Consider the following 111,471-nt stretch of genomic DNA (forward strand, 5'->3'; position numbering starts at 1 on the left):
CAGCCTTACTGTGGTTCAAGTCCTACTTGGTCAACAGGACACAAATTGTGTATGCAAATGGAATACACTCCAGCCCAGTTGATCTATGTTGTGGTGTTCCACAGGGGTCTGTTATTGGACCTGTTCTCTTCATTCTATACACTCAGTCACTCTCAAGTGTCATAGATCATCATCCAATGTCTCACCAATTGTACGCTAATAACACCCAAATATACAAATCTAGCCACCCAACTGAAGTTGATGCTACAATCCAAGGTGTAGAGAGGTGAATTTCTGATGTGAAATCATGGATGACATGTAACAGGCTGCAGATGAATGATGATAAAACTGAGGCCATTCTGATCACAAAACAAAGACTTTCTTATTCATATTCTTTACCTCAAGCAATAAATATCAGCAACACCAACATTAAATTCGCACAATCAGTACGAAACCTAGGTGTTACTCTGGACAATACTCTCACACTGCACCAACATGTCATGAACATATGCAAGGCTGCATATCTTGAGCTAAGACGCATCAGCTCCATTCACAAATATCTTTCAGCTGATACCACTAAAACACTTGTGTGTTCATTAGTACTTTCAAGACTGGACTATTGTAACTTAATTCTGTCTGGTTCATCTCAATATCTACTCCAGAAACTTCAAAACACAGCTGCTCGGATCATACTTAGAGTATCACGATCAGAGCACACCTCCCCGCTGCTCTGTACCCTACACTGGCTATCCATTCGATCCAGAATGAAACACAACATTTGTTCTCTGTGATACGTTTCACTGTCAGATATAGTCCAACATACCTATCCGACCTCACCCATGTGTACACACCAGCAAAATACTTTCACTCCTCTTCTGACAATCGTATACTCATTATTCCCACTATGAAAACAGTCATATGGACAGCGTTCTTTTGCATACCATTAACTAAAGATACACCCACACTGCAAGTTTAATCTCACTATATTTATTAAAATCAGAGTTAAAGTCCAGACAGATGGCATTGGTGGAAGTTCAACCAGATTAGTGGTATAACTAGATGCTAGTATATTTACTTCTTGCAGTATGGGCCAGAATAAAAATATCTTACAACAAACCAGTTTTGCAGCCGTTGCTTTTGTCCAGAGCTGAATATGGATGCAAAATAGAGACAGTCTTGTGTGAAAATGTATGCCTTTCCAATATAGGTTGTAAAACACGAGGCCAAAGCGGACCTTGGATTGCTCATCAGGCAGGTATCTGCATAATAGCCAAATGCAAGAGATGCTGACCAAGAAATATGTATCAGGATGATGTTTTCTGTACATTTCTTCTCATGCTGTTGAATGTAGGCATTATAAAACAAAGCTTTTTTTAAATTTATCTTCATCTATATTTTGATGCCACATCTGCATCCCAATATTAAAGACTTTATGCAACAAATCTTTCTGTTAAAGGTCAAATTTTGTTGTGCAGTTGTTTTTATGTGTTTAATGAAACACAATTTTAACAGCAGTGGTCATTTTTGATGGCAGAATAACATAATTTCTACATACAAATCTTATGTTTGGATCTTTTCTGTTAAATTTGGTCAAGTTCTGACAAGCAACTTTTTAGAATATTGCTTAAAAGGTTTTCTATTTTTATTAATGATGGCCAGCATGATTTGTACAAAGGTTAAGGGCCTTCATACCAGGATGCGTTATTTTGTTGAATGTGGTCTAGTGGTTTCTGAAAAAAGCAACTGCTGACAGGTGGATAATTCACGACACACTGTGTGCATGGCCATACCATAAACCTACCAGGACTTAGGGCCATGTGAGCTAAAATGAAGCGGGACAGGCTTCATTCGTAAACAACACAGAAAGGAAACGTGATATGTGTCAAAAGAAATGCTTTATTTTGTGATGTTACATCTGTGAATCTTTTGCATAACTTTCCAAAATGTATGTCATTAATATATGTTTCATAGACAAGTTGGATTAACTGAGAAAGAAAAAAAAATGCACAAACTGAAAAAGGCAGACACTTTTCACTTTTGACTGTTTTGCTCTTTGCTTCATAATCTTTGTACAAGTACTGTTTTAAGCCAGGAACATTTTACACAGGAATAGACAAGATGGGCACATTTTTAAAAAGTTGCACTTTTTAATATAAAAAGAGCACATTTTGAACAATGGACAATTTTTCCCCCAATAAAATAACTTTTTCTGAACAACGAAATTTAATGTTTTGAAACTGAAAACAAACAAATGCAAGTTTTCGTTGGTTCTTTCCAGGGTTTTCCCTGGTTCTTCCTCCACCCTTAATACCGGCCGCCATGTATAGCCTAGACTATCCTGTGCTGAAAAATGGCGTTAAACCACACAACAACAACTATATAATATTAGATAGCACAAATAAAACATATGACAACAAAAAAAAAGCACCATGAAATTACAAAACAAAACCATGCTGACAATAATAAAGGATGAAGACATTATTAAGTCTTTAAGTCTGTTCATGTAGTCAAAATAGGCAAGTTTTATGGCTTTCTTGAATGAAATTAGTGTCCTTGTGTATAAGATCAAAGGGCAATTTTGACATAGCTGGGCCCCTGGTATGCAATAGAATATTGTCTTATGACTTCAATTTAACAGTGAGAATCATGAGAATATGAATGTTGTAAAAGAAGCCAAAGTTTCTAGATAGCGTGCATACATGAGTGAAGTCAGATAGGTATACTAGTCTGGAGCTAAGAAACAAAATGTAGCATAGTGAACAGATTTTGTTTGATTTGGGATCAAATAAGTAGCCAGTAAAGGTTGCAGAGCAGAGGGAGGTGTGCTCAACTCTTCATACTCTAAGGATGATCCAAGCAGCTGTGTTTTGGAGCTTTTTGAAGTTGCTGTAGTAGATACTGAGCCAAACCAGACACAAATGAATTCCAATTATCCAGCCCAGAAAGTACTAAGGAGCAACAGTTTTATGACACAAAATGAGAGGAAATTGAGAATGGAGCTAATGTGTCTCAGCTAATGAAATGTAGCCATGCATATGTTTATTACATGTTGGTGTAATGAGAGAGTACTGTCAAGTAACAACCAGGTGTCATACTAACTGTATGAATTTAATATAGACCCTGCTATAGATTGCAAAAAATGTAGAGTCAAATTTTTTTAAAAGGAAAAACAAAACACTTTGGATGACCGTCCATACTTCAGAAGTAACTGTAATGAAATTATCATATTCATATTTTGAGAGGTCACACTGGCAATATACGCATTTAGGACCAAAAATGAGAGATCTATTTTTTTAAGTCAAAATCCCACGCCAAGCTTTTATTATTTCTGTGTAGGTGTGTGTTGGATTTTTAACATAGCTTTAACAATTTGAGCTGTATTGCTACCATGTCTGCAGAGTGGCCGTTTATAGTGATGTCAAGCACGGTGGCACCATGTACCACCCAGTCACATTATCCTGACACCAGGCCAACCAGCACTAACACTAACCTGTTAATGTTGAGCATCAAGCAAGGCAGTGATAATAATATTTTTGCAAGTCTCTGGTACAACTCTGATAGAATTTGAACCAGGGACCTTCCATATCTGAGGCAAACACTCTAACCACTTAGGCCACAGGAGCAGTCCAGTGACATTTCTGTAAGATCCACATCTAGTCCAGGCTAATGTTTCATCAGTGAATAAACAGAGACAACTTTAGGGAAAGTTCTGTAAAGGGGGGAGGGTCTTATTGGTATGATCTGTAAGAAATCTAAACCCTTCCATTTATTATTTTAACAATAGTTATCTTTTTGATTTCATCATCAGTCTGAACATACATAAACCGCCATTTAATGATTAAAACTATTAAGGTGAGCAATAGTTATGGCCTGTATTCAATCTTAGTGAATATTTTAATGAATGATAACATGAAATAATCATAAAATTCTCTGATATTGCAGTTCACATTTGATTACCTGCATCATAACATGAGACATATATATTAATTACTAAAATGCAATAAGTATTTATTAGGGACTGAAAAATCACTTTTTGGGAAACTCCCATCAGGACACAGCCCCACACCCAACTCGGAGCCTAGCCACAACCTATTCAAATTTTCAGTTATTCCTTCATTCCTGAATTTGAGGAAAGATGAAATAGCATTGTTACTAAGTCTGTAACCAAATAAAATATGACATCGATTTTGAAGAGTTTCTTTTCTTTAGTCAATAACTTTGATAACTTACAGGTTTTGTGTTTGTTTCTTCACACAATAACACACTGCAAATGAAATATAACAAAAAATACTGCACAAGTTACATAGTATTAGGATTATAATATCATGATTACCATATTAACTCATAAGCTGGGCCAAACTGCGGACAGATTAAGATGTATGCCATTTCTTAAACGAAATTAGTAGAAGAAACAATACTGACCATGATCTGCAGGTGTAGTTAAGTGACAGTAGATGATGGTCTATGAAATTTGCATTTGGATTTGACTTGCAAGCCTTCATACTTTTCTAAACTTTGCACATGTCTCCTTTGTTAGACTGAAGCTCATCTGAACACACTTCATACAATAAACTTTAAGTCAACAGAAACATTTACATAAATTATCACAAGTTTCAGCGAAGTTTCATTCCCGACTTCATGAGATTCATTCATGAGTTTCAATGTACGTAATAAAATGTAAAATTGCAAGATAATATCCTAATCAACTTGAACTAGTTCTCCAATAAATAAATAAATCGTCTTAAGTCACAATATTCTAATACTTAAAAACAGTACAACCAAAAGATCTTAAGTGGATAATTATGAACCATAAATGCACAAGACTACCGGCCACAACCATTCCCTTACAATTTTATATTCTTAAAAATCTGAATTCAACCTTTTCCATCATTCCATCTTACTGGAGGCATGACTTGCCTTGGTCACCACACAATTTTTTTGCCATGTAATGAATCCAAGAGAAATATCTTAAAAGATTAATTAGTGACCATTAAATCTCTTGCAAGTCATCCAATTTTACAGCTTATTAAGCACCTCACACAAAGAAAAACTCTTAGTCTTATTATACTGCATTTTATATGTCTTCAGTTTGCCCTGGAATTTTAAGAACTGAAGAAACAACAAGGAAAATCTTGACTAGAATGGGTCTGGGGTGAGAGCAGCATTGCTTAACAATGAATCCCCACACTGCAATTCCAGCCAGTACAAAATAAATACCATAAATTTCACTCTCATGAAATCTCAATTTAAAAATTATGAGGTAAACAAGTAATAATTATGCAAGGCCCCTGAAAAGTAAATATAACTTTCAAAAGGCACATATCTTTTTGTATCAAACATCTACCTTTCGTATTGATGTGTGCAACAAAAGGCCAAAGTTATTGTGGCATTAGATGCCAGCATTGCACTAACATGATGCTCTTAAACTTACATGTATAACTTCTGTATGAAAATAAACATGTACATAGTTATGTGTTTAATCAAACAGTTTTACCTAGTTCCTTGACCTGCAAAATATAAACACATACAAAATTGTAGCATCTACTTATATTAATATCTCAATTCCAAAAATGAAAAAAAAACATCACAACAATAAGGATAACATATATGACTGTATAGTCACATGAAAACCAGATCGAAATCTTAAAATTAATACAGGCATCATTCCAACCACAGGGCCAGATGTGTGAAAATAAGCAAATATTTGCAGCCCATAAAGATACTCAGAACACAGTATTTCTCCCTTGGGCTACAAAACTGAAATATACATTAAAAAAAACAATAAATGCTGTAAAATAATGAACTATCATAAAATGAATCTCTCAAATTTCATACAAGAAACTCACCCAAGATCAATGACAAATTATTTTACAGACAGTAAGTTTAAAATGAATTGCTATTAGTCTTACAGCTTCATAGTCCTCACCCTCCCAAAATGTTCCTCAATAAAAGATTTTAAGCACTTGACATACATGCCTACAAGTCGAGTCCAAGTGCAAATTACACAGACTCATTTCTGCCATCAAATAATGCACCAGCAGATCAAGGTCCATATTGTTTGTTCTGCTAGTTACGCCCAACAAGCTGCAAAGACCCAGATCTGCTGGCAATAATGCAAACGCATATCTGGGTCTGTGCAGTTTGCAGTTGGACTTGACTTATAATTGAGTATATATCGAAGATCAAATCATGTATAATCAGCTAAAATTAAGCACAAAGAAACTATGTATATCATGTGCTTCCTAGTTCTCCATTATGAATTTGACCATATAATTGATACAATTAACTTATAGCCATTATTCACAACTAATCCAATTATGGAAAAGTCTAGTCCATTTAAGTATTCCTTATGGGGTTGAAAACCATCTCGATTCTCATTACAATTTTTATGTTGACAAGATTAACACTGGACTATCACTATGAATGACAAAATAAACTTAACTTATAAGTTTTGTTAAAATAAAACTTCAAAAAATGTTATATTATGTTTTACTCACCTTTTATCAGTCTTAAATACACGTTAAATTTATCCAAGTACACTGGCTTTTAATGAACTTAAAAAACCTTGCAAGATTTATTTTTCATTTGAAACATGAAATTGATCTTTGTTAGAATATGGAACAAACATTTTTAATTATATCAGGGCTGATCTAAAAAAAAATTCACCCACATGCCCCACAACTTTTAAGACAGGAAAAAAGCACTCGTCTCAAACCAATGATTTAGAAAAATTTACTTACATGCCTTCAAAAACTATAAGTGTGGGAAATCAGGCTATGGGATTTGATCAAACGTGTTGATTATAAACTTATTCTATTTATACCTTCATTTTATTTGCAATTGATTTTTTTAAAACTTCTCTTATTCGATACCTACTTTCTGCCATCCTCATGATTCTACAATATAATTAGAGGTAAGAATATAGTGCTATGTCAGGAATGTATGTAGATACAAAGGCTTGCACATATGCCCCTCTTATTTGTCCTTGCTTCACCCATCTACACCCATGCATAATAATATCTTTCAGTGACCTTTAATGAACCAGCGAAAACATATTTGAAATTAAGAATGATTCTGATCTTTTCCAAATGAGGTAATAACCCGTCTGCTTTTTTTGAGATATAACAGACAACATTTTAACACATTGACCCCTAGCGACGACTTTACGGGGCAGGAGGTAATAGCCTACTGCCGAGCTCTGTAGCGTCATGGTCATGCACGATACACTAAAGTGGTGGTATCATAAAAGGTAGACAGATGAAGCTCTACAATGATACCAAATAATCTGGAATATCTAGTTGCACTACAAAATACAGATAAAAAAACCTCATTTTTTGGACCAGACATTTTTTAACCCAAAATTTGCCTGTGGTCAGAATACGATTTTGTGTCCGGATTTTAGACTTTTTGGTCTCAGATTTAAGGCAAACCAGTATGAACTGCAAACAGACAGATGAGCCTTTGCAAAAAGTAGGGTAAGATGGGCATTTGGAATAAAGAGTGGTCTCCATACAAAAATAATGGCTCTGTTTGGCAAAAAAAAGAAGGAAAAAAGTCCAACTTTTACCTTTCTGCTCATGCATGAGTCAAATAGCCAACAAAAAAATGATGTTTCTAACGCAACTATGCAGTATGTTATTGAAAGATGACTGGGAATTTGGTGTTTTCTAGTATATTCAGAAATAGCTTTCAAAATGTGTTTCCTACTCATTTTTCAGGCAAAAATTACAAAAAGCTCCAGGGGTTAATGTATTAACAAGTCAAAATGTATGCTTCATGAAGACAATAACCCCGGAAAGTTGTACACATTTATCCCAGAAGTACTTTCTGCATTTTGTTCTTCTGCACATCTTCATCATCAGTGTCACTGTCACTGCTGCTCGTACAGGGGAATGGCAAGGAGGTGCACTTTGGAGAACATAAATACTGCAGCAAAGGCAATCGGTATTTCCCACAGAAATCTACAAACTTCACGTGCTCAACTTTGGCTGTGAAGAACACCCCTGAAAAAAAGATTTTTTATTACTAGAAGCAATTTTTTCTTAATAAATGCTTATCCTTGGCTGTGAAGAAAACTGTTGAAAGAAGAAATTGTTATACTAATACCATTTTTATTTAGACACTCATTTTCTGTAAATATACTTGTCTTGAAAGAGATGAGTTATTTTTCTGAATAAAACTTTAATTTGTGCAATATTTGCAATGATTTTTTTTCTTCACTGAAATTTTTTTTTTAACTAAAGCAAAACAAAACTTTTCTTTGGTAAATAAAACCAAGTAAAATGCTGAAGATAAATAATAAAATGAATATTTGTGTGTAATGCAGGCAAAGGTAAACTAGAAGGGGTCACAGAGACACTAAGTACACAGCAGTGAAGTAAAATGTACCAACATTTTATTAAAAGGGGTACCAACTCAAACGAACAAAATGGAAAACTAGAGCTTTAATACTGGCATCTCTAAAACAAGTTAAATAGCATCAGAATGTGTTTAGGAGCCCTGGGTGGCTGAGTAGTCAAAGGCACTCGCCTTTTACAGTTCACTGATTTCTCACCTCTGTCCACTTGGGTTCGAATCTCAGGCTTGGCCAACATGGGTATGTGATAATCCTTGCCAGTAGTTTTCCACGGATCAGTGGTTCTTCCCAGGGTTTTCTCAAGTTTTTTTATCCGAGTTATACTGGAAGTCATGTATAGCCTATCATGTGCTAAAAAATGGAGTTAAGCACAAAACAACAACATCAAAATATGCTTAAAAATTCTAAGCTATGATGGTGCCCTTACAAGTAACTTTAAAGTGAAGATCTACAGTGATCGACACGGGTCATAACACTGTCAAGAATGGAACGTAAGATATCATATCAATAATCTGAAGACAGTGTTCGAAGATAATTGCATCAAGATGTTAAATCATTATGCTGGATCAATAAACTTTTATTAGTGAAGACAAGATATTGATTGACAAGACTCAAAATCCTCTAAAAAGCTTAAACTTAACACGGTCTCTTCATTTTGAATAATGTTCAGGCAAAACTGCTAAGGATATGTTAAATAGCTCCTCAGGCATATTTCTTAAATGAAACTTTTATCAAGATTTCAAACTGGTTATAAACAAATCTGAACCTGTGATTACTAGTCAGAAATATCAAAAATTTAATGTAGAGAATTGGGCTAAATTTTATGATCAATCATGAGTTTCTGATCACCAATTTCTGATTGATTACTTTATCCACAGCATACCTTGTCAAAACCAGAGGTATTTGACAAAAAGAATGCAGTCTGAAACAGAAGTTATGGCTCTTAAATGAATCTTTTTAAAAATCAACTAACATTAAAAGTGGAACAAGAGTTAGGGCTATAATAATGTATACTGTTTTCTTCATATACTCGTAATCAAGCACAGGTGCAATCCTGAAAAATTACAGACTAATATTTTTTCTTCAAAATGTTCTGAGTAAAAGTATATCAAACTTGACTAATGTCTGCTTATAAAGTCAGGCCACAATTTGTGAGAGCCAAAGACTTTTTCAAAATTTACTTTGATAAGGTTTGGATGTCTGCAGATAAAAAGGCCATACAAAGTGAATGAAACTATATATGAAAGTCTTGCATGGGGTTACAAAATAAATAAAACATGAACACAGGAAACTCTGCGTAAATTACAGAAAGATATTAGAAAGGCATTACAAAACCATTCATACTTTTCGTCTCTCAAACTCTCTTATATCTGAATGTGGAATAAATTATAACGGTTTTATTTTATAAATCACTAAAGGAACAAATGGAATAAGTGTCAGATTTTGTTTCTGTTCAATATTATGAGGTTTATCCAAGGTAAGGTTTACTGTGTGCTCTATTTTATTAGAAAAAGGAACAAATGTCGACATTAATATGTATAATGGGGTGGTGGTGGCAGGAAACAATGTCTTAATGTCAAAACAATATATGCTGTGTAACTCTATTCATGCCGTGTCAACAGTGGGACTGGTGGTATAATTGTCCAAAAATATCTCACATAACTGGCACCCCATACAGATACTGTCACACAGCTCAGTGTCTAATTGCTTTATAAGTACTGTATTTACTTTTATGCCTTTTTTCCTTATTGAGGTACATACAATCACATTCAAATGGTTGCATTTCAAAGCCTTTTCCACCATTTGAATTGGCTGAAGAGTAATGGTAGTAGAAGAATGCCAAAGTCAGTTGAAATAGTACTAAATTTTCTAATATGAAATGAATACACAGAATCACACAAAGCTTTGCAATATCTAATCAGAATTCATCTTGAAACACAGAGGAACCAAAGAAGTAATTCACGTCAACATTAGCAATAATTTACAAGAGCAAAACCAGAAATTTCAAAAATTTCTGTGACATAAAGTATGTAAGATTCATAAAGATGTTGCACCCAATCCTTATTTTTTGCATGTTGATGCATGTGACAATAAAAATATTATGTGCGAAATTTTCCATTTTAGCAGGATTTTCACAATCCACTTCCTAGATGCAACCCTACCATCTGGCCACGTGATCTAAAACTCTTGCCTTCACTGACATTTCACCTCTCTCTGCATGGAATGAAGTCTTGGACTCAGCCAATGCTGGCGTATGCCAAACATGCCAGTGGCTTCTCATGGGTCAGTGGTTCTTACTGGGTTCTTCAACGCCAAAATATGCTGGCTGCCTTTTATATCCTATCAATCATGTGCTGAAAAATGGTGCTAAACCTGTAACAACAACAATCCTGTCACTGGAGAGTTTACCTCCTATGAGCACTGCTTAGCTAAATTGATTAATTCTGTCAGTTATGTTAAAGGGTTGTTGACTTTGCTGCTTATCTTTCACAACATTATGATAGGGGAAGGTGTCAGACATTCTTTTGAAAACAAGTCATTCAGTACCCCAATTAGCTTCTTAAAAAAATGCAACTGCTCCGATTTTGAGAAAGAAAAAAAAACATTTCTATGCAACATATTAGTTTGGTTTTTTTTTAAATCTGGTCGGCAATGAAATACAAGCCCCCATCTGCATTAAATGGTCCATCCCAAAATCAAGTCACATGTTTTAATCTACACCAACCTTTGCATTTAGGGTTGACACATCGTTGTGCAGCATCTAAATACCTCACAACTGTGGAAGGTAAATCATTAGTAGTATATGCTATTTTCTTTATTTTCACAACTCGTCCAGCAAGTTCAAGTAAAGTTGGGGGATCATATACTAAGTCCTCCACAAATTTTACGACTAGGGGGTTGTTCCTTAGGCTTAATTCCACGAGATTGTTGAGTGCCACAATCTCTGTTGGCAGTGTAGATAGCTGATTGTTGTGAAGACTCATGGAGGTAAGCCTTCGAAGTTGGCTTAACGTTGGTGGAAGACTTTGCAGCTTATTATCGCAGAGTATGAGTGAGGTTAAGTTCTGCAAGTGGCCTAATTCAGCAGGAATCTCTGTCAATTCATTTCCTCCTAAGTACAAGATCTCCAAGCTGAAATTGTAAAAAAAAAACTTTAAATGATAATATCATAATCAATACATAAGAATAAAAGAAACATTGTGTCATAAAAGAAAATGCTAACATGCAAGTCAGGAGTAAAGAAAAGAACTTGTATTTGTAATCCAAGTTTTGACTCTCTTACTTTATATAGGAACATTCTAAAGAGTAACTGTAAATATCAGGTTTAGTTGATCAGCAAATAATAAATACTACAGGTATTTGACTCTGAAAGATATCAAATTCAAGAAGACCACCAGTGTACCTGAAGAATCAAATTATATATGCCAGTAACCTAATTTTTATTAGCAGCTCTCCTTCATTATAATGTGGTAGTCAAGGTCCATAACCACCAACTGAGTTATGCTGATTACAGCTACATATACCAAACAGCAATATATTGAGAATAGCTTAATTGTTGTTGTTGTTGTTGTTGTTGTAGGGTTTAATGCCATTTCTCAGCACATGATAGGCTATACATGGCGGCCAGTATTAATGGTGGAGGAAGAACCCAGGAAAACCCGGAAAGAACCACCAATCCACAAGAAGCTACTGGCAAGCTTTCTCACATACACACATTGGCTGAATCCAGGACTCGAACACACGCAGACAGAGGTGAGATGGCAGTGATCCATAACAGAGAGCGCTGTAGACCACTCTGCCACTCGGGGCCCCGAGAATAGATTAATAATACTGAACCATGTTATATTGCTATACTGTGTATGAAACTAAGCTTCAATTTGTCTTGTTTCAACCTTTATTGTTATACATTAGTATTATACTGGTCATGGGTTCCCAATTTGTACCATGTTATGCCTAGAACTGCATTGAAATGAGGTGTGTTAAAATGGGGAGAGTTGTACTGGTTTCATATTTATCAACATTTGCATGCACAAATATTACAATTCCTAAAGAAAAAGAATAAACTACCGTTAACAATAAACTACAAGTCCAATCCAACTGCAAATAACAGAGATCCTGATCTGTTGTCACATAATGCATCAGCAGATCAAGGTCTATGTTGTTTGTTATACTTATTAATCGTAATAAACTGCATAGACTCAGATCAACTCACATTATGCATTGGCTGAGAAGAGTCTGGTACTGTAATCAGTTGGATCTATCTTGTATACAAGAATGTACAATAAACATTGATTATTATTATACACAGATGAAAATGCATTGATGATAAAAGGAGTGACAATTACAATGATATAGATTGTACATGTTCTCTTGCCTTCTTTTTGTGCAGATGGCAAACTTGACCTTGTATAGACAGCAAACTGGACATTTAGTAACTCATCTGAACAAGGATTCATAATGTAGAGGTCATGTGGCATCAAAAATAAAACATCGCTGACATGTGCTCAGTACTTCTTGAAAATGGTTTTCTCCACCCTGCTGTGATACCGACATGTTTCTGTTCGTATTTCTCAGAATAAATATGTTGAGAATTAAGTGTGCATTATATTTATTTACAAACATTAAGTGACTTCTATATAATATGTCCAAATTCTGTGTACAACAACTTGGGAAATTTGTTTATTGTCAATATCATTTGACTATATGACCTCTAATGTCACTGACATGTAAGTTCCGAGATTTGTATAGTCATGTGACATGGAATACAAATGGTCAGATCCAGGTAAAATTTCAGCAATGACATACTTTTGTCTCATCTGTCAGTGGATTAAAGACATGACGAGTGCTATACTCACGATTTTTGAGAAAATAAATTCGTATTCCTATCAATTTCATGCAGGTATATCTCGATGAAAGGTCGTTCAAGTGTGCTGGGTCAGCTAGAAAGTGGCTACCCCATACCGGCACCAAATGGTTATATCGAATTCCAACTTTTCGATAGGGAATGTGCTCTGACCCTACACCCCAACATAAATGTCCAAATATCAAAAATGGGGTGGCAAGAGTCAGAAGATACTCGGACTAGCCAAAAAATAATTATCAGGTCGAGGTCTTACATTGCAAGACTAACGGTTTATGAGGAAAAAATATAAATATGTAATAATGAGACCATGATAAATCCAAAGAAGTTAATATTACCCCGTGAAAACTCATTTTTCAAAATACCTTGCACATACCACTTTTTTTTACTAGTAGCGACACTAATTAGTCCTACATGTAAGACCTTGATGCTGATATTTATGTTTTGGGCATCAGACAAAATCAACATGTGCCATGTCTTACATTGTAAGACTACTACACTAATATGAAATTAGTTATTCAGCAACTACCTTCCTTGCCTCACAACAATGCTGACTGTAAGAGATCTTTTTCTATGATGAAAAACATATATACAGATTGTAGGAAGTCCCTGAATGCAGATACACTAACATCATTTTTACAGTGTAAAATAAACACTGACACCTGATGCATAGGCTTTAAACTGCTGATTACATTTTGAAAAATGCAAAAGGGTGCATGTGTTGCATATAAAAATGTGTGCGTTACAACACACTCAAAATCAAAATAAAATAAAGCTTCAGAGATGTAAATAATTATGTACATGTGTATAAAATTAGTTCGTTTATTGCATTTGTTGTTTTAAAACAGCTGATCTTATATAATGCATGAATACATTTTTTCATGTAAGGATTTTTTGGTCTTTGTAAGGTTTTTATTGATCTGGCATACAGGTTTTCATCTCAAGGGGTTGACAGGTATGTGTATGTTCTTTAATTTATTAGCAAAATTTAATGTCAATTAGTTCTTTCACAAAATAATTCACAGGAAACTATCCAGAAAAAATTAACACAATAGGCTTTTTGTGCCATTTCTGTAACTCTAAGAATGGCTAGTTAAAAACTTGTTTTCAAGGTTATCATTCTTTTCATATTATATATATATATATACACACAAATATACAGACATAAATAGCTCCCTCACTACCTTGTGCACAAAGGGGGTTCAAAATCATACACCACAATGAAATCATGAGTGCAAGCTTTGGTTACCAAGGTACGCATGGAATTAAAAAAAACAAAAACACTGTACTGTATTACTTAATGTCTGCCATAAAAATGATAAATTAACTACTGCTTTATATCATGAGATCATGTACTGTTGAACAGAAATTACCATGTACATTTTAAATGCTGACCAATTAGAACCATGTTTTCATGATTTTTTAAAGTTAGTAATTTCCACAAAATTAAATAATTCATTATATATTAACCCTTGACCTCATGCAAGTACCTTAGCTCTATGAGGTAAAGGGTTAAAAAAATAACAAACAACATAGCCAGCTTTAGAGAAAGTTTTGTCACATATATATGTCATTTTTCAACAGTGCCAGGGAGGTGGCACCATTCCCTTCCCCAGGAACAACTGGCTGCGATGCAGTCACAAAAAAGTGGCACATGTACAATTGTGCGCACGCCACTATAAGTAAACTCAACAACAACAACAACAACAGTAATAACACCATAATTTGCATTATGTTATCATTGTCTTTACTTACAGTTCATTGTACATGATGAAAAATAGCACACTGGATGATCAATACCATTTTCATCTTCTTGAATCAAAACTGCTCAAATCTAAACATCACTTGCATCAATAGACAGTTTAAAAGACTGGCTGAAATTTGGAGCTGAAAGAACTGGCGTGCTTTTAGATATGGCTTTCAAATGATCAAAAGCCTCATGACATTTTTCAGTTCAACAGAACTTGTTTTCCTTACTCAATAAATTTATCAGGGGTTCTGCAATGATAGAAAAATTGGAACAAATTTTTTGATAGTATCCAGCCATATCTAAAAGTCGCATCAGTTATTTTTTATTAACAAGCACGGGAAATTCAGAGACAGCCTCAACTTTAGCATCTATAGGTTTAACTTGTCCATGTCCCATGACATGTCCTAGAATAGTTACACTATCACAGCAGAACTCACTTTTAGACAAATTGTCAAACATGCATCTGTGAGTCTGTCAAAGAATTTCTGAATTGTTGCTAAATGTTCTTTCCATGAGTCGTTGCAGACGAGATCATTGATGAAAGCATCACAATTGTCTAGACCTGTGGTAATCATATTCATGAGATGTTGAAATGTATTTGATGACCCTTTCATCCCAATCGGCATTAGTTTATATTGGTAAAGTACATCTGGAGTCCAAATGCCGAAATTTCCTTTGCTCTTTCCGTCATTGGAATCTGCCAAAATCCCTTCAGAAGGTCAAATTTGGTGACATACTTGGCATTCCCAATCTTATCAATACTGTCATCGATTCTTGGTAATGGGAATGAATATGTTTTTGTCACAATATTCACCATCCTATAATCAGTACACATACAGAAAGTTTTATCTGGTTTTGGAACAAGTATGCATCATGAACTCCTGTCACTTTTACTGGGCTCTATAAAATCATTCTCCTGCAAATATTGAATTTCTTTTTCAAGTATTCCTGTTTGAAAGAGTTCATCCTGTACAGATGTTGTTTCACAGGTCTAAAATTTACAATTTCAACGTCATGCAAAATTTTGTTTGTTCTTGTAGGAACATCTAGAAATAAGTGCTCATACTCAAATAATAACTGTTTAAGTTCATTTCTTTCTTGCTCTTGCAAATGTGAAAGTTTCTAGTCCAGATCTTTCATAATTTCTGAATTCCAAAGATTTGTCACTCTAATATCAATAGAATCTGATGATATTCCTGCACAAAAATCTTCAATGAGTGAGACAGGTACAACTAAATTAATTGCATGTATAACCTTGCTATCTCTTTCAATATAATGGTACTCCGATAATTTATTTAGATCCTATGAGCACTAATATTATATTTTAACTCATTCATTTTCTTCTTGACTTTGTAAGGGCCATAATATCTGAAGAACAATTCGAAGAATGAGCAAGAGAGACAGAACTCCATTATCACCAAACTCAAAAGTTCTCTCCACTGTAGTTCTGTCAAACCATAATTTTGCTTTTGACTTGAATTGCTGAATGCCAAAATCAAGCATAATAAGCTGTAAAGTTCCAGACCTAAAATTTTACCCTTGACCTGATTGAACTGATTTGGGAAGGCCAAACTGAGTAAAAGACTTTATCAAAGTTTTTACTATTATTTTTAATGTTATACTCCTCAAGGGAATTGCCTTTGGAAACCTTGTTGACACACACATAATGGTCAACAGGTATTGGTTACCTGACTTGGTCTTAGGTAAGGGACCAACACAATTTACCATAAATCTACTCAATGGTTCATCAAAGGCAGGTTATAGATGAGCCTTGGGATTTTTTGGATTGAGTTTTTCTACCATCTGACAGGTATGATAAAATCTACAGTATTTGCTAACATCACTTTTGATTTTTGGCCAATAAAAGTGAGTTAAGATCTTAGGACAAGTTTTATTGATCCCTAAATGACAAGTCAATGGAGTTTCATGGACCAGACTAAGTATTTCCTGTCTGTAAGGTTTTGGAACTACAATTTGATAGTTCACTGACCATTTGTCCTCAGCAGGTACCTTGGGAGGTCTCCGTTTTCTCTTCCATTTATAATGAAATAACAGACAGAAACTTCAGTAGCTTCAGTTTCACTAATGGCCTTTCGATAAAAAACAGACGATCTCAGGATCTTTTTCCTGTTCGACGACAAGTGATTGTTGTTTATCACCCTGATTAGAATGAAGAAAATTAGTCGTTAAAAGAGGATCATTGTGATCAATAATTTCTGATTGATCCAAACAAGGAATGAAACTGACCTCATCAAAAGCCTGACCAATACATGTGTCAGCTAAAGGAATACTTACCTTATCAACATCATTCTCAAAAGCTTTCTTTGCCATAGCTCTGGTAACTGCACAAGCTGGGAATAAATCAGGGAATTATCTGTCACAGGTCCTGAGACTACGTCTGATAACAAATTTACACATTGGAGAGAATCATTAACAAAGCTGCACTCTAATCACTGAATAAGAACACTCATTAGAAGGAGACTTCTCAAAAAAAGGCAAAGAACCTGACAACAAAAGACGGAGAAGCTCCTGTGTCCCTTAAAATTTTAACAGGGATAGGATCAGCCAAATCACCCAAGAGTGACACGGAAACCTTCGATATGAATGGTTCATAATTCTCCATAATAAAATCAGACTGGGATTTATTTGACCCAACAAATATATTACTTTCAATACATGACCATGACCTTGACTTCTAAGAAATAAGAGCATTTAGAATAGGTCTGTCTTGATTCTGATGCCTATTTTTTAATTTGTAACAATCAGAAATAATGTGTCCTTTCTTCTTGCAATAGGTACATGCAAGAAGAGAAGGATCTTTGGTCAAGCTTATCTGAAGCTTGATTTTTAAAAGTTGTGCCAGATTGAGATTTAGAAGGGTTTGTATTACACTGAAATATTTTTCTGCCAAAAGAACGTTGAATAGTAGTCTTATTTACAAAAGGAACTTTATGAGTTAAAGAATACTCATCAGCAGCATGAGCAGCATTTTCCAAGGTTTTGATCTTATGCTCGTCAAGATAAGTCTTAATGTCACTATGGACACAGTTCTTGAACTCTTCAACTTCAAGTAATACAAGTTGTTGGAGACTTTCATAATTTTGTTCAACCTTCTTGGCTAAGCACCATCTATCAAATAACTGCTCTTTTTCTCAAGCAAATTCGACACGAGCTTGTCAAGTTTCTTTTCTGAATTTTTACCGATAAGCTTCAGGGAATAACTCATAACACCTTAAGATGCATCCCTTAACCACATCATAGTCAACACTTTGGTGAACTGACAGTGAATGGTAAGTATCACTAGCTTTACCAGTAAGTACACATTGTAATAATTGTCCAAGTTGGCCATTTCAAATTTTCAGCAACTTTTTCAAACTAAGGAAAATGTTTGTCTACATATTTTTTCTCTAAAAGTGGGCACTAACCTAATATTCTCTGCAACATCGAAGCTTAAATCTGAAGGTGCTTTTCACTTGCCAGCTCCATTTCTTTTATTCTAAATTGATATTCCCTCTCTTTCTCTCTTCCTTTTATATGTTCTTTTTGTAATTGCATTTTTTCTTTCTCTCTTTCCTGTCTCTCTCTCTCAAATTGTAACTGCATTTGTTTTTCTTGTAACTGCATGTCTTTCTTTTTTCTTCTAATCTAACTGCATTTGTTTTTCTTCTTTTTGTAATAACATTTGATCTTTCTCTTTCTCCAACTGCATTTGTTTTTCTTCTTTATCTTTCTGAAGTTCCAGCTTCCTCAACTCCGATTCCACCTTGTATTTTAGTTCAAATTCCTTTGCTTTTATGTCAGATTCTGATACAGACTTAATTAACAAAACCAAACCACTTTTATCCAAAAGATTCCTTTCTACCAAATGCTGGATCAAAATATTTTTTATTTCTTGCTTTGTTATGGAAGCCTATACCTCAGAAGGATCATATTTTCTGGCAAGTTGAATTAAATCATCTTTTTGAAAAGGTCTAATTGTTCCTGGGTAGGACTTGAAAGATTTCCACATTCAATGACATTTTAGAAAAAGCTGGCCGATTTCACAATAGAGTTCAAAAAACATTAGTTTCTGAAATTCTTATATCATGTGCTTTGGCTCGAATAAACAGTAACAAAAGAAAGAGTGAAAACAACAAGCTTTGAAAAACTACAATAATTTATTTCCCTGGAAAAATGCTGTAAAAATGAAAACAATATGAACTTACTGTTTTACAGAATCAAATCGAAAAATAAACCATTAAATAATCCACCAATAAAAATTATGAAGTCCTAATAACAAAATGTTCTACTGATTTCAAGTTCGAATCCCGATGAAGAGTTCAAGATGGAAGACGATGTTTGCTGCAATCTGTTGTGTTGAAATCTACAATTCTTTGTAGAAACAAGAATTATCACTTCGGTTTTGGAAATTTAAATAAATTTCTTATAAGAACGGTCTTTGATTAAGACTCTCACATGAGCACATGTATTTTCCAGAAACATAACAAAATTAATCCTTGTGAATCCAAGTACATGTAATTTGAAATAATTCCAATCCAAGTAATTTGAAATAACTCCAAACAGCACAACATAAAACATCCAGTGTAACAGCCCAGCTTCTACTGAGAATAATTCTCGAAAACAAAAGTTATATGGTCCTTAAAACGTAAACAAGTGGGTCAAATGATCATGTTCTGGAAGCTCAAAGAATTATGTACTTGTTAAAGGTAACATACACCCAGTGTGACCCTGATGAAAACCAATAATTTTACAGTAAGAAATAAAAAAATATAAAAAATTGTTTGCATCTTAAACATGAAGTCCCATCATGACCTCGACAACAAGCAATCATTTTAAAATAAAAAGAGAACTTGTTTACGTGGTTGCTACAAATTTTGAAACAAGGACAGGATTTAGATCAACACCTGGTATTTATAAAACAAACAGTCAAGGTCAAACTATTTTCTGAAAAATGTATCATCTCTAGTGAATAGATTTATATTACAATATCATGTAATAAAAAGTAAAAAAAATTTAAAACTGACAATTAAATTGAAATAAATAAATATTAAATCAGTTATAATTAAATAAAATATACATAACAAAATATCTTAGCCAAAATTCAAATATCCTGAACGAGCAGCCCAATTCTTATGTTATGTGTTTAGGCTCTAATAAACAGTAACAAAAGAAAGAGTAAAAACAACAAACTTTGAAAAAGATAACAAATAATTTATTTCCCTGGAAAAATAATGTAAAATTGGATATATAAAAAAGAACTTACAGCTTTAAGAAATCAAATCCAAAAATAATTCACAAATTAAATTTTATAAGTCCTAGTAATGAAATGTTCTAATGAACTCAAGTACTGACAAAAGATCCAAAATTGAAGGTGATGATATTATTGTAGCCTTTATATTACAGATGCGTCTACAGTTCTTTTTTGATTCATATTCCGGTGTTTGAATTTCCGAATAAAATGTAAAGAAATGTCTTTGTCCAAAAATTTTTTTACTAGCACTCAAATATTTCCAGGAAAAGAATTAATCTCTGAGAATAAAAATAATCTGAATAAAAATTAAAATATAACTCCAAACTGGTCAAAATAAAACAAACACCTTAAGTCCAATGTTTAGAAGCTTGAATGAGATTATTTCTCTATAGACAAAGGTTATACAATCAAATAATGCTCAGAACAGATGCACATATAAGGGTCACATGAACACATTCCAGAACATTTTAGAAGGATTTCACATGTCTAAGATCAGGTATTCCAATACAGTCTTGATTTCACTATTATCATTCACACATTAAAAATGAATTAATTCTGTTTACTTGATTCTCAATCAAGGCCAGGAACTAGGTCAGCAAAAGATATAAAGACCAGTGTTTACAACTATACAATCAGGTCAAACTAATTTCTGGAAAATATCAAATTCCTAGAAAACAAAATTACATTACTCTGACATGTAATGAAAATAAAAATAAAAAGATTTTAATGATCTGGAAGCTCATTTTAATGATTTCCACATTCGATGACATTAACAAACAATTAAATTAAACCAAGTATAAATTAAATCATATATATATATATATATATATATATATATATATATATATATATACACACACACACTTCTAGGCTATACATTATCTGTAATATACATTGTAAGCAACAATATAAGCATCTGTGCCCTAAACAATCAGCTTATCAAAATTTGTTTTGATGCATATCACTGACTGTAAGGTGAACACGACTTTAATTGTTAATAATATTACTTCAACCAATCAAAACTGATAATCAGCAGCAGTAAAATTGACAGTCTAAGTGTTCAAAACCAGAAGTCATATGCTGCTAAAAATGGTACTGTCGTTAGTGTCAAATATTATGAATTAAAATTTTAAAAAACCTACCCATCTCACAAAAACTACTCAACCCTACAGCTTACTCAGCCACAACTTTTGAAATTGTAAATACAGGTGGGTGAATTTTAGCCATGACCTCATTCAATTAAAAGAGAATGGATGATATTTGATAACACTGATGTGAAGTGTTTAAGTCATTGCATGATAGTCTCAACATGAGGCAGTCCCTGTACATCTACAGGGTTAATAATACATTAAGATTGATCTTTACCATTGCAATTCCTTGACTTGCGTTGTGACGCTTTGAATCTTGTTTCCTCCGAGGTAGAGGCGTCGTAGTTTGGAGAGTTCTGTAAACTGTTCCGGAATGCTATGAAAGTTATTTCCACTCATATTCAGACATTCTAGTGACATCAGTTTCCCAAAGTCTTTTGGTATGGAAGATACGTCGAGTACATTATTTTTAGCTGTAAAGTTCCTAAGTTTTTTCAAGTTTATAATTTCATCGCTGATACATGCTAAACCATTGTTACTAATATCTAAGCTGACTAAATTCTTAAAATGCCCAATTTCCTGAGTTAGTGTCGTAATACTGTTGTGATTCAGCTGCAGTGAAAAAAGACAGGATGCCCTTGGTACGAGACATTCGGGAATCGACTCCAAATTACTGTAAGACAAATCATCTGAATTTTCTTCATTGAATTCCCCTTCAGAACTCGAATCATTGATAGTCGCCATTTTTATCTAATCAAAACAATACACCATTCCGCTTGTTCCACGGCTATTCTTCTCTGACCATTTGATAGATACGAACAAATACTTTTAGTATAAAACTTGTATTAGCTCATTGATCACGCCACAAGCGCATGATGCATGATGTTAGGGTGATAGCCGAAGGTTTCCGAGAATACCAGTCTGGTTTTCATACTTTATAATGTATCCAATGTTGCTAAAACTAATATCAAGTTTAAGAACAATTCTGTGGTAAGATTCCGTTCGAAATTTGTAGGTCAATGTACGCGTTAAGTGCATGAGGCTAATTTGTTTGCTCGTATGACCGGTCAGAATATGGAACAAAATCAGCTTTGTCAGATTTACGCAGAATAAAAAAACGAATGAGCCAAGAAAACAGATTAAGACAACACGTAACAGGTTGCAGATGGGAAGTAGACAAGAACAAACTGTCAGATTGACTGAGCGGTATTTTCAGTGAATGGCATTATCTTCTAATCCCTGAGGTTACTACAATGTACTGTATAGCTTGATTAATATAATGTTAATTCTTATGCACAGGGGCTCGTTTCGTTGCCTACAATTGACCTATCCCTCGTTTTTTACTGAATATGTTTGACTATTAGATAAGCTGTATGCAAGGATACGAGCTCCTGTGCATACTAATTATTTTCGAAATCTGACATACGGAAAAAAATCAGTAAAAAAGATATGCAATATCATCGGTATAAAAACGTGTACCCATTATTTATTTTTAGACTGCTTTTCATCTTTTATTATTTTCAGGTTTAAATTGCAGACAACTTTAATTATTGGCTTGTTTCAACATCTCTGCTAGATATGACCCCATTAATGTAATATTAGGTTAAATACTATTGTTGGAAAGGAAACCAAGAAAATTAGTAATGCGTTCAAAAATTATGATCTAAATAGTCGAAAATCATAAGTTGTTGTCGTCGTCGTCGTTGTTTTAATTTTAATAGAACTGTACTTTGCCTGCAGATCATCACCCTGAGATCAGTCTATCTTGAAAGTGATGAATGGATGATAGTACAGGCTGGTAAGCAGGAATGACTGATAGCTAATATGTTGTTGTTGTTGTTGTTGTAGGGTTTAACGCCATTTTTCAGCACACGATAGCCTATACATGGCGGCCAGTATTAATGATGGAAGAAGAACCCGGGAAAACACCGGAAAGAACCACCGACCCACGAGAAGCTACTGGCGAGCTTTCTCACATACCCACATTAGCCGAATCCTCGACTCGAACCCACACAGACAGAGGTGAGATGGCAGTGATCCGTAACGGATAGCGTTTTAGACCACTCGGCCACTCGGGGCCTGTATAGCTAATATGTAGATATTCACGATAGGTGTAAACAGCATAGATCATCATGCAAAAAGACCACGAGATACGTGCATACATTTAACAATCACAGATGAATGAAACAAAATGCTTTTTCTTCTGCTAAGAGAGAAAGAGAGAGATTAAATTTAAGTACATCGTATTTAATCATGACTTAATTTCCATACAGAACTGATTTTTACAATTTACCTACACATGGAAAGTAGTTTCATAGGGCTATATTTTTTTTTCAAGAATGATGTCAAGTTGTGGGGAAAATTTGCTGATGCTTTAAGATTCAGGTAGACATATATCTTCCTACAGTTAATTTGTAGTTACGAACACCTGGGCTAATGTCAATACGTATTATGTAAGATTACGACTATAGGCCCAAATATGGAAAGAAGAAAATGCCTGTCTGTTGTTTAACCATTACGCAACGACCCGTCTGCGGTACATTCAAACGGATTTCTACCGGCGGACCGACCAGGTGGAGATTCGTCTGTCTGTTTGTTTGCAATCACCCAGTGATGTCACGACCGGCTTAGAAGCAGTCTCGAGTTTTTGGTAACGGAAATCCGAGAGTAAACAAGTAAGTGCTAAATTGAATATATAGATTGTGAATTATGCAGAGCTAGCCATTGTTAGAATTGTGCACACATAATTGGGTATTTGCATATTTGTATATGTCTTTAATAAATCGTGGGGTTGGAAATGTGTATGATTGGTATTGATGATGATTACTATATCGAGAAGTTAAAAATTAGGGACGTGCATGCATGTATTAGAACTCTTTGATAATATTTATAATAATTTAATACAATTATTATAAAACAAAGCGTGTATGAAATATTTAGATGTGAGTGCGTGAGGTGATATGTTAATTTATTTGCCATTATGCTGATGAAAGGTCTGCGAGATTGTGGTATGTTCCACTGAGACTAGAGTAAGGAGACAAGAAAATACGTCCGTTCTTATTCCAGAGGAAGCTTTCCAGGTGGGTGTTAGAGTCGACATCCGAGAATCTGAGAGAGGGAAGACAGGTGGAGAGTACGCAGTAGGCGTTATTGTGACGTAGTTTGTGTGGAGGTGAAATGCCAGAAGGAACACGTGATAGAGGACCGGAAGTGTCGGACAGACGGATCCTCAAGTTCTGGGATAGCACCTATTCAAGGGTACAGGAAGTACTACAGAGAAACAAGAGGCGAACAGTGATTGACAGATGAGTAACAGAGACAACACTGAAGGGAAAACTCTCACTTAAGACCATTAATTTCATATAATAAAATAGGAATTGGCAGCTTTGAATAGGTCATTGATTGTATTTGTTCGATACTAATTGCGATTGAGACATTTGTCAATGAAATTATTTTGAATGCATTTGATATATTTTATTAAATTGTTATACCTTTCACCATGAGTTATTTATACACCTAGACCGTCTGCATTGCTGACGGGGGGCTCGGAGCTATTTAGATTTAATTGTCCGCCCTTCTCCGGTAGTAGTGAAGGGGGATCTTATAGGGTCTATGGGATTTATCATTAAAAACACCCTTGGGAACATATAGGGTCTATGTAAATTTAACATGGAGAAAAATCGTGGGAACATATAGGGTCTATGGGAATTAACATGGCCAAAAACCCTGGGACAATATAGGGTCTATGGGAATTAACATGGCCAAAAACCTTGGGACAATATAGGGTCTATGTATATTTAACATGGCCAAAAATCGTGGGACTGTATAGGGTCTATGTAAAATTGAAACATAAAAAAATAAAAAATAAAATAAAAAAAGGGGTAGGCAATGGAAAGGCTATCTCTTTTCGAGAAATATGGGTGGCCCTGAAAAGGGCCTTTGGGTTTTCTTCTGCTTCTAATTTCTTCTTTTCCTCCACCAACTTCTTATTTTATCTCCAACACTCTTTCTCTTCTTTTTTTTCTCCTCCTCTTCTTTCTTCTCTTCCTCCTCTTCTTCTTTCTTCCTTTTCTCATTTTCTTCTTCTTTTTCAATTTTTTCGTTCCATTTTCTTATTCTTATCTTTTCCTCTTCATCCTCCTTCTCCTCCTTTATTTCCTTCATCACACCACTAATCTTGTCCTTTGCTTTTCTTAAGTTGTTAATTTCCATCTTTACACGATGGGGACTATAGGAATAATGGTCTTCAACGAGTCTTATTAGCATCTGTTCCATTATTCCCAAGTTGTCTAAAACGTCTTGCAAGGTTTGTATTTTGTCCATTTGGTTTGACGCCATCTTCTTTTTATTCTTTGCAGAATGGTTTGAACAACAAACACTGTGGGTTCTTATAGTGAAAGCGCGGACGTGAAGGAAAACATCCCCTAATAACATAAAATTGATCTTACCTAGATCATGACCTAACATCGCGCGGACGTGAAGGAAAACATCCCCCTACTTTCTCATTTCATATAATATAACCACAACTATACTCTCTACATACGCTAAGAATCAATAAATAAACCCATAATCTACTATTCACACAAACTTACTTCATCATTTACAAACAAAAACACACAAACACACAAACTCATACACTCTCGCTATAAATAAAGAGTTAGTGTTTATATTCACACTACCCTACCTACACACATTGGCAAATGGATAGTTATTTCTTTTCTAGAGTATTGGGTAGCCCTTAAAAGGGCTGTTTTTTAACTCCAGATGCACCTATCTAATGGTTGCACCTTCCAGGCCTGGCGCCGCACACGCATCTTTGACTCCAGTCTCTTTTTACTTTTTGTCTTGAGAGTGCAGAGGCGGGATGATTCGCTTCAGCACCCCAATCCTCTGTCTCGGGAATATTGTATGACATCCTCTCTTCTAGTTTTTTTTTCTTCCTCTTCCCTCTGTCTTCTCTCCTCTTCGTTCTTTGTTCTTGCTTCTTCTACGATAGCCTCCGCTGATAGTTCATTTACTATGCGCCTGGCATATTCCAGGTGCATCTGGAGTTCTAACAGTTTCACTATTCTGCTATTCATTCTTCTGGCTGTGTTGATCAATCAACAAGGGTAGCTAGACTGCCCAGCGAGTTTCAATTTATAGTGAAAGCGCGGACGTGATGGAAAACATCCCCCTAATAACATAAAATTGATCTTACCTAGATCATGACCCAAAACAACGCGCGGACCTAAAAGAAACACTTACTCACTTTTTTATGCTACCCATCACTATTGTAAAATTTTTATAAATCACTTCAATAGACTATCCACATACGCAAAGCAATCCAATCTAACCCAAAATATACACCTCTAACAGCCAAAAAAAACAAACATCATTTTAATCTACTCCATACCAACTTACTTAACCACTTACTAACACAAACACATACACTTCCACTATTAATAAAGAGTTAGTGTTTATTTTCACACTACTCTACCTACACACATTGGCAAATTGATCGTTATTTCTTTTCTAGAGTATTGGGTAGCCCTGAAAAGGGCTGTTTTTTGTTTGCTATGGCATTCTTTTTTAGTTTCTAAGAATGCGATGTCCTCTGAGGATAGACTTTCTGGCGATAGGTCTGCTTCTTCGAAAAGAGAAGAAGAACTCTTTAGTGTCGATACGACAATCGACAAAGCCTCTGTCAGCTTCAGGTTGCTGCTGCTGTTGCTGCTGTTGCTGCTGTCTCTGAAGTCTGTACTTCTCTGTCCATTCTTCTTTTTCCCTGTTCATTTCTTCTCTGAAGAGCTCTTCTATCAGGTCTTCAGTGATTTTTAACATTCTCACATTCTCTATTTCTTCTGGCTTCGGTATCAGACTGTGTCTGACCCTATGCAAATTCACGTAGGCTTCGTTGAGTTTAGCTAGTTTGGAGCACATCTTCTTAGGAGGATGAGTCGACAATGGATGGTTAGACTGGAAACAACCCGGTTCTTAAAGTCAAAGCGCGGACGTGAAGGAAAACATCCCCACACGGTTTTTGAGTCGCAACGTTTAGTGAGTGTCATGAGAGGGATAGTAAGAAATGAAAGAGCATCAATCCAACATTCTTATAGCTAAACAAAAGACAAAGGCATTTTTTTCAAAACACAACATTTTTTATTCAAAAATCACTTAACACTAAACAACAACTCTAACATTTTTAACAATAATCCAACAATATAACATCAAACAATTTTTTCAAATCACAAACTTTTTTTCTCAATGCACAATCTACTTTAAACAGGGCTGACAACGTTGTGAATGAAATTGTGATTTCCACTGTTGGAAATCATTAGGCCATTGATGGACACTACGTTTCCTAGCTTGAGACAAAAGATAAGCATAATGGTCACAAAACCATCGATCTACTTTCACATCATTTCTAGCAGAAGAACGAGGATCGAAATGAGTCACTAAATGTTCTAAGGAATAGCCCAGGCTGCGATGATGCAGAAAATACACACAGTACTGTCCACACACCAAGGAATCTGTGCCTTGTAATTTCACATTATTGAATCGGGTGGTTTGAGCATTTCTTCTCATAAAGTCGATGATATCGTCTTCCAAAGGGGGCAATCCGTACGAATCGAAATATTCCACACATCCTTCTTGAGGAAAGTAGACGGCTACCCAGTGGGTTCCTGGGAGATGACTGTCGTCCGTGTTGATCACGTAAGCTTGATGGTCTTTAGGTTTGCGATGAGGGAGTTCATCTTTAGCACAGACGACAGGATTCCAAGAAGCCGTATACGAACTGTGGTTCAAAAGGTAATAAAGTTCCCAGGTATCCATTGATTTGTTTTCTTCTTCTTCACAGGTAATAATAAGTCGTCAATTCGATCCTGACTTTTTGCTTGAAAATGTCTGACGAATAAACGGTTATTCGTTCTGTTTCCTCACTCTGATTCAGGAGAGCTTCGATACGATGGATCTCTTGAGTGGTTAATGGTGGACAAGAATGTTCACGCAAGTCTTTATACCACTGGTGCAACACGTCTTTGTTTGAGATGAGACTCCAAGCTTCGTCCAGATACTCGTCCAATTTTTCTTCTTGACTCAACATCAGGCATTTATCGTGTTGAATTTGACTGGGATGATCGTTTTGACATCCATAGCAATTTTTCTTGATCAATTCCGTCATTTTGTCGACCAAGTGTTTGGCAAAACAGGAGACTAAATGGGCTTCTTGTTCTGGCCATCTTGACTTCATCATGATCACTTCTTCTTTTGCCACAGTTTCCTCACATTCTATCTCCAAAGTTTCTCCACTTTGTAAAGAGGGATAACAGTCTTCCATGGCTTCTAGTAATCTAGAATGACTTCTCTCAAACTGTTGATTTCTATGGTATTATCAAATTCTGCATACAGGATGACGTTCACCGTGTCTGGTAGACCACTCGCAAACTGAAGTTCCACACGAATCTGGCCGGATTTTATAGGATGGAAATGTCCCTCGTCGCTGCCCTGGTCAGGAGTGAAATCGAAAGCCCACAAAGCATAGCCTCCGTCATAATCGTCGTACGTAATGCCGTGACTGGTGTTAGTTCCTAACTGTCCGGTGGCTTCGTACAGGGACAAGTACGATCTCAAGTAATTCGACTTAGTCCTATCGGCGGTGTTAAAGACAGGTTCGAAAGGTCGGGTACACAAGGTCTTGCCGTCGCGACTGACTTCGATCTTGGACACTTTGTAATGTTGAAACTCAAAAGGACTTTCGTTATAGACACCATTGAAAGCTGAATTCTTGACGATACCAACAATCAAACGTTTGGGTAACTGTCCTTGGAAAAGATGATCTTCGATCTTGGATCGGAGTCCAGAGGCAATGGTGAACGTTTTCACTTCCACGCGTCGTATGGGATACTTGGCGGTTGTTCTGCTCAATGTCTGACTGATGTCGTTACCTACTTTAGGTAACACTTCCACACGACGCACGTAGAGTCTGGCTTCTTCGATGATGGTTTTGTAAGTGGCATCAGCACCAGCCATCAAATGGAAAGCAGCACTACTGCGATTCAGTCTCAGGCGGACATCCACCCCGTTCAGCAAATACTTCTCTTGTAACCACATGTCCAAATGCAAGCGATCCATCAGTTCTAAACTACGACTTAGATGAGTTTTCGCTCGTCGTTCTACAAATCCCGTTGGATTTGAAGCATCCCCAGCAAGTACAACGCCGTTGAACTTAGTCGCTTTGTCAGGTTTCCATACCACGCAAGCATCCAGATGAGTGTTCTTGGCTTCTTTTCCGTACGTCAAGAGATTCTCCAGGTAGGCTCGGTAAGGGTAAGTATCCATGCTGCTGCTGACCAGTTTGTTATTCAAGTACAAGTCCACTTCGCTAAACAAGGAATGCATGAAATTGTTGACGGGAGCTACTACATCATCATTGTCTATGGCACCGTTGTTCGCTTCGGTTACTTTGACTTTCAAGTACAGGTAACTGCTATTCAGATCGATGTAATCTTCGGGCTGTCCCTTGATTTCAAACTTGATGGGAGCGGAATCGGTCAATGAGGAGACGGGATGAAATTCCACCCACTGGGATTCTTGCATGGTCATCATCGTGGGGGGCATGGCAAACATATCCAGTTCCGTCTTGGAACAAGCGCAAGACTCTCGGTGCATCATTTTTTTCTCTTTCTCAATAATCGAAAACGTCTAAGTCTCGAACGGTTCTTCTTTTCTTGGCCTTTCTCGCTTGAAGTCTGGTGAAAGGGTGTTTTCTTCGTCGTCGTCTCTTTCTGCCTTGTCCTTGCTGAATACCTGATTCGGTAGCGTGCAGGGCATTTATAGGTGTGTCTCCTCGGCCCAAAATGTCTTTGCCCGTTTGCAGCAAGACATTTTTGCCTGCCCTCATGAAGGCTTCTTTAGGGTTTTGTTTGTCGATGATGACATTTTGGAGAAATTCTTTGCCTTGCGTCAGTGCCGCATCTTTCAAGGCGTGCAATCCGCGTGTCACCATCGGTTTCAACACCGGGACCACCGAACGAAAGGCCGATTTTAACATATCTCCTAAACCGTGTCCTCGCTGTCGTGCAACCCCTCGGTACACTGGATACATGACTTGCTTACGAGTCGTGAGAGAACCGTTTTCGAAAATGGAGTTTCACCGTGACTTTTCCTTTGGTGAATGGAATATTTTGTCCCAAATCTCCTTTTATAGTAATGTTGACCGTGTCCAAATACGACTTGCTGACCGGCAAATAGTGAGGATGGACAAATTCGCGGTGGACGTGGTAAGTGTTTCCACCTTCCTCGTCAGCGTTTGTGGCAGAATCCACTTTGAAAGGAATGACACGCAGTAACGGCACGGAGGTGTGTCCCACCACGTTGTATTCCACCACATCGGAATACACAAACATCAAATTCAGTCCTTGGTTCAGTTCTACCGGGGTATTAAAATACTTGGCAAAACTATCGTTGTCGTAAATGATGACTTTTTCTTTTAGTGTTTGTTCTGTTTTCTTCCTCATCTTCAAGTCACCACCCAACATGTCAAACAAGTCATCATGAAAATTGAAAATCATGATTTTTTCCCCCTCAGGACATTTCATCAGGAAGCGACGAGCTGTTTTGTGGTATTCCATGGTGACAGCTTTGGCCTTGAAAGTCTTAAAAGCTTCCCCAAACACGCCATTAAACTTAGTGGCTATGGTGTTGACCAAATGTTGACCACTAAAATAATAGCCTGGGGGAATGAACAACTGATAGTCGGTCCACTTTGGATTGTCTTTGTTTTGTTTTTTATGGGGATATTTGCTATTGTCATTCATCCACTTTTGCAATGGTTCGTCATAAACTTCCACCGTAAAAGTATTTTGATTGGCAACGACATTGAGGACTTGGGTCGGGTGAATCATTTCTACTAAAGCCACTTCCCAATGGGCTTCGCGATCTAAGGGGATGGCCTGAGGTAATTTAGCCGTGTAACAACACAACGTGTTGTTGGGAAACACCTCCATGGAACTGTCACTGGGTAAGGTTAAGTAAAATTGGTTTTCGTGACTCATAATTCCAGAGTTCTGTGGCTGTCCGAGGGGTTAGTGGACGTCAGAGGCGTGTCTCCGCCCAAAATGGGGTTCTGGTTGTGGTTGTTGTTGGAGTGGTGACTGACACTGGCACTGGACACAAGGTTCCCGTTCGAGGAGAATTTCAGGGAGGGATTGGGAAGCAGGTAACCGATGCAACTGCTCAATAAAATGGTCCACAATTGTTTGTCTCCTTGTTGCAAACTCAAATTGGCAATGGCTGCCCCGATGACACAATACACCACGAAGATTTGGCAGAAAAAGACGATTTGCGTTTTAGGCACACGTTCTCCACACCACACCCACAAGGGTTGTTTTTGTAAATCTTGCACAGAAGAACTAGGTGAAGAAGGAGGAGTGGTCGACGTAGCTGCGTCTGCTGTGTGAAAGGGCATGATGGTCACTTCTTCTTTTTATAGTCGATGACTTGCGAAGCGTCGATCCAAGAATCGAAACTGGGTGGATATCCTTTCCAACGTACTTTGACTTCTTTGAATCCTCGTTTGCCCACTTTACGGGTTCTGCGTTCGAGAATGCTTTCGATGTCGTACACGTCGTCTTCTTTTTTGGTGACACGTTGTAACTCGGGCAAATAAAACGTTCCTTTGAGTACTTCTCCGTTCATGTCTTCCAATTTATAGACGGCAGGATGACGGCCATGCACTCGTCCAGTGACGCGAAACAATTCGGTCGTCCAGTTAGGTAAGTAACCTTTGTCGAAAGTGCGTTTGGTTTTGCCAATGCGCACCCAATCTCCTACGGCCAACTCTCCACTTTTCTTGGGGACAGCCCTCGTCGGGGACGTACCGAACAGACGCTCAAACACCAACACTTCGTTCTCGGGAGTCACGTCTTGCGGGGCACGTCCGATGCTTCGATGGTAAGATTGGTTGTACGCTTGCACCAGGTGTGGTAAGATGTCGATGTACTTCAGAGTGTGGTGATGCGTAAAATATTTCCACATGCGTTCTTTCAAAGTGCGTTGAAAATGTTCCACGATGCTGGCTTTGGTTTCGGGATTCTCGGTGGTAAAAAAATGAATGTCACGTTTCTTTAATTCTTTTTGGAAAGCTTGGTTCAGAAATTCGGTGCCTTTGTCCGCTTGCCATCGAAGAGGCTGATGACCGCTTTGTTTCAACACCCGTTGCAGGGCTCGCACTAACTCGCTGCTCGATTTGGAAGTCAAGGGCACGACCCAGGCAAATTTGGAAAAGACGTCGATGACACAAAACAAATATTTGTAGCCACGATTGTAGCTGGCCAAATGAGAGACATCGGCTAAATCGGCTTGCCATTGATGATCGATGCCTTCCACTCGGGTGCGACTTCTGGCAAACTTGCGTCGAATGGGTTTGTGTAAAGTGTAGGTAGCTTGTTCTTGTAACCATCGTTGCACTTGAGGTAAACGGAGACTTTTCAGTTGCGTTTTGGCAGCACGATACAATTTTTGAACTCCTGCGTAACCTGCAGGATGCGAGGGATCGTAGTAAATGCTGGCTAAGACTTTTTCCATTTTTTTGTGTGTTAATAAGTCACCCACTCTTCGGTGATGCTACTTTGGGTGGGACGAAAGGGTGGTTTGGAAACGGATTTACGTGTCCGATGGGCTACGGGAGTAGAAGTCGAAGGTAGTGGTGGTGGAGGTGGAGGTGGCAATGGAATGGCTTTGGTTTTCTTTTCTTTTTTCGCTTCTGGTTTCCCTTCTTTCTTTTTCACTTCTGTCGAAGGAGGCGTGGACATCATCTTTTTAACCCAAGCTTTCATTTCTTCTCGTTGGGGTGTGGGGGACGGGGTCAACAAGGATGCTGCAATCTTACTAGCCATGGGAGCTGCTGACGGTGTGTGAAACACTTCGCGCATCTCTTCTTCCTCAGGTCTTTGTGGGGTAGCATCTCTGGTGACCCATGGGGATGGTAGTGGTGGTGGTAATGATGATGATGGTGCTGGACTTTTCATCAAGGTCTTAAAATCTTTCAGAGTGGGTAAAGCTGTTTCGTCTAAAGCTTTCTGGTGAAAGAGTTGCAGTCTTTGCAAGAGTTGACCGTACTTTTGCGATTTTTCTGTTTCGGACAAATCTTGGCGATCCATCAAGGATTGCAATTCGTGTTGTAACTGGGACATCTCGCTCAAATTGGGATTGGGAGGTAAATGCGGGGTGCGTTGTTCTTGCCACCGATGGTATTCCATCCATCGTTTGTAAGGCACTAAAGCTAGTTTTCGTCCTTCCATGGGGTTGTCAGGGGTCAATTCTGAGATCTTGGGACTTCCGAGGGCCTTTTTATCTTGCTCCCACCAGTCCTCCCAACATGGTTCCCAAGACTCCTTTCAGTATGGGGCCTAACAAGAGAGGTAAAATGCCTCCACGTTGGACCAGCATCTTCTTTTTTTGACGAATGGGAATTTTCTTTCGAACCATTTGGCGAAGAACGTGACGATGTTTGCCTAAGCATTGTTTCTGGTGTTTGGACAAAGGGATCGTGCCTTTCAAAACGTTCAAACAGCATTCGCACACGGTATCGATGACCTCTTTGGAGGCCGTTTGAATGAGTTTTTTTCGTAGGGGTGAAGAAGCTTTGGACAGGACAGATAACATGTCCCCATGTTTAGCTAAACGTGGTGGCAGTCCTTTCCTTTTCTTTCCTTGGGGTTTTCTGGAGGGTGACATTTTTGCTTGTGGGTTCCGGGACATTCACCGAACAGACACTAACGTCGATGACTTAACGCACACCCTTTTATCTTTTTTTTTGGGACTATCGCTTTGTCATAAAGGTGACAATGTTTTTCCCAAAATCGCCAAGGAATCCTCCCCTTTGTTGACGCCTCTTTTTCTTGGAACGACTATGTCTTTTCTTAGGGTAATGTCGATGCTTGGCTAAGCGCTTTGTCGGATGACGCGTCTGCCTTTGTCTCTTTCTTTTGTGGCTTCTTGGACGTGACATCTTTTACAAGTTCACTGATACCCCGACTTGGTCACAGGCTCTTTTTATACTGGAACGCGTCGCCACTGATTGTCTTTACGTTTTATCAGTTTGAGGACAGGCATGACACGTCGTGCAGGGGTACGCAACGGACTAAATCGAGCCAGTTCTTGCTTGGACAAATCCAGTAAACTTTGTAACATGCCCGATCTTTCTTGGACTTTGATTTTGGGAGAAGGTACTTTGTGAGCAGCAGCCACTGCCACTAAATTGGAGGGTCCTGCCACTGGGGAAGTTCTTTTGGGGGTCATCAACGGAGATGTTCTTGGTGTGATCAACGTCTCCAAGTACTCTTCAGTTCTGGGTGTCATCAACGGAGAAGTGGATGAACGTGATGATGCCGGAGACGCAGTCACTGCCGTGGCAGGTCGTGGTTTGCGAGTGTAAGGTTGCGTCCTGGCCGAAGTGCCTCTCTTGCGACTAGTTTTCTTCTGTGGACTTTTCTTTTTCTGGGGACTTTTTCTCTGTTTCTTTTTCTGGGGGCTTCTTTTCTTTTTCCGGGGTGGTGGTGGTGTCTGGTAAGAGGAGGGTCCTGCCACTGGAGAAGTTATTCTTCTTGGGGACCTGGTCTTTTTCTTTTTCTTCTTGGGGCTTCGTTGGACTTTTGTCTTGGGGATAACTTTGGGGGCATTAGGATCCCATCTTAAGAGTGAGCGAATGATGACCCCTCCTAGAGTACCGCTCCCTCCAGGTTTCAAAATGATTTGTTTTTTGGTTTGAGTGTCGATGCGGGGATCGGCCAGTTGGACCAAAGCGACTTTGTTTCGATCGAAAAAGCGTTTGGTTTGATGAGGAATCTGAATGATTCCTTGGAGTAATTGACGTGCCGTCACCGTGAACCATCGTAAGACTTCTTTGAGACTAGCTTCTAAGACACGGGCTCGTGTTTGTGGATTTTTTTTCCGACTGATTCCATACAAGGCACGAATCAATTTGACGGGAAGATGCGACTGAAGGGACGTCATGTTCACACTGTGTGAGACAGACGAAAAAGGGTCTGAGGTTTTTATAGATTTTTTTATGGGGAGTGAAATGAAGTCGAGGACGGAGACGTGTACAGGACAGGCCCTCCGTCTTGGCACCAGTGGTGAAACAAGTGGGTACGAAATCGCAAATCCTCGGGGGTCGTAGGTTTCAAATCGACGAGTAAATAGGCGTGTGGAGTTTGAGTGGCATCGTCGTACGCCTGAGTCAGCCAAGGCGTTCCTAACTGTTTGGCTAAGACTTGCACTTGCGATTTATCTCGAGGGCTTTTAAACAAGACCACGTAATGCGCATTGAGACTGATGGTGCGATGGGCTTTACTTTGTTGAAACAAATTTTGGGTGATGTAAATGACACTGGCATTACGGTGATGCCCTTTGCGCGTGAACCACAATTTAATTTCTTCTTCGTCTTCTCCTAACATGTCGTCGAAAATGACCAAATGGGTTTGACGGGAGTCAGAGACGATGCCGTCGTCTTCTTTAGGAATGCCTTCCACAAACACGATGGAATCGCCTTGACTTTCTCGCAAGAGGCTGTACGCCGATTGCCACTCTTTGTAACACCACACGATCCGTTGAGGGGGTCGATCGATCAAATGATGTTTATGTTCGATCAAACGTTTGACGAATTCGGTTTTGCCTGAACCGCTAGGTCCAGCAATGAGCATGTTAAAGGGATGGCGAAGATACAAAGCCTCCCAACTGGCACGATCTAAGTGTTCGTCGATGACTTTGACAGTAGAGGAAGAGGGAGCAGAGACAGTAGAGGTAGCCATGGTGTGAGAAATGTCACTTGTGACACGAAAACGAACAAGACAACAGTTTATATACTTTTTCAGAACACGTTTATTGAATGTTTTTTTTCAAACATGAATACGAAAGACAAAAATACATAAAAGCCAAAGGCTTAAGTACAAGGATAAAAGGCACATGATAACGATGAACGTGGAATAAACACAAGTGTCTGTACAACATGTTTTGGGTAATGTTCTAACCAGTTCTATAGTAGGGGGTAAGGTCACACAAGTGTCCTCCCTAAAGGGTCTTTCAGGTCTGTCCACGACAGTCCTGTCCTGGGTAACGGGTTCTTCTGGCACCGTCACTAACACGGGTTGAAAAGTAACTTTTTTCCTTGAACAACTCTCGTGCATACTGGGCCACTTCTTGGGTCCAAGCCTCAAAATCCCATTCTTTCCAGGCACGGACATCTGTCCAATGGGGATGTAAGTCACAAGCTACACACACATCGTCATACACGTCTTGGGTAGCTAAAAGTTGACGAATCTTTTTTTCCCGTAGAGGTCGAGAAGTATCCAGATGAAAACGCAAGGCTTTGAGCAAAAGGAGTTTTTCGTGACCATTTAAGGCCATGGAGGTGGTAAGTACTGATCGTAAAGAGTCCACAAAGAATCGGCTGGTAAACGAAATCCCAAAAAACAAGTCACTAAGACACACACCACTTGTCGTCCCAAATTGAATGGATACAGTTCTTGTAATAATCGATGGTAATGATCCACGGTTTGAATATGGTCATTGAGTTCCTTCCACGGAATCTGTTGGATGACATGTGACATAAGTCGTGGCATGGCAGCCTGTTTTTATAGTCTCTTTGTTTCGGAAACAATACACGTACTTTCTAGCCAGAGATCTTCGTTCTCCAGTAGGGAATCTAAATCTTGCATACTGTAACCGAAACTTCAGAGTTCGTTTAGAAGTTTCCTCTTCCTCTAAGTAGATTCCACGTAAAATATGTTGATAATCCTTTAACTTGTCTTCCTCAATGTATTGCTGTAGGTGAATCTCGAAGTAACCAAAATAATGAACATTTCGATTATTCACTAACTCAAAGTGTTGAACAAGGTCTGACCACTGAAACAATTTCTGACGAATCAGTTCTCTTATACCATTCAGGTACCAGTGGTTAAAGATCTGGTGACGTAACGGATGCAATTGTTCTTTACGTTTGACTTGTATTTTCACCAGCTCTCGGTAAATGCGTTCTCTCAACTCCACAGGCAAAGCACGAATGTTCTCTAGCAAAGTATCCATGAATAGGTCATACTAAATCCTCTTTGGTCTGACACAAGAAATGTACTCTTTGCACAAACATGGTTTCACTTCAGTGTCGAATTTAAATCGTTGAGTCACTAATCTACACATTACAATTCGTTCAGAAGTTTCCTCCTTCACCAAGTTGACATTGTGTTCAAGATGTTGGTAATTCGTTAACTCTTCCTCTGGAATTCGATGCAGTACGTTTACAATGATGTAACTACAATCGTCCATACCAAACCAATCCTTTTTAAAACTAGAGGATCGTTGATCAATGTCTGTCCGATGGAACACTTTCAATTGAATCAATCCTTGTATAGCCTTCAGGTACCAGTGGTTCAAACACCGGTGACGTAACGGATGCAATTGTTCTTTACGTTTCACTTGTATTTTGACCAGCTCTCGGTAAATGCGTTCTCTCAACTCCACAGGCAAAGCACGAATGTTCTCTTGTAAAGTATCCATGAACAGATTATTATGGTAAGAAGTTACTTCAATGTCTCGGTCCCACTAAAGGTAAGTAATGACAATTCGGTGACCATCGAGCATGTTCAACGTAGGCCGAATCTTGCGGTTCCCAGTGGTGAAGTGACACACCGCAACTGAAGCACTTGACTTTATCTCCTTCGCCCAAGTAGAAAAATCGGGCTCTGGCTAATTCTTCAGGGGTCGGTCCTCCCAGATACTTAGGCCATTTTCCTTTGAACGATTGAAGACGATTTTCAAAGTCGCAGTATTCCGACAAACGCACAGGAAACGAATATTCGTCTTTCACAGGTTCGTTTCGATGAGGGTTGGGTGACATGGGTAGGAGTTTGCTCAGGGCTGGATGACATCCGTAGGGGGGTAGACGTGAAGGTGAACATTCCCCTTTAAAACGAAACCCAGTAAAATGTCCAAGAGGACGAGCAGCATCGCTTTCGCATCCCACAGGTTTGACACGCACAGCATCACTTTCCATGACAGGGGCAGTGAGAACAAAGTTCCCATGATGCTTTACGGCATCGCTCAGGTCACAACGTACAGCATCGGTCCCATCGCAAGGCTCACAATCGCACTCGTCTGCAAACTCCGTTACGCAATTACAATGGTAACCACATGGACAATCGCAGTTTCCTTCCGGACATTTTCCGTCGCAATGCCTGGGTCTTATCCATCCAATATTAGTCACACTAGAGGAAGATACAACTTTTTTACAATCCCCAAACTGGAACGATGTCTTTTTCAAAGTATTCATCTTGTTCGCTCGGTCTTGGTAGTCACAATGAACTATCGATCTTGACCATAGCCCCCTTTTTATACTAGTCGGAATGCAGTCTCCAGCTTGTACATCTTTCCTTTTTTACGTTTTTTATGTCTTGTTTCGGAAGGTACCGTCTCTAAGGTACCGTCAACATTGTACCGTAGTGTAATGGGTGGAAAGGCCATAGAAAGGTAAGGGCAGTGCGGAGACCATCGAGTATGTTCCAGAATAGCTGAATCTTTATAGATACATAGATCCATTCGTAACTTCAGTCCGCAAGCGAAACACTGTACCTCGTATCCCAATCCTGACTCGGGTCCCAAGTAGACAAATCCTGTTCTAGCTAAAACATGCGAAGAAGGTAATCCTTCCATATCCGTAGGCCATTTCTGAAACGTGTCCAATCGACGGGCACAATCATAATAGTCAGGTAAGAAGACTGGAAAATGGTAGGGTTTGAACTTGGAGTTCTCATCGGGTTTCTCACTCGATTCTTGCTGTGGCGAAGTCATCTTTCTGGTGGGTGGCTATCCTCTTACAACCAATGTTTTATACCAACGTGTCCATACGGTAAGGTGAAATGATTGGGAAGTCGAACTCGCTTCTGGTACACGATTTGATAAACTTTTTCCAAAGGTCGACTGACGATGTGGTGAATGGGTAAACGTACAATCTTGTTCGGTTGGTAAGTGGTCACTTTAAAGTTTCCATCCTCTCCCGATTGCAAGGCTTCTTTCAATACCCCAAAGTTGACCACTCGACTGGTACGATAATTCAGAGTCAGTCCTTTCACTTTGCACGTCGTGTGCACTTCTCCTTGTTTGTCCCGGTATTCGTAGCCGTAATTTTTGGGACCGCCACTGACGAAACTTAGAATCTTGTCGTCGGGATGCTCGTCTGTCCAGGCTCCTAAACGGTCTCCTTCGATATTAGGGTGATGTTGAATCGGGTGATGGATGTAAATGCAACTGTCCGTGTCAAAGTACAGGACGCGTTCTTCTAACAGTTCTAAAGCTTCGTACAATTTTAAGCGAGCATGGGCTGTCACGTAAGCCGCAATGATGACATTTCCAAAGGGGTCGTCTTGTACAAAGTCCAGATCTTCTTCGTAATTGACCAAGATCAAATTCTCTCGAACGACGTCCACGTGTTTCATGTATTTGGTTTTGTCGTGAATCATCTGGAAGTAGCGGGAAGGTTCTGTCAAATATTCCGTCTTGGGTAAACACGGTCGTTGTGCCATTTTACCCCACAAGCAATTTAACATCACTTTGGCAAACGATCGCCTGCCTTCGTTTTTCTCGATGTGGTCTAAAGTGATGCCTTCTTGTTCGTAGTATTTCTCTTTGAATTGTATTTGGTCTTCGGGAGTGTGACACCAGGAAGGATAGCCGCTGGCTTCTTGCTTCAGTTTCAAAAAGGCATCCACGTAGTCTGCGAAAATGCCTTTCTGCGTGGGGTCACCCTTGCGGTATTGTTGTTTCTTGGGAAAGTGACAAATTTCGTACACTTCTAACAGTTGGTATCCCATGTCCAGAGCTTTGAACAATTCCACGCTGACCCAGGTTCCCGTCAAGGCACGTTCTTCCTGGCTGTGATGGCAAGGTTGGTCTTGGTTGCACGTTTCGGCACAAGTACGGCACAAGGGAAACATCAGTTTGCCTTGACAATGGTGAGGTAAGACGGGATGGTATAGGTTCGTGGGAGGCAAAACTTTACACTTGATCAAGCCTTCGTATTGTCGAATGTTGACCAGGTCGATGTGTTCCGTCAGCAATTGCGGGTGCCCTACAGGAAAGCGACAATATTTGCACACGTAGGGATACAGCGAACACACGTCCAAGTATTTGATTTCTTCTCCTTTCTCTTCGTCGGCTTGGTACAGCAAACAGGTGGCATTGGTCCTTCCTCCGTACAAACTATCCCTCGGGTTCAGCGGGTCCATGAACTGATAACTTTCCACGAGGCGTTTAAACTCGGGATCGGTTTTCATACGGTGATCGTACTCGTGTTCCCACATTTCCACCACTTGGTATCCTTGCTGTTCTAACTTTAGGCGTCGCTGACAAGTGTCCTGGTACAAGTCTTCCATGGTTCGTTGTAAAAACTGATTTTTAGTGCCACGGTCAGGGTAACAAACGGGACATCCGTGAAATAAGCAACCGTTAAACTCGTACACGATCTTGGGGTTTTCTAAGTCCCAGCCATCGACCGAATACGTTCCGATGGTCTTTTCACCCCCTCCGTTGCGAGCATGCTGAATCCACTTGTCTTCCTTGTCGCACAAGTAATGTAACCAGCGTAGGGCTTTGACCGAGTATTGACGCTTGACAAAGTGGGTCGTTTGAGGACTGATGACAGCCACGGTGTTTTGAGGCATGAATCGTTGTCGATACACTAAGGAACACGCTTTGGCAATGGTGCAAGCTTCTTTCAAAGGATCGACCCCTCCGTGTTCCATGAACAGTTCTCGAAATTTTCCACAGCAACGCCGTAAAATGTCCACGTCGGAACGACAATACTTTAACATTTCTTCCTGAAAGTCGAAAGGGTCCGAAGCGTGAGCCTGGTACCAAGCGTAGAAAGCTTCTAGTTGTTCGGTACGCATGTTGTCGGGGTCGTAATAGTGAGCCTCGGGCAAATGGGGTAGAACGGCGTGTTGATTGGCTTCCGTATTGAAAAAGTGTGGAAAGTACCCTTTAGCCATTTCTGTCATTCCAAACGTTTTAGGCATTCGACTCAAAGGCATGGCCAAATAGCTCATCGAATCTTTAAACTGTACTTGTCCCACTTGCATGAAAATGATTTTGGCTCCGTTCAAAGTCACTTTAGGACGTTCGGTGCCTTGTTCCGTATAGTACCTCAAAAGAAACTGTCCATCGTATCCGGAGAAATTGTGAGCCATCACCGTGGCATGACGATGACAATCTCCGTAAAGTTCGATGTCCTCTTGGCTCCACGTCTTGTCGAAGGGGTCTAAGACCCATTGGGCAAAATCGGCTAACGTGTTCCGTCCCCGAAAGATTTTTTCACGCCCTCCAGGAATCTTGCTGCAGTGAGGGCAATGACTGAAGATAGGTTCTTGAATGCACTTCTCGCACGCTCGATGAGCCACACAGAAATTAGGAATGTGAATGCCAGTCTCTTGCATGCATTCGAAATCGAAAAAGATGAAATTGCCTTTCTTCTTGTGACCGTCCCTATTCTCTGGCGGGGGTTGGTATTTTTGCACGTAACATTGGTGTTCCAAGTCCACGATGTGGTGACAAATGTGACATTTTTTCTTTCCTGAACATATGTGTGCCTTGGTATTATTGGTACGTATGACTTGTTCACACGTAGGGCACAATCTCAGGAGTTAACAAGCACATTTCTTCTGTGAACCTTGCGTTTTCAGATGTTGTTGGTAACAGGTGGGGCTGACAAACGTGCGCAGACAAGTGGAACAAGGCACTGGTTCTTCGCTCAGACAGGATGAAGAGGCCAAACATCCTGAGCATTTCGATCCACAATGCTTGTGTTGCTCTCGATTATTATAACCATGGTCACATTTCTCACAGTAATAACCGTATCCCAGGAATCCGGTGATACTGGTAATGGTATCGAAATGGTCATCGTGATGATAAACGTGAATGTATTTTCCGTCCTTAAAATCTTGCCCTCGAAACAACAGAGACCCGCGCACTTCTTGAGGGTACACTTTCAAGGTGTATCGTGGAGCTAGGGCATCTTGCAATTTTTGCATCTCAGGAATGCCACAGGGTGTGTCTTTGGACATGCCAGCTTGTCGTAACAGGAGTTCTGCTTCACTTCGTTGTTTGGCTCGGTCCGATTGTCGAATGTTCTCCCAGTCTCTTTTCCATTCTACCGTGTCGTTCTTGTTGGCATAGGTTCGTCCCACCACGATGGCACGGGCCAAACACATCTGGTCATGAGGATTGTGAATTTGGACAAGGCTACGCTTAATGCTACGAAGGTCGTTCACCAATAACATCTTTTTGCGTCCGGTCCCTTGAGGAGGAGAGACGTGGGTCATGTCCAATGTGGCTTTTCCATCGGTGATGTCAAACTGGTCATTAGATTGTTGCACGTGTTGAATCTTGTCCATGACTTTGGAAGCGGTCAATTCTGCAGGGGTGCTAAACTCGATCCAAACAGGGGATTTCAAACCGTCGTGTTGTATGGAAAGTCTCAAGCGATCGTCTTCTTTGGGTTGACATTGTCGCTTGAGTGCAGTGAGCAAAGAATCCCACACTCTGGTGATGAACCCTTCTGCTTTCTCTAACGGTACTTCGGACTTGAAATCTTTAAACTTCACCGTGTATTTGTAAGCCGTGGTTCTAAATTTTCTAGAGGAGCGCTTTTCCGTCTCTCGAATGGAATAGTATTTTTCAGGGTTGACTAAGGGTGGTGAACTTGGTTTAGAGGTTTCAAATTCTGGTTCACTCATGTCCTCTTCAAAATCACTGGCATGAATTTGTGCCAAGATTTCAGCCCTGGTACGAGGCGATAGATCACGTTTCTGCCTCTTACTTTCTTCTTCTTTCTTCTCGAATGAATGGGATGGTTTCATCTTGAAAACAAAAAGTCAAATGACTCAAGTTCAAACACCATGAGCTACTTTATAGTCATAACAGACCAGCGTATATAAAAGGGTGTGTGTCTTGTCCTTTCACTATTCATTTCACTCTCAAGCCGAGCACAACGATGGAAGAGACTAACCAGATGGAACGTTTCGTCAGAGCTTTGCGAGGGGTCATTAGAAAATTCTCTTCAGACCAGCCTACGGACTACTCTCCTTCCTTTCGAGATAAAAGTCAAGATACTTGCTATATCTGTCAGAAGAAAGGGCATTGGTCTTCAGAGTGTCCAGACCGTCAAAAAAGAACAAAAACAGGGACTAAAAAAGACAAAAGTCAAGATACCTGTTATTATTGTAAAGAAAAAGGACATTGGTCTCCAGATTGTCCAAAAAAGAAACAAGAGGAGTCAGAAGAAAAGAGGGATTCTTCAGAAGAAGAGAGGGATTCTTCGGAAGAAGAGAGGGATTCTTCAGAGGGAGAAGAGGAAGAAAAAAGACAATTCTATTTACAAGAGGCAAAGAAACAGGAGAAGAAGAAAAGAAGAAGGGAAGAAAATGAGGAAAAGACGGTGAAGAAATTTAAAAAATAGAGAGACTAAACAAGGAGAAAGAAGAAGTCAATGAACTTTTTATTAAAGTGTTGTGTTATGAATTGTGAATTGGATTGTAAAAAATGGAGAAAAGAATAAATGAATGATATAAGGTAAGTGTCTTTGAGTTGTGATTTTAAAATAAGAAGCTACACTCACGCACTCATACAAAGACACGTACTATAAGGGTAAAATGGGTGAGTTATTGGCAAATTGAAATTGTATTTCTTTTCGAGAAATGTGGGTGGCCCTGAAAAGGGCCTTTTTTCTTTATGGTGTAGGGGTGAGTTTAAGCAATCAACTTTAACTGCCTTATGCCTTTGCCACGGCCAAGGCCTACTTCTGGACTGCGTAATGTTGATGATGATTGGGTTGAAATCACTAAGGGTGGTACGGTAGGTTTAGTCACAGGGTTGACGTGTTTGGCTCGGGAAGGTCGTATTCTCTTCGGTCGTGATAAAGAAGTCTGATACATTTATTTCAGACTTCTTAACTCCGCTAAAATGTCCAACAGTACCGTGACCGTTTGATTTTCACCCTCTTGTTTCTTTGCTGCTACTTCTTCTTGCTGTTGTTGCTGTTGTTTTTTTCTTACCTCTTCTTCTTGTTGCTGTTGCTGTAGGAGAAAAGCCTGTTCCGTCTAAAATTCTCCACTTGCGGTAATGAAGAAGGTAACGAAGGTTCCGGAACAAATTCTTGCGAGGAGAGAAAATCCACAAAATCCCAATTCACCTCTTCTGAAAGTAAGTCCGGGTTCCCTTGGGCAGTCTCCCCTGCTGGTGCACCCCAATGGATCGTTTTCTGAGTTTCCGTCATGTTGAATCACTGTCGCATAGATTGACTGCACACAAGCGCTAGCGAATCTATATTGACTACGTGACGTCACAGACTGCTCTCTTCGGATTGGATGAGGGCTGACTGAATTTTGTAACGCGTGTTCGGATTGGTGAATGAACTCAATCCGTTTCAATCCTTCCTGTACCTATAAATAAGCGCCGTTCAATGCATTGATTCACCTGTTCTCGTCGCTTCAAGATGTGGACTACAGTTGAGTCATCCACCCTTGTGTCTTCCATGATGTTTCGGACAGACTTGCTCATGTATGTCCGATCGAAGTGGACCGTTGTCCACAGGACAAACACCAACCTGTGGATACGTAGGATCTACGTCGAAAGACAAGGATGCCTGAAAAGAGTGCTGATGTACGGACCAACAGTAAGACGCAGCCTAAGGACAAGAAGAAGACCAATGCGGTGCCATTTATGTTAATGAATACATTAACATAAACCCAAAGACCCTTTTCAGGGCCAGCCATATTTCTCGAAAAGAGATAGCCTTTGAATTGCCTACCCCTTTTTATTTTTTTTAAAAAAATACAAAAAAAATAGAGACCCTCCCTGTTTCAATTTTACATAGACCCTATACAGTCCCACGATTTTTGGCCATGTTAAATATACATAGACCCTATATTGTCCCAAGGTTTTTGGCCATGTTAATTCCCATAGACCCTATATTGTCCCAGGGTTTTTGGCCATGTTAATTCCCATAGACCCTATATGTTCCCACGATTTTTCTCCATGTTAAATTTACATAGACCCTATATGTTCCCAAGGGTGTTTTTAATGATAAATCCCATAGACCCTATAAGATCCCCCTTCACTACTTCCGGTATTAGAAATAATACCGTTTTAGGCAAGTGTATTATTTACTCTAGTGGCCTTTGTCAACGTTATTTAATCTTAAACATAATATTGTTAATGCAGTTTTTAAAAGATTTAAATTCTTGTACGTATAACAGTACTTCCTTTGTATTTTCGTCCTATAGCACATTTGGAAACAAGAAATAAATTATGATATTTTGTTCACGAATTTGTTTGACAAGCCCACATGTTTTGCTTCAGCTTGATTCAGTTCACGCCTTCGATAGATTTCTATTTTATTTTCATTGCTGTTTCATTTTAGATGTTATTTAGTAAGCGGACACACATTTTTTTTTTTGGAAAGGAAAAAGCCCAAAACGAAGACAGGATCCACGGCGTGGGCCTTGCTATCAAATCAAGTCTTCTGAAGCAGCTTCCGGACCTGCCTGTTGGTATCAATGAGAGGCTATTGAACTTGCGACTACCTATCAGCTACAAACACCATGCAACAATCAGCAGCGCATACACTCATACCCTCTCGAACCAAGCAGAAACCATCGAGAAGTTCTATGTGTTCCTCAGCTCTGTACTGTGAACAGTTCCAGATGACGACAAGATCACACTACTGGGGGACTTCAACGCACGTGTTGAATGTGATTATGGTCGATGGAAAGGTGTGCTTTGCAAGCACGGTGTCGGCAAGATGAACAACAACGGCCTGCTACCACTCAGCAAATGCACATAATTTGACCTCCTCATCGCAAACTCAATGTTCATAATGGCGAACAAACACAGGAACACCTGGATGCACCCAAGATCTCGCCAGTGGCACATGATCGACAATGTAATGGTCCGCCAGCACGATGTCCAGGATGTCCTCATCACCAAGGCCATGCGAGGAGCGGAATGCTGGACAGACCACAGACATGTCCAAACTACACTAAAGCTGTGCATTGCTCACATCATTCAAGGCGTCATAAGCTTGCTCGCATAGCCCTCGACATTGTCAAACTGCCTTCCATCCAGCTCGATTTCCAGAAGAGCCTAGATGACATGTTGTTCACCAACGGACCTATACATGGAAATGCCTCCGAGAAATGGAACAAACTCAGGGATGTGATAAGAGAAACACCTAAAGCGACTCCATCTCGAACGAAGCGAATGCATCAGTACTGGTTAGACGAGAACAACGGTGCTATTGAAGATCTGCTTCCCAGAAAGAGCAAAGCATTCGTGGACTGGGAGAATGACCCAAACTCCATTCCCAAAAATGACCGCTTCAGATCCTGTCAAATTGAGACTCAGAGAGAAATCCGCAAGATGCATGACCAGTAGTGGGAAAGGAAAGCTGATGAAGTGCTACTCTATGCAGACACTAACAATTCCAAAGAGTTCTACAACGTCATCAAGTCAGTCATCGGCCATTCAAAGTCTGGCTTTGTCCCCTTGCTTGCTACAGATGGCAGTAAACTAATAAAGGACAACGCTGGCTTTGAGGACAGATGGAAAGAACACTTTAGTCAGCTGCAAAACCTGCCTTTTTCGGTCAGCCAATCTCTACTTGATCAAATACCCCTAGAGCCAACGCACGACCAAATGGATGTTACGCCAACGATAGAGGAGTTGAGGACGGCAATTAAACACATTATCTGTGGCAGGGAACCTGGAAAGGATGGTATCACAAAAGAGGTGTACAGGGTTCTCAGTGAGCAGATTCTGGAGGCATTCCACCATGTACTAATCAGCATCTGGATGGAAGAGGAGATGCCAGACGACATCCTTGACGCGTTAATTGAGACCCTCTATGCGAATAAAGGCACAAGTGCAGCATGCAGTAACTAACGAGGCATCTCCTTGCTCTCCATAGCTGGCAAACTATTTGTACGCATCAGTCTCGATAGGTTTATAGCGGCAGTGTCAGAAGATATCCTCCCCGAGTCTCTGTGGTTTTCGCCTAGACTGCAGCACCGTTGACATGATCTTCGCAGTTAGACAAATCCAAGAGAAGTACCTTGAGCAGAACATGAATCTGTATTCCGTCTTCGTGGACCGACAAAGGCGTTCGATACAGTCAACATACATGCACTGTAGGTAGTACTTAAGAAACATTTTTGTCCTCAGAAGTGTACCAACCTCATCCAGCTCTTTCACGATAACATGACCGGAGAGATTGTCTCAGATGGTGAACCCTCTGATAAATTCCCCCTTTATAAAGGTGTCCAACAGGGCTGTTTACTCGCGCTTGTACTCTTCAACCTCTTCTTCACACAGTTACTGATCCATGCCACCCATGACATTGACCTTGGTATCAACATTATATATCACTTGAATGGATCAGTGTTTGGTCTTCTTCGCCTAGCTGCAAAAACCAAGACGCTAGAAAGACTCATCACTGGAGCACTCTTTGCAGATGACCGTACCCTTACGGCCTATGAAGAGACTCACTTACAGACAATTGTGGACAGGTTCTCTAAAGCCTTCAATATATTTGGGACGCACAACAATCCTAAGGAAGACAGAAGTCCTCTTCCAGCCCGCCCCAAACACTGTCCCTTCATAACCCTGCAGCACCATTGGCGACACGAACCTGAAGAATGTGGACAATTTCAAATAACTAGGAAGCACACTATTCTGTGATAGCTACCTGAACAAAGAGATCACTGCGAGGATCCAAAAAGCCAGTCAAGCACTCGGACGACTCCGAACCAAGGTCTTGCAGCACATGGACATACGCCTGTCAACAAAGACGAAGGTGTACAATACAGCTGTCCTCACGTCTTTCTTATATGACTGTGAAACGTGGTCTGTCTTCCGAAGGCATATCAGTCAGTAGGAACAATTCCATCAGCACTCCCTGAGATCCACCATACGGATCAAGTGGTAGGACCGAATCCCCAACCAGGAAGTCCAACACAACAACTATCGAAGCCAAACTAATCCAGACCAAGCTTCGTTGGACTGGCCATGCGATCGTCATGGATCAAAACAGAATCCCAAAGCAGCTGTTCTTTGGCGAGCTAGCCCAGGGCAACCGAAACCAAGGCCGCCCTCACAAGAGGTCGAAAGACAATCTCAAAACACACATCAAATGGGCAGACCTTCAGCCCCACCAGCTACAGCTCGCTGCCTCAGACAGAAGTCACTGGCGAGCCCTGACCAGAAAGGCCAGTTCCAGCTTTGAGGCTGACCGCCGCCAGCGTCTTGCTGCAGCTTGTGGGACGTCACAGAGCTATGTCCAAGCCACCCCCAACCACCGGTGTCCCATGTCCCACCTGCAACTGCCTGTGTGTATCGAAATTGGGACCCCGGAGCCTCATACGCGTCCACTTTCGATGAGATCGCACAGCTTGTCTTTCTCGGCCCGAGTGACTACCAAGAAGACATTCTCATGCAGTCTCCAGTATAGGAAGATGCCAGAGAATATTTAGTGCGAATCATTTCCTAAACGAGTTTTGCCGTTTCGTCATATTAAGAGACATTATTATCGGTCACATGAATGACAGCACTTCGAATAATCGCATCAGGAACTGAGAACTGAGATGCTATGTTGCGGAAGACGAATAATTTGCCTGGTAAATTTGGGAACACAAACATACAGCTCGTCATGTGCGCACAACGTCTGTCGAATCTGGCGAACAAGAAATTTTAGCTATACGTTTAGAGCAGAGAACTCTTTAGGTACCAGCCTATGTTCTAGTTTTGTTGCTCAGGGATACGAAATACTATATTAGCCAATTCAAGGACTCTGTATCTCATTATATTTTGTGGGCGCTGCATTAGATTTTTATCCTGTCTTCGTCCTGTATTGTTTTGTCCCCCATTATATAAGCATGCCTACCGTGCCTCAGCTAAAACAGATTGCATCGCAGCATGGAATATACATACAAAGTTGCATGAGAAAGACTGACGTATCAGAATTGTTGAGACCTATAATTTCACTGAAACCACCAGCACCTGTTACTACTGCAACAACAACTGGAATGATTAGTAACAAAACGTACAACGGTACAACAGCTATTTCAGTTCGCACGTTAGCGTAATAATCGAATACCTAGAGGTGCAAGAAAAGCCGACATCGTTTTGACATTTGGTGAGTATGAACAAAACCATCGTCGTGTGGAAGATGAACAAATCCGTCGTTATATTGAGGATAAAAAAAAGCATTTTATATCTACTATTACTACTGAAACGGATGGCTATGTTCGTGCAAAGCATAGCAACCACAAATGCCCAAATTCAATTTCAAACGCGTTATGGCAAATTAGAAAATCACGTGCCATTTATCCCACTAAATGCAAACCAAGTAAAGACGCTCAACTGTTAACAAGTAGGATTCATGGAATCGTAGCTGTGTTACAGAACGTCTGGAGTTAACGTAGATATTATCTTTAGCGTAATGTGGTTATGCCACTTGACAAGGATGGATTTAGAACTACTATCCCTAGGATTCACGGTGGTGCCAGCCTTATCCTGAACCACAAAGACAACATCAATCAATTTAGAAGTTGACAAAGGAATTGTAAAAATTCTCGTAAAATTAGAAAAATGCACTAATGCAGGATCCGGATATAGTCTGGAAAAAAATGTACCTATATCGAGGTACATCTCTCACTGTATCAACCGTTTCGTGGATTCATTTACATAAGAGCACCAAAGTTGGTTCTGCCAAGGTCATTGATAAACGTAAAGAGTTCGAGCAATCGTTGTTTTGAATGGGTAACTTGATCGGAGTTATATCCGGCAGGTGATAATCAAGACCTGCCTCGAAAACACTAACATCCCCTGGGTAAACTCAACTTTGGTGATATCGAATTTCCCGTACAGGGTACCAAAGGCACACTGAACAAATATGAAACACTTAATCCAGGTATCGCTCTTAATGTTGAGATAAAGGAATCGGAATCCGTGTCGCATTACATAGGGATAAAGAATCCTGCTCTGTTTTTAACCAACACAGTAAATGTAAGGGTAAAAAGTTTCTACTCAGACATTGCATACATGTATTTAAGACCCAACAACTGCTCACCAGCCATGACCTTTACCGTGGTGTTATCAATGAAAAACCATGGCGAAAGGTAATGCCGGAACCAGGCAAAGCAATGTCAAATATACTGAAGTACAAAGAAAGATGAAAGTTCCTTATATCTTCAACGCGAATTTTGAATGTTTGAACGTTTCACTACCAGGCACGAATACGTCCACCTCTACTTTCAAGAACACAACTGCTTCCTATATCGATCGAGCTCTACAATGCCGCGTTCGGAGAAGAAAAAAAAACTTGTCCGTGATAGTGAGCAAGACATACTTCGAAGGCTAATGCTGATATGGCATTTGAATCCACTGAACAAATCCCATATGGGTTCTATTATGATGTAGTTACGTGGACAAAAAGAGGAACCAGTCCTTTATCGTGCCCAGCGCGCTAGCACTCTAAACACAGTTTTGGTGTTTCTTAAGTCGACAGTCGTTACGGCAAACCGATTCGATAACAGTCGTATTCACCAGCAAACATAATTATAACGGTGCTCGGTACGTGGTTGTCTATGTATCAGTGCACGTTCGTTGATGAATCTGGAAGCAAATACACTGAAGTCATCAAACTAGTACCAAGTCTTAGGACGTAACACAAGTGTATACTGCACGTGCGAAACCTCTAGCTGTATCTGCGTTTCTGTATGAGTGTAACCATGATCGATCGTATTTTTCAATTAAACCAGCAAGCTTGGATGGCTCCGTATATCCAGATGAATACGGATCTGAGAACAAAGGCCACCAACGACTTTGAGAAGGATTTTCTCTAGTTCATGAACAATGCCTCGTTCGGAAGAAAAAAATAACTTGTCCGTGATAGTGAGCAAGACATACTTCGGAATCTAATCGCTGATCTGGCTTTTGAATCCAGAAAGATCTTTGATGGTGGACTTGTTAACGTTCACAGTAAAGAAAATAAAAAATAACATTGATAAAACCAATCTATATTTGATCGTCCGTGTTGTACGTTTCGAACTTGCTCATGTACGACTTTTACCTGGACATGATCAAGCCGTTTTATGTGCATCGGGTCAAGATGCTGTTCAAAGTCACCGACTCGCTGCTGATAACTATCACTACCGATGATGTGTAAACGGACATGGTTCAACTAAATTTCTTAAACGAATTTCACACAAGCGGGTAGGCGAAAGAACATCCGTTGTTTAGCAAAGATAACAGAAGGGTTGTTGGCAAGTTCAAAGACGAATGCTTGGGTAAACCAATCGAAGAGTATGTGGAACTGCGACCAAAAACTCACTCGATCGTGGTCCGACTGCAGAGTGGTCTCACCGTTGGAGCTAGAAGCTCCAAAAACACTCAAAAGACAAAAGGTGTTCTACGGGTGATTGTGCAGAAGGATCTCAAACAAACTTTACGTGGACTGTCTTCGAGACCTACGTGAATTGGCGTACACGTGAAATCTGATACGGTACCAGAAATATCGCATGCGTATTTACCGATGTACCAGGTGAGTTTGTCTCCACGTTTGGTTTTCGTGCTGTTGTAAACCATCTTACAATTGATAATGGTTAGTGCATCAACACATCCTGGTGGCTGTTCCGTATTCGCTAGAGCAACTTGTAATTTCGCTTGCACTAATGCTGGGCTGTGAGGCTTTTGTACACCCAGTGACGGTTCAAATCTGTAACTTGTTGGTTGTCTTTGAGTATCCATCCATTCCGAAATGCTAAAAAAATCAACGTACCATACTGGGTCAGCATCGCGACGTTGTCCACCCTATAACCCTCTAGGTGTATAGATATACCAATCAAGCGTGCCTCCTAGTGGTTGTAAAGGTACTGTCTGTGAAATCATATTTTTTTTCTGAGTAATAGTGAAAGTCTTTTGTCTAATCGCATTGGCTGGTTTCAATCCAGTCGTGTGTGACTTCATTGTTACATGCTGCTACAACAAATGGAAGACATATTGCCAATCCTTGAGACCGCTCTGGCCTTATCAGTACTTTCCGCAAGAGGACGATTAAATCGTTCCTTAATAGGCTGGTAACGATGTACATTGACTTGTAAAACACAGACTCGCACACGGTGTTTGGACAACATCTCAGCAACGGTTACAATACATTCTTTACCAGGATCTACTTGTAACAATCGTGGCCATGTGAGCAGTCCGCGCGTATAAATACGTTCGAGTGCTTCTGCGAAATTTGAATAATCTTTTGAAGTCAGAGGCTCAGCTTCTTTATATGTGCTGGCGAAACCGACAATGGTTTACTTGTATGCGCGCAATCAACCCAGTCTATCACCGACGTAATGATGTAAGAAACAGCGAATCTGCCTTTTGGATGTCATACCAACCACTCGAACTTTTTCCTTGACACTGGAAGATAAATTAGCCCTAAAGCTTGTTTAATCAACTATGTTCGAGCAATCCCTTGAATGGCCTTTGCCGCACTTACTAACTTTCTCACGGCTTCGTCACCTCTCCAATACCCACCAGGACTGTAGTATATTTTTGACAATGTCCGGTTTATATGTCAATTATTTTTGTATTAATTTACTTTTAGTGAGAGACTTTGAGTGTAATCTTGGCTTATTTACCTAGTTATGATTCCTTCTCTGAGTGTTGGATTAATCACATTCACGAAATGCATAGAATCAACATCAGTACGTTGACGTGCACGGGTATCTTTTGATGCTTGGTACGCCATGAGTTGATTATCAATTGAAATAGCTGCTGCCGTAGTAATTAATTTTGGGTCTGCAGTATCGATTGGTAGCTCATGCATCCACATCCATAACAATGACAGTAGTGGTAAATTGCTGGTGTTGTCTTTCTGGGGGCTCTTTATGCACGGATATATATCATAGACTCTACACCCACCCACCCCATGACAGGTAGCTTTCTTACATTATTAAGGCTAATCATCCATGGGTTGCGCATGGCATATTGATCGACAAAAAGGATATGGTGGTAGAGGCTGTAAAGTGTATTAAGGACCTAAATGCACCAAAAAGGCAAAAACTCACCATTGCCACTACTGAAGTCTTTTAGTTATTTTAATACGTTTGGTAACGTTGGCCATATTTGAAGATGAATCCACATAATTTTTAAACACAAAATTTAAAGTACTTCCGAATATAATGCTTTATGTCAAAGATGGTTTAAATCTGCTACGTGGTTTGTAAGAAGAAGACGATTTCATGTTGGCAATGTCTAAACCTATTTGTTGTGTAACAACGCCTTATTTGATGGCGAATCAGCATCTTTTAGATCTGATTGAATGTCCTTTACCGCATCATGTTTTCTCTCGAAAGTTTGGTAATTTTCCGTTCGGTAAATTTCTATTGAGTGGTACTAACAAATCGTTTTAAAGGATTTTCTGTTTTTATTAATTCGACAATATATGAAAACTTATCGTCCTCTTTTGTTGAGGCTTGAAAAGCTTTAATATATGTTCAAACTCTGCTGAGCGGCGTTTGAGACGAAATCTTTAAAACATGTTTCTATTTTTTTTTCGACGGAGACCAGATTTTAATAGCCCATCGTTATTGGCACACAATTCAAAGTTCTTGACGCCATGATGCTATTTTCCGTGATCATTTTGAATTGGTCCAGCAGTGTTTAACGCATGATGGACGCAAGGCCATACCGTAGGTTTTCCTTCGTCTACTGTCAGGTGAGGTAGGAGAAATAACCAACTACAACAAACGAAGAAACTGAGAGTTATAAACAATAAATGCAATTAAATTCAACCACATACTCTTTGCATTGGATACAATATAAACAAACGAAATTAAATGAATGTAAACTGTATTGGATTATCACAGACATAGAGCGGACTGTGCCATATGTATCCATAAAGAAATGTAATACTCAAAAACGAATTGAAATTGACAACATAGAAATGTAGAAAAGATTAAAGCTGAATATTTATTATTTGCAGGATAGTCTTTTTAGGAAGATAATACTAAATTGTGATATAAATGGATTTCTCAAAGATAGGGAAAGCATGTGCTTATAGACATACTAGGCTGTTGCCTCGGGTGCCAAGTTAAATAAGGTGCTGAATTTGAGGAAAAATTAATCGGGGAAAAGGATGCGGTGTGCGCCAATTGCATGGTTGGCATAGAGCTCCTATTGTCGTTGGCTATTCTGTGGCCACCCCTGATGACATAATAATGTTATATATATACAAATATATGCAGTTTAGCTCAGAAGACAATGTAGATTGGTTCATGAACTGCAGACATCGATCTAAAAAGTATTTTGTTTCTTTAATTTAGTTATTTTGATCAAGGACTATTAAACAGGTCAGTTAATTGTATCGCCAACAAACACGGGTAATATAACAATGTCAAATGTTTAATAGCAAACTGTCCACATAAAGTATCATGAAAACTCACCGTAGCAGGCCATCTTCCTACATCGTTGCTTGGATCATAAGTAATGGCAAACAATTTGAACCTAAATTAATCGATTATGCATATGTCAGGAGCTTCTTCAATTTTGTCGCTAATATTGTTTAAACGAATATTCGAAGAAATATGCACTTTTTCCAAAGAAAAGCAGATGAAGAACTCGAATTTAGAAAGATAAAAAGACAATAACAAATAAGCACGTTAAACATATTCAAGACGAATAATGTATTCTAGTTGATATAATGAAGCTCTTATTTAAATTGATATCAATAATATAACACTTCTTAATTGAAACAAAAATGGCATAAGATGTTGTTACCGATTCAAATGATTGGGCATGGTGTTGTTTTTTTAAATAACAATACTAGTTCCATCCCTATAAAACAAACAACGCTTTCAAAATATTTGTATATAAACATATGAAAAATAATGCATGTAAGGACGAAATATACGCCGTTTTTTACAGGAGTAGAAGACATTCTATTTGTATATATGCTATCTGTAACTTTTACTCTGTAGCAATAGATGACAACAAGCATCTCATTTTCTAAGCTTTCATTATATAGTTGAATAGTACTAGTATACTAGCGTAGTAACAAATTTGCTGTCTTCTAGGTTATCTGTTCAATATTATTTCACAAAAAGAGGACTACGGTGTTGTCGGCTTTTCGTTTTCAGAGATTTTGTCATCTTCAGTTTTGTCCAATATTTCCCTGTGGTGTTGGCTCTTGACAGTTTTCACTGACAGCCTCTTGACGCATGTCAAGTGTAGCAAGAAATGGAATCCTGCTCCGATGAGAAACAAACCTCCTCCAAGAAAGAACGAGACATCGTAGTGTCCTGTAGCTTGAAAGACAGCTCCTGCAATGTGGCAACATTATTCAGTGTGAGGAAAACATTTGCTTTTATCTACCAGATGATTTTGCATCTGGTAAATAAGGTATGTACACCTTTTATAAACTAGATTAGCAACTTAAAGAAAAGCGAAAATATGGAAGTTATTGGCAAAGACTGTAAGAAACATGAAGGGGAATTATTAAGATTTTTTTAAATACAACATTTTCTAAGTCTAATATTATCATACCTGTCAAAAAATTATGAATTTCTATCACTGTTTGTGTTAGTTTCTTTACGCAAGCGTGCGTGTCTTAAACTGAATGTTATTAAAATCAAAGATGAAATTTACACTAGCGGTTTAGTTTTACCAATAGTATGTACATCAAACGTACACGCTACATACGCGTTACTAAGGTCAAATTTTAGAAAGGCGTGTTGCTGCGACCAAATTGGTATATTCCACAGTAAAACAATCTCTAAAGGAATCATGTTAAAATAATAAAGAGGCAGAAATAGAAGTCACATAATTAAAAACTAGCAACACTAATGACAAGCATCTGAAACCAAGAAAATATCACGGATGTGTTTGCCTGGCAAATGAAATTTGAAACGGAATGATTATATTCATAAAAACAAAAAAATTCATATTCAGCGTTTCACATAAATGTGAAACATTAATAAATAACGAATACAAATGTTATGAGTAATTAAGTATTCCCTTTTTTAAAAAATGTTTGAGATTTATATGCGATCTGAACACACTTTTATTTACTGACTGAAAATTAATGTAAAAATTTCGTTTAATTAATTGATTATTTAATTGCTTCACTTGTCAATTATATTTCAATTATATACCTATTTGCGTGATATTTTTGCCCAAAAATTAGCGAATTAGCTATTAAATGAAATAATACATGAATGAAAGTGAAGGTTGGATAATTAAGAGCTAACAACATTACCCCAAAAAAAGGACAGAGATGATCCAAAATATAAAGAAGAAATAAATAAATTGTATGTGGAGTAACAAAAACTTCAACAACAAAAATCACAACCACCTCAACAACAACAATCACAACCCCAACAATCACATTCTTCTCAACAACAAAAATCACAAATTACTCAACAGCATCAGAAACTCAAGTTGATGTTAGAACTAAATTTACATCTGAAGGTTTTAGCAATATTAAACATTCGAGATACAACGAACTAGTAAATATTGCTGCAAATAGATAGAATGAAATAGAAAGATGTGCAAAATCTAGATATGCTGGATCTTGGAGTAAAGATGATAGGATTAAAGATGCATATCTCGTCAATACTGGTTTTAGTTCTGTCAGTGATGATGACCAGAATTTTCGTGAATTTAAGCATAATGTAACACGAGATATAAAAAGGTTCAAACAAGATAAATTTTATGATGTAGACTCTGACACGCCTTCTAGTTTTGTTGCAAGGGGTATTTCTGATCAAAGATTTTTTTTTATTACTTGTCCTAAGAGTGTTCTTTCTGACTTAAATATATTTAAAATTCTGATTGAGGAAAAAGAGCTGGAAATAATTCTCTAGAAATTATTAATGAAATATCTGATATTTGTCAACGATTATTTAAAGGCGGTATCGCGGATATGAATGTTAATAGGTCTCTTGTTGATGAAATTGTTGATGATTATCACAGTGGTTGAGCGTAATGAAATACGATGACTAAAACAAAATGATCGTACATAATCAGGGTGATAAAGTCACGATTACCAACCTATAAAGCGATTTACGATGATGGATTCAGTGATGCTGTTCAGGATCTATTTAGAAGGATAGCCCCAAAAGCAATACCGATTGTAAAACAATTAGGAATGAAATCTATTGATTTTGTTAGTGAAGGAATTCCTAGAGCAGTTCATGATGTTGGTTGAAAAGCATTAACGGCAGTCAAAGATAGACTAGCACGATTAATACAACGAAATCCACAGTTCGTAAAATCACCCAGCACTGAAGTTATGCCTGCAAATGTCAGTAAAATAAAAAATCATGCTGCAAATAAAAAGCTATCAGAGTTGGCTGGTGAAGCAGCAAAAAACAAAACATAAATGCAAGTCTGATAGCAGGAAATGGAGTTCGTTTTAGATGATAATAAATATAATGAAATGTTCAAGCCTATATCCGATCCAGCGCTTGACATGGACGCACCAGTTCTCAAAGATGAATCTGTACGTCAATATCAGCGTTATTCTTATGAAGCACGACATGCAAATCAACCTGGTCGAATTGAGCTGCAATGTCAGGATACAAACAGTTATTTCTTACCGCGGAAGCAGTTATTGAAGAAGGAAAACTTGTTACAGATTTCATCCCTAATATCGCATACAGAGCTGATATCAGAGTTGGTTTTGTTAATAATGTCATCATGGTGTTATTCAAATGTGCTATATACATGATTGATGGAAAAGAGATTGAATTAAATCAGGATAATGTAGATGTAGCGACAAAGATATTATGTCTCGCAAGATATTTAGATGATTATACAAGGTCAGCTGGCCCGTCAGTAATGTTTGTCAAGGATAATTTTAACCAACCTGATGATAGACAATATCCTAAGGTACAAGTAACACGAAATACCTCGACTGATCCAAAACCAACTGGAATGATAGACAGACCAGCCGATGCATTTTCGATGTTACGGAGCACAAACCAACATTTCAACGGCGATTAATGCTGAAAGGTGATCGTTGAAGATTTTCATGCTCAATTCAATTGTCATATATCTTTGGATTTTGTAGAAATATTAGAAAGATCATTTTCGGAATCAATCATACAATTGTACTTGTGAGAATGGGAGATGATAATGATGATATGGCGCGAGGTTGGCGCTGTTGCTGCTGGTAAAGTAATATTATTTAAACTTTCATTGTGAATGCCGGTAATGACTCCATTAATAGCTGAAGAACAAGAATTACTTTCTTTTATGGACTCAGGTGGTAAATGATTATTATCATGGTTGACGATGACTACAGATAGCGTTCAATGTGTAGTTGATGGTTTACTTACATGGCATATATCATCACAGCAATGTTTTTCTGCACCACCACATATATTTATTGCTTTTCAAAATATTCCACGTTTAAACTTTCAAGAACATAGTCTAATGATATTTGGGTTAGTGAAGTTTCTTTAAGAATAAACGGACATCAAGAACCTTCTGAAGATATATTGTTAAAGTTTGATCTAAATCATGTAGCGCGTGTATATCTTTATTTGATGACATTTATGGGGCTTGATCAAAATAAAAATTATGGTTTGCAAATATCACAGATGGATTTACAACACTGTATCCGATTTATTACTTTTCGCTGGAACATCTTGAGCTATTTAGACAATCAGTTGTTGATATACATTTTCGAGCTCGCATAAACACAGGTGGTGGTGTTAATTTTAGAGCAATCGCAATTATTTTGTCAGAAAAAAAACAATGTTACTTGAAGGTACTGGTGGACGAATAATAGTTATTAATGCTCCAGTAGAAAATATGTAATTAAATCGCACATGATATTATAATGATTTATCATCATGGTAGTGTCAGTCTGACTCCTGGTCAGATTACAAAACTACAAATCAGTATCAGAAGCGAAATGTGGAAAATAAATATTACTAAAAAAAGAAAAAATCGCAGGTGGTCGGAATAAATTATCTATACTGTACATCAAATAAATAGTTCAATAAAGCCAAACAATCAAAAACTGGCGTTAAATGTAATCATTTTGCTGGTGCTATTAAAGACGCAATCAAGACCAGCGGTATATTTCCACTTCTTGGATCTATACCAGTGTTAATAGCCGCTGCAGTTCCGGCTGTTACAACTGCTGCTGTAATGGAATTAAAGAAAGCAACAAGGACAACGAAAACAAACGTCTAAAAGGGAAGAGGTCTAAGATTACCAGGAACCCCTCATTGATACGGAAAAGGTCTAACACTTACAGGGACACTTCGGTGATTCTTCCTATGTCTAATTTTTATTTATTTGATGCTGCTAAAATTAAATTAAAACAAATTTCAGAGGTGTTTTTATGCGTGACTAATTATCAAAACAGCCAAAGAATATTGAAACCGGTATCATTAATCTCTGTTCTGATCCAGGTACACATTGGGTTGTATATACGATTGCTCCAAGTGGAGTTGTTTATTTTGATTCGTATGGGTTGGCACCATCAAAAGAATTTTCAAAATATGTGAGCACGATGCAAAACACTTCCGTCTGGTATTCAAAATTACAAACACAGACAATAACCGATCCACCACTATGTGGCCTTGAAGTAATTACTATACTCGACGCTGAATCATCATCAATACCACCCCATAAAGCCATGCACGAGTATACAAGTAGACGGTATAACCATCCACCGTCGTTTTAAAGTATAATGGTAAATTTTTACGGAATATCTTCTTCTAAACAAAAACAAAAACCGACGAAATAATCCATGAAAATGCGAGTAAACAGAATAGTGATGAAATATCTGAAATATTAAATGTTATAAATGTTGATCCCTACGAAGTGGCTGTATTTCAAGATAAGCAAGGAAAATTAAAAACAAACAAACATTCATTGCAAGATATTATCTTCAGAATTAACTGAGTAAATGGAAAATGCGTAGCTGTGTTTGATAGTAATGGACCAATTGAACCCGGTGTTATTATGTAAACGATATCAAATAATATCCGTGGTCGAGTACTTAAAACTGGCGATACAATGCCTGGTTCTCTCAAAATGTCTAATAATAAAATTACTGATCTTGGAGAACCAGAAACAAACATTGACGCTGTAAAGAAGACATACATCGACAATAGTAACCTTCCAATGATGAATTGGCTAGTTTCAGAAAATAATGAAATAACAACATTTAGAACGGATTCTTCTAATCAAGTACTATTGTTTACGAATTTTCTTAGAAACATAAATAGATCGGTTAGCAAATTTTTTTAAAAGTTGACCAATCGTTGATATTAAACTTGTTGATATAAAGTTAACGACAGTATACAGTAACGTCTGGACAAACATTATGCCCACCACTTAATAAATCTATCAAACATCGCGCTGAGGTTACAAATATGTACAGAATCTCAATACCTGACGTTACGCCATTTACAAGATCTACAACAATTTCACGGCGTTATCCACTAACTAGATCCTCTGGATATATGGTACTGATGTTGAAGCAAAACGATGAGGAAACATATACAGTGACCCCCCCCCCAAAAAAAAAATCAGCTTGATTTATTATTGATGTTTTGAATTGGAAGCTAAATTCCTACCTACTTAAAACATAATGAACATTTCAATCAGGTCCAACATTTTAGATATAATCAAGCAAGTGAATGGCAAACAAAACTAAAATAAATCGCTAACGAGTACACAGTAAAAGTAACAAAATATCGCAGACGTGTAGTTGTTATATATATATATATATATATATATATATATATATATATATATATATATATATAGTGTATTCGGTGTCTGTTGTTATCATTGGAACATGTGTATTGCTATCAACAATAACAATGACATCGCCGGCCGTTGTAACAATTTGTTTATCAGCTGCAACAACAATTGCTGATCTCCTTGATATCACCGCAAAAATTGGTACATGTACAAATACAAAATTGCATGAGTACATACTAAAATTACATGCATCGACGCTGGCATATTCTAAGTTATCTTCGTTGTTATCATCAAGTCTTGGCAATGGAATACTATCAAATTTCGAATTTACTCAGATGATTGGAATTTACGAAGATGTAATGGCTGTGATAGAATCCACGTCTAATTTAAATAATGATGATAATAATAATAATGTCAACCCCGAACGAGTTATTACAGCATATTGTCTTTAATACAACTCGATCAAGAAAAACGATGATATCAGGAAGCTCAACCGATCCTGAATTTAGTGTTAACTTTCCAACTGCAATTGCAGTAAAAGAAAAAGCACTAGCACAATTACGAGTATATTGCAGTTGGCCAAATATCATATCAAGAACATTTGGTGGATTGCCAGCAAAGAATTCACTGGTATTTGAAAAATGGAATCAAGATGATGGATCTCACGATTGGCAAATTATTTGAATTCACACGGGTAATTATCAGATCGAACAAATCAATGATGAAATTCAACTCACAATTATATTTAAAATAGCTATCACTGTTCACGAACCAACATTATCAACTGCGATAGAAATATATTCAATATTACGCTGTATATACTTATCAATAGTCAATCGGAAGTCTGTTAGTATGGCCAGATATTCCGCCTGTGCATCAAGGACCAACAGAACCACAATGCGACGAATTCTTCACATACAAGAACATATTCTTAAAGTATCCAGAATATCGAAAAATATATCCATGGAATAGCGGATATCATCATTCTGAATTTGATGAAAAAAGTTTATGGCCAAACAAAAGCTTGACCTGGTACCAAAATATTCCTTCTTCCTACCAGATGATTTATTTAATTTTTTTCTGAAACTCCTAACGAATATTTTATAAATTTATGTGCTAAATTAATTAAAAATAAAGATCAAATTATATGTAATACTTTACGAAATTTATTTTCTAGTATCATACAATAGCACATAAACTACCACATTAATGACGTAACTCAACAAATCATTGAAACAACATAAAATCTAATGAACCAAGTTACATCAGACCTTGAGTATATCAATTCAGAATGTAGTGTTCGGAAGATATAGATTTAAAAGCAAAACCCGCATACCATTATTTTCTGAGCATTATAAAATAACCGAAGCAGAATTACCAACGTTCGTAATACCAGAATTAAAAACCTACGAACTATATAAAAACATCGGTCAACGATCTTATCAATGAAAACTTTCATAAAATTGTTGAGTCATGCAGAAAAATAGCACCACCAGCAAATATTCTCAAATATAACAATGATCTCTACGGTGGCGACAGGCATATTTCACCAGGAATTGTTAATAAAACATCAACGATCGAAGTTAATCTTATATATGATGCAATTGACGGCAGCTATCAAATCGATCCTGAAAAATCAAAGCAGTCTCAGCAAGGATATATTCTGCATACATTTAATCCTCAAGTACCTCCTGGATATTTGATTGTACAAGAACTGATTAATCCGGTTTACCCGCGTTGCCATAATCCGATTTTATCAAGAATAAATTTCAAACTTACTGATAAATCCGGATAACTTGACTGAAGAAATAAAAATTCGAATATAAATATTAACGTAAAATCTTAACGAATTTTAATCATAAAGATATTTTTTATAGAACCGATGTTGATGTTTTACAAATTAATTATTTAATCAAGAGGTATTATATAATGCATCAACATGTGATAATCTTTTTGTGCACAACAAAGAGGTACTTGAAAATGCCGTCAGAATAACATTGACACTGCCCCAAGACAAGGCAGAACTATTTGGCGTTAACGTAATTATTGATGAATACGGCAATACTATTTTTCTGGTGACGCAGCAACAATTAAATGAACTGCAACGAGAACATATTATTATGATTACGTGTGATAGAGATCAGATTTTGAATTATGCACATTCTTGTCTTGAATGTGATCGGCTTAAAAAATATTATCTAATTCTGAATAAACATCTGATTTCATCAAATTGATGGGTATATTACCCATAACTTTTCAGATTATCGAACAATTTCATCAAATTGATGGGATAATGGTACTAAAAATAATGCAAATCTTACCAAAAACAGAAAGAAGAAAAAAATACATAATGATAATTATCCTTGAAAAAGTCAATGCAGATAATAAGTAAATATATTATAGGTGTATTTATGTTTATTTTACTGGATTTCAGGTAATTACTCACTTTCACAAACACTAGCGACAGCGACCTTAGTTGCCATAACATCATTTTCTTCAGTGTTGTCACTACTTTCACTCTGACTATCCCCTTTAGAAACGTTGTCACTACTTTCACTCTCACTTTCAAAATTGCTAGTACCAGCGCGTTCGTTTTCACGATCTGACATAATCTTTTTTGATTGTCTCACACGGGTATGTTTTTTTGTATTCGTGAGGCACTTCTGATCTAATTTTCTCAATCGCGCCTGAAAGGGAGACGAATTTCTCAACTTCTGTATCCTTGACCGCAGCCAGGGATTGAAACATATATTGTTAAATGAGCTTGATAAATTTATATTCTGCTGGTAGTGTCTCTCTATCATCTAACTTACGTTGTTGTAATGATTTAAAACCACGAATAATGTTTTCTGGATTACGTTCATCAGATATTCTAAAACGTTTAAATTCTAATTTTTAATTTCAGAAATAATATCATTAATATCTTCAAAGTCCATTATATAATAAATTATATATTAAAATTGTATTCCTCAACCAAGACGGTATAATACAATTGTGTAATATAACGACAGAAAAACCTCTAGATTACTAAATAAATATTTCACTTTCCTCTTGTTATTCCCTACTACACTTCCAGACTGACTGGGAATGAAAATTCGGTACCGTTTATAGTCTAAACAGAATATTCCAGAAACTTCGTGATTGAGTTATTCTGGAAATAACCGTCATTTCTGGAACTCATCATCTATTTATGGAAATCACCATCTATTCATGGAAATCACCATCTATTCATGGAAATTCCCGTCATTTCTGGAACATTCTGCGTGGGCGTATTCATGACTATAAAAGACATATAATCTATCTTTCCCGGTCAGTCTGGAAGAGCGATAGGGAGTGAAGAAAGGTAAGTGCAATGTGTTCTTTAAATGTGTTATGTTAATTATCACAAAGAAATTTAAATTATTGCATATAATTAGTTTATGATGACAAAAAATAATAAATACTCGCGTTGGTTAGTCACACAGTAACAAGCGAGATAACTACTTAATTACTCTAACAGAAAGAGCTTAGCTTGACAGATTTATCTTCCTTCGACAATAATGAAATGTTATTTTTTGTTTATATTTCTTCGAATGAGCCGATCTAGTAATATTATCTGTGACACGTTTTACCGAACGTGAGTTAATATCATAATATTTATTAGCTGTATTCATTGATTGAAATATTATTTCTTCGCCAGTTTCTGTATTTAGAAACATAGTAACCTTTTCAAATTTACAGTGTTTACCAGTATTTCCGAATTTTCTGTTCTGACTTTGTGTAATGGCTCATACATTACTCAACGAAATATCGATTTTTTTTGGACTTAAATATGATCAATTACAAGACCTTTCTACATTAATCCGTTGGAACAATCATAAACGAATGTATGGCAGGAATAATGTTTATTCCCTTTAGTACTGAACATGTGATAACCGACGTTAGTAACAGTACCAACTTTTTTTTAGTCGACTGTTCCTGATTACATTATCACGAGATGCCTCATAATTCTTGATGATATGATGTTTAACAAATTCTTTTAGCTCCATTTTATAAAAAAAATATTTGTCTCAATGATTATTTGAAAATCTAGCGAGATAATCTAGTGTATTTCTAATAATCTTGTCATTATTGTCGTTTTTTAAAATCATAATGTCGTTTCAGCTCTCTGTATTTTTTACCACCACAGTGCACACACAACTGCGTTTGTCCTCTAAACCCAACACCACATTTCAAACACGGTTTTAGTCCCAAACTCCATCTTCGTAAACTTTGTAAGTGAAGTCAAAAGAATTCGTTTATGCAAGCTTTGTTACAGGTAGTTTAAGAGCCAACCATTAGCCATCTACATGTATTCATTTGTTTGAATCAATATATATATATATATATATATATATATATATATATATATATATATATATATATATATATATATATATATATATATATATATATATGTGTGTGTGTGTGTGTGTGTGTGTGTGTGTGTGTACGTATTTCAATTTAAATATTTGTCTTGCATATAATATGGATCAGTTTGAGTTATTATCCGCTATTAAGATTAAACCTACTAAATATAGATTTGATCTTGATAGAAGAATCCCTGACTTACCGAGACGAGTTCTGGCTGATCCGTCCAAAAATCTTAATAAATGTATCCATAGCAAGAATTTCGTTACTTTGGTGCATCTCATATGTGGTCAAAATTCAAAATCATACGCAGTATTATCGATGCTTTAATGAAAGGCCACGACTGACGACGATTATTAATTATCTTGACGGTCAAAGATATGTTTTAAAGCATAATGTTGTTGTAATAACAGAAACGGACAGTAATACTTAGATTATCCGTGACAAAAATGACCCTGTCCTTCATAATGAAAAAACATCGCCGTACTCAGTAAAAATTCCAAACCAGGAATGTTGGCTGGTATTGACAAACCATATTATGAACGAGCATGTCATGTAATTGCGGTTATTTTATGCAATAAATTTGATGAATGATGAAACCAGCGTTCATGATCTAAAATCAACGAAATTTTCGAAGTTAAATTGTGTAGCCGAACGAGTAACGGAACACTTCGCAATGCGATACGTGGAAATGGTTAAACGGATCTAAGACTTAAAATAATAAAGGAGTGGGCAGACATAATTAAACATACAGGAGGGTCTATCAAAGGCGTCGCTGAGCTAAGAAAGAGATTACAATTCCCAAAAAACGATAGCCAGAGAGATTTTGTACGAATCGATGCATAAATCGAAGGGAGCTTCGATTGAAATTATTGATCATAATGTGCATGCGTGGACTAATGCAGTAACAATATTTCCACGAAATTGAATTGTTAAATTTTACCAAGGAGATATACTTGATTGTATTAAGGAAATAAGTAAGAACTATCCTGTATCGACATGGTTATTTCAGAGCTCTGAAAGCGACCATGAATTTATTAGACCAGATGGTACTATTTTTATTGAAGAAAAAAGTATCTTTAATCAGTTTGTACGAACTAATGGTGAAATATATCGTAAAGAATCTCTTCATACAAAAATGAAAAATCATGCGATGAAATATACCAATGATGAAGTTCAACAAATACTGATTAATTGTTTTACAATTCGTCGGTCGCAGCTCATTTTGCTCAGAAGAAAACTTCATGGAAACCAACACAATTAAACTTTCTTGAAGAAATGCAACGCATTTGTATGGAATATGGACACTGTGGATTGTGGAATAATAACTATGATCATAAAGATGTTATCTCGGTTGATATGGTTGCATGTTATCCCGGACGTTTTCTTGGTATGGGTGAATGTTCGGAATATTTTAAGAGAGTTGGACTTCCAAAGCACGAAATGACAAGAGTTGCGATAAACGGACCTTTACCGGATTTCGACCTGACTGGATTCGTCTGTATCGAGTCATTCGAGTTTGCTAAAGGTGTTCATCCGATTAGTTATACCTGGTTTGGTAAACACTTTTCAGAAAAAAAAGTTGGGCACCAATAGTAATATTACGATATATGAATGATGTAAAAATAAAAAAAATCTGTCAGTAAGTGAAGCAATTGTATCAAATTAACCTCCGAAAGACGTTTGAATACCACCGCAAAAGTGATATTCTGATGATGAAAATCCTGACATAACTGATTTCGAGAATAAAATCGCAAAAGATCTTGGCCGAAAGAAAATAGATAAATTCACCCAAGGAGGATTATGTGAACATAAACGACTTTTTACAGTATTAATGATAGATGATGCTGAACTCGATTTTATAATTGATGAATCAACGAATTGAAACACATTTATAAGTCGAAGTAATGTTAATTTATCAGGCGGAACTAAATTATGTACATAAGTGGGTTATATTGATGGTGAGTCTCCGCAGTTTACTCATTTAAGATCTTCAATGCTCTCCTTCATTTCGATAAATCTATTATAGATGATAAATAGAGTTTCTGAGTTTGCTGTCAGAGTCGCTATGGATTCATTTTATATCAATAAAAAAAATACAGGATTGCTAGAACGACTACATATCAACACGTATGCATCATTTGGTGAATGGAGAATAAAACAAGAAAATATACTCAATTATTATGAATCCGCCGACGTTGAAATCAAGGATATTTATTACCAAAAAATCAAATATTAAAATTGTCATCTGCGCCATCGGTATATGATCCTGTGACCAGAAATAAGACTTTATCTCAATGGACCAGGAGGTTCTGCTAAAACTTGTGTGATTGAATTATTTCGGAATTTTGATATACTTGTATTAACACCTACACACAAACTCGCAAGAGAAATTAAAGAAAGAAATATTAAATCATGCACTTATCAAAAATTATTTTGATGGAAAGTGGATAAATGGACTCGCGAACGAAATGGCTTGTTGTTGTTGAGTTTAATTATAGTGGCGTGCGCACAATTGTGCATGTGCCACTTTTTTCTGACTGCACCGCAGTCTTCTAGTTGTTCCTGGGGAAGGGGATGGTGCCACCTCCCCCAGGCTTTTATGGATTCAAGGAACCCTGATAGTTTGGCCTCAATCTGTGGGTCCATAAAGGTCCCTACAGTTGAATGGTTGGCTGTCATTAGTGGGAAGGAGAGCTCGGAAACGGTCCTGCTTGCTTTACATCGCTGGTTTCTTGTTGCATTTGCCTGGTGTTTCTTGCGATTTTTTTTGTTATTTTTTTTGTTATTTATTTTTTTTCTTCTTTTTTTTTCTTCTTCAAAATGTTCTAAAAGGAAGGGGGATGTTCTATGCTGTTTATAGAGGTTCTTAGTAGAAATCATGTATGAATAGAGATTTTCAAGGTTATTATGGTATTACTAGTCGAGGTGTTTAGGGTGTGTTTCCTACGTTATGTTATTTATAAGTTTTTAGACATTACCTCTTTAAGTTATTTATTAATTAATGTTTTTAGAGACTGAATGTTATTTATACTTTATTTAGCAAGAGACCGGAGTCCTAGCCGATTACACGGTTCGTTAAGGACATCTAGGACCGGAATCCTAGCTGATTACTCGGTTCGTTAAGGACATCTAGGACATCCGATTTTGCGGTTTCCTTAGTTTTTATAGGTGCTTCTTAAGTGAATTATTTATTAATACTTTTATAAAATTGAATGATATGTTATGGGTTTTTATGTGGTGGCTTCTAAATTTATTTAGCTAGTTACTGGGTCTTTTGGTTTTGTGGGGATAGTAATTATATTTTGTTCCTAAGTCCTGCTGAGTCTATGAATTGATTTATATTTTTATATGCTGATTGCTTATTTTTATTAGAGTCCATAAGTAGCTCTGGGTATGTGTGTGATGATCTAATCTCTTTTTGGTTTTTGATAAATATTTTCCGAGCGGGTTGATATTTTGGGCATATACTGAATACGTGGTGTAGATCTTCGGTGGTGTGGCAGTTAAAGCAGTTAATAGTTGCTGGTTTGGGTCCTATAAACCTTCCAAAACTGCTTGCTAGTTTAGTTTTTCCAGTTATTATCCTGTTTATGGTTTTCTGTTCTAATTAGGTACCCTGAGGTAGCTGTATGTTCCGATCTACGTTTTTTTTTGGTTTCATGGTGCTTTTTACCTTTTGTGGAGGAGTTCGAAAAATCTTGCCATGTTTGGTCTATATATGTTTGTGCGAAGCTTATTGCTTCTATAGAGCTATAGTTAAGCTTGATAGAGTTTTGATCTCCTGGTTTGGTTTTTGCAACTTTGTCTGCTGTTTCGTTGCCAGAGATTCCAATGTGCGACGGTATCCACATGAGCTCGACTAATTGATGTGCTGTGGTGATATCGTCGATTAATTGGCATGCTCTGTCGAGGAATTGTTCCCTAGAGTGTGTATTGCGATTTTGGATCGATTTGATAACGCTTAGGGAATCGCTTATAATGACTGCTTTAGGTATTTGGTTGTCTTTGATCCATTATAGTGATTCAAGTATAGCCCAGAATTCAGTGGTGTAAATGGAGCATTAGTCAGGTAATCTGGATCCCGTTTGTATATTGAATTCAGGGATGACTATTGCTGCTGCTGTACTTGGTGGGTTGTTTGTTTTTGATCCATCGGTATATATTTTATACTTTTATATTTCAGAGTTACTTATGGACTTTAATAAAAAATAAACAATCAGAATATAAAAATATAAATCAATTCATAGACTCAGCAGGACTTAGGAACAAAATATAATTACTATCCCCACAAAACCAAAAGACCCAGTAACTAGCTAAATAAATTTAGAAGCCACCACATAAAAACCCATAACATATCATTCAATTTTATAAAAGTATTAATAAATAATTCACTTACGAAGCACCTATAAAAAACTAAGGAAACCGCAAAATCGGATGAAGAGGTAATATCTAAAAACTTATAAATAACATAACCTAGGAAACACACTCTAAACACCTCGACTAGTAATACCATAATAACCTTGAAAATCTCTCTTCATACATGATTTCTACTAAGAACCTCTATAAACAGCATAGAACATCCCCACTACTTTTAGAACATTTTGAAGAAGAAAAAAAAAATAACAAAAAAAAATAACAAAAAAAATCGCAAGAAACACCACGCAAATGCAACAAGAAACCAGCGATGTAAAGCAAGCAGGACCGTTCCCGAGCTCTCCTTCCCACTAATGACAGCCAACCATTCAACTGTAGGGACCTTTATGGACCCACAGATTGAGGCCAAACTATCAGGGTTCCTTGAATCCATAAAAGCCTGGGGGAGGTGGCACCATCCCCTTCCCCAGGAACAACTAGCAGGCTGCGGTGCAGTCAGAAAAAAGTGGCACATGCACAATTGTGCGCACGCCACTATAATTAAACCCAACAACAACAAAAATGAGCTCGACTAATTGATGTGCTGTGGTGATATCGTCAATTAATTGGCATGCTCTGTCGAGGAATTGTTCCCTAGAGTGTGTATTGCGATTTTCGATCGATTTGATAACGCTTAGGGAATCGCTTATAATGACTGCTTTAGGTATTTGGTTGTCTTTGATCCATTGTAGTGATTCAAGTATAGCCCAGAATTCAGTGGCCGAGTGGTCTAAAGCGCTCTCCGTTACGGATCACTGCCATCTCACCTCTGTCTGCGTGGGTTCGAGTCTCGGATTCGTCCAATGTGGGTATGTGAGAAAGCTTGCCAGTAGCTTCTCGAGGGTCGGTGGTTCTTTCCGGGGATTTCCTCCACCATTAATACTGGCCGCCATGTATAGCCTATCGTGTGCTGAAAAATGGCGTTAAACCCTACAACAACAACAACAGATGCGGGAGTTTGAGGGTTTGAGCTTCGACAGAGTCATACCAAAGACTTATCAAAATGGTACCAACATCATGCCTCGCTAGGTGCTCAGCGTTAAGAGGTTAGTATTAGGACTGGACGATCTTGTGTCAGGATAATGTGACTGGGTGGGACATGCCGCAGTGCTAGACATCACTATAAACTGCCATACTGCAGACATCGTAGCGATAGGACTAAAACATTGTTAAAGCTACGTTAAAAATCCAAATCACGCACACACACACACTGCCTACACCATAGGTGAACGTCCTTTACGCGTGTTTGACAGGAGTTGAATATATCTCCTACACGATGTCCTTGTCACAACAGTTTGAACAAAATGTTATATTACGGCAATGACCGTTTTCAATTGTGGTTGATCTAAGAAAACGTTTAGTGACAGAGAGAGAGACGCTGTCTATCTATTTACCCATCATTATATTTATCAATCAATCATTCTTTCTATCCTTTATAGATTGATGGATGAATAGACATCATCGCTTTCATAGGAAAGAGTTTGATGTTCAGATTGCAGTTAATGTAGGTATGGTATTTCTTTTTTACCATGTAAGATAACTTTCATGTCATAGTATTAATGCTTTGACAATACTCGAGTGAATTTTATATAGATAAAATACTTCAATAAGCAGCGCCTTTGAATGGGGAAAGGAAAATATAACATCAAAGACACATGACGAAAAATAACCCCTTACGGAAAAAGATATATTTAACGTGCACACATTTATATATATGACTAAATTATATCGTTCAGCTCAAAGTATTATAATTAAGTAGACCTTTCTAAAGTTTACCTGCTAATGGAGGTCCTATGATACCGGAAACACCCCTGCTCATGGACAAGAGACCGAAAGCATTGGTCAGTTTTTCCAGACCCAAGAGATCACAAAGAATAATGGTCGTGAGCGAGGTAAATGCGGCTGAAAGAGAAATAAAATGGATACGTATTCAACCCTATTTGAAAATTAGTATGCTTCAATTCTACCCCAGTTATCTGCAGCCACGCATTGTCACTGTATGTTTGTAACCTGGTAAAAAATAAATGGGTCCAAAATTAGGAAAGCCACCATTCTGATTATCAATTCCAGCCACCATTAATAATGGAGCAGCTGTCACTTTATGGAAAAATGATAAATGTAAAATGTTTAGTACATGTATTTTTCTTTATTAAGTCCATGTTTTCATAATATGATGGCGAATAAGACCTATGATGGCGAATAAGACCTAGCGCAAAGATAAAATTATGTCAAATTATACATACCAGTACTAAGTCCATACACAGTAGCTACGACGCATAGGCTCTCATAATTCACACAAAAAGGAGTCAAAAGAACAGCAGCACCGGCCAAAACCATAGCAATGTTGTTAATCATAAGACTGCCACCTCTAATGCAGTCGGCCATCATACCAGACACCACTCGTCCGACTGTGCTTGTTATACCTGGAAATTATAATTACATGTAATGTTGTTCTTTGCACAAAAGAATCAAAATTGAACATTTAGAATGAGTTTGTTCTTCAACAGTCGATTAAATACTTTTCGTTTATATCAGTTTTCGTGGTTTTGTCACGAAATAGGCCGCTCTTGAGATGACTCACCATGCCGACATACGACCAATAATTAATATATATATATATATATATATATATATATATATATATATATATATATATATATATATATATATATATATGTGTGTGTGTGTGTGTGTGTGTGTGTGTGTGTGTGTGTGTACTGAAAACAAAGGTTTATCTATGTTAGGTGTTTTCATCCATATTAAAAAATAAATCAGCATTATTTGTCTAATGCTGGGCGATTTTTTAAATAAAGAAATCATAACTGTTTTGTTGTTCTATTCTAAGCAACGGTAGCCAAATTTGTATAGTTTTAAAGTGTTTATTTCTGGGAGACTTTTTCACATTTATTCAAACTCTGTTGAGTGGTTCTGACAAGAGATTGTTTAAAGTCTTTTTTATGCTTAACGTCAGTTAATAAACAAGATGGCCGCTATAGCTTAACCGGCTTGGAGCAGCTGTTCCGTTTTTTAATGCCGTTTTCTTCATATTTGTTGTGCTTGTTGCCTGTCTTCATCTACGTTAGTGTGTTCATTTTGTATTGACTGTTCAATTCGTATGTGTTTCTTCATCTCCTTGTCTTGTAAATGAGAATAATTAGACTTTTTCTAAGCTGTCTTGCTGCACTGTTTTTGAACAAACCGCCATCAAATGATACTCGCCAGTCAACCTGTTTATGCTATGATGGACCATCATTAATTGCTTTAAACGATCACTCCTTGGCTCTTCACACTAAAGTTGTGATCTAGACTAAACGAACTGGGACTACATTCATCATTACCTAAATGTAAACAGAAGCGAAAAAAGAAACGTTGTTTCAAAGCTGGCCGGCGTAGAACAGGAAGAATAATTCCAGTTATCTCCCTTATTTCGGCTTAACAATTTAAAAAAAAATAATAATTCGACCGTTAATTTAGATAACCTAATTCAAATCCCAATTAATTCGTCAACCTTTGTGTCAACTATCCAAGAGATACCTCTGCGTATTGCATTATTCAAAGCCCAGTCAGTAGGACCATCGGAAAAGCGCACAGAAATAGGCGATGAACCAAAGTGTGCGGATCTAACACCCACTGGTTACGCCATCAAGTCGTTCTCCCGGAATTTTCGCGGAGGTGGGATTGCTGTCATCACAAAGAACTTCATAATCAAACGTCTTAACCACACCACAACATTCAATTTCGACCACACATCGTTTGAACTAGTCCAAACCCGCTTACACTGGAGCAAAGGTCAGTCCATTTTTTCTGCCTATACCGCCCTCCTCCTAGTAGAAAAACAAGATGGCTGAATCTCTCTTTCTGGAGCAGTTTACGAATCTCCTGGAGTATGGAAACTCGATATGTGGCAATCTGATTATTCTTGGAGATTTCGACTTTCACTTTGACTGTCCCGGAAACCCTAGACCTGATGATAACATTCTACGGTCCTCCCTGCTATCCCATGACCTTGCATCAGATCACCTCAGCATTATATGCCATCTTCACGTATCAGTCCCTAACCCTAAACCTTTACCTGCTACTAAGAGAAACCTCTGTATGATAAATAGAACCAAACAAATGCATGACATCCAAGCAAACCTAACAACTTGCTTACCTCTTACAGCAGAACAACTCGATAACTGACTGCGTTCGTTGCTCGACAAACATGTTCCAGCTACCAAGTGCAGAGTATCAATCCAAAAGTGTTCTCCATGGTATAGCAGTGTTAGGGACCAGCTTCGCACTGCTAAAAGAGACCGCCGTAAAGCTGAGAGGCTTTGGCTGTCCACCACACTCACTATTCATAAGCAAATCTGTGAAGCCGCTTAGAAGAATGTCACAAATATAGTCCATGCAGCGAAATCAGCCCACTACACTACTAAGATCATGGAAAGTTCCAGTTGCAAAGAGCTCTTCGAGATTACTAACAAGCTAATGTCAAGGAACAAATATACACCACTTCCAACTACCTTGTCGCCAGTCGAACTTCCAGACATGTTTGCAAATTTCTTCCGTGACAAAGTAAAAACCATCAAAGATAAGATTGACAACACAATTTCATTTGACTCGTCGTCACCATACAGTTGGGATACAGAATTTGAGCGGCAACCATTAGCAGCATTTGAAGCTGTCTCTATGGATTTCGTAAGTACAGTCCTGATGAATAGTGCACCAAAGTCATGTGAACTTGATCCAATTCCAACATCACTGCTGCTTGAGTGCTTAAATCCAGTATTGCCTACACTAACTGATGTTATTAATACCTCTCTCTCATCTGGGGAATTCCCATCAGTTTTCAGAACTGCAACTGTAAAGCCTCTGCTGAAGAAACCAACACTAGACCATAACAATTTAAAGAACTACCGCCCAGTTTCTAATCTCCCATTCAGATAAAAAATCTTAGACAAGGTTGTTCTATCCCAGCTTGTATCTCATCTGAATTCAAACAGTCTTTTTAGCAATGTATAATCTGCATATCCCCCTTGCCACAGTACTGAAACTACTCTTCTAAAAGTAGTTAATGACATTCTCTCTGCGTTGGATAGCGGAAAGATTACAGTCCTCACCCTCATTGATTTGTCTGCAGCATTTGACACAATATATCATATGTTACTTCACCGTCTCCAGCATGTATTTGGCAATCATGATATAGCCTTACTGTGGTTCAAGTCTTACTTGGTCAACACAAATTGTATCTGCAAATGGAATACACTCCAGCCCAGTTGAGCTATGTTGTGGTGTTCCACAGGGGTCGATTATTGGACCAGTGCTCTTCATTCTGTACACTCAGTCGCTCTCAAGTGTCATAGATCATCATCAGGTTCTCACCAATTGTATGCTGGTGACACCCAAATATACAAATCTAGCCACCCAACTGAAGTTGATGCTACCATCCAAGGTGTAGAGAGGTGCATTTCTGATGTGAAATCATGGATGACATGTAACAAGCTGCAGATGAATGATGATAAACCTGAGGTCTTTCTGATCACAACACAAAGGCTTTCTCAGTCACATCCTTTAACTCACGCTATAGATATCAGCAACACCAACATTAAATTTACACAATCAGTACGATACCAGGTGTTACTCTGTACAGTACTCTCACATTGCACCCACATGTCATGAACATATGCAAGGCTGAATATCTTGAACTGAGACGCATCAGCTCAGTTCGAAAATATCTTTCAGTTGATGCCACTAAAACACTTTTGTGTTCATTAGTATTTTCAAGACTGGACTACTATAACTCAATTCTGTCTGGTTCATCTCAATATCTGCTCCAAAAACTTCAAAACACAGCTGCTCGTATCATACTTAGAGTACCACGATCAGAGCACACCTCCCCGCTGCTCTGTACCCTACACTGGCTATCCATTCGATCCAGAATCAAACACAAAATTTGTTCTCTGTGCTAGGTTTCACTGTCGGACTCTAGTCCAACATACCTATCCGACCTCACCCATGTGTACAAACCAGCAAGATACTTACGCTCCTCTTCTGACAATCGTATACTCATTATTCCCACTATGAAAACAAAGTCATATGGACAGCGCTCTTTTGCATACCAGGGCCCAGCAATGTGGAATGAATTTCCCACTGACCTTAGACACAAAGACACAGTGATCCCATTCAAGAGTACTCTCAAAATTCACTTATTTCGACTGCAAGAACCAACTTAAAAACCTAATAATGTTTCCTATCTTAAATATTCTCAGCATGTCTTTTATGTTTTCTAATTTCATGGTGTTTATTTTTGTAATCGTGTCATTATATGTTTTTTATCTTATAGGTGTTGTCTAATGTTTTAAAGCGCTTAGAGCTTCTAAAGATTAGGCGCTATACAAAGTCCTCATTATTATTATTATTATTATTATTATATATATATATATATATATATTGTGTGTGTGTGTGTGTCGTATCGGCATTATTTGTACAGGTTTGTAAGACTTTATGCCTGGACGCTTTCTGCTAAATTTGGTAAAATTCTGTTGAACGGTTTTGCAGGCGACGCCTTTTGAAGGTTTTTTTAGTTATAGCCCACGCGATCGTATTTGCTGGAGGTTCGGTACCATTTATTTAACCCCGAAGGCCCTTCATACCAGAGTGTTTTTTAAAAAATCAAATTTACATTAATTCTGAAAAGCGGTGTTTGAAAAGAAGTGTGCTATTTTCAACAAAACTTGTAAAAGAAATTTAACGGTGACAACTTTTGACGATAAACTCATATCGTGTTTATGACTATGAAAGCTGTTCATGGCAGGATGCTGTCTTCAAAATTTAGTTAGCATTAGTCATAAACGTTTTAAGTTGAAATTTAAAATAAAAACTTACGACAGATGCAAGATGGTTGAAGGACGGCGCACAATGAACGTAGAGCCGTACAACGAGCTTACTTGGCCTTACAGCCTGGCTGAAGTAAAAGATGTCATTTTCATTAGTACTAGAATCCATAGATTACGGATGTTATTGGTCATTGTTTGTAATTCTTATCATCGCAACAGATGACCCACCGTGTGTTGGGCTGTACATACGCGGTTTGTACAAGTATAAAATCCGCGAACATTGGTACCCAATAAATACAAATGAATGAACATTAATTAACGGATGCAGTAAAGGAAATTAAATTTTTGTCTTCAATCATGACTGTTTCAGTATTTATACTTTCTACGTTCATTAAAGATAATATTTCCAGAATCGTAATAGAATAATTCTTGTCACATATACCAGTTTAAATAAGAGATACATGAAACTTGTGAACGAGAGATGAGACAAATCTAAAATAACTAAAAATAATATATTAAATAATATATTAATGAATACTCATCTAGGAAATAAAGTATATTTTACAGGTAAGTCTATTCAATACATCAGGTATGATGTGCGTCATAAAGTTAGGAACATTCTCCTGGTTGTAAATGTAGACAACAAATATTACTTACCTATTACCGACACCAAAAATGCTGCTTTGTGTTTGTCTACGCCCTGCATCACAGCTTTGTCCACTAAATATACATATGGCACATAGAAACCCAACATGGCGAAGATGTTCCCTAAGCAGATGAGGACGAAACCGAGGTTGGTCAGGAGAGACACGTCCAACATTTGTTGTAGAATATCTTTGATTGGTTTGGGAAGGCACGGACAGTAATTCCAAAGTCTACATTCAGGTTCCCCCTTGACCGCGCCAGGAATCGTTGTTATACTTGCTGTGTAACTGGTCATGTTAGTGTGAGACTTGTACTCTGGAATGTTAATGACACTACCACTGTAAAATATGTCTTTTCTGTACATTGGTTGTAAGCAATCTATTTTATCTACGCTTTTGCTGGACTCTAAACTGTTCTTGCTTCCTTCTAGTTCGTCGGAGGACGAAGGTCTAATACCCGAAGATTCTGTCAGTGAGCTGTGCTTTTTACATTCTTTTCCTTGTTCTATTCCTAGATCCAAAGCGCTCTCTGTTACTGGAGTCTCCTCTTCCGCATATTTTGTATTTTTCTTTTTAGATGGTTCCAGTGGTCTCATGAGCATTCCACAAACACATCCGTTAAAGATGATGCCAGCCATAATTAGAAGGGCGTTCCTCCAATGAAATACTTCCAAAAGAGCTTCAGTAATCGGAGAAAATATAAACGTTCCTACTCCAGTACCGCATACGACCATGCCTGTCGCCATGGCACGTTTACGGTCAAAGTAGTACCCAACGCTGACTATTGAGGGCAGATAGATCATTCCAAATCCAATGCCTGTCAGAAAGTTGCACAAGTGTTACCACATTCGAACAGAAATATAACAACGATAATAGCACAGATTACTTGAAATTACGACGGATCCAAATATTTCTTGGATCGGATTCAAGACAAAATAGAATTGACATTCTTATATTTTGGATTCAATGTAAAAAGTTTGTCTGTGGTTCAGTTCTCAACCATTATTTCATTTTACATGGAACAATTTAAGCCTTGTTGACTATTGCAAACATTTTCCATCATCTTTCTTTTACTGTCTTTATTCTTATTCATTATTCTGAATAATATTATCTCTCTCACTTGCATTCAGTCATAACATCAAATATAATTTTGCATCTTGATGTATATCGTCCAATTTAAAATATGTTTATAGACAATAAAGTGTAATAGAATTTGAAAACTATATTAGTGATAAGAATATAATAATTATAGCAATTGCGAACTAACCTTGAGCGGCATATATTTAACTGGATTTCAAATATTCCTTCTTTAAAAAAACTGTAGGATGGGTTTGAGTGGGGAGGTTGGACGGGATTATTACAGTAATCATATGAACACAGCTGAAGTTGGTAGAATGTATCTCTGTTGGGAGAGAGGATGGTGAGAAACATAAGAATCATGAAAGAAACAAGAACACACCCCAACAAGAAACGAAAAGTGAACAAACGAACTGTCCAACAAGTGTTACTTACCACCCAGAACTCCATATGTTAGCATAAGAATGTTAATATCGGGAGAGAACCCTGCCAGGATAAAGGCCACAGTGGCAATTATGCTTCCAGCGATTGTCACCACTCGACAACCGAATGTATTTGTTAAACCACTCACTATTGGTCCTGAAATGACAAAGCAAGGAATTAGGCTCGGTGTTAGGGCCATAATCATTTTGGGCTGGTTTGCTTGACCAATCATGAAATTCATGCTAAAGGGATTTTCATTGCTAAAATAAGTACGCTTGTTGGTCAGCATCAGTTTCAAGAATTGTTTATCTTTCACCCTTTAAAATTACGAGTGAAACCGTGAGGTCATCATTTAGCTCGAATATATTTTGTGAAAACCGTAACTCTGCGATGAATGAACCTGCACACAACCCGCTAATTTTACCATGATGGTTTATTTTATTATTTAACGTATGGGCCGCGAGTGGCCGAGTGGTCTAAAGCGCTCTTCGTTACGGATCACTGCCATCTCACCTCTGTCTGCGGCGGTTCGAGTCTAAGATTCAGCCAATGTGGGCATGTGAGAAAGCTTGCCAGTAGCTTCTCGTGGGTCGGTGGTTCTTTCCGGGGTTTTCCGGGTTCTTCCTCCACCATTAATACTGGCCGCCATGTATAGCCTATCGTGCTGAAAAATGGCGTTAAACCCCACAACAACAATTTAACGTATACTGTTTAGAGATTAGATTTCAGCAAGAGCTTATGATTTAGTTGTTTCATATGCTCCTTTAACGTAGAGCCATGATGGTTTCCTACAGAACAACCCACGAAGAGACTGACTATATTTAATATCTTAAGTTTGAACATTATACGCTTTTCTGGTACACTGCTGGGAGGAATCAAAAGAATTGGCATGTAAGAAATATACTTACCTACACACATGTAAACTCCACACAAGAGCGACCCCACCAATGAGACTTTACTTCTCGTCTCGTTGAAGTATAATACAAATTCCGAGAGGAAAATGCCAAATGAATATCCAATCCCGTCGACAATTACATTACACACAAAAGAGGCGAAAACAATCACCCAACCATATCCCCCGTCTGGAGGGACAGGTAAAAAGTCACTGAGGTTTTCTTCGGAATGTATGGAATCTTCAGATTTGATCATCTTCTTCAGCTCCTTGCTTTTGGACATTTTAACTTGCAACGTCACGTAAAGAAATAAAAAGACTGACCAGACCCCAAAACTTAGTTCAGTGTGGAAGCAAAGTCTACACCGTCGCAGTCGTCACACAGTGACCTTTCAAAAGATGAAGTACTTATAAATTTGGGTACATGGTATATATCGACACAGGAAATTCATACGAATCCTCAAAAATGGGCACATTTGCAGCCTTTTCTTCAGACCGACTTACGGTCTAGCCTAACAGTTCTTTGGTCCCCAAATGGAACTGTGTAACCAAACTGGAAACATTTACGATGAATGGCCAGTTTTATCTGAGAAAAGAAAACAAACACAAAAACCCCTTTTTGAAATTGTAAAATAACTGCAAGAAGATGCACGATACAAAGCAATGTTTCCATTTACAAACTAAATTATGTGTATAAGACAATGATGAAAAAGTCTAAATTAATATTTAAAAAATTGTATCAGCCACCAAAATGAATTAAAGGACTTAATCAACTAATTATTAATGCATCGGGGAATCAGTCTGGAGTGGAGACAAGAGCGAGGGGACATCGTTTATGTAATAAATAATTGTCCCTTTGAATGTAATATCATCATGGCATTAGTTTTAGTTTAATTATATGGCCTGTTTATCAGTGCTCTCGACATTTACAAAGTTTTCGTTCTACACATATACGATTTCAGTTTTGTTTTGCCAGTAGGCCAGATGCGAAACCATTCACCATTTCCCTGTTTTAATGACATCTATTTCAATAAAAATGCTGTGGAACTTTCTCTTTTTGATTCACGTGAAAGTTTGCACCAACCTTTGTCAAGAATGAATGTGTACTAGGATAATGGACCATCAACTAGTCTGTCAACCAATCAGCAACTTTATCAGAAATTTGGTTACCCTTTCTTGAGCGCTATAACGATTGTATAGGCCCTATTTACACCGGAGGGGGGTGGATTCAAAATGGGAAGTGAAGGAATCCTGACATTGGAACCATGTGACCATGTGTTCATTAAAACAGAACACATGAATGGTTATGTTGCACGAAGGATATTTTTTGTTGTTGTTTGAGCAGTCAATAATCACCTGATTTAGCGGGTACCTAACTCGGTATGATCACCAGAGAAAGCGAATGCGAAACTATGCACTTAGAGATAAGGTCCAGTTTTCAAACCAAATATAGTTTACCAGAGATAAAATGTAAAAAATTTAACCTGTCAGATTTTTTAAATATTTTTGTAAGAGAAAAGCATCTTCAGGTACAATCCCAACCCTAGGGCAAGACGAACGAGGCAACCGCCTTTGACCCCGCGCTTAGGCAATGCAGTTTTTGCTTGGGGCCACACGCTCATCGCTTGCTGCCTTGGGCCCCACAAATACTAGGACCGGGCCTGTTCAGGTACTTTAATCTCAATATAAAGGTGACAGTAGGAATTTCATTTATCGAAACAGGACAGTGACAAAACACTAAATTTCGGCTTTTTTTAAAAAGTATTTATCCTAGTTCACAACTTGAACATATATATGGTCCTTGCGTTCATTTTTAATTTATATGAATGCTAGTTTTCATAACATCCACGATTTTCCTATCATCAACAGCCCGAAAAAAAAATATATCTTCCTAAAAATGACTTGTAGGAAAAAATCGCTAAAATAAGTACATATTTCCAATTTATTTCCAAAAATATTGCATTTTAATAAATTCTTGTATTAAATTTGTACCGAAATGAGGATTGTAATATTTCCGATGATGTATCACGAGGTAAGACATCATGGGTCGTGTGATTCTCAGATACGTTTTGAATTTCAGTCTTGCTCTTAATATATCCTTATGAAGGCTTTAAAAAAAAATCAGCAAGTGTCACTAAAATTAACCACAGAACATTGTGCACTTTGACGTTAAGTATACGAAAATTAAGAAACACGTAAGTGTAATGATTCAAGTATTATTTCTTGCTAACTTCTGCTTGAGAAACTGAAGTTCGGTGTTTACAAGATTCGTTAATTTATGGGCTTAAAAATCAATTGTGCATTATATAAACGGTCAAATGAAACAATATACAGCATTCATTTTTTGAGATTAGTATTTTAAAAATAAATAAAATAATGACATAAAATAATGACTCTTAAGAAAGAAATACCATGACTATATTGTATTCATTGTTTCTGGTGATCTGAAGTAATAACCACACAGCCCCCACCCCACCCCACCCCCCACCCCCGCCCCGATTTAAATAATAGAAACCTTTAATGTGATAAAAAATTGCAAGGAACTTAGTCAATTAATTCATTGATTTATAGCTTCTAACCTGACTGAGTAGAGTGGCCCTAGGTGGCAGGGTCCAGTTTCGTAAATTGGCCCCCCCTGTCAAATTGCTTAACCTAAGGCTATGGTGTGACTTTTTCAGCTATTATTGTTTACTATTTATAGATATGGATATATTTGTGAACTAGGTGTTTCGGGCGTGTGTTGTTCTTGAAATTGATGCCAGGCATGTACACCTTCCATAGTTGCTCTGCAGTATGTTTATAGTGAAATACCAATAGTCGGCTAGGAAGAATAGCTAGCCTCCCACAGCAGTAGACACGTGGGTTCAAGGCCAGTAAAATATCTCAAAAACGGCTTGGATGACAACTATTCTGAATTGCATCACACTATTTAATAGACAATGTTTTTCAGAATTTTCATCCAGGGAAAGGGCTTGCATTTGCACTGTGAGCATCACATGCTGTCAACAATGGCTTTTGGATGTGAAAAATGCATGTATAAAATAGGGGTTGGGGTGCATAAACTTCTGCTATGAGCTGCCGTTGACTTCTCTGCTCAAGTGAATAATATTCTTATGCTTTGTTTTAATATAGGTATCTAAAAATATGGAACTTTTTGACCTCACATGTGTGTTTGATTTTTTATGAGTTTTATACTAGGTTGCTGATTGTGGCATTAAATTTGTACATAAAAATTGGCCCCTGCCCACCCCACCCTACCCCCACCCCCAACACTGTGATCTTCTGCGCGTTTCATGCTTAACGGAAGTTTTCAATGTAATAGACCAGAGGTGGGCAAATTTTCCAGTGCAAGTTCCGCATACACACATTTACACCTTGTCGCGGGCGGCATAGTTCATTAAGAAAAACAATTAATATTTGAAATAGCAAAAATAAAAGGTTTTTCTAAATAACATCTAATTAATTTCAGTTATTAATATGTTGTTAATATTTGAAAACTTAAACTTAAACTTCAAAAGAAGCACATTTATTTGATAAACAGAGTAACATAAACAGAGTCAGTGCGAATGATGACTTGTTCCTAGGCCGCACGAAAACCCTCGGCGGGCCGCATGAAAAGCTTTGGCGGGCCGCATGCGGACCGTGGGCCGTAGTTTGCCCACCCCTGTAATAGACGGACATGCTCGGATCCATTTCCAGTTCCTGGACAAGTCCATTTTCAGCAAATGGGTGTCAGGACTACAGATGTACATACAGAAGTCGTCTGCTTTCCGACATTTACAATGTTGAATCAAGCAAAGGAAAATAATGACAACAACAAATTTGCTTTCCACGTGGATTTAACAAGCGGTTTAATTTCTATGTTCATGTGTGCAAAGGGATATAATTCCAAACTCTCAACGTAATGGTTGCAAGAACAAACTTAAATACCTAATAATGTTTCCTACCTTAAATATTCTCAGCATGTTTAATGTTGTCTTATTTCATGGTGTTTGTTTTTGTAATCATATCATTTTTTTTTATCTTACAGGTCTTGTCTAATGTTGTAATGCGCTTAGAGCTTCTAAAGATTAGGTGGTATACAAAGGCCTCATTATTATTATTATTATTATCAATGGTTACCGAACAGGATGAACTACATCATTATGGTATCTGATGGAAATAAACTTGCCTATAGTGTACGCAATATGGCGCCGTGTTAGTATGGAAAGTCCGTTAAGCATGAAAGGGTGCAAAGAATTCCAGATTTATGCTATTCTGGTCACAGTCAGGTTAGAAATTATAAATCAATGATTAAATTGACTTACTTCTGTGCACTTTTAATCACATTAAACGTTTTTGTTATTGAAATCGATGGTGGGGGGTACAAACAAACGGGGATATATAGTCCGACTATAATTATCTACATCACAGGATGTGATTTAATCGAAGCAAATTGCTTCTTACAAAGGCTTCTTGAATAACGTGCATTTATTCTGACGTGCATGTCTACTCAGGATTCACTAGCCCAAATGGATATCGGGAGCCTCTCGTCCACCCACCCACCCCCACCTTTCTCTGAAAATTTGTGCGATTTCCGAGAGTGCCTTATCTGACTCGACGCTTACTCTAGTATTTCAGAATACTTTTCGAGACTCTCTGTTTATATAAAGTTAATAATAATAATAATAATAATAATAATAATAATAATAATAACAACAATAATAACAACAACAACAACAATAATAATAATAATAATGAGAATAATAACAACAATAATAATAATAATAATAATAATAATAATAATAATAATATTAATAATAATAATAATAATAATAATAATAATAACGATAATAATAATAATAATAATAATAATAATAATAATAATAATAATGAGAATAAGAAGAATATTTCTACGGAAGCGTTTGAGGGGTTGCTTTTTATGAAAAATGAATCTTTCTTGCATGAGGCACATATGTAATCTTTACCCTAGTGGCGAATGAGTGTAATGACAGGTAGTGGCCGGGCCGGGGTGGAGGTCGGGATAAGTACAGAAGAAATTTTAAAGGAAAGGCTTTTTCTGATCATATTATGGCAATGATCCCGCGGAGTCACGCGAAAGGTCTGGTTTAAAAAGACTAGCGAAAATTGTCGATATCTAGTTGACAATGACAATGTGCCACAATTAAACATTGGATGTACCTAAATCGGGATCAATAATCTAGTAGTTTGAGACTATATTCTTAACATTAAATTGTTTTGTGTAATTTGAATGCATTATATCATTTCTTTTAATTTAATAAATAAGTTATAGCATTTTTCTCGAATCAAAGTATTTAAAATAATAACGATAGATAGATAGGTAGATAGATAGATAGATAGATGGATGGATGGATGGATGGATGGATAGATAGATTTGGTTACAAATAGAAAAAACAAATTTCAAACCTTTAATTCTCTGCTGATCTCTGTGCGAAGATAGGAGCTAGGTACTATTCTGAAATGTAAGGATACATTGTGCTATAACCGCACCTCGAACTAGTTCCAGTATCCTCTGATGATGACGTAATGAAATCGACGATGACGTAAATTTTGACGTCATTAATTTGATTTGAATTACATGCTTTCAGGAGAAAGAATATAGTGGCAGTCAACATTTTCGTAGTGCTAGATTTAAAGAAAAAGAATTCTTCCCTGGATACACTGGCTACTTAAAAACGACCTTTGTATATCTTAGGTATTGTTCAACGAACGTTTAATTACCTCTATTTTGAAGCATGATTGATGAGTGTAATATGCATTGTAAAGTATACAGCAAGGCCCTTCTTCAAATGTGCATGTAAAAAAAGTACTGCTAGCTCCGCTTGGTTATTTTTACTTCCTGGGCTTCGGAGGTACATTGTAAAGGACAGAGAGCCAATACCTTTTTTCTACATTTTATATATATTGTAATTCACTCAATGCATTCTCAGAAGCTGGACTTGTCTAGTCGGGCAAAATTCGTTTTCACAGTTTTAATAACTGCTAACTAAAGCGTACTTTAGACTAATTCAGGCTGGGTTTTGAGCTAGTAGGGGCAGTCAATTAGGTGATATATAAGCTTAGATTATGCCAAGTTTCCACAAGTACAATTCTAAAGAAATTTTAGGCACATTATTTGAATTTAACAATCTCTCCATTGTGCATGTTGCAAATGTAAACAACTTCACCTTATAATAATAATAATAATGAAGACTTTGCATAGTGTCTAATGTTTAGAAGCACTAAGCGCTTTAAATCATTAGACAGCACCTATAAGATAAAAACATATAACGATATGATTACAAAAATAAACACCATGAAATTAGAAAAAGAAAAAAGAAAAAACATGCTGAGAATATTTAAGGTAAGAAACATTATTGGGTCTTTAAGTTTGTTCTTGCAGTCGAAATAAGTGAGTTTTGAGAGCACTCTTGAATGGGATCACTGTGTCTTTGTGTCTAAGTTCAGTGGATAATTCATTCCACGTTGCTGTGCCCTTTTATGCCAAAGAACACTGTGGGGGTGTAGTGGTTGTCTAGGGGTGGGGTTCTTCTTATAGACTTTAACGAATTATGAGAAGTTCCCCTGGTCCTTATTCAGAAAGTTAATTCTGGACACTATATTATTTATTGACTAAATATATTTATGGCTACGAGCCCCCAGTCAGCAATGCCGACAGTTAAATTAAAAGAAATACAAAGATGAAATCTAAACAATAACAATTTAATAAATGAAATTTAAAAGAATTTAAAGTAATCAATGTCTCTCTTTCCCCCAATGATCCCTTTGATCATCATTTGAGTTCACAGTGTGAGGAGATTTTTCCCTTCTTGAGTGCTACTCATCTAAATCTCTTCGTTCCCTTGTCTTTCTCTCCTTTCGTGATCTCCACTTCCGCTTCCTCTTCTATAATCCTTGTTCCTTGCCGTTATCTTGACTTCCGGTTCCTCTTCTAGTATCCGGAACCCTTGACGGTATCCCTTGAGGTCACCCGAAATTCACTCGGTATCTCTCACCGTCACCCGAAATTCTCTGAACTTCTCTCGTCCCCCGAAATTCTCTGAAATTCTTTCGTCCCCCGAAATTCTCTGAAATTCTTTCGTCCCCCGAAAGCTTCCTGTTGAAAGGTATAATGCATTAGCATAGGGTTATTTAAATCTTCCCTCACACTACGTCACTGAACTGAACCATCAGTTTAAGGCGGGACATTTGGGTCGCGCATGCGCACACATCGAAATTCCCATACACTTCCGCCGCTTACAAAAATGGCGCCATAACACAATCACACAAAGGATTCAAATATCTACATACTGAGCCCTATCAGTATATACATACAAAATATTTCAAATATGATTGTACTAAAATATTACTACGATTAGTAATATGACTATCTATATATTTATATATATTTATATATATTTCCTACACAAGCGTACCAAATCCACAATATTCACATTCAAATGGTGATGAACGGCAATCCGTTACTCAATGGCAAAATCTATCATTACGTAAACAAATTTCTTGTCTACCAAAATATAACTACGCAAAGAATTACAATATTAATTCTTATAGCGGCTAGCGAGCAATACAATTCTTCACAAATACAAATCGTCCTTTCAAAAGGGCGTAAACGTAATAATCCACGAAATAATATGCACACATATTACTAGCGAAAGAAGAGAACATTTTCGCCTCACCAATAAGGTGTACATAGTAACATTATGAATAATGATGCAACGAATCAACATCGTAATCAATCGTAAACAAAAGTACTAGCTAAAGTCATGAAAAAAATGCAAAATATTAAGGTCATAATTAACTATTCATACTTCAATACAAGTAAAATGTATACATACGACAAATTCTCTTCAATTAACAGCAGTCGTATCAAGCAGAATCAACGTAACATCAAACTCACCTGATCGAAGCTATTTCATGAATTTCCTAAATTCCGCCAATTTTTACGAATGGCTAACGGAGTGTGTGTCACTGCGACTCTTAACACCAACTGACGAATTTCAGGCTTGTACAAGTCTTATGCCAGTTTCTCGAATCAAGTCCCACCTACAACGCATCCCGATTGGATGGCGACGGACTCTGGTCATTTGATCGAACTGTCAATCATAAAAATGTCAGTCTGTGTGTCCCCATGTACTGTCCAGCCTACCATTGTCGGCTTCCGGCTCTTTGAAGTTGTCTACGTCACGTGTTCCCATGTACAAAGATTCCCGCCAGATTCCCACTCAAGAGCTCAAACAAAGACTGGGTTACGTAAGAGGATTAGCCAACTTAGGTACTTGGAAAAACAAAGCTTACCTGGCTCCACTTACAGACTTATAAATACATGTATAATACAAGGGGTTGGGGTAAAACATCACAAACACTGTCCATATGACTTTGTTTTCATAGTGGGAATAATGAGCAAACGATTGTCAGAAGAGGAGCGTAAGTATCTTGCTGGTGTGTACACATGGGTGAGGTCGGATAGGTATGTTGGACTAGAGTCCGACAGTAAAACGTAGCACAGAGAACAAATTTTGTGTTTGATTCTGGATCGAATGGGTAGCCAGTGTAGGGTACAGAGCAGCGGGGAAGTGTGCTCTGATTGTGGTATTCTAAGTATGATCCGAGCAGCTGTGTTTTGAACTTTTTGAAGTTTCTGGAGTAGATATTGAGATGAACCAGACATAATTGAGTTACAATAGTCCAGTCTTGAAAGTACTAATGAACACACAATTGTTTTAGTGGCATCAAATGAAAGATATTTGCGAAGTGAGCTGATGCGTCTCAACTTAAGATATGCAGCCTTGCATATGTTCATGACATGTGGGTGCAATGTGAGAGTATTGTCCAGAGTAACACCTAGGTTTCGTACTGATTGTGTGAATTTAATGTTGGTGTTGCTGATATTTATTGCTTGAGGTAAAGGATGTGAATGAGAAAGCCTTTGTGTTGTGATCAGAATGGCCTCAGTTTTATCATCATTAATCTGCAGCTTGTTACATGTCATCCAACGATTTCACATCCGAAATGCACTTCTCTACACCTTGGATGGTAGCATCAACTTCAGTTGGCTGGCTAGAGTTTTTATATTTGGGTGTCATCAGCGTAAAATTGGTGAGATACTGGATGATGATCTATGACACTTGAGAGCGAATGAGTGTACAGAATGAAGAGAACAGGTCCAAGAATCGACCCATGTGGAACACCACAACATAGATCAACTGGGCTGGAGTGTATTCCATTTGCAGATAAAAGTTGTGTCCTGTTGACCAAGTAGGACTTGAACCAAGTAAGGCTGTATCATGAATGCCAAATACATACTGGAGACGGTGAAGTAATATATCATGGTCTATTGTGTCAAATGCTGCAGACAAATCAAGGAGGGTGAGGACTGTAATCTTTCCGCTATCTAACACAGAAATTACTTACTTTTAGAAGAGTAGTTTCGGTACTGTGACAAGGGCGATATGCAGATTGAACGTTGCTGATTTCGCTGCATGGACTATATTTGTAATATTCTTCTTAGCGGCTTCATAGATTTGCTTATGAATAGTGAGTCTGGTGCGAAGCCAAAGCCTCTCAGCTTTACGGCGGTCTCTTTTAGCAGTACGAAGCTGGTCCCTAACACTACTATACCATTGAGAACACTTTTGAATTGATACTCTGCACTTGGTAGCTGGGGCATGTTTGTCAAGCAATGAACACAGGCAGTTATCAAGTTGTTCTGCGGTAAGAGGTAAACAAGATGTTAGGTTTGCTTGGATGTCATGCATTAGTTTGGTTCTATTTATCATATGGCGTTTTCTCTTAGTAGCATATAAAGGTGGACGGTTAGGGACTGATACGTGAAGATGGCATATAATGCAGAGGTGATCTGATGCAAGGTCATGGGATACCAGTGAGGACCGTAGAATGTTATCATCAGGTCTATGAAGAATCCAGTCTAATATGTGACTATGTTTATGGGTGGGTTGGTTAACTGACTGTTTGAGGTTGAAAACATTAATGGAATCTATGAGTTTTGATGTGTTTGGGTTTCCGGGACAGTCAAAGTGAAAGTTGAAATCTCCAAGAATAATCAGGTTGCCACCTATAGAATTTCCATACTCCAGGAGATTCCGAAACGGCTCCAAAAAGAGAGATTCAGTCAGCTTGTTTTTTCCACTATGAATAGGGCGGTATAGGCAGAAAAAATGGACTGACCTTTGCTCCAGTGTGAGTGTGGTTTTTTTTCTTCAAACGATGTGTGGTCGAAATTGAATGTTGTGGTGTGGTTAAGACGTTTGATCATGGAGTTCTTTGTGCTGACAGCAATTCCACCTCCGCGAGAGTTATACCTGTCACTCTCTTAGAAGTTCACGATATCAGTAGAGCGTCAACTATAATATAACAAAATGGCTGAATACATAGTTAATAGCGCACCTATCTTATTATGCCTCGGACAGCTAAAATATCCGGTGTTTAATAGCTCAAATTCTTCTTTTTCTTCTTCTTCTTCTTCTTCTTCTTCTTATTATTATTATTATTATTATTATTATTTTAGACGACATCTGTAATTAAACAGTAATCGAGAGATTTAAGTATACACTTTGCGAATTTCTACTGTTGTGGCATTTAAAAATTTGAAGAAGGATGCACAATAACACGGAAAAAGAGTTCTATTATGGACTGGTCTAGCATAATTCGTTTGTATTAACATGCGTATTATATTAGATCTTTGATTAAAAAATAATATATGACACAGTCAGCATGAACATTTGTTAATTCGAGCCAGACGTCTGATCAAGAACAAATTGTTGAGCGTTGATAGTGTTTTATTTGCAAATATTCTGCTGATTATAGATCTAAATTCACTACAGATAATGACAATTAGACTCTTGTGTACACATTTTGATTGAAAATATTCACATGAAATAGACAATTTTACAATTTGTTTATAAATATTCACATGTAGTAGAAAATCTTAATCCCTCAAATCACACCACCAAAAATGTAACTTCAAGTTGTGTTTATAAGCGCTTTTTAGTCGACTGGAATTATTAGCAGTCAAGTTATTATTGTGGATTTCATTCTTAATTATGCTTTCATTGGATCTATAACTAAATACAGGTCCTATGGCACATGCATGATCATCGTTATCATCATCATCATCATCATCATCATCATCATCACTTATGTAACAACTTCTTTTTAGCAGACAATACAATATCGTTTGTGTATTTAAACACACTATCTCTTCGTCAAAAAATAGATTACATATCAAACCATCCTGATAATTGTGGTGTTATGGCAATAACCGAAACCCATCTTGATGACAGTATATAAGATGATGATCTATCTCATAAAAGAAGGATTACACAATCAAGTCAAATACGATAGGCCTAAACGTGGTGGGCATGTAATAGTTTATACAACGAAGAAGTTAACGTTTAGAACACATTTCTAGCTCTTAGATAAAACTATGCAAGGTTTATGGATAGAACTTTGGGTAAATATTTGATATTCGTAGTTCAATGACCTCCATCAGTGAGTTTCTGGAATTCCTTAAATAATATGATTAAGCCTGCCTTCAATTTTGCAACCAAAAAAAAAATCATTTTACTCGGATATCTAAATAACTAAACTCTAATGTGAGAAATCTTAAGGATACAGTGACAGTCACCTGTTTATAGAAAAGCAGAATGTTTGAACCCGGTTTTCACTACAATATCCAAAGTGTATGATACTGACGTTGATGAAAATTTATCAGAAATAACGACTATAGAGTAAGATATTTTAAATATGATAAAAATATATACAAAAAATACCCAGCTAATAAGATCAGTCAGCGAATGTTAAACGTTGCCTCCCCTGCCATTGCCAAAACTCTGAGCATCTTAATTAGTAAGTATTTGAAAACAAAGGGAATGCCATGGATCAGGTAAACTACCGACCTATTTCTTAGATAAACTGTGTCGGGAAAATAATTGAAAGAGTTATCTTTAAATTTATTTTTAACCATTTAAATTCAAACAATCTCCTCTATAAAGATCAGTCTGGTTTCCTCTCCCAAAATTCCACAACATATCAATTAATAGATATATACCATAGTATATGAACGGCTTAAGGCAAAGGCGAGGATGTGTGTTTAGTATGTTGTGATGTTTCAAAAGCTTTTGGTCATGTCCGGCATAACGGATTAATGTTTAAATTGAAAACTTGCTGAATAGATTCTCATTTATTTAGTTTCCTTAGCAACTCTCTTTCTAGTCGAATTCAAAAAGTATTTGTTAAAACCGCTGAATTAACGAACAAACATACATTTATTTATATTTCACAGAAATGGGATGCCCTCGGAATCGAATAACGCTGAACGATCACAAGTCCCCCACCCCACCCGCCACCCGTCTAGGCATTCCACCCTAAAGTTATCGCATACTTACTTAACACGGGAAGATAATTCATGATTTAAAGGAGGTTTCCTTCGTTTAAAGCATTTGATGAATTAAGTATATCATAGCTTTTTAAGCTGTTTATTTCAATGTTAATAAGTGCTTCCATATAAAGTGTGGGTCTTAAATAACTCGGCGTAATAATTATGCAAAACGATTGGGGGCCGTCTTGAATTGTATAAGCATCATACGGGTTTGGGGGCCATGAATGGTTGATAATGAGAAGTAAAACTTAAGTTCAAAAATCTTTTCAAAGCATATCCTACTAAGTTAAATATGAGGAAGAAAGGTTTCTAGTGATGCCTTATCGATTTACCAGCCGTGAATAGTGAGATCATTTATGAAAGTAGCCCTTTGCTCCTTGGATGCAGAAAAGGGGAATACATTTATCAAGGGCTCGCATGTTTGTTTTTTTTTTTTTGTTTTTTTTTTCACCTAAGAAACACACATCAAGCTGTGTGGTATGTCTTTAACTATGAGGTTTAATAAATATTATGGTGTTTCCAAATGTTTATTCTAGGAATTGAATGAATGCATTGTGTCCTGCGATAGAGTCTGCGTCACGTCACTACATCATGATGTTCATTAGTCTTCTCTTTGTCGCCAAAATTGGCACAGATTTAAAACTGCACTCACCATTGACAGCTATATATTTTGTGCTTCAAATGCATATATTTGTCCGGCGGAGGAATATATGGCTATTAATTGTAGGCCTAAGGGTTGAAGAACTTAGATAATTCTGAGCTAAATTGCACGGTTGTTACTTTTCTAGAGTGACGTTGGTGTACGATTCAGAATGGGTTGGAAACAGACTTTCTGTGTGTGTGTGTGTGTGTGTGAGAGAGAGAGAGAGAGAGAGAGAGAGAGAGAGAGAGATTTGGATTTTTAACGTAGCTTTAACAATTTTTCAGTCATATCGCTACGATGTCTGCAGTGTGGCAGCTTATATTGATGCCTAGCACTGGGGCATCATGCCGCAAACATGTGACATGATGTCCCACCCAGTCACATAATCATTCCACCGGGCCGACCAGTCCTAACACTAACCTCATAATGCTGAGCGCCAAGCGAGGCAGATGTTAGTACCATTTTTGTAAGTCTTTGGTAGAGACCTTTATCAAGCTGAACGTGTGCAGATAATTCCGTAAAGATTTCAGACTGTTTTTGGCATGGTTTATTTAAGCGAGGGTACTACAGTGCGTGACTGAGTTATTCATTTTCCGGCAATGTTCCCCTATCTCGTTCTCTCAGACTGAACAAGTCTATTAGCATGCTCCTCACAACTCACGCTCTTTCAAAATATATCTCGGCCGTAAGGTGTTTTGACCGGAGCCATCTAAAGCTATGCCCATCATCTTGGCTCATTGGTGCTCAAGCATACTGACCATATCCTAATGACCTTCTCATATCACAATCTGGAATACAAACAAAACCTAGGGAAAATAACTAAACTATGCATGACATCAGTCATGCTAGTAGTGAAGTGGGACGATAGGGGGACAATGGGACTTATCATTAAAAACACCCCTGGGACGATATAGGGACTATGTAAATTTAACATGGGGAAAAGTAGACTTGCCTTATAGGGACAATGGGAATTAACATTAGGGAATAGTTCGTGGGACTGTCTAGGGACAATGGGAAATTTAACATGGGGGAATAGATCTTGGGACTGTCTAGGGACAATGGGAAATTTAACATGGGGAATAGATCGTGGGACTGTCTAGGGACAATGGGAATTTAACATGGGGAATAGATCGTGGGACTGTCTAGGGACAATGGGAAATTTAACATGGGGAATAGATCGTGGGACTGTCTAGGGACAATGGGAATTTAACATGGGGAATAGATCGTGGGACTGTCTAGGGACAATGGGAAATTTAACATGGGGAATAGATCGTGGGACTGTCTAGGGACAATGGGAAATTTAACATTACGGAAACCCTTGGGGGATATAGCCTCAAGGGAATTTAACATGGGAAAAAGTCTTGGGCAACTCTAGCCTCAAGGGGAATTTAACATAGGGAAATTGAACATGGTGAGTCTGTATAGCGTCAAGGGGAATTGAACATGGTGGGACTGTCTAGGGACAATGATGGTAGAGGGTCAAACACAACAGAGACAGAGACATACATACACAAATACAAGTTTGAGATTTATATATAAAGCATTAACAAGACCTGAAATCTTGCTGGGGTGTTCAAAAATTTGCATAATTGTAATGATGCTATAAATAGCTATATCAAGGAAATGCTCAACGACAAAATGGATGTGACTAAAAGTAACGCTAAAATGACGAAATTGTCCCAGAATTTAAAGAAAAATAAACATATCCCCGAAAATTAAGTTACAATGGTTTAGACTAAAATGGATAAAATTAGTAACTACTTACAATATCAACTTGTGTGACGATCGTGGATAAACACCCATGTATCTATTTATAGCTATAATCAGCTGAAATTCCTATGAAATCTCACTATCTATTTATAGCTACAACTTGTGGGTTATTCCTTTGGAAAACCCCACTATCTTTTATAGCCTCAGCTTGAGTGACGTTCCTGTTTATGAACTCTAGTATATATGTATACCTACAACCTGTGGAAAACCCCAAGTCCATATTTATAGTCTCAAAATTTCCAGCGTCAGTGACGTCACTGTACTGGAAACTAGGGGATCAATGGCAACAGTGTTGCAAGTGGCTGACCTGAATACGCTACTGTAGGTAGGCAGGTAGAATGTATTTGATAGGGATAAAGGGAGTTTTATAGGGACAAACAGAGACCAATACACACACACACACACACACACACACACCACAGAGGGAAGAAGAAAAAACAAACCCAAAATATACTATTCACACAGGGAAGAGGAAAAAACCAACAAATATACTATCCAGACGTTCTTACACTAACACATACACACACAGACAGACACACACACACACACACACAGATCGAAGAATAAAAGCAAAATTAAAATATACTATCAATACAAACGTACGCTAAAGCATACAAACCCCAAATATACTATCCATACAAACGTACGCGAACGCATACAAACCCCAAATATACTATCCAAACAACGTCGCTAACGCGTACAAACCCCAAATATACTATCCACACAAAGTACGCGAACGCATACAAACCCCAAATATACTATCCACACAACGTCGCTAACGCATACAAACCACAAATATACTATCCACACAACGTCGCTAACGCATACAAACCCAAAATATATTATCCACACGGAAGGGAGGGAAAAGAAACCCAAAATATACTATCCACACGGAAGGGAGGGGAAACAAAACCAAATATACTATCCATACAAGCGTACGCGAACGCATACAAACCCCAAATATACTATCCACACAACGTGGCTAACGCATAAAAACCCCAAATATACTATCCACACAAACGTACGCGAACGCATACAAACCCCAAATATACTATCCACACTTGGGAGGAAGAAGAAAAAAATATAACCAAATATACGATCTACACAACGTACGCGAACACACACACACACACACACACACACACACTACAGAGGGAAGAAGAAAACCATTATACACTATGCACACGGAGTGAAGAAATAACCCTTTATACATACTATCAACAGAGAGTGAAGAAAATAACCCATTATATTCCATCAACACAGAGTGACGAAGAAAACGTTTGTTTGGCAATAGGTATCCTGATTCATGCTCTTTGACTTCTTACTATCCCTCTCATGAAACTCATTGAACGTTCCGACTCGAAAACCGTGTAGGGATGTTTTCCTTCGCGTCCGCGCTTTTACCATAAAAACGGGGTAATCTCCAGTCTGCCCATCCATTGTCGACTCATCTTCCTACGAAGATGTGCTCCAGACTAGCTAAGTTGAACGAAACCTATGTGAATTTGCATAGGGTCATGACAAGTCTGATATCGCGACCTGAAGAGATAGACAATGTGAGAATGTTGAAAGTCACAGAAGACCTGAAAGAAGAGCTCTTCAAGGAGGAAATCAAGAAGGAGAAAGAAGAATGGACGGAGAAGTACAGACTTCATAAACAGCAGATAGAGCAGCAACAGCAGCAGCAGCATGAACCTGACAGAGGCTTTGTCGACTGTCGTATCGATACCAAAGAGTTCTTCTTCTCTTTCCGAAGAAGCAGACCTTATCCTGTGAGAAAGCATGTCGTCAGAGGAGGCCGCCATCTTATAACCTAAAAGATCGCCATAGCTTCAAGTTCAAAAAAAAAAAAAAAAAAAAAAAAAAATTTCAGGGCTACCCCATACTCTCGATAAGAAATAACATTCCATTGCCTATGATACGTTAGTCAGTTAGAAAAAAAAAACCAGAAGTGAGTCTATAAGCACATGATTTCTTTATCTTGGTTAGAAAGTGTGACTCTAATCCCTTCGTTTCCGTCGCCTATCAAAATTTTTAAAATAGTGATGGTCAGTAAAAAGTGAGTTAGTATTTCTTTTAGGTCTGTGCGTTTTTTTTTTTTTTTTGTTTTTTTTTTTTTTTTTCTTTTTTAGGTGATAATATGGATAATGGATGTTCGGGTACAACGAAATTAAAATAATTAGACCCAGAACTCGGTGTGGAGGGAAGAAATATACGCAACAGCAGCGGGAGCAAGAAATGCAGACCCAGCCAGTTAGTACTCCACCCACCTCGAGACCACAAATAACATCTAGTCAACAGCCGACTATACCTAACAAACAACCCACCCCGGAAAGAGTGGTGGCAGAACAAAGGGCCAATTATGTTAGACAAACGGTACGGCAAACTCAGACTCAATTATCGGAGGCACTACGTTCTTCTCTCACTCCGATACTACAGGCAATCCCAGCTGTAATAACAACCACAACAACAATAACAGCAACAGACACCATAGCAGCGGATTTGAAACTATCTACCTCAACTGAAGAATTAGTATCAGAACCAGAAGAGGAAATAGAGGCGGTTGAGGAGGAGGAGGGGGACGCTGACCCTCGTTGAGAAGTACACCGAAATGGGGCTAGATCAAGCATTGTATGACGTCAACAAAGCAAGACAGTGTATAAGAGCCATACAATACGTTCCCTACAAATCTCTAGACACCTTTAAACCAAGACCTTCTCAATGGGGATTTGGGGTCAGAGTTCTCCCCCCAATTCTACAGACAAGCCTACACTGGATACCCTCTCAGTCAACTTGTAGAAGCCGCTGCTTACATTGTCGCCCATCATGGCTACGCATTTCCTGATATCAAGAATCATGAGACCAGGAGTGCGGGAAAGATCGTGATGGCGAAAGAGAGACGTGGTACCTTCTAGCAGAAAAAACAGCCCTTTTTAGGGCTCCAAAAGATTGCCTTTTATTAAATAGGGAACCATATTTGACTTGGTATCCCTCCTTGACTAAACTATTCTCGACACAAGCTTGACCCATTGGAACACGGCAACAAACTTAACTTGTTAAACCTAACAGTGACAAAACTTGAATATGTCGCTTAGACATATTAATTGAAATAAGACCAGTATAGCTATTTTTATGTACACTAAGTACTAATATTAGATAGATACGTTAGGAAGTAAGAAATTTAACAGAATCGTTAGATTTGAACTAATGAAAAGGTGGCTAACACATTATTGGTACTTTTTATTGTCCATTAGCAAAAACTGGACTTGATTTGAAATAAGTACGGGCTAGCGTTTTGGTGAGTACTTAACATCCATGGCTGTCTTTCTGAGCACCTTTTTCCTCCTTTACCACGCTCGGACAGAAAAATGAGTGTGTGGTGAGACTATTCCCACTCATGTTTAAAGCCTTTTAGTCAGGTTGTTAAGGACTAGTTAGTCCTACACCTTAAATAAGACCAGTATGGTTATTTTTATGTATACTAAGTACTAATATTAGATAGATACGCTAGGAAGTAGGAAATTTAACAGACACGTTAGATTTGAACTAATTGCACAGGTGGAAAACACATTATTGGTACTTTTTATTGTCCATTAGCAAAAACGGGACTTGATTTGAAATAAGTACGGGCTGGCATTTTCGGGAGTACTTAACATCCATCGCTGGCTTGCTGAGCACCTTTTTTCCTCTTTTACCACGCTCGGACATCGTACACGTGGCAGAATGTGGAACGATTTCCACGTGCCACACGCCCATGTGTCCTAATGTGACGTCATCGCTACCGACCAGTCGTAGCGGGCTTTACATACTGCTTGGGTTGACACCTGAGGCATTTCAAATCAACTAAGAAAAATGAGTGTGTGGTGAGACTATTCCCACTCATGTTTAAAGCCTTTCCGTCAGGTTGTTAAGGACTAGTTAGTCCTACACCTGAGTGGCTAAATTTAAAAGTAGTCTGTGAGTACATAAAAGCCTGGGGGATGAGGCTCTCTTTCCTTTCCCAGGTGTAATTAAAAATCACGCGGTGCGTGATTAAACCAGTGATACATGCTCCATTGGAGCGAAAATCACTTTAATTCAAATAAGCAAGCAAGCAAGTTCGGGTACCGTCTCTAGCACTCTTGATGACACCAACTGTCTGGGTTATTTTCTTTCTTGCAAGCCCCTATGTTCCACTTCTGTTTGTGATAATAACTTGTGATACTTCACATTTTCTAAAGTGGAAATCTTTACAAGCCGTACAAAATACAAAACTTATATGACTTTGGCTTTTGACACTTGCACAGACTCTTCACTTTATAAGTGTCACGATAAAATTGTATATCTAATTTTTACCATTTTCCAAAACACGCACACACTTGCAGCTTGACCAGAAATATGTACATCTTGTTTTGTGGATAAGTCACAGACAAGTCCAAGCATATATAGGTGATTATGAACGCTAGGAATATCCCCTCATTTTTTCAGAGATATCAAAGCTTTTATGTGCATTTTCCCTTTTCCACTCTATATTAGTGCTTAGATTTGTTCCGAAAAAGAAACGAAACAATTTTAAAAAAAAAAAAAATGAATTTTGAATTCAGATTTCTCTCTGTTTATAAATTTTTCAAGGTGATGGTGCATGACAGATTACATTCGCCTACCTTTCCAAAGTGAGAGACATTTCTTTACATGTCATTGCCTTTGTTAAATTCGGTTTCATTGATTAGTTATCGTTAATCTTTAATTTTTTGATGCATTTCTTTTTGACAGAAGATTTAAGGCTTTCTGGTGTTGTAACGGTATTTATGTTGTTTAGTCTGTTGATGAAATTATCTATAGCAAAGTGCTTAAGATTTTTCAGTTTTTTTATTTCAAGCCCTACAAAAGGAGACCAAGTTTGTCTTGAAAGAGGATTGAAACTCTAAATCACACGGGCGTGAAGGAAAACATCGTTGTGTTCATTCTAATCATGCTTGCCGTATCTCTTTGTGTTTTAGAGGTCATATTTCTTCTTAAGTAAATGCACGCATCAATAGACAGACAGATTGGGTCATCATCCTTGAGGTTCACTGTACTTTCGGTTTTTTACTTCATACAAACCCCAAATTTATTAGTTTGAAGAAAAAAAAAAGATAACATCCCCCTCAATACTGTAACACGTCTGTTCTGACTCTACCGATGTGAGTGTGAGTGTTTATGTTAAAGTGTTTAAGTAAGATATAAACAAATGGTCAGCTTGAAAACGCGAACCAATACTGTGACGCTCAGTATTTTGATGTGGTAAGAAGAAATGGTACAATACACAAAGAGGGCTTGTAAGTTCACATTCCAGTCTGTCTGCACTGTAATGGTAACAAAGCAAGAGCGTAGAGATTATTATGCCACACAGTCCTAGAACAAAACAATGCATCACCCGTTGTAGGCCATTTCATTGGCTATACTTATTTTCTTACCGCGTTCACTTCGAATTGACTTGAGTAGCTATTCACACAGTGACGAGAATGGCCATGCTTTACTGGGTCTATCCTATAGGCGATTTATATAAAAAAATATTAAAACAATTAAACTAATGCACGAACAATGGTACCATGGGCGATCCCATGGAAATTGTGTCCGTCTTATTGCAAAATACATCAACATTTAATTTAACCGTGCAGATCGCTAGAACAAACCTCTAATAATACACATTTTGAAAAGTGTTGTGTGACACGGATCGCCATTGTCGCTTGGTGTCTGCTTTCTTCTTCGAAAAGAGATCGTTTCGTCTTGACTATAAAAATTTAATTTGCCTAAGTTTTACGCACTACTTGAACTCATACATTTCACGTTGTAGGTGTAAGCCGTCGTTCTCAGTTTTCTGGAAGTTCGTTTTTGCGTTTCTCAGATGTGATACTATTTTTTATGGACCGAACGAAATTTCTTCTGGCGTGAATCAGGACTCGTGGTTTTGTGGCATAATTGGAGAGCATTGATTAAAGCTCGAAATCGCTGACACGGATTTGAGCTAACACTTCAGATCTTGTGTGAGGCGACACGGCACGTCATTGTCTTTTACTTTCTCAATGAAATCGTTTCGTCTTATTGCAAAATTACATTTGACTAGGTTTCATACGCAGCAGGTCCCTGTATATAGGGAGAGTGTCTTAGTGTCAGAGTATTCATTCCACTCTCAAACGATCAAGAAGATGGAAGAGTCAGCACAGATCGACCTGCTGGTCAAATATATGCTAAAAGTCATACGAAAGCATAATTCACAGGCGAAAGTGGCAACAAAACTTACTCTTTTGGTCGTTGATTTGATGAGAGTCATACGAAAGCGTGTAAGTGCTGATGAAGTTTGCTATATCTGCAAAGGTAAATGGGTGTTTGTCTCCAGAATACCTGCTTCGTCTAAGAAAGAGAGACAAAAGTCAAGATACCTAATATCGTTGTCAGGAGAAAGGACACTGGGACTCAGAGTGCCCTAAGAGAAAAGAGAAGAAACAGAAACAAGACAAAAAAGAGAAGAGGGATTCAGAAGAAGAAGAAATTGAAGATGAGGAAGAACTTGTGCCAGTGAAGACAAGGAAATGGAAAAATTGACAATGTGAGCCGACGCGTTGGCCCTGATGTGAAATTTCATACTACCTTCTAAAAGAGAATAGATCAGAAAGAAAACGTAAGTGTCTCTTGGTCTTGACATTGTATAATAAGGATGGCGTGTTTTGTTTTTACTCACACTTTATAAAATTGTGCTCTTTCACCTCTCTCTATCCCTCTGGATCATGTTTTAGTTAGAATTGAAATGGAAGGATGTTTTCCTTCACGCACGCTCTTTAGGCATGCAAGTCGGTAAACAATAGTCACTCTATTCATCCATCATTTTGTGTCTTGATGTTTCCTAAATCACACACTGATGCCATAAAAATGGGTTTTGTAGTGTTGGGGGTGGGGTGTGGGGTGTAGGTGTTTGATAGAGTTGGTCATTGCAGGTGAGGGCTTAGGTGCTTTCAAAAAACTTTTTTTCTTCACTGTGTGTTGATGGAATATAATGGGTTATTTTCTTCACTCTCTGTTGATAGTATATATGAAGGGTTATTTCTTCACTCCGTGTGGATAGTGTATAATGGTTTTCTTCTTCCCTCTGTGGTGTGCGTGTGTGTGTGTGTGTGTGTGTGTGTGTGTGTGTGTGTGTGTGTGTGTGTGTTCGCGTACGTTGTGTAGATCGTATATTTGGTTGTTTTTTTTTTCTTCTTCCTCCCGAGTGTGCATAGTATATTTGGGGTTTGTATGCGTTCGCGTACGTTTGTGTGGATAGTATATTTGGGGTTTTTATGCGTTAGCGACGTTGTGTGGATAGTATATTTGGGGTTTGTACGCGTTAGCGACGTTGTGTGGATAGTATATTTGGGGTTTGTATGCGTTCGCGTACGCTTGTATGGATAGTATATTTGGTTTTGTTTTCCCTCCCTTCCGTGTGGATAGTATATTTTGGGTTTGTTTTCGCTCCCTTCCGTGTGGATAGTATATTTTGAGTTTGTATGCGTTAGAGACGTTGTGTGGACAGTATATTTGGGGTTTGTATGCGTTCGCGTACGATTGTGTGGATAGTATATTTGGGGTTTGTACGCGTTACCGACGTTGTGTGGATAGTATATTTGGGGTTTGTATGCGTTCCCGTAGGTTTGTATGGATAGTATATTTGGGGTTTGTATGCGTTCGCGTACGCTTGTATGGATAGTATATTTGGTTTTGTTTTCCCTCCCTTCCGTGTGGATAGTATATTTTGGGTTTGTTTTCCCTCCCTTCCGTGTGGATAGTATATTTTGGGTTTGTATGCGTTAGAGACGTTGTGTGGATAGTATATTTGGGGTTTGTATGCGTTAGCCACGTTGTGTGGACAGTATATTTGGGGTTTGTATGCGTTCGCGTACGTTTGTATGGATAGCATATTTGGGGTTTGTATGCGTTCGCGTACGTTTGTGTGGATAATATATTTGGGGTTTGTATGCGTTCGCGTACGTTTGTGTGGATAGTATATTTGGTGTTTGTACGCGTTAGCGACGTTGTGTGGATAGTATATTTGGGGTTTGTATGCGTTCGCGTACGTTTGTGTGGATAGTATATTTGGGGTTTGCGTACGTTTGTATGGATAGTATATTTTGGGGTTTGTACGCGTTAGCGTACGTTTGTGTGGATAGTATATTTGGAGTTTGTATGCGTTCGCGTATGTTTGTATGGATAGTATATTTGGGGTTTGTATGCGTTAGCGTACGTTTGTATGGATAGTATATTTTAATTTTGGTTTTATTCTTCGATCTCTCTGTGTGTGTGTGTGTGTGTGTGTGTGTGTGTGTGTGTGTGTTAGTGTAAGAACGTCTGGATAGTATATTTGTTGGTTTTTTTCCTCTTCCCTGTGTGAATAGTATATTTTGGGTTTGTTTTTTCTTCTTCCCTCTGTGGTGTGTGTGTGTGTGTGTATGTGTGTGTGTGTGTGTGTGTGTGTATTGGTCTCTGTTTGTCCCTATAAAACTCCCTTTATCCCTATCAAATACATTCTACCTACCTACCTACAGTAGCGCGTATTCAGGTCAGCCACTTGCAACACTGTTGCCATTGATCCCCTAGTTTCCAGTACAGTGACGTCACTGACGCTGGAAATTTTGAGACTATAAATATGGACTTGGGGTCTTCCACAGGTTGTAGCTATACATGTGTACTAGAGTTCATAAACAGGAACGTCACTCAAGCTGAGGCTATAAAAAGATAGTGGGGTTTTCCAAAGGAATAACTCACAAGTTGTAGCTATAAATAGATAGTGAGATTTCATAGGAATTTCAGCTGATTATAGCTATAAATAGATACATGGGTGTTTATCCACGATCGTTACGCAAGTTGATATTGTAAGTAGTTACTAATTTTATCCATTTTAGTCTAAACCATTGTAACTTAATTTTCGGGGGTATGTTTATTTTCCTTTAAATTCTGGGACAATTTCGTCATTTTAGCGTTACTTTTAGTCACATCCATTTTGTCGTTGAGCATTTCCTTGATTATAGCTATTTATAGCATCATTACAATTATGCAAATTTTTGAACACCCCGGCAAGATTTCAGGTCTAGGTAATACTTTATATATAAATCTCACGCTTGTACTAGTGTATGTATGTCTCTGTCTCTGTTGTGTTTGACCCTCTACCATCATTGTCCCTAGACAGTCCCACCATGTTCAATTCCCCTTGACGCTATACAGACCCACCATGTTCAATTTCCCTATGTTAAATTCCCCTTGAGGCTAGAGTTGCCCAAGACTTTTTCCCATGTTAAATTCCCTTGGGGCTATATCCCCCAGGGGTTTCCGTAATGTTAAATTTCCCATTGTCCCTAGACAGTCCTACGATCTATTCCCCATGTTAACTTCCCATTGTCCCTAGACAGTCCCACGATCTATTCCCCATGTTAAATTTCCCATTGTCCCTAGACAGTCCCACGATCTATTCCCCATGTTAAATTCCCATTGTCCCTAGACAGTCCCACGATCTATTCCCCATGTTAAATTCCCATTGTCCCTAGACAGTCCCACGATCTATTCCCCATGTTAAATTTCCCATTGTCCCTAGACAGTCCCACGATCTATTCCCCATGTTAAATTCCCGTTGTCCCTAGACAGTCCCACGATCTATTCCCCATGTTAAATTTCCCATTGTCCCTAGACAGTCCCAACACCTATTCCCCCATGTTAAATTTCCCATTGTCCCTAGACAGTCTCACGAACTATTCCCTAATGTTAATTCCCATTGTCCCTATAAGGCAAGTCTACTTTTCCCCATGTTAAATTTACATAGTCCCTATATCGTCCCAGGGGTGTTATTAATGATAAGTCCCATTGTCCCCCTATCGTCCCACTTCACTACTCATGCTTCATTGCGATGTCACTGTTATGGTGTAGTGTCTACCGAGTGCGGCCGTTTACCATGATCAGCCATGAACTCCATAACTGCAAGTGAAGCATTCCTTTTTTCTCTTAGGAAATATATTTGCATTCTGTACTACAGCCACCGAGGAAAGAGACATAATGGTTCAATGGTTAGCGTGATGGACTCACAACTGAATGGGTGTATGTTCGAATCCTACCATCAGACTAGTCTGGGTAAGCTATCGTGGTTTGTCTTCGGGAACGAAACTTTACTCCGATTGTTTTGGTACTAGATAACCTACCTATGATGGTGTGCCGTAAGGCACCATACCAAACCAAAACGCCATTGAAGAGAAAATATCGGAGTAAATGCAATCTAAATTGAGTACAATACAGTTATTATTTCATACGGGTTTGTCCAGGTGGCATCTTACTACCAAATTGATAACGTTGAGGCAATTGTATCATCGTGCCAAAGGAATCCATTCGCTGTACTATGCTGCCGGTTACCTTGTAATCTTCAATGCATTTTCAACGCATGCCAGATTACTGACACATAAATTCATCACTAACTTACCGGGTGCAGGACTCAAGGTATTAATGATACAGAAAAATGGAAACCAGTCTAGAAATGAGAGAACGTAAAATAGAGTATATATTGGTTTCGTTGGTCAGGTTTGGTTGATGATGAAAGTAACATTTTAGTGAAAGTACAATTTTGCCAGCTTAGCTGTAACCGAAACAAACAGAAACAATGTTTCATTGATGGAATTTCAGTCCTTTTACAAACTTGAGTTTACAAAACTCATTAATGAAATTAGTATTTGACACTTAATGAGGTAATTGAAAGCACGTTTCTTTTTTAAATGCCACGCAGATCCAGAAAATGCCACGGCTCAAATGATGTTCTCTACAGAAATGATATGTCTATACTGATAAATAATTATTTGATCATGAGCATTCATAAATGTAAAGTTACTGAATTTATAAGATAGGATGTTTTACAATTGGAGCTGAATTAGTACCATGAGTCTGTGCAGACTTAGTTTCCCCGTTTTTACGCTGCATCACTCAAACGAAGTATGTACGAGAAATGTCACGAAATGTCCCAGTTTTAGTTAGCTTTAATGTCTTTAGCTAACGTAGTACTCTTTATTCATAACTTGAACTTCAGTCTTTTTGATTGTCCAGTGCAATGTTGGACACGTAATCTTTAAGAATCAGAAGAGATGTTCGGTTTGACAGGTTCTCATTTTTTGTCGTTAAGGAGACTTTAGCAGTTCTTTTCTGTCTGTGTAATAAGACCTTCTGCTGCTTTGAGAGATATTTAATTTTACTTTAGTGAACATGTGCTTGTGCCAGCTGCATACGTTCTCGTATCCGACATTAATGCACGTAAAGATGTTTAAATATCGCTCAGCGCACTGTAAAATGGTCCCAATACAAAATCGCATTAATGAAAATGCAAAAATGAAGATATACACAAAACCTAGGGAAGATATAGTTTCACAAATTAATTTAAACAAGAATTATTACAATACGGGTAAAAGGGTCAAAATGTTATAAAATGTACATAAAAAAATATAACGGTAAACACCGTCTCTTATATATCTTCAACGTTTTTAGCAACACTGCCTTGGTTATATTTGAAATTGTTTCATGAATTAAAAAGATGATATCAAAAACAGATTCATTAGTTTCAAGTTTTACAGAAGTTTGTGTCAGCTGATGGTGAAGTGTTACACCTCTGGTCACAAAATCTATATTTAAAAAAAAGAAGGTACCAGATTCTGAATCAAGATAAACGGTTTCCAATTTGTTTTAATATAAGCACCGAATCTATTTTGAATTACTCTGGTGAAATTATTTGAGAATTCTGGGTTGACCAAGAAATACCTGATCTAAGATTAAATCTGAGTTTGATAATCAACAGTGAATTCGCATGTTTGAACTATTTGTCTTGGTCAATATTGATTTCTCTTCAAATGTATTTCAAATGCCCGTGTTTGTCGGTATAAACATTTTAAAAGGAATTCTTTTGAAATTACCGCGCTTGATCCCCATTGATATTTTTGTGAACTTGGTTGATAAGACTTTCTGTTGTGACCGTGCATGGTACCTTCTTTGGTGGTCACCCAATCCATCAGATTGTGTTGAAGAACAGTATCGTCAAATGATTTGAACACATCAAGCTTTCACAAAAATAGAAGAAAACAAAATTTTAGTCATACATTTTTAATTTTTATAATTTGGTATTAATTTGTTACATATTTTACTTTGTTCAGACATAAAATATTTCCTTGAAAATTTAGTTAAAAGGTCTAGAATACTGCATCTGATGTTTGAAACAATGTGCAAATATTAATGCCATTTATCCCGAACTAACAAATATATTACTAAAATGAAGAAAAATAAAAACTGGGAAACAAAACGTCATTCGATCATCTGCTTGCTGCAGGGGCGAATACAGTAGTGTTATGAATTGAATAAGACCACTGTTTAGAAAGAGCATTATTCCTGCCCTCTGATTTAGTTTATTAGTATCAGTAAACCAAGTTAACATAAGAAACAGTTGCAAAGAAATAAAAACTTATTACAGTGAAACTCATGTTTAAACTTACAAAGCAGTGTATATAACTAGGCTTTAAAAGTTTGCGAGTAAAGACTATGAAAGACATACAGATCAGAGTGAGATATGAGAGATTAGCAGAATCAGCTAAACTTGTCACGGTATTTTCCACTTGTATGCAATAGGCAAAATGTACTAGAGTTAGTCAATCAGTATTTAAATTTCTTGTTTATTTCCTGATGGAAAACATCTGTTTGACTGTAAAATACAACTACCTGAAGACAAATTATCAATCACTCTTAGAAAGCTAAGGGAGTTATTAAGTTGTGCAAATCATGGTTACAACAATGATACTAATAGTATCATAAGATTTCAACAATATGACAGATTCAGGACCATGCTGTTACTGATTATATTGCAAATTTGCCGCAGAGTTACAAGGTATTGAACATGGGTAGAATTGTTGGGGGAAAAAAATACAATGTGCAGAAATCAAGTGACTCATTTAAACTGGACTTTAACCCTAGATTCACACTAGGGATTAAATGAGCGATATCCAAAGGCTAACAAACAATGTATTGCAGTACTGCAAGAAACTATAGAAGACATAGAAAAAGAACACAGTTAGTAAACATTATGCATAGAAGAAAGGAATATAACTGGCATATAGTCAGGTATCAAAAAGTTCAATTAAGAAAAGGACACGGAACAATATTGACCAAGAAATAAACATCGAATCTTACTGAAACTAAAGGCATTAGGGGACTAGACAGGTATTCTTTTAATTATCACCTGTTTTATTACACTTATGCTTGATCATGTTCACCTGTGAATCTATTTAATTTATCTTTCAAATTAAGTTGTTTTTATTTCATCAAAATGTTGTGCGTCTGTTACTGTTATTCGTGAAAACATTCTCTATATTAAACACAATAATGATGAAAACTTTTGTTAGTAAGCACAATAATTGGTCATACATGTATAATGACTGTGTTTCACGTGGCCGATTACACTAAAGCTATATTCAGTCGTTGCCTGTGACCGATTATCCTTAACTATGACTGTAGGCAACTACTGAGCGTTATTCCCACACACCATTAATAATGATAACATCATTATAAAATTAACACTGTATATTTAAATGAAACCATAATTATTCAAGTAACATGGTATATCCTTAACAAAAGTGAATCCGAAACTTTGGGTGGGGGGACGGGCTTACATATGTGGAGTAGCTGGACGCCGGGAACCAGGTTACATGTATGACAGCTTCGCTTGCTTACCCAAGGGTTTACCTCTTTCATATTAGAATGAACGATGTAATAAATGAACATAAATCTTATTTTTAAAAATGAATGGAATGAAACTTTGTACTTTGGACCCCTATTTATGCTTACATGGCTAACGCTAGTCTCCTTCCCTGATTTGTTTAAATACTAAGTTGCACTGAGTTAAATAGCCAACCATAAATTTTCCAATAATCTGTGATATAGCTTGGGACTGTACATGTAACAAGTGTACTTAGTCTCGCTTGTCAAAAACAATTTTATGAGGTAACAAGTTGTGTTTTATATTAATGTGTATGTAATGGTCTTTGAACTATTTCAGCTGCTGCTTTCACATTTGTGCTTTACTACCCAACTACATTTTGGGAATAAAATGACTTGTTTTAAATATGAGTTGTGTTTTATTCATATCAGCACTTACTGGACTTTACATGGGTGATATGGGATAAATCATATTATATCATATTATGCAATAACTAGGTCAAAAGTCAATGCACCAAATAGTACATACCTCTTCTACTTCAAAAAGTACAATTGACCTAAAATAAATGACTTCATATTTGTTTGTAGATGCAGAACTTAACATCGGAGACTGGTGGACATGGCCCAGTCGTATTATATAGCATAAACTTTCAACACTTTACACTGTCTGCAGATACACGAGGTCACTAACCCCCCGCCATCACACAAAGGTCAACCTACTCATCCTCTTTGTTACACAAATAGAAAGCTTCCCTCCTTCGTGTAGTGAATAAAATTGATGCCCTAAGCCAGTCTGTCACCACATATAGTAGATCTCAGCTTCTACGTGGTTATGTTGGATCTGGGGTGAAATTTGGGGAATAAAATACAGTAAAATGCCAAAGATAAACAATAAGTATAGCGAGTCAAATGGAGTTACAAACACGAGGAAGGTGTGTGTCTAAAAGGGATATGTAGCCTATGACAGATGAATCAAAGGTGACAAAAAGCAGCAATGAGAAAAATGAGCAGTGAAAGTTTGATGATCTTACCTTGGACAAATATATGGAGGCAGTGCCCCACAGGTCCAAGGACAGTCCGAAGGTACCTGTGCGATAACATCCCTCACAGGCACCAACATTTCAGGTGAAATGGTGTTCGTTGCCATCTAACATAAACGGATAAAAATTTTAGATAATACAGTTGCATATAATTTATATGTTTTCTACATAAAAAATAACAATAATGGGCTTCAGTTAGGCAGAAAAATAATTAACCAAACAAAACGAAACATACTTTATCAGTTTTTAAACTTGTAAACTTTACTGTGAGAAATTATTAAATTGCTTCTACTTACATATACATCAAGACTGAAGGCTAATATAATACTTCACAAATCTTCTCTTGTATTTTCATAATCAATCACTGCAAATATGAAATTTTATTTATTTAAATGTTATGTCTGGTGTAAGGGAGATAACTGAATTATATCTGCTCCAGAAACTTCAAAAAGTTCAAAACACAGCTGCTCGGATCATACTTAGAGTACCACGATCAGAGCACACCTCCCCGCTGCTCTGTACCCTACACTGGCTATCCATTCGATCCAGAATCAAACACAAAATTTGTTCTCTGCGCTACGTTTTACTGTCGGACTCTAGTCCAACATACCTGTCCGACCTCACACATGTGTACACACCAGCAAGATATTTACGCTCCTCTTCTGACAATCGTATATTCATTATTCCCTCTATGAAAACAAAGTCATATGGACAGCGTTCTTTTGCATGCCAGGGCCCAGTAACGTGGAATGAATTGCCCACTGAACATTGACACAAAGACACAGTGATCCCATTCAAGAGCGCTCTCAAAGCTGTCTTATTTCGACTGCAAGAACAAACTTAAAGACCCAATAATGTTTCCTACCTTAAATATTCTCAGCATGTTTTTTATTAATGTTATCTAATTTCATGGTGTTTGTTTTGTTATCATATCATTTTATTTTTTTTATCTTACAGGTGTTGTCTAATGTTGTAAAGCGCTTAGAGCTTGTAAAGATTAGGCGCTATACAAAGTCCTCATTATTATTATATACATACGGTGTTTTTTCTTGTTTTTTTTTTTTTTTTGTTCGTCCAATCCATGTAATATGGATGAGTTCATTAACAACTGATACACTAGTATCTACAAACGAACCTAGAGTGTTCTCTATCCTGGTTTCTGGTACGCCTTACAAAAACAAGATAGTTATATATATCTTTATATATATATATATATATATATATATATATATATATATATATATATACATGATTTATCATGTTTTACAGGTAAAATAGTCAATATTTGGCCGAAATCAACTATATTATGTTACATAACTTACTTTGTTGCATGTATGCCCATCTTGGAGCTGACTACACATACATAAAGCCATCAGGCAATACAAGTATATGTCTGACATAGTTATAGCGATCAAAAGCACCCATCCAAAGTCAACTGGGACTATTTTCTGAAGATTTCATACATTTTATTCTTAAAAGTCTGTCAATATTTGACAAAACATGTTTAGCATCCATTTGTTTTCATACATCAAACTAGTACAATTCATAAATGCCGCCCACGCATATGCGTCACTATATATACACTGTGAGGCTGTTCTTCCCTACAGGTATCACGGTACCAATTGTTTCTCCATAGTGCTAATGCTTTGTGAACTAAATATACTTTCTATTCTACCTCAGCATGCATGTCACACACTGTCATAGAGATCAACGTTAGATTGTCAATTTGACAAGGACAGAACCAGGTACTCCATTGCATTTAAGAAAGATAACTCTGCTGGAACTAGACAGGGGTAAGAGTTATCTAGTCACAACAGACATTTTCAGCCATGTGTAACACGATATAAAATAAAAATCATACAAAATAAAAAATGTGATCTAGAATTGAATTGACATGATCTCACATGTTACCAAGACGCTCAACTTTTTTAAAAAGCCTAACAGAAAGTACAGTTCTTATATAATGCACCAATCACATATAGTTTTTTGTTTATTTCTGAACATAATGTTCCTATACCTTAAGCTCCGCTCCCCTGGGGTTGTACACTTAGTACTGATATTCCTATGGTGGAGGTCTACAGTTTCGTATTTTGCATATAATTTCCTCGGTTTTCCTCACTGGTTATACTGTCTATT

General features: G+C 37.8%; 2 protein-coding genes and 1 long non-coding RNA gene across 3 annotated transcripts; all 3 read right to left on the reverse strand.

Annotated features, from left to right (window-relative positions):
• Positions 1 to 1,855: 1,855 nt before the first annotated feature.
• Positions 1,856 to 22,161, reverse strand: LOC149793461 (uncharacterized). The gene is made up of 3 exons (XM_089967455.1): positions 21,563 to 22,161; positions 11,061 to 11,467; positions 1,856 to 7,982 (listed from the first exon to the last, which is right to left on the reverse strand). Exons 1-3 carry the CDS (start codon positions 22,027 to 22,029, stop codon positions 7,789 to 7,791), a joined length of 1,068 nt encoding a protein of 355 aa, XP_089823581.1. The 5' UTR covers positions 22,030 to 22,161; the 3' UTR covers positions 1,856 to 7,788.
• A 32,653-nt stretch (positions 22,162 to 54,814) lies between these two features.
• Positions 54,815 to 80,306, reverse strand: LOC149793462 (monocarboxylate transporter 13-like). Its single transcript, XM_089967456.1, has 6 exons — positions 79,768 to 80,306; positions 78,872 to 79,015; positions 77,373 to 78,176; positions 72,138 to 72,317; positions 71,671 to 71,796; positions 54,815 to 55,682 (listed from the first exon to the last, which is right to left on the reverse strand). The coding sequence occupies exons 1-6, from the start codon at positions 80,033 to 80,035 to the stop codon at positions 55,471 to 55,473; spliced, it is 1,734 nt and encodes a 577-aa protein (XP_089823582.1). The 5' UTR covers positions 80,036 to 80,306; the 3' UTR covers positions 54,815 to 55,470.
• A 6,149-nt stretch (positions 80,307 to 86,455) lies between these two features.
• Positions 86,456 to 88,123, reverse strand: LOC149793463 (uncharacterized). Its single transcript, XR_016422557.1, has 2 exons — positions 87,670 to 88,123; positions 86,456 to 86,868 (listed from the first exon to the last, which is right to left on the reverse strand). It is a non-coding gene; the product is annotated as an uncharacterized LOC149793463 (long non-coding RNA).
• Positions 88,124 to 111,471: the final 23,348 nt, after the last annotated feature.

Source organism: Sinohyriopsis cumingii, chromosome 8, assembly GCF_028554795.1.
Source record: "Sinohyriopsis cumingii isolate HCF-2022 chromosome 8, ASM2855479v2, whole genome shotgun sequence".
Lineage (NCBI taxonomy): Eukaryota > Metazoa > Mollusca > Bivalvia > Unionida > Unionidae > Sinohyriopsis > Sinohyriopsis cumingii.

What these genes read in the sequence shown, in the direction of transcription:
- LOC149793461 (XM_089967455.1), bottom strand. Translation starts at nt 22,029, where the DNA reads ATGGCGACTATCAATGATTCGAGTTCTGAAGGGGAATTCAATGAAGAA. An exon ending in CAAGTCAAGGAATTGCAATG is followed by an intron (nt 11,468 to 21,562) that starts GTAAAGATCAAT and finishes TTACAATTTCAG; the next exon opens with CTTGGAGATCTTGTACTTAG. An exon ending in TGTCAACCCTAAATGCAAAG is followed by an intron (nt 7,983 to 11,060) that starts GTTGGTGTAGAT and finishes TCTTTTTTTCAG; the next exon opens with GGGTGTTCTTCACAGCCAAA.
- LOC149793462 (XM_089967456.1), bottom strand. Translation starts at nt 80,035, where the DNA reads ATGTCCAAAAGCAAGGAGCTGAAGAAGATGATCAAATCTGAAGATTCC. An exon ending in TGTGTATGGACTTAGTACTG is followed by an intron (nt 71,797 to 72,137) that starts GTATGTATAATT and finishes TTTCTCTTTCAG; the next exon opens with CCGCATTTACCTCGCTCACG. An exon ending in CATAGGACCTCCATTAGCAG is followed by an intron (nt 55,683 to 71,670) that starts GTAAACTTTAGA and finishes GCCACATTGCAG; the next exon opens with GAGCTGTCTTTCAAGCTACA.